Source organism: Capricornis sumatraensis, chromosome 20 (genome assembly GCF_032405125.1).
Source record: "Capricornis sumatraensis isolate serow.1 chromosome 20, serow.2, whole genome shotgun sequence".
NCBI lineage: Eukaryota > Metazoa > Chordata > Mammalia > Artiodactyla > Bovidae > Capricornis > Capricornis sumatraensis.
Genome location: NC_091088.1, coordinates 18757649 through 18899092, shown reverse-complemented (window position 1 = coordinate 18899092; position 141444 = coordinate 18757649). Strand labels below are relative to the sequence as shown.

The 141444-nt window shown below is 49.3% G+C and overlaps 3 protein-coding genes across 4 annotated transcripts; 2 read left to right on the top strand and 1 right to left on the bottom strand.

Annotated features, from left to right (window-relative positions):
- The first annotated feature begins 23741 nt into the window (after positions 1-23741).
- Positions 23742-71733, top strand: ZCCHC14 (zinc finger CCHC-type containing 14). Its single transcript, XM_068991798.1, has 13 exons — positions 23742-24296; positions 40468-40591; positions 47257-47330; positions 57015-57086; positions 59966-60075; positions 60810-60904; positions 60986-61040; positions 62006-62285; positions 63618-63709; positions 64023-64150; positions 64995-65135; positions 65225-66694; positions 67719-71733. Exons 1-13 carry the CDS (start codon positions 23742-23744, stop codon positions 67772-67774), a joined length of 3252 nt encoding a protein of 1083 aa, XP_068847899.1. The 3' UTR covers positions 67775-71733.
- Positions 71734-72943: 1210 nt separating this feature from the next.
- Positions 72944-88140, bottom strand: MAP1LC3B (microtubule associated protein 1 light chain 3 beta). Its single transcript, XM_068992324.1, has 4 exons — positions 88020-88140; positions 77890-77945; positions 75531-75637; positions 72944-74698 (listed from the first exon to the last, which is right to left on the bottom strand). The coding sequence occupies exons 1-4, from the start codon at positions 88057-88059 to the stop codon at positions 74524-74526; spliced, it is 378 nt and encodes a 125-aa protein (XP_068848425.1). The 5' UTR covers positions 88060-88140; the 3' UTR covers positions 72944-74523.
- Positions 88141-98834: 10694 nt separating this feature from the next.
- Positions 98835-135924, top strand: FBXO31 (F-box protein 31). 2 transcript variants are annotated; one of them, XM_068992123.1, is made up of 10 exons: positions 98835-99183; positions 111499-111570; positions 121477-121553; positions 126381-126548; positions 127085-127159; positions 131814-131923; positions 132598-132751; positions 133610-133977; positions 135235-135459; positions 135554-135924. In XM_068992123.1, exons 1-9 carry the CDS (start codon positions 98835-98837, stop codon positions 135455-135457), a joined length of 1596 nt encoding a protein of 531 aa, XP_068848224.1. In that variant the 3' UTR covers positions 135458-135459; positions 135554-135924. The 2 variants fall into 2 exon arrangements, with proteins under 2 accessions (XP_068848224.1, XP_068848225.1); XM_068992124.1 differs by lacking the exon at positions 98835-99183 and adding an exon at positions 114350-114436 and having other exon boundaries at positions 111543-111570; positions 135235-135924.
- The last annotated feature ends 5520 nt before the right edge of the window (positions 135925-141444 follow it).

The following is a 141444-nucleotide window of genomic DNA, read 5'->3' as shown; positions in this document are numbered from 1 at the left end:
GTCTCTTTTCCAGTCTGGACTCTCGTGGGAACAGAAGGCCGGTGTCAATCCAGCATTTGTAAATCCAGCTCTCTCTTGGTCATCAGAAATAACCTAGGACCCCTTCCTGGTCCTCAGCAGGTGGTGTCACCCTAGGAGTGTGGTCGCTGCCTGGAGCATTCAGCACAGCACACTTCTAATGCCCGCGTGGTCCCCTCCACCACAGGCTTGCTGTACACACACTGTAGCAGGTGAATAAAGGCCCCAAAGACACCCACGTCCTAATTCTGTGAATATGTGACCTTACTGGGCAAAGGGACTCCACCGATGGGACTGAGTTAAAGATCTTGAGGCAAAGACTGCCCTGGATTATCTGGGGGCCCAATATCTTCATAGAGTCCTTATAAGAGGGAGGGAAGGAGGCAGAAGGGTCTGAGTCAGAAGAACAGGATGAGAAGATGCAAGCAGAGACTGAAATTTGAAAATGGAGGACGGGGACCACGAGCCAATGTATGCAGCGCCTCTAGAAGCTGGAAAAGGCAAGAAACATTCTCCCCTGGAGCCTCCAGAAAGAGCAACCCTGCTGACACTGATTTTTAAACTTGTGAGACTAATCTCAGACTTCCGGTCTCCAGAACTGAGAGGTAATAAATACGTGTTAAGCTACTGAGCAGCCAGAGGGAGCTAACACACTCACCCAGGAGGAGACATAAATCCAAGAGTGTTTCTTTCCCAGCTCCCTGGACCAAGCAAGGAAGCTCACAAGATTTTGAAGCTGGCCCTCACGGGAAAATTTAAATTCTCCTTGCAGAGCGTGCCAAGATGTCAGATGACTACTGAATCAAATCGCTCCATCCAAATCCACCTCGGCCACACTCCATGTGTGGTAAGAAACTGGCCCGTAATTTGTAAAAAGTTCCATGTAGAAGCCTTGACTTGGTCCCAATTTTATTGGCCCAGGTCCAGTGAGGATAACACTCATGGCCACTGCTCCTGGGTGCCAGCCGCTTGTCAGGTTTCAGTATCCGTGGTCCCTGAGCCACAGAGCAGCCTGGCCAATGCGGCACACAGATAAGAGAACTGGGGGTCGGAGGGAATAAATGGCATGTCCAAGGCCAAAGTGGGAAAGACAGAAGCCGGGTTTCCAAAGCCCTGGGCTTTCCCAGCTGTCCCCTCTGACACTGCTAACTATTCATGAACCCAGACGACACGAAGAAGGCTTTTGCCTGATCATCTCAGGATAAAGGCAGGGCACACCCTGTCTCCATGCTAGTGATATGCAGTGCTGTGTGAGTCAAGCGAATGGCCAGGATGAGAAGGCTGTTGCTGAGACATCTACTTCTCCCTTATCTGTGGCAGTAGAGCAGTGATAGGTGAGACAGCAAGTCTGGGGAAGCTCCAGCCTCATCACAGTCAGCCCCTGGGACCTCCTCTCTCCTCAGCTTCCCAGGGATGCTACTGAGCGACCCAGGCAGACCCAACACCTTCCAGTCCTGGTGTGGTGCTCAGAACTAGCTAAGGGGTGGACAAGAAGGAAGAAAGCACTACAGGCTGTGGAATGCATTTCCCGCAGAAGAAGAGATCATTAAGCTGGCAGACTTGACCCTCGCACAATGTGGGACTGAGCTATGCGGTTATCTGAAGCTAGATTGTATCTTCCCAGCTATAAAATTAATGATTATGGGGCACCTACACTCTCAAAAGCTGCCTCTAATGGAGTACAATGGCCACTGTGATTATGATGGTAAAAGGGCAATATCAGCTCTGTAATAACATAAGCCCTTCCCTCTCCAGCCTTGCCACCTCGTGTAAAGCAGCAGGGTGCTCCAGTGGAGAGAGATTTCAGGTCCAACAGATATGTGTTAGAAACCTGGCATAAGGCATATCAGATGTGACCTCCTGCAAGTTATATGACCACTGTGAGCCTCAGTGGCCTCATTTGCAAACAGAATCCTGATATTACTCTGGCTTCCACACTCTATTCCACAGCCATGGGCTTCAGGAGAGGCTGGCTCCAGCCTCAGAAGGTGCATTCTTATTGGTCAACAATGACTCTATGACTAATGATGACTCTGTTCTTCTCGAAGTTAGTTTAAGCACGGGCACGTGCTACAACCTGAACTAAGGGGCTTCAGTCAAAGTTGTTTTGTTTTGTTTTTCTTTGCCCTTAAAATTGTTATACATGGAAAAATAATCTTCCTTCTTCTTCTGGATGCTAGTTGTGATTCCTAGAGCAGTTGCAGCCACTTGTGAGCATGAGGAGAGCCAGACTAAGGTCAGGGCTGACATTCTGAGGAGGGGAGAATGTACAGACAGAAGGCTGAGTCCTCAATGGTACACTTGGGCCACTACACTCACCAACTCTAAAGCCTTCACACCTCAGGACTTTCTGACAGTGAATTTCTCTTTTTTCTTAAGCCTTTTTCAGTTGGATTTTCTGGTATACATAGTCAAGAGCATCCTATCTATTGCAGAGTCATGCTGAGGATTAAATACATACAGTGCCCACTATCATGCTTGGAAGCTTGTGTTGCCTTATGATGTGATGATATAAGAAGCAAGTGTAACAAACCTCCATGATTCCAAGGGCTGTCCTCATTCCTGTGTGTACATGATGCTCCCTAGCTAGAGACAGAACCTTCCTGAGAGATAGCACCTTGGAGTCTGTGCTCTGCTCCAACGTCTGCTTCACAAGCGCTCTGCTACCAATCCAGGGTAAACAGTGAGACCTGCCTACAGTATCAGGCCACTATGGCGCCGATAATGCTGAGAAAGATGTCATCATAAATAGAAATCAATGCTGATTAAAGGTTACAAACATTCAGTTACAAGATGAATAAGTTCTGGGGATCTAATGTAGAGTGTTCACCACTAGAGTTAATACCATATTGTGCCCCTGAAATTTGCTAAGAGAGTAGATTGTAAGTGTTCTCACCACAGACAAAAAAAGACAACTATAAGACATTGATGAAACAAATTGAAGAAAATAAAAACAAATGGAAAAATATACAGTACTCATGGATAGGAAGAATTAATACTGTTAAAATGACGAAACTCCCCAAAACACTCTACAGATTCAATGCAATCTCTATCCAGTTACCAATGGCATTCTTCACGGAACTACCGCAAAAAAATTCTGAAACCTGTATGGAAACACATAAGACCCCAATAGGCAAAACAATCTTGAGAAAGAAGAGCAAACCTGGAGGTGTCGCATTCCCTGACTTTAGACTACACAAAGCTACAGTAACCAAAACAGTATGAAATTGGCACAAAACCAGACACAGAGATTAATGGAATAGAGGGCTCAGAAATAAACCCACACGCTTATGGTCAATTAATCTATGACAAAGGAGGCAAGAATATACAATGGGGAAAAGACAACCTCTTCAATAAATGGTGTTGGGAAAACTAGATGGCCACAAAATAATCAAACTGGACTATTTTCCCAAACTTCATACAAAAATAAACAAAATAAAGACTTCAAAGTAAGACTTGAAACCATTAAACTCCTAGAATAAAATATAGGCAATACACTCCTTGACAGAGGTCTTAGCAGTATTTTTGGAGGATCTGTCTCTTTAAGCAAGGGAAAAACAGATGATACTATATCAAACTAAAAAGCTTTTGTAACTATCAACAAAATGAAAAGGCAGTCTACTGAATGGGAGAAGATATTTCCAAACAAGATATCTGATAAGAGGTTAATATCCAAAATACACAAAGCACTCATACAACTCAATATAAAAAAAATAATCCAGTTGAAAAATGAGCAGAGGATCTGAATAGACATTTTTTCCAGAGAGACATACAGATGGCCAATAGGTACATGAAAAGATGCTCAAGATCATGAGTCATCAGGGAAATGCAAATCTAAACCACAATGCAGTGTCACTTCACACCCGTCAGAGTGGCGACATCGAAAAGACAGTAACATGTATTGGGAAGGATGTAGAAAAAGGGAACCCTCGCACACTGTTGGTGGGAATGTAAACTGATGCACCACTATGAAAACAACACAGAGCTTCCTTTAAAAATGAAAAAATAGAATTAACATATGACCCAGCAATCCTACTCCTGGGTATTTTTCTGAAGAACACAAAAACACAAATTTGAAAATATACAGGCACCCTTAAGTTCATACAGCCAAGACACTGAAGCAACCTAACTCTTCACTGATGGATGAACGAACAAATAAAATGTGATACACATCGGTTCAGCTCAGATCAGTCGCTCAGTCATGTCCGACTCTTTGCGACCCCATGAATCACAGCACGCCAGGCCTCCCTGCCCATCACCGACTCCTGGAGTTCACTCAGACTCACGTCCATCGAGTCCGTGATGCCATCCAGCCATCTCATCCTCTGTCGTTCCCTTCTCCTCCTGCCCCCAATCCCTCCCAGCATCAGAGTCTTTTCCAATGAGTCAAATCTTCGCATGAGGTGGCCAAAGTACTGGAGTTTCAGCTTTAGCATCATTCCGTCCAAAGAAATCCCAGGGCTGATTTCCTTCAGAATGGACTGGTTGGATCTCCTTGCAGTCCAAGGGACGCTCAAGAGTCTTCTCCAACACCACAGTGCAAACGCACCAATTCTTTGCCGCTCAGTTTTCTTTATAGTCCAACTCTCACATCCGTACATGACCACTGGAAAAACCATAGCCTTGACTAGACGGACCTTTGTTGGTAAAGTAATGTCTCTGCTATTCAATATGCTATCTAGGTTGGTCATAACTTTTCTTCCAAGGAGTAAGCGTCTTTTAATTTCATGGCTACAGTCACCATCTGCGGTGATTTTGGAGCCCAAAAAACTAAAGTCTGACAGTGTTTCCACTGTTTCCCCATCTATTTTCCATGAAGTGATGGGGCCAGATGCCATGATCTTCGTTTTCTGAATGTTGAGCTTTAAGCCAACTTTTTCACTCTCCTCTTTCACTTTCATCAAGAGGCTTTTTAGTTCCTCTTCCCTTTCTGCCATAAGGGTGGTGTCATCTGCATATCTGAGGTTATTGATATTTCTCCCAGCAATCTTGATTCCAGCTTGTGCTTCTTCCAGCCCAGCGTTTCTCATGATGTACTCTGCATAGAAGTTAAATAAGCAGGGTGACAATATACAGCCTTGACGCACACCTTTTCCTATTTGGAACCAATCTGTTGTTCCATGTCCAGTTCTGTTGCTTCCTGACCTGCAAGTAGATTTCTCAAGAGGCAGGTCAGGTGGTGTGATATTCCCATCTCTTTCAGAATTTTCCACAGTTGATTGTGATCCACATAGTCAAAGGCTTTGGCATAGTCAATAAAGCAGAAATAGATGTTTTTCTGGAACTCTCTTGCTTTTTTGATGATCAAGTGGATGTTGGCAATTTGATCTCTGGTTCCTGTGCCTTTTCTAAAACCAGCTTGAACATCTGGAAGTTCACAGTCCACGTATTGCTAAAGCCTGGCTTGGAGAATTTCGAGCATTACTTCAGTAGCGTGTGAGATGAATGCAATTGTGCAGTAGTTTGAGCATTCTTTGGCATTGCCTTTCTTTGGGATTGAAATGAAAACTGACCTTTTCCAGTCCTATGGCCACTGCTGAGTTTTCCAAATTTGCTGGCATATTGAGTGCAGCACTTTTACAGCATCGTCTTTCAGGATTTGAAAGAGCTCAACTGGAATTCCATCACCTCCACAAGCTTTGTTCGTAGTGATGCTTTCTAAGGCCCACTTGACTTCACATTCCAGGATGTCTGGCTCTAGATGAGTGATCACACCATCGTGATTATCCGGGTCGTGAAGATCTTTTTTGTACAGTTCTTCTGTATATTCTTGCCACCTCTTCTTAATATCTTCTGCTTCTGTTAGGTTCATACCATTTCTGTCCTTTATCGAGCCCATCTTTACATGAAATGTTCCCTTGGTATCTCTAATTTTCTTGAAGAGATCTCTAGTCTTTCCCATTCTGTTGTTTTCCTCTATTTCTTTGCATTGATCGCTGAGGAAGGCTTTCTTGTCTCTCCTTGCTATTCTTTGGAACTCTGCATTCAGATGCTTATATCTTTCCTTTTCTTCTTTGCTTTTCACTTCTCTTCTTTTCACAGCTATTTGTAAGGCCTCCCCAGACAGCCATTTTGCTTTTTTGCATTTCTTTTCCATGGGGATGGTCTTGACCCCTGTCTCCTGTACAATGTCACGAACCTCAATCCATAGTTCATCAGGCATTCTATCCATCAGATCTGGTCCTTTAAATCTATTTCTCACTTCCACTGTATAATCATAAGGGATTTGATTTAGGTCATACCTGAATGGTCGAGTGGTTTTCCCTACTTTCTTCAACTGAAGTTTAAATTTGGCCATAAGGAGTTCATGATTTGAGCCACAGTCAGCTCCTGGTCTTGTTTTTGTTGACTGTATAGAGCTTCTCCATCTTTGGCTGCAAAGAATACAATCAATCTGATTTTGGTGTTGACCATCTGGTGATGTCCATGTGTAGAGTCTTCTCTTGTGTTGTTGGAAGAGGGTGTTTGCTATGACCAGTGCATTTTCTTGGCAAAACTCTATTAGTCTTTGCCCTGCTGCATTCTGTATTCCAAGGCCAAATCTGCCTGTTACTCCAGGTGTTTATTGACTTCCTACTTTTGCATTCCAGTCCCCTAAAATGAAAAGAATATCTTTTTGGGGTGTTAGTTCTAAAAGGTCTTGTAGGTCTTCATAGAACCATTCAACTTCAGCTTCTTCAGCATTACTTGTTGGGGCGTAGACTTGGATTACTGTGATACTGAATGGTTTGCCTTGGAAATGAACAGAGATCATTTTGTCGTTTTTGAGATTGCATCCAAGTACTGCATATACATATTCAAAGACTATTACTCAGCCATGATAAAGAATGAAATCTTGCCACTTGTGACAATACTGATGGACCTGGAGGGCAGTATGCTAAGTGAAATAAGTCAGGCTATCAAAGACAAATATCATATGATTTCACTTATATGTAGAATCTAAAAACTAAAACAAATGAACAAGCATAACAAAACAGAAATAGACAGTTGCCAGAGGGAATGGGGGTGGGAGGAATGAGTGAAATAGGTAAAAAGAATCGAGGGGAGGGGCAGACTTCCAGTTGCAAAATACATACATCATGGGGATAAAATGTAGAGCATGGGGAATACAGCCAATAATATTGTAGTAACTTTGTATGGTGGCTGAGGATAACTAGACTTATCCTGGGGGGCCATTTTGTTACATATAAAAGTATCAAATCACCATATTGTGCCCCCGGAACAAACATAGTGTTGTAGGTCAATTATACTTCAACTAATAAAAAAAGAAGGTAACCTATGTGAATTGATGGAAATGTTAATTAGCTGTTAATTGGTAATCACAATTAAGTATATAAAGTCATCAGGTTGCATACCTTAAATATATTCAATTTTATTTGCCAATTATACCTCAATAAAGGTAGAGGAAACTTGACACATGCTACCACATGGATGAACCTTGTGAATATCATGCTACCTTAAAGTGGTCAGTGGCAAAGGCTGCATTTTGTACAATTGTGTCTCTATGCAACATTCAGAAGGGGCAAATCCATAGAGATGGAAAATAGATCAGTGGTTGCTAGGGCTGAGGCTGTTCTGGATGACTGAGGAGGGGCCATAACAGGTACAAGGTTTCTTTTGGGGTGATTAGAACTTCTAAACTTGTAGTGACGGTTGATGCATGTTGTACTCTTTTAATTCACTAAAAATATTGAATTGTATCTACTTCCGCTTTATTGACTATGCCAAAGCCTTTGACTGTGTGGATCACAACAAACTGTGGAAAATTCTTAAAGAGATGGGAATACCAGACCACCTGACCTGCCTCCTGAGAAATCTGTATGCAGGTCAAGAAGCAACAGTTAGTACTGGACATGGAACAGACTGGTTCCAAATTGGGAAAGGAGTATGTCAAGGGTGTATATTGCCACCCTGTTTATTTAACTTATATGCAGAGTACATCATGAGAAATGCTGGACTGGATGAAGCACAAGCTGGAATCAAGATTGCCAGGAAAAATATCAATAACATCAGATATGTAGATGACACAATACTTAATGGCAGAAAGCAAAAAGGAACTAAAGAGCCTCTTGAAAGTGAAAGAGGAGGGTGAAAAAGTTGGCTTAAAACTCAACATTCAGAAAACGAAGATCATGGCATCTGGCCCCATCACTTCATGGGAAATAGATGGGGAAACAGTGGAAACAGTGTCAGACTTTATTCTGGGGGCTTCAAAATCACTGCAGATGGTGACTGCAGCCATGAAATTAAAAGACACTTGCTCCTTGAAAGAAAAGCTATGACCAACCTAGATAGCATATTCAAAAGCAGAGATATTACTTTACCAACAAAGGTCCCTCTAGTCCAGGCTATGGTTTTTCCAGTGGTCATGTATGGATGTGAGTGTTGGACTGTGAAGAAAGGTGAGTGCCGAAGAATTGATGCTTTTGAACTGTGGTGTTGGAGAAGACTCTTGAGAGTACCTTGGACTGCATGGAGATCCAACCAGTCCATTCTAAAGGAGATCAGCCCTGGGTGTTCTTTGGAAGGACTGATGCTAAAGCTGAAACTGCAGTACTTTGGCCACCTCATGTGAAGAGTTGACTCATTGGAAAAGACTTTGATGCTGGGAGGGATTGGGGGCAGGAGGAGAAGGGGACAACAGGATGAGATGGCTGGATGGCATCACTGACTCAATGGACATGAGTTTGAGTAAGCTCTGGGTGTTGGTGATGGACAGGGAGGCCTGGCGGGCTGCAGTCCAAGGCGTTACAAAGAGTCAGACACGACTGAGTGACTGAACTGAACTGAACACTGCTGGCTTCTTCCCTTCCTCCCTTTTTCCTGCATTTGGTGCAGGAGGTGATGTCTGGAGCTGTGGCAGCCATACTGATACCATTAGGAAGGACCAAATCACAAACCACACAAATGCTGTCCCTGAGCATCATTGCTGAGGCAGCACCACCAACTACTCACCTCTGGATTTCTTGTCCCATGAAAAAAATAAACCCTAAATGTTCAACATCACCATTCTTTGCAACCAAAGGTATTTCTCATTAAAACCCAGCATCAGTTAGAAGGGTCTAGGATGCCTACTAAGTGGGCCTTCACATTCAATGAGAAAGTCACAGGCAGCATTTCAATCCAAATTTCATCAATTATTCAGTCAACAAACACGTATTGATTACGTTACATTTACTAGACACTGCACGCAAGCAGAGCTGCCCTTGGGAGCTGCTAATTAGCAGGTTACATGGGTAAATTCATACCTGATGTCAGAACCACAGATGAATAGTGACTAGCACATATTATTGCAAACTGTTATCACATAGGTAATACAGAGAAATTTGGTCAAATGTAATTGATCAAAAACCTGAAGCGGTTATAAATGACATCAATTATTTTCTGTACCAGCAATCACTCCCCTATTCAAGTGATGAGTGAGTTGGCTAGGTGATCCCTGGTGGCCCTTAAGGGGATTATTTTCCTATTTTCCTCATCTACTAGTTAAGAATTTAACCTGCCTAACAGCTAAATGCTCTTCCAGCTCAAGTCTTTCTCATCCTGGGATTGAGGCTATGCTATAAAGGAATATCAACAATATCTTGGAAAACATTCCACTTTTCAAGCACTTGAGTAGAACCATAATTATACATAACAAATCATAATTGGTAGACAAATATCCTAATTGGAGAAATTAGCCCAGTACCATGATCTTTACAGAAGAAAAAGATTCTGCTTGGGAAAAGCGTCACAAAAACTTATTTGGGAATTCAGAACGACCATCTCAAAATATTTAATTAGTGCCTATAAGGCGTCTGTCTAGAGCTGGAAACACAAGGTGGAAGAAAAGTACCAGACCCAGCCCCTGCTCTCAGGGAACTGGAATTCCATTAAGCCACTGGCACATATTTTGATAGTATTAACCTCCATCTGAGACATGCCAGCATGGTCTTGCCATAAACTATCCAGGTATGGTTCTGATGGTTCCATCTAGAAGTTCTTGAGGAATACTATCCCTGTAGGAAAGAAAATAAGCCCATCACCAAGAATCACACATGTGACATATGGGCCAGTGGTTACAAATGTGAGCCACACGTTTCCCTCTTCACAACACCTTAAGCTGAAGCCAAACACATATTAATATACAAGCATATATCCTACATATATATCGTTAAAATGCAGGGCAAAGGCCTCTGCTTGGGGAGGAAATTCTCAAAGTGATTAGGGTCACAGAGTGGGCAGGAAGTGGAGTCTGTCCTTCCTGGCGTCTACGTGGGCAAGCGGCCACCCTGAGCCTCAGTCTCTTCTTCTGTCCAAAGAGGGCTGAGTGAGATGATGATGCAGAGCACCTAGCTTCCAGCAGGTTAACATAGGTGCTAGCTCCAGGCTCACCTAGCGCCAGTGACCCTCCTTGCCCACAGAGCCATCATCCTGACCTGGGCTTGATTTTCAGCCTTTCTGGAGGGCACAGGGCAGTAGGGTTTGGGGTCAGGAAGCATTTTTTCTTGTGTGAGCTCTGCCAGCATCTGTTCTCCTTCCCCGAGGCCTGATCGCCTCCTTGCCAGGTGAGGATAACGATCTATTGATTTCAAAGCATGTCATAGGGTTAAATGAGGCATGAAGGTGCTTTGTCCCCTGGCATTTCTGCCCTTCCTGCTCTTGGTGCCAAAACCCTTAGCTCGGTCAGGCTTGGGAGAGGCACGGGGAGCTGCCAGTCTTGAGGCCCTGCTCTGTCACTTGCTGTCTGTCCTCCGGCAAGTGACGTCCTGTGCCATGCCCCATGCACCGAGCCAGCTCCCACAGTGCCAACAACCATGATGATGATATAGGGCTGTTCTTGTTCTCTGACATGGGACTGGCTCAAGCCAAAGTTAGGGCGGTGAGCCCTGAGGCTCGGGAACCTATGGGGTGTCAACTGCTGGTTCAGAGTCCAGGTGAGATGGGCCAGTTTCCTTGCCCTGATCCCGAGTGCACTGCGTTTCCAGTGCTTAGGATTTTGTAGAGCCCTGCGTACATCAGGACCCGGGGATGGAGACGCTCCTGGAAACGGTGGCAGCACTATTTCTCCAGCATCTGCTAAGTGCCGGCAGTATCTCATTTGACTCTCCTGCCATCTTTCCAAGTGGCTATCTTTATCTCCATTTCTAGGGGAGTGAGGCCCTGGGAGGAGGCGGAACTGCAAGCTGGGGGTGAGAGAGCTAGGGTTGGAGCCTGCTTGGTCTGACTCACAGAGCACCTACCTTTAACCTCTCTGGTCACCTGGAGGGAAGACAGGCTTGGAAAGGCTCATGCAGGCAGAGCATGGTACCCAGGAAGTCTTCAGCGGCAGGGAGCAGAAAGCCCAAGGAGGCTGAACAAAGTGGTTTTATTTTTCTCATGGGACAAGCTGAGCAGCTGAGTGATGTCAGGTACAAGGTGACAAGATGGCAGGCTGGTTCCCCAATGCCGCGGCCCCCAGCACTGTGGCCACGTTGTGCTCAAGCAAGCTCAGATGGGGAGAGGAAAGAGGGGCACCTGGCACACTTGTCCTTTGATTTGAGAAGCAGAAGTGTTTTAGAAACTTCTTGGCAGAATTACTTGGGTCTCACTGGCCAGAACAGGACCTCACAGTGACTCCTGGATGTGAGGGAAGACAGGCACATAAAATGTGGTTTCCTGCCTCTGTAGCCTGAGATGATGAGAGAGAACAGGGGGGAGGGCTTGTGACCCACCGTGAATAGGTATTTCACGCGCAGCGCTGCACATTCACCAAGCGGCCGTCCCCACCCGGGCACTGGAGGCTGGATCAGCGTTCTGGGGCCGCCATAACCAAGAACCACAAACCACAGGGGCTTCAAACACCAGAAATGGCTTCTCTCACAGTACGGAGTATGAGTCTGAAGTCCAGGTGTGGGCATGGCTGTGCTGCCTCTTGGAGGCTCTGGGGAGTGTCCCTCCCACCTCTTTCAGAGTCGGGGGCGGGGTGCCCAGGTGTCCTTGGACTGTGGCCACACCATCCTACTCTTGGCCTCCTTCTTCACCTGGCCCCTCCCTTTATGCTTCTCTTTGTATGCGGACACAAGTCCTCCTGGGTTAGGATCCACCCTAACAGCCTTGCCTCAACATGCTTACCTCCACAGAGGCCCTGTTTCCAACCAAGGCCGGCTCCCAAGCGATGGGGGTCAGGACTTCAGCACATCTTCTGGGGGCGGGGGTGGGGTGGGGAGGGCACAATTCAGCCCAGAACAGAGACCCTGTCAGTGGGAGGGGAGGTAGGGGCCACGCCTAGGCCATTTTCCTCTAAGATCAGACCCCTGACACCTGCGGCCCTTCTTGCCTGAGCAGGGCCTTTCTCATCCCTCCACCTGCCTCACACCCCCTGCTCAAGAAGCCCTCTGGCATTTCTCTGACCGCTCCTTCCTCTGTGAGAGGGCATTCTCTGACATGTGAGTCCTAAAACCTATTTTCAAAGCCCTGACTGCCCTGCTTGGTACTGACCTCTCCTCCCACCCGCACAGGGCACTGTGGCCCAAGGATGCTCGGGGCTTTGGGTGGTCTTCCCGGGCAGAGGCTCAACTCCTCCCTGTCCCGGGTGCCGCTGCTGTGTAGCCAGGGTCGCAGGTCCCCCCTCTGGTCTCACTTCCATGATGGGATGAGGACACCTGTCCTGGGTCACAACACTGAGACCAGGGAGGGGGCGGTGAATAAGCCTTCCGCCTGAGAGTCATTGTCCCAACCGCCAAGGTTTACTGAACACCTGCTGGATGCCACGTGCCCTGCGCCCACCACCTCCACTCTGCCAGGAGGAGGGTATCAAGATGCAGGTACCCAGAGCTGCTTATTCTTGTTTTGTTCTTTTCACTTCCAGGGGATGCACTTTTCTGGGACCTTACCCTAAAGGGGGGAATTGATTATGGGACAATTCCTTGGTTCTAGGAAGCTATAAAACACCCAGATAGAATGTGATCGACTCACCTAGTTGCTGGGTCTTCAGGGAACTGGTTGACCACAGAGCAGCACAGGTCCACTCTCCATCAGCCTCTGGAGCCAGTGGCCCCCACACCCAGCTCATTGTGGTGTCTTTATGTCATGGGCAGGGACCAGGAGCTCTGGCAGATGGCGTGGGTGAACACAGGATGGAAATGTTCCAGCAGAAGAGACAGAATCACCCGACCCCTCTCTCAGCAGCCTCCCCGACCACATCCAGAGCAGAGGCCGGTTCCTGTCTCCTGCTGCACAGCAAGTCACCATACACTTAGCAGCTTACAATAATACCCACTGACCACCTGACAGCTCCGTGGGCCAGAAATCTGAATCCAGGCTTGACTGGGTTCTCTGTGCAGGTCTTAAGGCAAAAAGCCAGGTGTCCCCCAGCAGGGCTCTCATCTGTGGGAGAATCTGCCTCCCGGAGGCTGTAGGTCTGATGTCCTGTGTCCTTTCTGGCCATGGGCTGGGCCACACTTAGCCCTAGAGGCCACCCACATTCTTTCCCAAGTGCCCCATCTGTCTTCAGAGCAGAAACGGTGTCATGTCCCTCTGACCCTTCTAACGCCTCTGAGGGCCCCTATCTACCCCTAGCCAGGGAAAACACCCTGCTTTTACAAGTTTCACCTGAATGGGTCAGGCCCATCCAGATAATCTTCGTGTCTTTTAAGATCACCAGACCTGGGACTTTAATCTGCATAATTGCCTCACAGCAGCACCTGGGCTAGTGTTTGGCTAACCAGGGACTGGGGACCCCGGGGCAGGGCCTGGGGCATCCTCAGAGAGCCCTCCCCCAGACCTCCAGGCAGGGCAAGCATCACCTTTCTCCTTCTCTGGTACAAAAGGGGACGTCCTTTGGCACAGAGGGGTTTGTATGAATTCACCTCTTACAGTGAAGGAAGAAGCATAACAGAGGCCTGGCCTGCAGGGGGAAACCCAAATATTTATACGGAACAAGCCTGTCTTCTGTAAGGCGGCGGGGCAGGCCAGCTCTTCGTTCAGACTCGGGAGAGTTGGTCTCTCTCTAGTTTCTTTTTCCTTTTTTCAGGACATTTTAAAGTGACCAACTGTCAGTGCTTCTCAAAACTGATTTGGAGAGTGAGGTCTGATGAAGTGAAGTATGTCACTCAGTCGTGTCCGTATAGTCGATGGAATTCTCTAGGCCAGAATACTGGAGTGTGTAGCCTTTCCCTTCTCCCAGGGATCTTCCCAACCCAGGGATCGAACCCAGGTCTCCCACATTGCGGGTGGATTCTTTACCAGCTGAGCCACTTGGGAAGCCCAAGAATACTGGAGTGGGTAGCCTATCCTTTCTCCAGTGGATCTTCCTGACCCGGGCATCGAACTGGGGTCTCAATGCATTGCAGGTCGATTCTTTACCAACTGAACTATCAGGGAAGCCCTGAGGACTGATGAGTTTCCCAGTTTAACAGACCCTTTGTCACTAGGCACAGATGGTACCAACAGCGGCAGGAGATGTCCATGGAGGTCCCCAAGCACACAGGCTCCAGGGGCTCTGGACAGTTCTGGTTTCACCTCACCGTCCTCCCAGAACACATGTCTACCTGGAACCTATGAGGGTGACCTTATTTGGAAATAGGATCTTTGGAGATGTAATCAAGTTAGATGAGGTTGTCCTGGATACGAGTGGACCCTGAATCCAAGGACTGGTGTCCTCATGAAAAGAGGGATGTCTGGACACAGAAATGCAGGGAAGAGGCCACGTGAAGACAGGCAGAGACTGGAGTGGTGTGGCTGTGGGCCCAGGAAGGCAGGGACTGCTGACAGCCACAGAAGCTGGAAGGACAGCCTGCAACAGACTCCCCCTGAAACTAACCCGCTGACACCCTGACCTCAGACTTCTCGCCTGCAGAACTGTGAGAGAATAAGTTTCTGTTGTTCTGAGCCACCAAGTTTGTGATCATTTGTTTCTGGCAGCCCTAAGAAGTTATATACCCACTGTGAGGGGTGTTTTTTTTTGACTACCGCCTATGGGATCTTAATTCCCTGATCAGGGATCTAACCTGTGGCCCCTGCAGTAGACGCTCAGAGTCCTAACCACTGGACCACAAGGGAAGTCCCAATGTGTAAGTGTGTTTTTTAAATGCAATCTCTGATTGGCCGTGGACCTTACCACTCCGTTTTATTATACCATCTAGCTTTGCTCATTAACTTTCTGCCTGGCTCTTGAAAGCATTTTAATTTGCAACCTGAGGTTTAATGAATACATCTAATAAAACTGAAGTCACTCATTCGTGTCCGACTCTTTGAGACACCATGGACTGTAGCCTACCAGGCTCCTCCATCCATGGGATTTTCCAGGCAAGAATACTGGAGTGGGGTGCCATTTCCTTCTCCAGGAGATCTTCCCAACCCAGGGATTGAACCCGGGTCTCTCGCACTATAGGCAGACGCTTTACCGTCTGAGCCACAAGGGAAATCCTACATCTAATAAAACTGGGTTTCAAAAGCAAATACCTCATGTTTCACGTAAGAGTAAAGTCCCAACAGATCCAGGATCTAAAGACAACAAAATGAAACCATATCCATAGTAGATGAAAATATGCGTTAATTCCTATATAACCTGAGTGTAAGGAAACGTCTTCTAACCACAATTCCAAATCCAGATGCAATAAAAAGAAAAGATAAATACATTTAACTATATAAAAGAAACCTTTTCAGGATAAAAATACTATAAACAAAGTCAAAGGCAACTACAAATTGATAGAGAGTATTTTCAACATAAATCACAGATAAAGGGCTAATATCCCTAAACTATTTTTTTAAATTAAAAATTGACAGAAACAGAGACCCAAAACCTCATAGAAAAAAAAAAAGGCAAACAACACGAACAGGCAATTCATTTATAAAAAGTTACAAAAATGGCCTCCACACCGGTTCTCCAACCCTGCCACAAACTCTCATCTCTCTGTTATAGCTGAGTAAATCTGTTTCTGCTCAAACTAGACAGATTGTATGTTTGCAATGTAGTTGGTGAACACAGGCTATTTCCAGATCTCAACATACCTAGAAGCATAAAGACTTTCCAGCCTATAGGACATCCAAACACCACCTACACCAGGCTCTGGAGATAGTTTCAAGACTTCTCAGATGTATTTCCATGCAAGCACAGTTTTATTGCAAGTAGAGGACTGCCTTCCGGGTGACTACTTTGAAAGGACAGGGAGTTACTGGGTTGGGTGAGCTCTGGTATGACTGCCGGAAAAGAAACCTTCTGTATTTTAGAGTTACATCTTGTCACCCAAACAATACGCTCCCTGCCTCTGGAATGTGATTCTCATCCACATTCAAGTCTGGGTGTGCCTTATGTCTTGAGACTTGACCGGGGAGGCACTGGAAGCTCCACAGGATGTCTGTCTTTGTCCCTGCCTGATCCTTCTCAGAAGACCACTTGGGATCTAGAAGAGGTGGGTCAGCCTTCAGCCTAGCGCCAAGTCCAGGGCAGGCAGAACTGCCTTTTGACAGTCAGCAGAAAGCAGACACAACCTGAATGTCCGACAATAGGAGATTAGTTGAACAAATCACGATACATCCAAACAAGATTCTGGGCTGTCCTTGACGATCATGATTTGGAAGAGATTCCGTGGCAAGGATAGATATCTGGGGTATGCTGTTGGGTGGAAAAAAATGGATGGTAAAATGGGGAGCACAGTCCTATTTTTGAGGAATATACCATTTTTGTAAAAATAGATTTGCATGTGTATATATGAATATGAAAGTGTCTAGAAAAAAATATTTTAAAATGTCAGTGTTGGTTATGCCTGAGAAGCAACATTACTTGACTTTAAGTTTGTTTTTTACTAAGGTATAATCTCTTTACAAGGAACATGTATTATCTCACAATCAGACAAAATAACACAGTTTTAAATATGTAGTACGGGCTTCCCTGATAGCTCAGCTGGTAAAGAATCCGCCTGCAATGCAGAAGACCTGGGTTCGATTCCTGGGTTGGGAAGCTCCCCTGGAGAAGGGAAAGGCTACCCACCCCAGTATTCTGGCCTGGAGAATTCCATGGACTGTATAGTACACTGGGTCACAAACAGTCGGACATGACTGAGCGACTTTCATTTTCATATATGTAGTACATATACAATTATATATGTGTATAAATCCCCAATTTATTTGCTTTAAAATACGCCGGAAAGAAAATATATATATTTCTCCCACTCTAGCGGGAAATAGATGAAATAAGAACAGTGAAATGTCATCTCTGTTGGAGGTAGGCTGTAGGGATGTGGAGAATGACTACACTACACTCCTGATATTCCAGTACGTTTGAAAACGTCCATAGTAAAAAGATAAACAAAAGAAACCCAAAGCACAAAAAACCAAAGGCAGCAATGAACTGTTAGTTTTCAGAGGATATCATTACTGTGCCATAAGAAACATAGAAATATGAGTAACAAGCAAATATACAACAGAAGTAAAGCTGCAGAACTTAATGATGTGAATTCACTATTCACTACCTGGGGGGTCTCTTTAAGCCTCAGTTTCCTTACTTGTAAAACGGGGAGATCCAGGACTTTGCGGCAGTCCAGTGGTTAAAACTCCCAAGTTCCCAACAAAGAGCACATGGGTTCAATCCCTGGTTGGGGAACTAAGATCCCTCATGCCACCCGGTGTGGCCGAAAAAGTAAATAAAATAGGGAGATCCTTATGGAATGGCAGGCCTGTAACATGAACTTGACTCTGATAGGACTGTGGCTGTCAACCCAGGGCAGCACATTAGAAGCCTGAAAGGGAGAACTACGTGCCCAGGGGGAGTTGCCCAACTTCAGTGTGCCCTGGGGGGCATGCCTCATGCGGGTCTGAAGGCCCCACCCCTTGGAGTCTGACTCCACACCCGGGGTCTGGCTGAGGAACCTGCATTTTAGGTGACAGCCCAGGTAACGAACTCCCCCTGGGGAAACACTGCCTGTAGACCAAGGTTAAAGACACCCTGGAACGCAGGTCTGCCCTGGAGAACATGTGGCCAAACAGAACCAGGCCGGGTGTGGCTGGGGACAACTGCCCGTTATGACCTCAGGTGGACTTTGTTAGTCTCATGGCTAGAAAGAACTGGCATGCCACAGACACCTTTGGAATCTCTCGTTTGCAGAGATAGTGAGTAATGACTTGTACCTCTGTGCTTTACTCCCTGAGGGACAGAGTCCTAGCAATTGACTTAGGTCAGGATCTGGTTCCATCAGCCGCAACCCCCCCCCCGCCCCCCGCCCCCCGCCCCTGGCCCCCGGGGTTAAAGCTGACTGCTCTGCATCTGCAAAATGGGAACAAAGATAGCATTATGACGATTAGTCCCACCGGCTTGAAGCTACACCCAGCAAGGATCCCACAGAGGGGTTAGGGACCCACTTCTTAGGGCTGGCACTTTAGGGGTCCTTTGCTGGCTCAGTCACAGGAAGGCAGGGCCTAGGGAACATGAAAACATTTACAAGGAAACCACACACATTCTGGCCACATACCCCAGGGTAAAATAAGTGGTGGCTCCAGACACGAAGCCTGTGTGCTTGCACCTCAGGCCCTAACTGCTTAAGGCACCCTCATCTTAATCGGAGTCTCAATCTTACTTCTGTTTTCTTTTTCCTAACTGCAACCTGGCCTCCAGGCTCTTCCTCTCTCAATTCAGTTCAGTTCAGTCGCTCAGTCATGTCCGACACTTTGCGACCCCATGAATCGCAGCTCGCCAGGCCTCCCTGTCCATCACCAACTCCCAGAGTTCACTCAGACTCACGTCCATCAAGTCAGTGATGCCATCCAGCCATCTCATCCTCTGTCATCCCCTTCTACTCCTGCCCCCAATCCCTCCCAGCATCAGAGTCTTTTCCAATGAGTCAAATCTTCACATGAGGTGGCCAAAGTACTGGAGTTTCAGCTTCAGCATCATTCCTTCCAAAGAAATCCCAGGGCTGACCTCCTTCAGAATGGACTGGTTGGATCTCCTTGCAGTCCAAGGGACTCTCAAGAGTCTTCTCCAACACCACAGTTCAAAAGCATCAATTCTTCGGCGCTCAGCCTTCTTCACAGTCCAACTCTCACATCCATATATGACTACTGGAAAAACCATAGCCTTGACTAGACAGACCTTTGTTGGCAAAGTAATGTCTCTGCTTTTCAATATGCTATCTAGGTTGGTCATAACTTTTCTTCCAAGGAGAAAGCGTCTTTTAATTTCACGGCTGCAGTCACCATCTGCAGTGATTTTGGAGCCCAAAAAAATTAAGTCTGACACTGTTTCCCCATCTATTTCCCATGAAGTGATGGGACCGGATGCCATGATCTTCGTTTTCTGAATGTTGAGCTTTAAGCCAACTTTTTCACTCTCCTCTTTCACTTTCATCAAGAGGCTTTTTAGTTCCTCTTCACTTTCTGCCATAAGGGTGGTGTCATCTGCATATCTGAGGTTATTGATATTTCTCCCAGCAATCTTGATTCCAGCTTGTGTTTCTTCCAGTCTAGTGTTTCTCATGATGTACTCTGCATATAAGTTAAATAAGCAGGGTGACAGTATACACCCTTGACACACTCCTTTTCCTATTTGGAACCAGTCTGTTGTTCCATATCCAGTTCTAACTGTTGCTTCCTGACCTGCATACAGATTTCTCAAGAGGCAGGTCAGGTGGTCTGGTGTTCCCATCTCTTTCAGAATTTTCCACAGTTTATTGTGATCCACACAGTCAAAGGCTTTGACATAGTCAATAAAGCAGAAATAGATGTTTTTCTGGAACTCTCTTGCTTTTTCCATGATCCAGCGGATGTTGGCAATTTGATCTCTGGTTCCTGTGCCTTTTCTAAAACCAGCTTGAACATCAGGAAGTTCACGGTTCATGTATTGCTGAAGCCTGGCTTGGAGAATTTTGAGCATTACTTTACTAGCATGTGAGATGAGTGCAATTGATCCCAAATGAGAGGAGAAGCAAGGCCCTGGTAGAGGAGCCGGGGTCGGGGAGGAGCGCTGAACTCGAAGTCCAGGAGACTAGTCTCTCGTCTCAGCCTGGTCCCTGGCTACCGCAGTAATTCATCAGTGTTGCTAACTCAGACACAAGAGGTCACCCCAGGCATGTCACTGCAAAATCGTTTGGAGAATTTGGGGTGAATGCCAATCTTTCCCTTTCTCGAAAGTAGTATTGAAACAATTTCTGCTCCATCCCAGCTCTATGGAAAATGCAGAGACATACTGTCCTACCTCTTAGGGCAGGGCCCACCGCACTGCCATCCCTGGGTCCCTGCGAGTTAGGCATGGGGCAGGAACAGCCTGAAAGAGCAAGTGAACTTGTGCCTGCTCTGCACTGTGTGGCACTCTCCCTGCTGAACACGTGGTCCACCTCCCTGTTATCTGTAGTCCCCTTGCTTTCACAGGGAAGGGTGGCCTCTCAGTCTCCTTCCATGGGTCCCAAGCCTCTCCAATTTGTATGAGCTGGAGAGACACTCAAACACAGGGGAAGCCAGGCGTCACCTCCTGGAGACCAAGCGAAAGTGAGGAGCTGCTAGCAGCCCAGGGCTACAGGCTGTTTTTGGGCAGGATCCCTGGGCAGCAGGTAAAGCAGAGAAAACCTCAACCTCAGGACTGGACAGGGGGTCAGTGCCCACCCTACCCCTTCCCCAGAGGCCCTTGGGGAAGGGGACAGTGTACGGAAGGGAGTACTCCCTCTTGGACTGGTGCCCATCTGCTTCAGAGCAAGAAGTCCAGGCTGTCAGTTCCTTAGAGTAAAGAGTGGGGGTTGGGGGGCTGGGTTCCATTCTCCTTAGAAGCCCAAACCCTTAGTGGGGTCTGGTCTTGCAGGGCAGAGACTTAACTTGAGCTAGACCGAAGCTGACAAACAAACAATACTGTCTCCTGGGGCTGTGGTGACAACCAACCACAAACCTGGTGGCTTAACACAACAGAAATGCATTCTCTTATGTTCTGGAGGCCAGAAGTTCAGTCAAGGTGTGGGCAGGGCCGTGCTCCTGCTGAAGGCTTCAGGGGAGAATCCTTCCTGCCTCTTTCAGCTCCTGGTGGCTCCAGGTGACCCTTGGCTCCAAAGCTCTGCCTCTGTCTTCATAGGGCCTTTTTCTTACCCAGTCTCTGTTGTTTTTTTCCCCTGTCTCTTATAAAGACACTGTCCTTCAGGGCTGACTCTAGTCCCCGATCTCATCTTGATTCTTAACTGAATTATATCCACAAAGACCCTCTTTCCAAATAAAGCCACATTCTGAGCTTCTGGGTGAACAGGACCTTTTGGGGGGGACACGCTTCATCTCAGTGCATACTTTGAGTAGCAAACAGCATGGGCTGAAGTGACAAGAAGGTGGCTGGGAGCTGGGAGCCCTCCATCTAGTTGCTTGTGGCTCAGTTGCCCCAGTTGCCAAGGGGCTCCACTAGCATCTCCGACCTCCACGCCAGCTGGGAGGTGGGGTTCCTGATTCTTTTTACAGATGAAGAAACTGAGGCTCAAAGGGATCAAATGAATGGCCAAGGTCACATGGCCAGCTAGAGCTGGGCCTGGAATCCAGGTTGACTGGCACCAGAACTTAAGGGTTTCACAGACAGGTCCGGCTGGATTTGAGGAAGCCTTCAGCACCCATTAGGTCCCAAGATCTTTCCACTCCAAGGAACTTAATTTATCAACAGAAAGCAAAGGTGAACTATTTTGGTTTTCATGTTCCTTCACTTCCTCATATTGTAGATTTGGGAATGTGGCTACTTCCCTGGAATCACTTGATAAAGTGCAGTTGGGGAGAACAAGGATTAACTCAATTACTCATAGGAATCAGTCTGTACTGGGGAAGGAAGTGGGGACTGGGCCCAGCCTTGCCCCTGCTGCCTGTGAGGATGTGATACACTTGGGAAGCTGTGCTGACCTTCACCTGGATGCCGGCTCCTTCCCACAGCAGCCAAGAACAGCAGGAGGTTCCAGGAAAAGTTGCCCAAAGAGTGGAGGGGGTGGAAGACTGGGAAGAAGTTGTATCCCCCACCCCCTCACCCCGCAACTATGGCTCTGCAATATCCGTGTAACTTTGAAGTCCCAAGGCTAGAGAACGTCTTGTTAGGAGGTTTCTAGTATCTTGGACCATGTCCTGAAGAAATGCATTCATTTACTCAATCAATCTCTATTGCTTAGTACCTGGCACCAGGCTGTTGGCTCCACAGGCGAGAAAGCAGGCTTGGCTCCCAAGCCGGCACCTCACCACCCCTCCCCTCCCCACCCCCGCCCCCCGAGCTGCTGAACGAATGCAAAAGCGGGCCAGATGGAGAGATCGACAGGAAGGGCCGGGAAGAATGACTTGCTCCCAGGGCCTAGGTTTCCTTATTGGAGATGGCAGACCGCTGCCCGCAGTTATGGCTGGGCCACCACCTTCTCCCCCGCCTGTCCCCAACCCGCAATCCGGGCCAATGGAAATGCTCCCTGACCCTGGCCGGTGTGCTTGCGTCCTCTGGGCTCCCGAAGCTGAGGAAGTGACTCGTGAAAGGAGGCCGGCCTAACGACTCCATTTGGGCGAGGTTTTCTCACAAAGCTTGTTCCCGTCACATCCTAGGGCAGGCCGGCTGCCTCAGGGATGCGGGCGCCGGGCCTTTGTGAGCCCACGACCTTCTCAAGGGCCCCCAGAGGCGGCCTGTGGTCACCCTCACTTTCAGGGGAAGCACCCGGGGCTCAGAGAGGCCAAGCAACTCGCCCAAGGTCACAAAGCTTCGCAGAAGCAGAACGGGAATGGCGATGCGGGGGGGCTCTCCGGAGGCCCTCTCCCAGCGGCTTTTCGAAGACACCCGCTACCTCCCTATTGTGACGCTCAGTAATAAAACAGGAAGGCCGGACGCCCGGCTTTCAACCAGGACAATGCTCCACGCAAATCTGCGCGAACAAAAGCAACCATAAATCCGCCTCGGGTTTTCGGCCCACCCGGCCCCCGCCGGCCAATTGACTCTGTCGGCCGCCGCGGGGCGGGTCAGGGAGGTTCCAACGTGATCGACAGCCCTGGGGAGGCGTGGCCGCGGCAGGGGCGCATACGATTGGGAATCCGAAACAATCGCAGCCGAGAAGGCGCAGCGCGGACCAATCAAAAGGAGGGGCGGGCTCGGCCGCCCGGCTTTCGTGAAAGGCCGCCTCCCCGCCCACTTTCGCCTCGTCGCGGCGCCCGTCAGCTGCGAACGCGGCGCTCGGCTCGGATTCGTCCGCGGCGCTGGAAGCAGAGGCGCGAGGCCGCTGCGAGTGCCGGCACAGATCCCTCCGCCGCCCGCTCCCGAGCCCTTTCCGAGCGCCTCTCCCGAGCTGCAGCGGCCTCTGTCCCGGGTAACGGCCGTCTGCCCAGTGCGGCGGCGCGGCGGCATGGCCCGGGCGGCTCCGTCGGGGGGCGGCCCGCAGTGACAGACCCTGCGGCGCGGGGGGAAATGGGGGCGGCCGCCTCCCGGGCGACGACGACGACGACGACGAGGAGCAGCCGCCGCCGCCGCCGCGCACCGGCCGTCGCCGGGGACGGGCGCGGGCCAGGATCCCGCCCGTGAGCGGGGGGCCCGAGGCCGATCGTCGCCCCCGGCCGCCCCGGCCGCCCCGGGCCCCCCCGGCGCCCCGCGCGCGCCCGGCCGCCGGCTCCTGGCGGGGGTCTCGCCCGCGCCGCGCGCCCCCGGCCCCGGCGCGGCCCGCGGCGCCCGGCCGCCCTCGCCCTCGCCCGGCCCCGGCCGCACCCCCGCCCGCGCCCGCGCCCGCGCCCGCCCGCGCCCCCGGCCCCGGCCCCGGGCGGCGGCCCCCGGCCCCGCGTGGCGGCGCGGCGCGGGCGGCAGCATGGTGGAGAAGCGCTGCCCGCTGCAGAGGGACGGCGTGTACCGCTGGTTCTCGGAGCTGCCGTCGCCGCAGCGCGTGGAGTTCCTGTGCGGCCTGCTGGACCTGTGCATTCCGCTCGAGCTGCGCTTCCTCGGCTCGTGCCTGGAGGACCTGGCCCGCAAGGACTACCATTCGCTGCGCGACTCGGAGATCAAGGCCAACAACCCGGCCGACCTGGGCAGCCTCACCAACCTGACGGACGAGGTGGTGCGCAGCAAGCTGCTGGTGTCGCTGGCGCTGCTGGGCTCGGAGCAGCGCGAGGCGGCGGGTGTACTGTACCGCACGCTCACGCACATCGACTCCATCATCCACAACTACGGGCTGCAGCTCAACGAGGGCCGCACGGGCGATGAGTTCCTGCTGCTCTTCACCATGGCCTCCAACCACCCGGCCTTCAGCTTCCACCAGAAGCAGGTGCTGCGCCAGGAGCTCACGCAGATCCAGAGCAGCCTGAGCGGCGGCGGCGGCGGCCCCGGGGGCAAGAGCACGCTGCCCACCTGCCCGGCTTGCCACAAGGTGCGTACCTGCGCCCCAAGCCCCGACCCCAAACCCCCACCGGAACCTGACCTCACGCCTTGCTCCTCAAGCTTCCACATTACCGCAAACGCCTACCAGCGCCCGGAGCTTCCGCCCTAACCGTGTCCTCACCGACCCCCCCCCCCCACCCCAACCTCCCACTCGCACCCCAAGGGTCCGCTCCGCACTTCACTCGTGTCCCACGCCTCTCCACCCGGCACCTCCAACCCCACCCTCACTTCAACTTGCCATCCCCACCTCGCACTCCGAACCCGCACCCCAGGACCCCGCCTGGCCCCGCACGCCCTTTGGGGACCCGGGGGAGGGGGCTCCGGGATTGGGAAGAGCGCCCTGACCGAAGGCCGGCCGCCTTCGGTCCACGTCTTCCGCTGGAAGCGCGATAAGGCCTTTGTCCCCTTAATCAGGCTCTTGGGCGACAGATAACCGCTACACAGTGTGTCCTCTTGGTTCCTCCAAATCTGGTGTTTATTATCAGAAAAGGAAGCCGCTAGTGAGGTGGGAGGTGGAGATTAGAAGGTGCTGGAAGGGTAGAAGACGTTTGCAGGGTGCCGTGTGGGGCCCGAGGCCTAAGTGTCGGTATCCCCGGAGCGGTAGGGCCAGAGTCGCCCCGAGGAGGTTAGGGTCGGCGCGGGCCGCAGGCCGCCGTGGGGACGTGTCCGTGTGTGCGTGTACGTGAGTACACACGTGAGTGTGTGCATGTATGCGTGTGTATGGAGGGCATATGTGTATTTCTGAATGTGTTCCTGTGTCTGTGTTTATATTGCGTGTAAGAATCAGGCTACCGTAAGAGAAGGAGAAACGGGTTTGGAGCCTTGAACACCGGTGAAACAGTTACTTCTCGGTGACCCGCCTTCCTTTGTAGGAACGGATCCCAGACTGATGGGGAGCCGACTAGGACTAGTTAAAAGATCTGGTGTCTTCAAATTAAACAGGAAGGGCAGAGTGGTCATTCACATAGAAATGTGAACTTTTGTCTAAATGTTTCAAAACTATGTAAACACAAAGTGTTTGGAGCTCAAACTTATTTTTAGCAGCCCCCTGGGACCCTGTGCTAGGATTGTTTTCCAAGCAAAAGGATTTATCTGTGACCATGTGTGGTGTGTGTTTTTGTATTAAAACTGATTTTCTTTGGGAAGTGGAAGATTGCAATCACACCAATAGTCTAAGTGCTTTCCTATGGCGGCTGAGTGTTCTAAACTAAAACTTTGATTCTCTGATTTGCTAGGGGTGGTTTTTCAGCTGTCTTTCACTGGTGAATTGTGGCTTTTAATGACTTCCTTTGAGACGTGGTTGTGGTACCTACATTGGTTTTTAATCTGTCATATCTCTTTTGAGATAGGCGCTACCTCTGAGACTATAGTCTCCTTTTTTAAGTGTGTGTTCAAATCCCACCCTAAAAATGTTCCTGCATTCACGACAAAGGGAGGGCAGGGTCCTGTGAAAGGTGGCTGTCCCTAGGGAGCTCAGTAGGCTTTGGGGGTTCAGTCTCCCTCGGCCAGTTTCACCAGCCAGCCCTCTGCTCCTGTTCCTAAGCGCTGCCGCTGTCCGCGGCTGTATTCCATTCGTAGTCAGCTCTTGAAGGGGATTCTTTAGTGTGTACAGATGCCTCGCCTTACGAAAGCAGAAGATGGTGATGATTTTAACTTTGGGGCAGTGAGCTAACGCTGGGAAAAAAACGGGCAGTGAGCTAAAGCTAGAAAAAAAAAATCTTTGATAAGAGAGAGTTTTTGTCAAACCAGAACTACCCCTTGGATAAGGTTCGGGGGCTGATTCCCCTCCCCAATCCCCCCTGCCTCCCCCCTCTGCTGGTCTGGCATGGGCTCAGAATTGACCGGCTGTGCGACCTTGACCAGAATCCCCTCTTCCTGGTGTTTTGGAGTAGATGGCCTTGTGGGCTTGTTTGGGGGTTCCATGACGTCCCCTGTGAGGTGCCCAGCAGATACACTGGGAGCTTCCTTTGCTGCCTTGTCGTCTTTGGCTTTCTTTAGAGGAGCACTGATTTTTTTTTTTTTTTTTTTAATGATTTTGGCTGCAACGCAGGGCTTGCAGGATCTTATTTCCCCTGCCAGGGATTGAACCCAGACCCCTGGCCATGAGAATGCCCAGTCCTAACCACTGGACTGCCAGGGAATTCTCTAGGAGCGCTAACTTAAGTAAGCCTTGTTGTTAGGGAGTGAAATATTTATGTTTCAGAATGTTGGTGTTTCCTAAGTTGACATTTGAATATGCAGTTACTTGGAGTTGGCATTTTTCTTGTTCATCTGTGGGGAATTGGAGAGAGCTGCCTGACCCTTGATAATGAAGTTATAGTGAGTAACTTTGGGGGCTCTTGCTTCCATGTTTCAGAAACAGTCATGGTGTCTAGTTTCACCTGGACAATCTAAGCTCACTCACATTCATTTAACTTTCTGTTCCTTTGCTGATGTCTAGTGTATGCCTGACATTGATGCAAAACTCACGTGAAATCTACCATGTAAGCCTTTGTCTTCTTAGTATCTCTTCAGTCTGACATTTAGGGCAGTCCTGAAAAAGCAGCCTGGTTAAATCTCTGTTTACATTTCTTTTTTAAGATGTTGTGTTTTGTTTTGAGCTCTCTGAGTTTAGAGACTTTGTGTCTTTTAGAGATAAAGATGATGGTTGATTTTTATTAAGAGAGACTTGCTAGTAGTTAAAATTTCTGATAACAGTGGTTATTTCCATCTGCTTCTCCAAAGTCTCACTGTGTTATTTTAAAATTCTTTCTCCAAGGACTTGTAGAAGAAGTTTAAAAGTGTGAAGAATGTAAACTAGACATTTTAACTTTCAGAAAGGAAGGTGTTCATAGAACCTGGAGGGAGAGCAGGGTGGCTTCATGGTGCTCATAGCTGATGGCACTATAGGTGTGTATTGCAAACTGGTGATGGTAGCTGGTTTCCACTTGACACTGCCTCTGTCTTTCGTTTCATTTAATTATAAAGTCAGAGTTTTGGAAAGTGTTTACATTTATCCTTTGCTATCTTTTCTCTGTATAAATGATAAGGTGCTGTGGTATGTGCTTATTTTTTTAAATAACAGCTTTATTGAGATTTAATCCCTGTATTGTGAAATTCACCCCTTGAAGGTGTGTGATGCAGTGTTTTTTCGTATATTCATAGAGTTGTGCAGTCATCCCTGCTGTCTAATTCCAGAACATTTTCATCACCCCTAAAAGAAATCTGTGCCAGTTTGTATCACTTCCCATCCCCCCTCCCCTAGCCCTGAGAACTGTACTGCGTTCTGTCCGTGGGTTTGCCTGTTGTGGACACTTGATGTCAGCGGGGTTACGGTGTGTGGTCTCTGTGGCTGACTGCCTTCCCTCAAGTGCACTGCTCTCAAGGGTCCCTCGGGTTGTATGGGGCCTGTGTCAGCACTTCCCTCCTTGTAGGTTGAGTGCTTTCCATTGTGTGGGTGGATATGCCCCGTTTTGTTTATCCCTCCATCAGTTGGTGGACAGGTGGATTGTTTCTGGTGCTTGTTTCCGAAGGACTCTTTTTCCTTCGTGGCTAGTAGACTCTTGTCTTAATCCCTTACACCTAACACCCACCCAGTCATCTCTTGAGTGTCGCCAACATTTGGCTGTCCCGAGGGACCTGACTCTCAAGACGGGAGTCCACCTGGCGGATGGCTGTGTAGCGCGCAGCACTGTGCCCTGCAGGTCTGGGCTTCCAGAGGAGCTGCGCTGAGAGGTGGCAGAGGCCACTCTGCTCTTGGGGCTGATGGTCAGCTCCAGGGGCACGCTGTGAGCCCCTCCTGCCTTTGTGTCCGGAATCCTTGGGTCAGGAGCTTCACGGACCTACTGTGAGAGGGTGCGGAAACTGTTTTTAAAGTGCTTAGCGCAGGAGGGTGGCGGTTGGTGGTGGTCTTCTGGCCATGTCCCCTGGTCAAGCTCTGGAGCCCTCCGCTGTGGGATGAGCACCAGAGAGGCTTGGGGTCCACGCAGGTGTGGTGAATACACCTGCTAACAATCCCTCGCCCAAGGTGAGCAAGAGCTGACTTTGTCTCTGATTTTCCAAAAGTTTTTGGAAATCATTGCAGTTCGGAAGGGAGACACCGAGTAATTTGTCATGTGACCTAGAAGTGGCTTCCTCTGGTTTCTCCTTTAATCTTAAACCTGGTCTGCTGGAGCTGGGAGTCGTCTGAAACCACAAGAAGGGACTTTGCTTGGAGCCACTGTGCTTCCTGCTCAGGTTAAAGGAAGCGCTGTGCCTGGAAGGCCACTGCAGCTCCGCGGTCACGCTTGTTCCGGGCAGCCCACGTCCAAGGCCGCCCGTCAAGGCCACTCCCAGCAAGTCTGACTTCCTTCAGTGCACTGCAGGAGAGGGTGTCCTGAGACAGATTGATTGGATTTTTTTTTTTTTTGCCAGCTTTTGTAGGTCCCAAAGACTGTCCTCTTTTTATAGTGAAGTACATGGTATGGGAATTGAGCCATCTTGGTATGCAGTTTTCACTGCTTTCTTGCTGCTGGTGTGTTCATCACAGATGAAAACCCCTCGCCTCTTCTGTAGCTGTCGTCCTGCTGCTTTCCTGCTGTACCATGGCTCAGACTATGTGACACTTTGCCCTCAGGTTAAATTCAGGCCACTTGCTTTGACATGAGCTAGTTTACACATGCGTTGTTCAACTAGACAAACGTTTGCGTTCCTATTTCACATGTGTTCTGGGGTGTAGCTGTGGAAGCTGGAAGTTTCCTGTCCTGTTAGGATGTGATGAGCAGTGGGGTGGCATCACTGATGCAAGTTAGAACGTAAGTGTAGATAAACATCAACATTTGCCTTGTTTCTGCAGTTTTTCATTATTTTTATTTAGTCTTTATTTTACCCATTTTCTCCTCAGTCCTGTATACTTTATTTCCCTTCTTTTGGATTGAGGACATTTTGGATGACTGTATTTTCCCAACAAATTCATGTGTGCATTTTACAGCTTCAGAGGAAATGAGGAGAAGGGACCTGAGCTGGTCCAGCTTCTGTTTGTTGGCGGAATTGGTGACTGTTAATAAATAAAAAGAAAATTTTTATTACATTTAGGAAAAGCAGTTTCTACTTAAGTATCCTTTTTCCTTGCCTTCGGGTTAAATTTTAGAAGCGATCCCTTGAATATCTTTTCTTTTTTTTTTGAGAAACCCCCACTCAGAATACTACTTCTCTCTAGTTTAAGCAAGAACTGTTGCTGCAGGTTCACTATTACTGAGTCTACAGATTATTGAGGACTTCCTGATTTTTCACTTTTACCCTTGATGTACATGGTTTAGAAATTCGTTTCCGTAGGAGAGTTTCACCCAGTCTCCATAGCTGTTTTGTATCTGCCCCACTCTGTGTAGTGGCCTCTCTGTTTTACAGCTGCCCTGTAAGACTCAAACGTTATAGAAACACTTCTATCAAAGTCAAAAGCAGTTATCGCGAAGTGATAAAATATTTGATTAGTTCTGAAGCAGCTTGTTTTGTTTTGGGTCAGAAGGCCTGGAGTCATTTTGAGTGAAGAGAAGACAGACGCAGGACAGACCCTCTTTCCAGTAATTGCCGCCCTGGCGGCTCTTGCTGGTGCAGAGTGTCACGTGTAGGAGGCAAGGCTGGCGGCGGGACCGCGGACTTGCCTGTGACGGGTCAGGGCTTGGGGTGGATGTTGTGCAGGTTTGTAGAAAAATCACCAGCCCTCAAAATGTCTTCCCTGTCCCCGTCCTATCCTTAATTGCTCCTTTCAGGGGCAGAGCTTTCCTTTCTGTCCCAGGAAGCCCCTCTGCCTCCGTCTTGGTCACATCTTTCTGTTTCCTCAGGGACACTATTGGGTCACGTGCTGCACTCTGCCACTTCCTGTCCTCCCCACCTCCCCACACCAACCTTTGACCTTTGCTGTTTTCCCACTTGATGCATCAGCACTTTGCTGGAGGCAGCAGAACCCTTCCTTGCACGTGAACCCTCGGCCATCCACTGTGGTCTCGTTCCTCTGTGGCCAGGTCTTGCTTTCCAGGGGGCACCCATTTTTAATAGTCTGGTGTGAAGTCTTCCAAGGTTCTAATGCCTATCTAAATATATACTTACGTATTCTTTGAAAACATAGTGTATACATAATTCAGTACAAATGGATCTCTCATCCACGCCGTTCTTCATGAGTGTGACTGCGTGTGCGCGCGCACATGTGCACACACCCCCCCCAGTGATCGAGGACACAGCAGCCTCCTTGGAATCAGTACTACTGCTCTGGGCCTGACTGTCAGCTATTCCTCAGCCTCCTGTAACCTGGCTTCTGCCCCCAGCCTCTTCAAGGAAAACAGTTTTAATTAAAGAGTACCCAGTAATCTTTTAAATTAAGAATATTTTAATAATGAGAGGTAAAAATAAATTGAAAAGCTACAAAAGAATATTCAGTGAACCATCCCCTTCTCCTCACTCCCCTGTCCCCCATGCACTTGGGGAAGGATACACAGAACATTTCAAGCTTCTGTTCCCTTACCTGAGTGTAGATACTTTTTATTTCACATTTTTAAGACAGGTTTATTTTTACCCAGGAACCCATGCAGTTCTGTTCCCCTCTTTTGTTTCTTGTAGAACCTTCCAGAAAGACTCTGTATTTATAGATAGATGACTGGTGCCTTACCACACGCACAGGTCTGTCCGTCACTTGTGCCTCTTGGCGTCTTTCTTGATGAACATCATGTTGCCTGGAGAGCTGCTGCCCTGGGTCTCTGTTGATGGGCTCTGTTCCCATCTCACTACTACAGACCACTCTGTCACTTCCCTGTCCTGTGCGTGCCACCTGTGTGTGGCAGACAGCACGTGTGGCCTTTTATGTGTGGTAAGCGTGTCTGCAGAGGAGAAGCCTGGACGTGGGGTTGGCTGTGGCTCACATGGTCTGTGCCCCTGTGATTACTGGTGTGTTGCCGAGTTCATTTGTGGGATCCCCACAGAATGTGAGGAGGTGAGGAATACTGCTCAGTGTGGGGGCACATGTTCAGGTGATCCATTTTATTCATTTTTGTTGAGCTCTCTATATCCTTTGCCCCCTCTCTGTTGGGTTATTGATCTTGTCTTTATTCTTTTTTAGGAGCTCTGTAAGTTTCAAGGAAATTGTCCTTTTGTCTCTAGTGAAAGTTTCAGGAATTTATTTTCCAGGTTTGGGTTTTTTCCCAAAAGACTCTGCCATGCAGTTTGGGCTTTTCCTTTTAATGTTGCCTTTGTCAGTCTTGCCTGGCTTCGGGGCGTTGTGTCGTAATTAGAAATGCAGTGTGCATTGTGCGTTGTACACATGACTGTACATGTGCATAGATTGTGCTCATAAAAATGTAATGCATCGTACACAACAACCACTCCCTGTGGTGTGCTTATATGGAACTTGTGTGGTTTCTCATTTTGCATTTAACCAATCCATCTGGAATTTATTTGGTCTAAGGTACAAAGCTAGTTTTATATTTTCCAGATGACAGCCTAGCTGTCCCAGTGCCATTTGTTGAATAATGCACCCTCCCTCTCAGATTTGAAATGTGGCGTATTTCCGGGTATGTTTCAGTTCACTTCTGGACTGTCTTTTGGGTCTCACTGATGTCTCTATCCTGATGACCTGTGATTTGCCAGATTCACCCCGTATCTCTCATCTCATTTGTTCAGTGGGCTCTCTGCACTGTAAAATTCTCTGGGGGATGGTGTTTTGTTTTTTAAACAACTGTGGCTGCTGAGACTGCTCAGTTAAAGGGTCTGGGTGGGGCTTGGTTGGGGCTGCCTGGGAGCCCCGCCCACCTTATTCTCTGAGAACCCTCCCCCACCCCCAGCTTCCTCCCCTTGTTTGTGCCTTGGTTTCTGTTTCTCCTGCTTTCCTGCCCTTTTGATGATGGTATTCCTCCGACTCCTCTCTGCTCTTGTTACTTGATAATTCCTGACATTTCAGCTGTGGTCTGCCCTCTCTCTTATTCCCCCAACTCTAACCAGCTGCCACTGAGCTGTGGCCGGATGTTCCAGGGAGCTCGGGGTGTCCAGAGGCGAGGTCCTGTCTTCCATCTCTGACCGCTGAGCCGGTCCTGACCGGCCGGCCAGGATGCCACACCGTTGGCAAGTCTGCCTGCTCTCTCATCTCCACAGTCATTGATCTCCACCGACACGGCGACACGGCAGCCGGGTTGTGTTCTCCTGTCTGTCGGTCTGTCCCTTGCTCCCCCTGTCCCCCACCTCTCCCTGAGGATCTTGGCGTGATGGTTACATATACGGGACACTTGTTTGTAAGTGGATTGGGGTAATTTATGAGGGCGTCAGGGCACAGATCACAGTAGTCTTCTGGGAATAAGCACAGCCCTAGCCATGGGCAGCTCCACTTCATCCCGAGTCAGGAAGCAAGCGAGTGACGGCCTCCTTTTAGAATTAACTGTTGTCCTTAAGTCCACAAGAGACAACTTTAGAGCTTCTCTCCCTTGTTTTGTGATTAAATTTAAAAACAGAAACTTTGGTGCCTTATCTCTTTTTAGAAATAATAGTGACATATTCGGGTGCTGCCCTTAAGTGGGCTCTGGTCTAGGATCCCCGACCTGGGTCTAGTGTGTGATGGTGCCCCGCTGACTGCAGCCCTCGGGTGTCGCAGCAGTGGCCCGGGAAGCTGCCCGTAGGGCTGGTGCTCTCTGGCCTGAGCTCCTAGCGTGGCGCGCGCCGTCCCAGCGTGGCCACCTGCCCTCGGCCTGGCTGTGTGTCTTCAGCTCTGTCTGTACTCAGTTCCTCGTGTCCACGCACCCCCTTTTCCCCCGAGCGCCCCCCAGATGCTCTGCTCTCAGAGTGGGCATCTGGCCCCACTGCTTGGCTCACACAGTCTATGAAGAAGCCTTCTTTGGCTTCCTCTGCCCTAGCCCTTACCATACTGTGTTGTAATAGGTTTCTTCACATTTTCATTCCCAAACTTTGATTATTGGAGGCAGAGACTGTGTCGCCATCTTTCAGTCCCAGAGGCTAGTGGTCCCTGCCTCCTGGTAGGGGGTCTGTGTCCTGAGCAGTGGAGGGACATGCCGGGGGTTTTTGAAAGGCCACCTGAGTGAAAACATCGTCTTCCTCAGTGCTTTTCTTTCCCGTGGGCCTATTAGTAACAGCCAATGGCTGTTTCTCTTATGTACTGTATAGATGCAGAGTCGAGTGAATTTTAACTTCTGTATCCTGCTTTTTTATTTTTCAAAAGCTGGCGTGCAAAAGCTTCTGTTGGGAGAAACTCTCTGAATTTGATGGTTTGGCTTTATATATACCTTGACAAAACCGAGTTGATGGACAAGTACACTGAGAGCTGGGAACAGAGGGTGTATTCTTCCAGTGCTCTGATGGGCTTGTCACCTGTAAAACTACACACGTGGGTCAGGTTGTCTCAGAGAGGAGTCTGCAGCTCTGAAAGTAAGACTGTTTGATTGTATTCCTTTAATGTTTGCAGAATTGTAAATCGTGGTAAGCCTAGATAGTTCAGTGTACTGTAGAATGGCAGGAACCAAACGCCTGGTATGGTACCGTGCTAGTTGTTAGTTTATGTTTCTGTTACACTTTAAACACTGACGTTGAATTCATCATGAGAGAGGAGCGTTGTAGCATCGTTTCTGATTATTTAGGACTTTTACATAAGAACCTCAATAGAATTACTAGAAAGAAATTGTATCCTCAGTTTTCTTACTGATTCACAGTGAATCTAATTAAAACATGTATTATGTAGGAACTACTTCTAGAAATATTATAGTCTAGACTAGAAAAAAAAATAACCGAAAAGGAAAGAGAATTTGTGGGGAAGAAAAACAGCCCCTCCTCCCATCACATGTGGGCATTTTAATAAAAATTAAAAGCTTGGGGATAATGGTAACAACCTATCTCTATAACAGTTAATTAAGTGAATGAGATACTTTGATGTGGGTTGTTGGGGCCATGTGGGGGAGTGTGTGGTGAAAATAGCCTACAGTGGATGCCCCATCTGTCTTGGGCTGTGACCCCACTGGACACAGCACTCCCCAGGCCCCTGCTTCCCCGGGGAGGACCGCGCTTCTCCTATCACCAGCTTCCCGACCTCTGTTCCGGTGTACTAACTTTGCAGGTGGGAATTTTCTGAAAAGGCTTGTTTGTGTGGGTCTTTCCTTGACTAGTTACGAAGCTCAGGAGCCATGTGCTGTTAATACTTGTGTTGGGGAGGCTGAGTTACCAATCACAGTGATTTTTTTCCTTTCAGAATAGGTGTCAGCTCACAGGGCTCCTACCGAGACACATCCCCGGGGCCTGCTTCACTGGTGCTTCTGAGCCTTTGATATGTCCTCATGTCCTCTTTTCCAGCTGGGGGTCCGGCTCACCCCCAGCATCTGTGGGCGCCTGTTCTGCCCGTCGCGGATGCCCCAGTGTTCTGGGCTGATTCTGTGTCGTGGCTCGGACCCCGGGGCATCGTGCAGCACCCCCGGGAACACGTGCTGTTCTGTGAGGTTTGTGTCGGGTGCTGGAGTGTTACATCAGGGGCCAAAGTGGGCAGCAGAGCCCACTTCACTTATTATGACTAAACACTGAGCCAGGTTCTTAAAGAATACCCCAATATTTGATGCATCCTTCTGGCCAGGATGTGCACGATACCAGTGTTGTGCATACTGTGCCCTTCTCGTTGGAAGGGCTGAGGGTGAAAATAGCCTGTGGCGGATACCCTGTCTGTGTCTTTGGCTGTGATGTTCCGGAAAGAAACTGCTGGAATGGATCTTGCATGCCGAGGGGAGCAGCTTCCACCAGGACACCGGTCACATGACTTACGTTTTTCCTGAAGGGGAGGGCTATCTTCCTGAATGTATTTTACATTTCAAACAGAGTCGCTTTCAGAGTTTATAGAGATGGGGGTTTGTTCCCACCTGGCTGTGCCTTTTGAACTTGTGCATTTAATAACATTTCTCTGTGAACCCTTGCATCACTGTGTTCCTCACCGCTAACATTGTGCCTTTCTCTCCAAACCACTATTTTGAATATTCCCCAGCCCCACCTTAAATTTCCTGCCTATCAGCTGCTCAGTTCCAGGAGAATACACCTGAGCTGTTAGGTCGTTTAAAATAAAGCTCTGAGTGAGAGTTTGTAGTGCGCTCAGACGAAGCCTTGCCTGCTCTGCACCTCGGCCATGTCGCCAGCCTGGACTGTGGTGGCTTGCTGTGAGGTGACAGGCTCCAGGCGCTCCCCCACTGCCCTCCCTTACTGCCAGGCTCTGGTTTAATCATAGGCTGTGGGGTGGCCTGGAGCCGAAGTTGTGAGCTTTTTGGGGCACACGGTGGGGCTGGGTGCACCGTGGGGCTGTACCTCCCAGGGCTGCTTGTGAAGAACTTGGCTCTAGAGTTGCTTTGCTAGAACTCGTCTAGTTACGTACTTGGTACCTCGTGCTGAGATTTTTGAGCGGTAATCATTTTTTTTCCTCCCATCTTTTCTCTCTTTTTAATGAGCAGAGCTCTAGGGTAAGGAATATTAAAAGGAATGTTTTTATGTGGAAGACGGTTTTTGGTTAGCTCTGGCTTTCACTTGTCCTAAGTCAGCAAATAGCTTTCACTATTAAACTATCTATTTTCTTGTTCTGGTTTTTTAGAGACATGTAATCACTGCTTTAGTAAAATGCTTACAAATCACTTTTCGTTCTGATTTTATGTGTTTTTTCCCATTGACTTACAAGTATCAACATTCAGCACGTTGTTCTTCCCACTATAGAGGCGGCACTTGGAGAACAAGTTGGAAATCAGGGACTCTGTCTCTAGACGCTGGAGTTGCGGGTCTGTTCCTGCTCCTGGAAGCCCCTCCCGCAGGTGTTTGCTTGGCTGGCTCCTCTCCCGCCAGGCTTCAGCTCCACCGGCCTGCCCCCAGTGGCGGGGTTTCCTGTTGGGGCTTCTCAGCACCTCTGACAGCTCCGTGACAGCACCGGCTGGCCAGGAGACAGGGCAGCCGCTGGGATGAGCAGCTGCCGTGTTTTAGAAGTTCTGTTTGACCTTTTCATGTTGTTTGCATCTTGTAGAAAGGTGCTCTTATTTACATTTGGTATCTTTAGCTTTTTTCCTAATCCTAATAGTGATTATTCCTTTCTAAAACACTAGAAAGCAAAAAATAAATTTTAATCACTCAGATAAAAAATAGTATTAAAATTATGGCATATTTTCTTCTTTTTCCAATGCCTATAATGTATGTGTCTATACAATTTATATGTTACACATTCACATATCTAAATGTGAGTGTTCCCCATGCCTTTCATTTTCCGAATTTGTTTTTTAAAGGCTGCATAATATTTAATCGTATGGATGTACATTTACGTGTTTAGATATTAATCTTGATGGATATTTTTTTTCCCCCTTTTTGGCTACACTGCATGGCTTGTGGGATCTCAGTTCCCTGACCAGAGATCAAACCCGTACCCTCAGTGGTGAAAGCTCGGAGTCCCAACCACTACACCACCAGGGACTTGCCTGTTTTTCTTCTTTTGAACCTTAGATGACCCTTTTTGCACACAAACCCTCGTATCCCTGGTTGTCCTCTTAGGACAGATTCCTCCTAGCGCGTGAGCGGGCCCGGGGGTCTAGAGGCAGTGAAGTTTGTTGGAGACACACGGCTGCGGCGATTTGCACTTGCTGGCTGGGGGCGAGGTTGCTCCCCTGTGACAGCACGAGCACCGACTCATGGGGCCTTTGTCTGCCTGTGGTCCAGATAATCAGGTCACCGTCCGTGCTGTTGCAGGGTGGCGCTCGCTCTTCATAGAAGAGCTGCCTGGGGGTGGAGTGTCTGTTTAGAGGAGAAGGCAGCCCCCAGGTTCCCAAGACTGGGGATGCGGGACCCGGGGTCCTGCCTGGACTGCGTCCCTGGGCGAGGTCAGCGACGCAGCTTCGCATGCTCCACTTGGGGCGCGGTCGAGCAGCCGCCGGGGGAGCCTCTCTGTGGGGCCCTGTGGGTGCGCGTCCCCCCAGGTGTCCCCGCTGCGCCGCGTGTCAGCATGTGAGCCTGTGCGGTTGCCTTGCTGGCTGGCCTGCACGTGCCCTGGTTGTCGCAGCAACTGCCGTTGCACTGAGTCCTGACTGTCTTTCCAGCACGCCACTTCAAGTGCTTTCCATTTAATTCTCACAAAAACCCTGTGAGGTGGGTGCAGTGGAGGAAGCTGAGCGTGTGCCGGAAAGAGGTCTTGGCCTTGGTGGCTTGGTCGGCGGGGCCACGGCTGCAGAGCCCGAGCTGTGTATGAGGCAGGGTCGAGGGGGCCCTGGCTGAGGGTGCAGCCAGGACAGAGGCCTCCAGTGTATCCTGACCATCTTCCTGCCCCGGAGGCCCAGTGGATGGAGCAGAGGGCCGTGGGAGATGTCAGGAGCCAGACCCCGTAGGTCGTAGGAGGGGCGGCTGGGAAGGTGGAAAAGGAGCTGACTGGCCCAGAGGGTGTCAGTCGGCGGGCACTGGCAGGAAGCGGGACTGCGAGCCTAATGGAAAACATCCGTCAGGGCTGTGCTGGGCTGGCGGCTGGACCGCGTCTTCCCAGAGCCTCCCGGCAGCAGCAGCAGAAGCGACCCCGGCACCAAGCAGGGCTCTGTTCTGAGTCCGTCAGGCTGCTGACGGCTCTGCTTGTGAGCGTGAGTCAGACAGCGCTTGGTTGAACAGTGTGGGTCACATGGGGCAAATTAGCTTCACCAAAAATAACCCCAAAAACAGCATTTCTGGGAAGCACAAGTGAAGACAGCTTTCAATGTAAACAAAGGACCAGAGAGAAGGTAGAGGCTGGGTTGAAAGAAGTGAACGTTTGGAAAACTAGGAAGACATGCTTTAAAAGTGCCAAGGAAAACAAATGTTTTTTTTTCTTGTTTCCGTTTTCGTTTTCTTTCCTCTATTTATGTAGGATGCAGTGCATCCCTCCTGCTGGGTAACTCCAGAGTTCATGTGCCGGCAGGGCTGAGAACCAGAGTCATTTCCATGCCACTGCCCCCGCCTGGATGAGTTCTCTGCTTCAGTGTTCACCAGAGGGGCTGAGGGCACTGTGGTCCATTTTTGCAGCCCCCTCCCCAAAGGCTGTGAGTCTGGAGCGTGGCGTTTCGGCCAGTTGGGCTGTTGCAGGCTGGGCAGGGGTGTGTGTGTGTCTGCTCCACGCAGAGAGGTTCCTCACTGGCCAGCAGGGCCTGCGCTTCCGTTAGCTGTTGCTGAGACCCTCAGTCTCCCTCACCTTAGGACCAGGACTGAGAATTACCCACCAGGGCAGCTGAGAGAACGTGGGGGTTCCTGGGGGTCAGGCCAGATGTGGGAAGTCGGCTGCCATTGTGTTTAGGGTATTGGAAATGTCAGCCTCCCAAAATACTGTTTGTTATTTAAAATCTTGCTCTTTGAGTAACTTTGTTGTGGCTCAGTTGCTAAGTCATGTCTGACTCTTTGCAACCCCATGGACTGCAGCACACCAGACTCCACTATCCCTTGGAGTTTGTTCAAATTCATATCCATTGTGTTGTACTTGTCAGTGCTTTTACCTTATTTAATAAAGAAGTTCATTTCTGGAATATTCTGATCATTGGATGATAAAAGAAAACTTTGCTCCACCTAAAGGAAATAATGCAAATTAAATTACAAATACAAGTAATTGGAAAATATAACTGTCTTACAGCGTTTTGGTAAATGTTACCAAATGAATGGACTTTTTTTGGCAGAGTGCTGGAGGGGAGGGTTTTCTTCCTTAAGTTCCGTAAACTTGCAGGTTAGCCAGACCTGCAGACTTACTGAGCTTGTGTGGGTCCTCGCATGTGGGGAGGGGACACCTGCACAGCTGGGACCTTCCTGGGTCGGAGACTGGCCGCTGGGAGCAGGCGAGGTCGTGCCTGCCGCGGCCTCCCTGAGCTCTGTCTGTTGGGGGCTGGGTGTACCGTCTCCTGAGGTGGCTGGTGCGTTCTGCCCACCCGCACCTGCCCCAGGCCCTCCACCTCTGCCGGGTGCCCCGGCCAGGCCTGCACACAGCAGGGTCTGTGCCGCCGCCTGCCCGATAGCCAGGTAACAAGGTGAACTGAGGACAGTGGCAGCCAGAGAGCTTCCTGTGTGCATCTCGCGTCTGCTTCGGGTCAGGGTTGGGACCAGAAGTCATGCCCCTTTTCCCCAAACCTTCTCTTTGGCTGTGTGTGTAGCACTGTGCTTCTCCATCTTTTAAAACTTGCTGCTTTCGGTAAACTTTAAAATCGTAACTTTTCTATGTTGTCCTTATAAATTGTGAGTAGGAAGATATTAAAGCATTGGTCATTTTTATTCCTCTAAATCCTAAAATAATAAATACGTTTGGCTATAAAAATTTTCAAATACTGGTCGTCATTAGGGGAAAAAAGTAAAGGTGCTGCCCCCCCTCACCCGCTCCCAAGGACCCTCCTCCCCACCCCTCCTCGCCCCTTCTCTCCCCTCCCCTCCTCAGGTCACTGTAGAGTCCGAGGTGGACTTGGGGCTGGGGGGGGGGTGGTCCTGGCTGTCTGTAAACCTGACGAGGGAGCCGGGGATGGAGCAGCCCTCCTGGCTCCTGTCGGGAACTTGGTGTAGGCTGAACTCCCAAGGCCAGCATAAAGTGGGGGGCTGCAGGCAGTGGTCCTTTTCTTCCTGGGTCTCTGTCAGTAGCTGTTCAAGGTATTTTCAGTGTTCCACTGTTACAGTGAGCGTGTCCCCCCGACACACACACATAGTTCTCACTCGTGAGTACTTTGTATAACAAATACCCAGAGATGGGATTGTAACGTATTTCTAGAATATGCTTTTTAAAAATGCACCTCCAAATAGATCCAGGTCTATTCTGTTCTCTCCTGTTTTTATTAGAGCGTTTTATTAGTTTTTTCAAGATTTATAGGACAATGTTAAGTCCTGTTTTGTAATTAATAGGAAACTGTGATTTGAGGAACTGAAAAATCAGGTTATGCCTCAGATAGGATTTGTGACGGCTTAGTTAACAGCTTCTACCCAGCGAGCGAACTGCTGGCCCAAGTCATGAGTCCGCATGTCTGCTCAACCGGGATGGCTTTACATTTCACTGGTGAGTGGTGAATTGCTCAAGGTTTTGTCTTCCGCCTGTAGTGCTCACACTAGCGATGACTGTTTTACAGAAATATTGGAAGCTACAGTAACCATCAGTGACTTTCAAATAAAAATGAAAATCCTTACACATGAACTAAATTTAGGAAGAAAATAAGATGATGGCAACTTTGTCCCCACAGGTCACGCCCAGGCCGGAGCCCCCCGTCAGCAGTGTGAGCAACAGCTTGGAGAACGCCCTGCACACATCCACACATTCCACTGAGGGGTCGCTGCCCAAGAGGCCTGGAGGGAAACTGTCCAGAGGTGAGCCAGGGCTGCGGGGAGGATGGGGTGTGGGGAGGAGCTGAGGGTCGTGGCGTTTGGCTGGATGCTTCCAGGTGCTTTGAAAACGCCAGTCTTAGATGTATAACTTTTCCTGAATTCTGCAAGTTCTGCACGGACGTGTCTGGACTGTGGAAGTCTCGCGTCTTGATGTTTATCAAGGGGGAGTCAGTGGCCGTTGTCGTGCCGCGCCCCGCGCCGGGGCTCCTGCATCAGAGCAGCGCTTTGTGCAGTGACGAGCTGTTGTCTCCGCACTGACGCGGTCGCCGCCAGCCCCACGTGGGGCCCATGGGACTGAGGGCCTGAACTTGTAGTCTTATTTCATCACGTTGAGTTGCGCTGGCTCAGCATGGACAAGGCAGCTCTCCCTCCCACAGGGGGAGGCCGGTCCCCCTGGTTCTCGGCCGTCTGGCTTCGTGCGGCCACAGTGGACAGTGTCAGGCTGGTGGCCCCCTGGCCAGTGGTGTGGGCCCTTGGGGGGCTCACAGGGACAGGATGGGGTGCAGCCCGCAGGGCCCCCAGCTGCTCTCGCCTTCTGGTTTGGAGCTGGGAGGATGCCGGCGGTGCCGAGTCCTCACACCTGTGGCTGCGGGCCTGGACGGCCGCCCTCAGTATGCATTTCTCCTGTTGGCACAGTTATCAAGATCCTTCACTCCTGTGTTTTAATGTAAGTGCTGGTTGAACAGCAGTGTCTGTCTCTTGCCGGGATGCCTGGTGCAGAAAGGCAGGACTGTGGTAGGACCGGACCTGACTGCTCTCAGACATCATGACCCTTAGAAGATGCAGTGAGCCAGACCTTGCTGATTATCCGCAGTGGTCTCCATTCAGTGGTCACAGGTAACCATAGTTCCTCTACCGTGAAACTGACCCAGCAGGTAACTGGTCATTGGTTTATTGTTCGTGCTTTCGCCAGTACCGTTACTGCTCTTCGGAAAGTCTGAAGCCACTGTCAGCGTTACTAGTTTTCTTTTCTATACCCCACTGCAGTTTTGGATTGTCTGTGCTTTTTAAGTCTTCAGAGACACAGTTCAACTTACAAAGAGGTCAGACTTTTGTGTTTCTTCAGATTACAGCTCAGGGGACAGCGGTAAGGACTGTCTGACTAGTCTTAGAAGGTGGTCCTAGCTTGTTACATACTTTAACCCACCCAATCTTCCTAAGACCCTGTGGGACTCAGGTATAACAACCTGGTTCATTGTAACCGCAGTCCCCATTTCAGACAGGAGAACTGAGTTGTGATTAAGCAGCGTTCCTAAGATAAGCTGGGATTCCAACCCTGAGATCCCAACACTTGGTTAAACAGAAGAGACTAGGAAAGGAAAGCCTTGCACGCATTAGGCGGAAGCCGTACCTTTTCTCTCTACTGTTGACTGAAGGTTTCAGGTTCAGCCTTCCTCTGGAAGCTGCCTGGCAGCTCACAGGAGCCCGCCGATGATGCCGCAGCCCCACGGAGCAAGCTGGCACTCGTTCTGCTCAGGGATTAAATAACGGTGCCCAAGGTCATGCAGCTGGAGTGTCACAGTTTGCACAGCTAGAGGCTGCGGAGCCCCTGGTCTCCCCCTGCCCCGATGCATGGGTCCTGGGCCAGCCCGCCTGCCCTGGCCTCCTGTCCCCCATCTCCGCCACCATTTTAATTTCCTCCCAACACAGGTGCTGTCACCCCTGGGCCTAGACTGCGTGTGGCTCTGCTCAGCGGGCCCTTCCCTTCCCTTTTAAAGTCTTGCCCCACAGTGCTGCTGTAGACTTGAGTCCACCAGTCATGGCCACTGCGGGGCCTCATGCATACAATGCTTGCCTTATAACAAACGTAAATAAGTGGATTTCTCGGGTCCTTAAGTTCAAGCACTGTATTGCTAACCATCCAAATGGAATATGGACTCATTTCCTAATTTTCTACTTTAGATGTATCTTTTATCAGCTTTATGTTTTCTGGATCATGTTCGACTTTTGTTTATATCTTTCTGGAGAACTAACAAATCAAATAATGCAGGGGAGCTAGATGATAAAATCAAAGAAAAGTAAATTTATAGAGTTCTTAAATTCATATAACGTGACGTAAAAAGATGTAGAAAAGAGGGTCAGTTTAGTCAGCATAGTAGTGAGTGCTTAGATTTTAACAACAGTTAAAAGAAGCAGTGTTTTAAAAAATTATTTAAAAAATTATTTCCATTAACACAGACGACTAAATGCTAGGTGAAAGTGAGAAAGTAAATTGATACTTAGGAACATTATTTAGCTGAGACTCTTAAGAATACAGCTTTTAAATTCTTAGATGAAAATTAGATTTCAGTAATAAAACTGTAAAGCTGGAGGTATCTTAAATATTATTCTGGTTCAGTTTCTTTAATTATGAGGACACTGAGTTCTGTTGTATGGAGCTTGAGAGAAGGTGTTGTGCTAGAAAATGATTATTTTTATATTTTCTCTCACTCATCAATAAAACCCTTTTTACTATGCTTTCTTTTAGCTTTGGTTTAGTTTTGGGTTTGGCATAAAATTGGTTTCTTGTTATTGAGTGTACCAAATTAAGCTATTTAACAAAGATACATTGAAATCAAGTAAAACACATAATTAGCAGGAAACTGACGACAACTCGGTTTTTTCCAGAAGTCTTTAGGGTAGAAAGGGAAATGTTTCAGAGGAGAGCCTCCTTCTCGGGGCATGTTAAAGCCATTATCTCGGGGTGTCCTGTTCTCTCGTGCGACGTGGCCGTCAGCTCTGGGAGGTCACGTGACAGCGCTTGGCAGCGAAGGCGGCCCTTAGGCTGTGGGTCTCACAGGCACTCCCAGGCTGGGGTCGGGAGTGTGTTCCTGGACCCGGCGGTGTGGCTGCTGGAGGGGGTGTGAGCCCGCCGGACCCCGCTTGGGCCTTCCAGGGCACCTGCCTGCACTCTTACCACGGTGCATTTTATGGTCTTATCCACACAGCTCAGCCTCCCTCCTTTCTTAGTGACAGTAGTGCTCCGGTTATTTAATTAGGCATGGATCCAATTATAAAAATGGGAGTTCAGTGCAATTACACATCTTGCTGAAGGCCATGTGCTCTGACTCGTAAGATTTGAGGAGAACCGCTGGTGTACAACTTTAATAAGAAAAGAAGAAAATTTGAGCCCAGGAAATGCTGAAAGGAAGCAGCACACTGTCACGTGCTGTTTCTCCACGTGGGAGCAGGCTGGTGGCCTCAAGCCGGAGTCCCGCTGCATGCCCCGCCCGAACCCCTTCACGATCTGGGCCCCGGGGAGTCACGCTTGTCCTGGGTGCTCTTCCCGCCCAGCCCTAGGTCTTGGGGGTCTTCCCAGTCAGCGCTAATCCTGTCTTGGGCTGTGTTCTCTTCCTCAGGTGATGGTTTGATATCCAGCCCCTTAAACTGACAAGTTTTTTGCTTATACGTTTCAGAAAGGAGTAGGGCTTCACGTGTGACATGACCCAGTCTGCAGGCTCACAAGGGTGGCAGGAGGGAAGGGGGCCCTTGTCTACCAGTGGGCTTTCAGTGGGCAAACGTGTGTGCACACAGGTAAACACTCTAAAACCACGGAGCCACACTGCAGAGATGTGACAGGAAAACTAACCATAACTCCACCACCAGACGCAGTTAACCCTGTCAGTTCTGATCATTTACTTTCAGTCTCTCTTTACATTTTAAGCTATAATCATGTCATACATGCAGTTTATAATGTTTCAGGTAAGAGGATAAGCACTTGTTCATGTTTGTATTGTCATAGACATGGTCTTTAGTAGCTCCGGAGCTGGGAGTGTCTTATAGACATGGTCTTTAGTAGCTCCGGAGCTGGGAATGTCTTACACATCTTTGAAGCCCGGCTGGACACCCCCCAGCCCAGCCCTCGTGTTGGCCACCGTCACCGCTCTCGCCTGCTGCAGAGACTCCACCTGACCCCACCACTGCCCCCAGCGGGCGTCCTCCCGCCCTCAGGGCCCCGTGTGGCCACATGTGTTGCTTCCAGGGTGGGCGGCACCAGGAGAAGACAGCAGGTCTTGTCCGTGTGTTTGGTCCAGAGGCGTCCTGGTGGCACTGGGGCTGGTGATGCAGAACAGAGCGCAGCGTCTGGTGGACTAGGGGCTCCAAAGGGGTCTTGCTAACATCTCAGACCTCTGCTCCGAAATGCCTCTTTGATCTGAAAACAGCTGAGTAACATTCATCTGCTTTTCACATTTTCCTGTCCAGATATGAGTCACTTCCCGCCTTCAGTCAGCTAGGGTTTTCCTTTCTGCCTTTTTTCATAAACCCTAATGTTCAGCCCTGGAACTTGTAGGTACTGTGGCCCAGGAAAACGCCAGACAGGTTTCCCTGTGCTCGTTGACTTTGTATATTCTGTTGTCTAAAGAAGTGGAGGGTCTGGATTAGAGTGAGGTCACTGTGGGTAAGTTTTTAAAAATAGTGACTGGGAGAGTGTAAGAGCTGTTTATTTGCTGACAGTCTGCCTGGGGAAGTCAGACAGGAACAGTGGGCAGTTTCACTGAGCGAGGCCGGGCAGCGCACAACTGCTAAATGTAGTGTTTTCTTTGTTTTGCCAGAAAGGAAACAAGCGTTCTTGTTTTTTTTTAAAGAGTAATTCCTTCCTGTGAGATGCTATTTTAAGTTTAAAATACTCTGAACCAAACGGGTTCTAGTGTCTCCCACGATCCCTATCAACCCTGATACAACTTTATAAATTTATAGAGGCTCAAAAATTCAGGCAGCGGTTTGTGAAGGCAAGAACTCTGGTCAGTGCCGGCCGCCTTGTGCCCAGCCCTGGAGTACGGCCCAGCACACAGTAGGCGCTTCATAAGATGAGGTGGTGAATGAACAAGTTGTTGGATCGGCATGTTGTTTTCTGCGAAGATCCAGATGGTTGGTGTTTCTGGATTGGGGAGGAGATGCGAGGAGTCTGGCACCACTGCTGGGCTCTGCTGCCGGCGGGTGGAGAGCGCCTGTGGCGGTGCGTCAGCCCACAGTGTGGCTCTGCGCCCTGGAGACTGCCACACCAACGGCCAAGGGCTGCCTGCGGCCCACCCGCCCCTGACTTTATGGCGCTACCCAGTAGAACTCCCTGTGACGGACCAGGGTTCTGGGTCCGCTCAGCGTGGCAGCCACTGGCCATGTGTGGCTGCCGAGTGCTTAAAATGTGGTTAGTGCAACTGAGAAATGAGGTTTTAAATTTTATTCCATTGTAATTAATACCAAGGTAAGTGGTCCCATGGGGTCAGTGGCTGCAGTAGTGGGAGGTACAGGGTTAGAACCTTTCTGAAGCCTGGTGCCCAGAGTTGCTCGTTCTCTGGGCGCTTAGACGTATTATGGGAGGAGAGAGTTCTGTGGCCAAAAAAAAAAAATTGAGGAAATGTGGTTAATAAAAGTAGATTTACTTGTCACAGGACTTCTCAGAGCCTTTAATATGATCACGTACATGGGCAGTCTACGAAAAGGAGTTTCTTAGATTTTCCCTCCAAACTTTTGACCACGAAGCTTTCTGGGGGTTGGCCCTGAACGTCTTACAGAGTGGTGTTTGCTGGAGGAAACTCAGGATATGTGGCCAACCAGGAGATGGGGCTTCTGCAAAAAGTGTAACATGATAGTTTTGTGAGTTACACTGTGTGTGTCAGGTTAGACAGGTGTTGAGTATCTGCAGACATGCCCATAGTACACAGCCAAGTGACCTGCAGGAATACGGGTGAAAAATCAGGAAGATGTGTATGCTGTTCACACAAGAAAGCCTCCCTCATTAATTCGCTGGGGTCTTTCCGGAAGAGCTGGATTGTCTGACTGCTGTGCCTGCCAGAAGTTCATAAGCTTGAAGAAGCAAGCAGTTAAATGAGTGTTTGAGATGCATTCGTGTTTGAATCAGAAACAGGACATGCATACCTGAGTGTGGTTTGGGGGTTTGGAAACTAGATCATGTTTATCAAGTGCTGTTTTATTTTCAAAAATATTTGTGCTCGAATATTTGCATCTCACAAACTTAATTTGTATCTTAAAACTTAAGTGCTTACAAGCTTAACTGTATCATTTTCTTTCTGAGGAGAGAAAAAAAGCACCCGTGCGAGTGAAAGGGGAGGCATGAGGAGGGGATCGCTTTGGGGCTGTCTGATGTGACTGTCTTCTCCTGTCCTGTCCACCCGTGCAGCCGTGGCCCCTGCTCTGTAGGGGCGGCGCTAGGGGTCTAGAGCATCTGCTCCACAACTGCAGTCCTCGCGCCTGCAGCCTGGCCCCGCCCCAGAAGGAGACGGAAGACGCAGCGAAGGCTCTGGGCAGCTGCGTCTCTAAACAACCAGAGTGGGAGATGTTGATCTTTAGTCTTTTAGGGATGAGAACAGAGCACAACTAACCTTCAGTTACAGTTATCATCCATGCCCTCTAGCAGGCAAATAAACGTTATGTTCTTTTCAAGCACCGTTCCCTTTTTTTTAAATTTGTTTTTATATTTTCCCTGTATTTTCTGTCTCACGATCAACTTTGCCCTCCTTCTGAGCTCGGCCTCCAGCTTCCCTCATTCCTGACGAGCTCCCCGCGGAGGAGACGGTGCCGGGTGCTGGGAGCTTTCCTGTGAAGGCCACTAACGTATCGATCGATGCAAACTAATCATATATACTTCAAGCTTTTATTTCGTTTTTATAATTCTGTTTGTTGTTTCTTTGTTTTGTTTACTTTTACAGTGACTGTTGAAAAGATAGACCTGAAGGGATTATCACACAAAAAAAATGAAAGAAATGTTGAATGTTCCTTTGAGGTAAGATACTAAGTTTTTTCCCCTTTTCTCCTCTAAGGGATAGGACGGGAATACTTACCACGAAGCAATACTTTTATTTATCTAAATAAAAGATGGGTCTTTTTGCAAAGCTCTGTGCCAGTGCTGTGCGAGATAGAAGTGGGGGCTGGGCCTTGCAAGCGGCCGGTCCCCAAGATGCGCTTGTTGGGGCTGCTTGCTCTCCATCGAGGGGAGGGTGTGGGCTCGGGTGCAGCCTGAGCTCGCAGTCCAGTTGTGTCCCTGTTAGCTGTGTGACCAAGGACAGTGCTGAACCTGTCTGTGTCCCAGCACCTCCATCCAGTCAGAGGCTGGAGTCCAGGAGAGTCAGTGCCTGCAGAGATGAGCCGTGTCCCTCTGCACCTCCTGGATGACAGAAACTCCTTGGTGGGTTTGGGGGGTATGTGCTCTGGACTGACACACTCGGCTCCTGGTAGTTGGTCACCTAATTTGGCTACAGTGGAGAATTGTGAAAATTGAGGCGTACTGTTTGTCAGGCCCTTTGAACCCCACTCACAGCCAGTCTGCTCAAACTGGGTTTGGATTCAGCCTCCATCCTCAGCCTCTCTGTAAAGCAGCGAGCTTGGGCAGGGTGGGCCCTCGGCCTCTCCCCAGACAAGGGGCTTGTGACCAGGATGGGGGCAGCAGGCTGGCAGACAGGGACACCCTGAGTCTTCTGGAGGTCCAGCGGACAATTCCAGAAGGCTCCTTGGAGGCCTGTCTCAGCTCTGAGCTTACTGTCCCATGTGGTTATTGCTGAGTTTAGGAAGTTTCTACCCAGATGCATAAGCTGAATGAAGTGTTTTAGTGTTTAAAGAAAAGCTTTGGTTATCTGAAAGCTTACTTCTCCCGATGAGATAACTGATAAGCACACTCTTGTGTTTAGGACAGTGATAAGCCTTCACCAGCTAACAGTTCAGCTAGTTTTTTTTTCTGTGGGGGGCCGGGGTTACTAACCTAGATAGTATATTCAAAAGCAGAGACATTACTTTGCTGACTAAGGTCCGTCTAGTCAAGGCTGTGGTTTTTCCTGTGGTCATGTATGGATGTGAGAGTTGGACTGTGAAGAAGGCTGAGCGCCGAAGAATTGATGCTTTTGAAATGTGGTGTTGGAGGAGACTCTTGAGAGTCCCTTGGACTGCAAGGAGATGCAACCAGTCCATTCTGAAGGAGATCAACCCTGGGATTTCTTTGGAAGGAATGATGCTAAAGCTGAAACTGCAGTACTTTGGCCACCTCATGGGAAGAGTTGACTCATTGGAAAAGACTGTGATGCTGGGAGGGATTGGGGGCAGGAGGAGAAGGGGACGACCGAGGATGAGATGGCTGGATGGTATCACTGACTCGATGAACGTGAGTCTGGGTGAACTCCGGGAGATGGTGATGGAGAGGGAGGCCTGGCGTGCTGCGATTCATGGGGTCGCAAAGAGTCGGACACGACTGAGAGACTGAACTGAACTGGGGTTACTAACCTGATGTGCCCTTAGGGATTTACAGCCCAAACTGTATTTGTTGGATGGTAATTTGAGATACTAAGGGAAGATAAAGATGAACATTTAAAAACACACAACTCTCTTACTTATGAAGCACGCTGCTCGTTCGTGCAACTTCAGTCGTGTGCATGCTCTGGGCAGTGAGCTGCGCTCTCCTGCTTGTGACTAAGTTAAGTGGCTGCCTGTGGGATGTGAGTGTGTAACATGCATGAGCTTTGGTTTGGGCATCCCATTGCGCTAGAAAGATGAGGTGCCTTATGGTTGTCTAGTTTCCAGGGTTTAACCACGGTCTCTGGCTGGCTGTGGTCAGAGCTGCAGTTCTGTAGAGGGGAAGGACCATGGACCCTGTGGGAACATCTCTGCACACACCTGTAAACTTACAGATTCTCTGTCATCTCACACACCCGTCTACAAAAGCAAGTCCCAGGAGCATTTTTCTGTTCCAGCAATCAACATGATGAAGCTAAAATTTGCATGGAGAAAATTCCCTGGTAGTCCAGTGGTTAGGACTTGGCACGTTCACTGCCATGGCCCATGCTCAGTCCCTGGTTGAAGAGCTAAGATACTGCATGCTATGTGGTGCAGCCTGCGTAAATAAGTGAATGATAAATAGTATGTACATGGAAAAAACTACAGAGCAGTCAAAACAGGTTTGAAACGAACAAATTGGAAGACTCAGCACCTGGTCTCAGCACTGGTGTTGAAGGGCAGGGCCCTGACACCGAGGTGCTGCTGAGAAGGGGAGGGGCCACCCCTGGGGCCAGAGGCATGCTCACATGTACACGGTTGGTTGATTGTTTGGAGGACTTTGGAGAATATCATTGGTGTTTTTAAAGATGAAACATTAAAATTTTCTAAGCGACTTTCTTTTTTACACTTCTGATGAGGCAGGTATCACATACCATAAAATTCATCCATTTTAAGTGTTCGGTGTTGAGACCTCCCTGGTCATCCAGTGGCTAAGACATCTGCGCTCCCAATACAGGGGACCAGGGTTCGATCCCTGGTCAGGGAAGTAGATCACAACTAAGGCCCAGTGCAGCCAAATAAATTAAAAAAAAAAAAAAAGTTCAGTGTTTTTACAATTTATTCAGAATTTAGTAACCATTACCACAATTTAATTTTAGTATTTATATCACCCCAAGAAGCCCCATGCCTGTTAGCAGTCATTGCCCTCTCCTTCCAAGTCCCAGGCAGTACTAATCCGCTTTCTGTCTCTGGGTTTGCCTGTGCTGTGTATTTCTCACGAGTGCAGTCATACATATGTGATCTCTTGTGATTGGTTTCTTTCACGCAAATGATGTTTCTGTGGCTCATCTGTGTTGTATCATGTATTGGTACTTCCCTTCTGATGGCTGAGTGAGTCTGCACTGTGTGGATGGACACATTCTGTTTGCCTGCTCAGCAGCTGGCTGGTACACTTCTGGGTTGTTCCCACTTTTTGCCTCTTACGGGTAACGCTGCTGTGAACATTTGTGTACAGGTTTCCATGTGGACAAATGCTTTCGTTTCTCTCGGATATACACCTAGGACTGGAATTACCGGGCGTTTTGGCTTACAGATATTTTCTTTCGCTGTGTGGGAATTTATTTCATGTTCATGATGCTGTCCTTTGACACACAGACGTTTTGACTTTTGATGAAGTCCAGTTTACCTACTTTTTCTTTCGTTACTCGTGCCTTTTGTATTTAAGAACTCTTTGTCTAAGCCAAGGCAATAAGGAGTCATTCTTGAGTTTTCTGATAAGAGTTTTATTGTTGTGGAATTCCCTGGCAGTCAGTGGTTAAGTCTCCACTTTCCCAAAGCGGGGGGCACGGGTTTGACCCCTGGTCGGGGAGCTAAGGTGCTGCATGCTGCCCAGCGTAGCCAAAAAAGGCAAACAAGGGAACCGTGGCCCTCAGAAGGACAAAGGCTGCTCGGGTGCCATCACTCAGGCTTAAGGTCCCTCCTTGCCCCCGAGTGCTCCGTATGTGTTCTGGGACAGGCAGCGCTCTGATGAGCCAGAGCAGCTCAGGCTCCCACTGCCTGCGGCTCTGCTCGGGGTTGCCCTGGGCTGGGCTTGGGGTCGGTGGTGGTGACTGCTCCATCTTGTGGGCCAGGCCTCCTCCGCTTTGGGCTAAGGCCCTGGATGCCACACCATCCTGGTCAGTGATTATTGACAAAGGTATAAAGGCAGTTCAGTGAAGATAAAGGTTAGTCTTTTCAACAAACGGTTCTGGAGCAGACAACCACATGCAAAGAAAAAAGAATCTTGATCAAACCTCACCTCTTGTATAGACATTAACTCAAAACTAATTTTGGACCTAAGCATAAAGCATAAACTGTAGAACTTGTAGAAGAAAGCACAGAAAAAAGGTTTGTGACTTAATCAGGCAAGTGCTTCTTAGGTAGGGTACCAAAACATGACCCATAGAAGACAGAGTGAACGAATTAGGCTTCATCAGCATTTAAAACTTCCTCTTTGAAAGGCTCTGTGGAGAAAATTGAAAGACAAGCCACAGAACTAGGAGAAACCTATTTGTAAATTACGTGTATGTTAGAGGATTTGTATTCAGACTATAAAAAGAACTCAGTGATGAGAAAATAAGCCAATAAAAAATGCACAGACGTTTTACCAAGAAAGATATGTGGATGGCAGAGAGCGCACGCGAACAGATGTGCAGCGTCCTTAGCCGTTAGGAAGAGACCAGTTAAAACCACCACGAGCTAATGCTGCCTGCCCAACAGAATGGCCGAGATCCACAGGACTGACCACACCAACTGCTGGCGGGTATGTGGAAGGACTGTCCTGGGAGCATAAGACGGTGAAACTACCGTCTTGGGGAGACTGTTTGGCAGTTTTTTAAAAAGTTAAACATACTCCTAAAATATGACTCATCGGCCCCACTTCTAGGTCAGTACCGAAAGGAAGTGAAAGTATGTGTTCATACAAAGGTTTGTCCACGAATGTCTATAACAGCTTTATGTGTAAGGCCCCAAATCGCCATCATTGGGAGACTGGGCGTACACCGTATACTGTGACCACGCAGTGGACTGCTGGGCATGGAGGAGCGGTTACTGATGCAGTATGGACGGAGAGAATGCCACAATCGCGCGTGTGAAAGAAGCCAGGGAAGAAAGCATGCTCCTTCCGGGTTTATTTAGATAAATTTAGAAAATGCGAAATAATCTGCAGTGACAGAAAGCAGGTCAGTAGCTTGCTGGGGAGGGGTGATGGCTATGTCCGTTATATTGACCAGAAGGATGGTTTCATGGGTGTATCTGCTCTGCTCAGTTGCTTCAGTCATGTCCGACTCTGTGCAACCCCATAGATGGCAGCCCAGCAGGCTCCCCCGTCCCTGAGATTCTTCAGGCAAGAACACTGGAGTGGGTTGCCATTTCCTTCTCCAATGCATGAAAGTGAAAAGTGAAAGTGAAGTCGCTCAGTCGTGTCCGACTCTTAGCGACCCCATGGACTGCAGCCTACCAGGCTCCTCCGTGCATGGGATTCTCCAGGCAAGAGTACCGGAGTGGGTGCCATCATGGGTGTATACGTATATGTAAACCGACCAGAGTGTACATTTTAAATATGTGCATCTCAGTGTCAGTTATACTGCAATAAAACACTTTTAAAAGTTACCTGAGGATTAATTTTTGTCCACAAAGCCCTAAATAGGATAATAATTAGGATAAATTGTCCTTTAAATAGGTTGTCTTTTGAACTTGGAAATGAATATCTATTGTACCATGGCCAGAACAGTAAAAACCTTTATTGGGAGTGTCTGCCGTACCACGGTGAAGGGTGCCCTCTGTTGCTTACAGTGTAGGAAGACTCGGGAAGCAGTTTTTTCTGGAAGCTTTCACTTACTAAGGGGAAAGTCAGCGACTCTTCCCGTGCCCCCTCCCCCTCTCATTTTCTCAGCCTTATTTATCTCTAGTTTTAATTTTTATGTGTCATTGTTATCCAGGATGCAAATGAAAGGTTATTATTTTTTTATAGGAAGATGTAAGTAACAAATAGACTACAAGTAGGAGTTCGAGTTTCCTGTTCTTTTTTCTCCATGGAGTTGGTTTTGTTTTTGCTGAAGTTGTAATTGCTAGTTGCTAGTTACTAGTTACCGTGGAAATCAAATCCAGGAAGCAGATGACAGAATCTTTTAAAATACAAACTGATTTTGTATCCATGTAGAAATGTCCACGTTACCCGCTTCCCCACACTCACTGTCGAATAACTTAAACTTTTTTAAAAGTATATTTTTCTTTACTTATTATGCATGAAGGACAGGGTGGGAAAAAACCCCAGAGGATGACCCAAATGCTTGAAATGCCTAGCAGATGGGAGAGTGGTATTGACTTAGGGGGGCTGCGGAGCAGCAGCGCCGAGAGCCCCGCTCTCCTCACGCTGGCTCTGGGGACCCAGCTGTTGTTGTACTGCTGACTCTGCGACCCCACGGGCTGTAGCCAGCGGGCTCCGCTGTCCTTGGGGTTCCCCAGGCAAGATACTGGAGCGGGCTGACCGCACATTTATTTCAGTGCTGCGTCTTCTGTAAAAGTTGGCTTTTCCATCTTGAAACAGTCTTCACTGCCCTGGATGCTCCCTCGTTGCTAGCTGAGGGTCAGTCTTGACAGCTGTTTCTTGCTCAGTTACTGCTCCCATCAGCTCCACGTGTGCAGAGGCCCCAGTGCACGTGCTCGCGGCGCCAGCGGGCACCCTGCGCCTCAGTGCTTGTGTGGCAGCCGGGCCGTGTGGTGGGCGCTGAGTGCTTTTCCTTGCCAGTGCTCTGCTCTTCCTGGGGCTAATTGTCTCTCTCTGTTTGTTGCTTGGGAACAAGTACTTCGAAAACACCTTTGCCCCTAAAGTTTTCCCTGGCTGTGTTCAAATGGGTCCAACATTCCGTCGGTTTCCCCTCTGGAGCCGTGGCCCTTCTCCCACCTGGACTCAGGCTGGCACCGTCTCGTTGAGGCCCCTGTGTCTTCACCTTGGGGTCCCCTCTTCCCTTCCAGCTCTGGTTCCCTGCTCTTGGCTCACAGATCACCTCTTGTTGCAGGTCAGTTCTGGTTCTTGTAGCTTTTTAGAGAAGGTCCTGGGGAGGCACAGTTCCCGACTTTCACGTTTGGCAGTGTCTTTATCCATCTGCCCTGACACGTTACTAGGAATACAACTCTAGACCAGCCGCCATGTTTCCTTAGGAGCTTGGAAGCACTTCTTATTTCCTGTCTTGCAGTATTACTGTTGAGAAGCATGGCTCTGTTCTACAGTTGCCAGAAGTTTTAGGACCTTTTCTTAGTTCCAGTCACTCGCACATTTTTCAGAGCCAGACTTGGGTGTAGGTTTCCATCCTCTGTGCTGGGACGCATCAGCCCTTTTTATTTAAGCCCGCTAACTTGGGGACCTTTTCTTGAATCATTCTTTTGATTTCCTCTGCCCCTTTTTATTTAAGCCCGCTAACTTGGGGACCTTTTCTTGAATCATTCTTTTGATTTCCTCTGCCCCTTTTTACTTAAGCCCGTTAACTTGGGGACCTTTTCTTGAATCATTCTTTTGATTTTCTCTGCCCGTTTTTACTTAAGCCCGTTAACTTGGGGACCTTTTCTTGAATTATTCTTTTGATTTCCTCTGCCCCATTTTTCTCAGTTTTGCTTTGGAACTCCTGCTGTTGGCATGTTGGACCTTAAGACTGGCCCTCTGTTTTATTTCTTTTTGCCTCTATTTTCTTTCCCTTTGACTTTTTTGATTTACTCTGTGGAAGAGTCCTTCATCTTCTGTATCTTGAATTGAATTTTTCACCTCTGCTGTCCTGTTTTAAACTTCGAAGAACTCTTGTTCCCTGACAGTTCTTTTCTCATAGCATCCTGTTCTTGGCGATGCTTTCTCCTTGTAGTTCACAGCAAATCTTGGTGGTAGTTTTAGCATTAAAAACCAGTTCCAAAAGCACGTGGTCCGTGCTGCTTCCAGGCTGCCTTGCCCTTGGTGACTGTTCTGCCTGTCCTTGTGTTTGGCTTCAGAGCTCCTCAGAGGCCTGCTGGCATGTCTGGTGGTTCTGGGCACATAAGGGCTGTGACCTGAGTAGCAGGGCCCCTTCCTAAGCTGCTGCCCCTGCACCAGAGGGTGCTGGGAGCAAGACAGACAGTCAGAGGAGTCAGACTCTGAGTGTGAAGAAATGCTTACCTGTTCTGTGCATACCATGCTTTTTTGTGCATGTTTAAGATACATTGAAGTCCATCTCTTTAGGTCTCAGTGGCTCTTTGAGTGAGTGCAGGTGATAGGAAACGACTGTGGCAGCATTTGATTGGCAGTGTTTTTTCTTGCTGGTATAGGAGCCGTGGGTTAGCTTATGACTGATGCTATCCTGGGCTTGCTGGGTCATGTGTCTCTAGCTTGTGGCAAGATGCCAGGCTGCTCTCCTGGCCCACACCCCTCTGGGGGCTGGCCGGCCTCTCTTCTGGCTTAGGGCTGGGTCAGGTCAGCCTGCAATTCCTGCAGAGGTGTGTTGCTGAAGTCAGCTGGTTTCCAGTCCTTGCTTTGTATCTGCCCTGGGTGGAAACATCAACTCCTTTTGGAAGTCAAAGAGGATTATATCAGGAGCAGGCAACCCAGAATAGTTGTGCCTCTTTAAATGTAAGATCGTCAGGGAAGCAGATTGTCTGTTTCAATGTAAAATGGTGTGTTTGTGCTGTGCTCACCATTTGGGTGTTGGACTTGGTGCTTTGAGTTGAGTTAGGGTGTGTTCATGCCACGTGACGTGCAGCATGTTCTGCTTTGAAGACCACAGTGCCAACAGTGCCTGGGTCACGCATCTAAAGCTAGAGAGCCCTCACCTTTGATCGTGGCTGCTGCTGCTGTTTCAGGTGGGGAGCAGCTCACTACCCCCAGTCTTGTTTTTAGTGTTGTTAAAAGATTTAATTATTTTAAACAGAAAAAATGGTGTAGGTATTTTCATTTTAGTGTAGGTAGATTTTGGATGGCGCACAGCACATTCATTAAAAAATGCTAGCACTTGTGATGAATTCTGGGAGGCGTTGATAATTCAGAGATAAAGGAGAAAGGTTCCTTGCCTTGATCGATTTGTATTTTGTTGGAGCTTGAAAAACACACCTTAGTAATTGTTCTGTGCTATGACAGCTCCAGACTAGAAAGGGACTCGTGCGAATTCTAACAGGGAGGAGAGATGCCAGCCTTGAGTTCAGGCCTGGGAGACCGTCAGCAAACATGCAAGAGGCCGGCGGGTGGTGGGCGCTTGAGAGTTGCTTGATTATCTCCAGGCTCTAGTTTCTCTACATCAGTGTGCATGTAATGCTTCCCTGTGGGTGATGAAGACTCTCAGTCGTTTTAGTTCCTGACTTGAAATCCTCCAGTGCTTCTGGACTTCCAGGTGAACGGCATGGTTTCATGGTTTAACCTTTCTTGTTCTGGGCCCTGCTTCCCTCCCATCCCACCCTCTTCCCTCTGTCCTGTCTCGCTCCTTCTGAGTTCAGCTCATGCCTTTCTCAGCGCAGGAGAGCCTCTAACAGGTGTCTGTGCTGACATAGGTGGAAAATACCACAGGCAGTGCTGGGAAGCCAGCCCCCTGCCCCAGGGAACTCACAGTCTATTTGGGAAGATGGACATTTGTGGTCGTGAACTAAAACTGCCCGCTGTCACAGGTACAGGGAGGAAGGACAAACACCAGGCTCCGTAGAGCTTCCAGAAAGGCCTTTCTGACGTTCCCTGCTGCGTTCTTCCCCCGCCCCCTGCAGTGGAAGCTGTTCCCTGCTCTCCCGGTCCTGACTGCCCTGACTTGTGTCAGACTCCTGAGGGCCAGTGAGCACTCACTGGACGGGCTCACTTCTCATAGCGTCTTGACTCCATGTAGACAGACGGGGGTCCCCACGTGGGGGGCTGTGCACACAAGCACAAGCAGTCAGGGTCGTCACGGACTTTATGACGCTTTAAGGGGCAACCTTAGACTCCATGCATGAGTGACTTAGTGATGTTTGAATAATTGTGCAAAACAGGAAGTTAAGCTTTAATGGACTAGAGTTACGTGAACATCTTTTCTGTAACACGCCAAGGGGTTTATAAACACACGAGGCTTTTATATATATAAAGTCTCGTCTCACTACCGCCATGTACTGGCTGTGAATCCCTGGAAGAACGTGCTGTGAATTGAGTATGTGGAGTCTGTTTTTAAGGTTTGTTTATTTATTTGTTTTTAAGGTCTTGTGGTCTGATTCTTCAATCACATCAGTAACCAAATCTTCCTCTGAAGTGACTGAATTTATTTCAAAGGTAAGGTGATTTAAGGGCTCTTATAAGAATTACAGGGTCCCATTCATCGCGGTCAGAAGGCAGCCTGACGTCCATGGACGCTGCCTTGAGCCAGGGCGGTGAGTGCAGGGTGGCATTCCCGCTGGTGGGGCATGTGGTCCACACTCCTGCCCGTTGTTGAGAACTGGCTGGGGCAGAAAGATGTGAGTCCGCGGGTGCCAAGGGCTGTTTGGCTGATGGTGGTTTGTTGCTCTCCAGCCACGGCTGAGGGGCTGGGGAGGGGCTACACGGGCGGCAGCGGGCAGAGACTTCACCTGCTTCCACCTTGATGTGTTTACATATTGAATCTTCCTGTTTGTTTTTATTTTTTCAAATATTTTAAAAAATTGAAAGGCGGATGATGTACATCCTGCTTGTTTTTAAATTGATTCAACAAATACCATTTCACTCAACACCAAGCTGCTCTTTACCACCGTACACTCTTGTGCATCCACACACGCCTGCATGTTTAAAGTCGCCCAGCCTGGCCTGTGCCAGGTGGTGAACCACTGTCTTAGCCACAGTTGAGCATCTGAAGTGGCCACCTTTGCCAAGTGGAGCCAGCACGGCTGCAGTGTCTCCAGAGTGCAGCTGGCAGTTTGATTATCAATTCAGTTCAGTTCAGTCGCTCAGTCGCTCGCTGACTCTTTGCGACCCCATGGACTGCAGCACGCCAGGCCTCCCTGTCCATCACCAACTCCCAGAATCCACCGAAACCCAGGTCCATTGAGTCGGTGATGCCATCCAACCGTCTCATCCCCTGTCGTCCTTTCTCCTTCTGCCCTCAATATTTCCCAGCATCAGGGTCTTTTCAAATGAGTCAACTCTTCGCATGAGGTGCCCAAAGTATTGGAGTTTCAGCTTTAGCATCAGTCCTTCCAAAGAACACCCAGGGCTGATCTCCTTTAGGATGGACTGGTTGCATCTCCTTGCAGTCCAAGGGACTCTCAAGAGTCTTCTCCAACACCACAGTTCAAAAGCATTAATTCTTCGGCACTCATCTTTCTTTATAGTCCAACTCTCTCATCCATACATGGCCAGTGGAAAAACCATAGCCTTGACTAGACGGACCTTTGTTGACAGAGTAATGTCTCTGCCTTTTAATATGCTGTCTACTTTGATTGTAAGATCAAGGAAAACATCCCATGGGAGAAAATCGAGTTGAAAAGCTTGGACAGAAGTTGCTCGATCGCACCTTTGTTTGGGCCTGGCCTGCCCTGAAGAGCGCCACAGGCCTTCTTTCTAGGGCTGTGGGCCCTGCCCCGGGCTCTCCTGCTCCTCTGCACCGTGTAGACCACTGAGTTTCCTCTTCTCCGGGCCTCCCTACTTGTTTTGTGGAAAAGTGCTTCTTTGGGCTCCACTCAGGCTGGCAGACCTTGCCACTCTTGTCTGGGTGTTTGCAGCAGCTGACACTCCCCCTGGCTTTGGCTCCTTTGCCCTTCCTGGGCTTCTGCCTCACTGTCTGGTCCATCCCTTCCTTCAGTATTTCTTCTGCTCCACTCTCTCTTCTCCTGGGCCTTGAGTTACGTGTACTTGAACCTGTCTTCAAGTTGAGGGATGTTTCTCCTCAGCTCTCTCCAGGTTGCTGATGAGCTGAATTCTTCATCTCTGGTACCATGATTTTAGGGGTTCTTGTTCATTTTCAGTTGTCTGATAGCTCTGACATCTGGGTTATTTCTGAGTCTGGTTCTAATGATTATCTTGACAATAGACTCCCACCTCTTTTTTATCTTATAATTTTTGATTGAATGTTAGACATCATGTCTAGAAACTAGCCTGGAAATGGAATCCATCAAACCATTAGTGTGGCTTTGGGTTAGTCTTGTCAGGAGCAGAGCTGGGTTTGGGTTCCTCCAGCAAGACCTGCTGGTCCCTGGAGTCTCGAGAGGAGTGTGGCGGTGTCTTGCCTCACCTGTGGGATGGAGTGGGTCTGCCTGCCCTATTGATTGCACTCCCAGGGAAGGTGCTGTTACTTGTTGCTGGGGATAGATTTGTGGTGGGGATGGGGCTCTCCTGTCCTGGTGCAGCCCGAGGTCCAGGCACAGGGTTGGGCCCTTTCTCATCATCGCCGCCCTTCCCTCCCCAGCAGCTGACCTGGTCCACTCTGTGCTCATGCAGGCCCCTCCACTCAGGAGGGCTTCCTGCCCTTCCTTGACGCTAGAAGGATTTTGTTTTTACCTTCCCTGAGAAATGACCAGTGTGAGGAGGACTTCCTTTTCTTCCTCTTCTCCCAGAGGCAGGAAGGTGTTTTGCCTCATCCCCAGAAACTTGGGGTGTGCTTGAGCTCTGAGAGCAGGCACTGTCTCATCCCTCCCCCAGTGGCCTATGGGCTTTCTGCTTTGGATGGAGAGCAGGCTCCGGGGGAGGTATGGGGTTTCCCGCCTGGCCCCCGGGACAGCCGTTGCACGCTGTGCCCCCTGCAGAGGCTCCCTGCGGCCTGCCGCCCACGGAAGAGAGCTCGGAAGTGAGGGGACAGTCTCCCTGTCCCGTGCCTGGGCTCCTGGCCGGCTGCTGTCTGACCCTCACTCCGCCTGTGGGGCGTGTTCATCCCTGCCCATCTCCTCTGCCCACTCGAAGGGCAGCCACCTCTTCCTGGTGCTCTGCCGCGGCTGGACGGCTCACGTGCTCTGTCTCCTCGGAGGGCAGGTCCCTCTTGGGGTTGGGCCGATGCGGTGGCTTTGCCGGCCAGCTCCCTGTGCTGTGGTGGGCTGTGGCTTCCTGCGTCCCGGTGGGTGCAGAAGCCCAGACTCACCCCGGCAGACGCCGCCTCCTCGCACCTGCCCGGTGTTTCTCGCACTGAGCAACCCTGGTTTTGTAAAGGAGATTGTGCCAGACTCCCTGTGCCTTTCCGTCTCTTTCAGTTGTCTCAGCTGCATCCTGAAGAAAATTTGGAGAAATTCATTCCTTGCTTAGCTGGCCCAGATTCCTTTTATGTAGAGCGAAACCATATGGATCTGGAAGCGGACCTGAGGTAATGCTCCCCCCACACCCCTCCAAGGCCACGGAGAGCAGCCCCCTGCAGCAGCACCGTGTGACTGGTGGACCGACGGCCCTCGGTGTTGTGGGTGGGGCTGGGCTGCCTGGTCCCGGAGGGGCTGCTCAGGTGACATGGTCTGGGTGATTCTGGTCTCCTCTTCAGTTACAGAGAATTTGAAGGATCTTAACAACCTAGGCATGCTTTTGAGGATATGCAATTGAAGGAATTCCGAAGTATATGCCACCACATACTGTAATTTTGACAGTCTTACGAAATAAAATCTGGTTATTCTTTCTCTTCTGTAGTAGAAAGGATGAAACGAAGACCTATAAAAGGTCTCCTGGGCCCAGAGTCTCTGGACACTGAGGGTGTCCTGCATGCTGTCCTGTACACATTTACGGAGGGAGCCCTGCTGCCAGGGCCCGGGGACTGGGCCCGCCGTCGGAGTGCCCCCCGGCAGCTGATACCACAGGCCCTGTGCTGTGGGCCCCGAGAGACTCTGTTCATACAGTGTAATACAGTGTGAATGCGGGAAGGGGCTCCAGGAAACACGTGAATACTGCCAAGAACTAAACTGAATACAGCAGGAAGATTAGAGGTTAAGGTGCTTCTGTTTAGTTTTTCTCTGATACAAATGCCTCTTAATGGAAAATTAAAATTTATCTCCCAGTTACTTCTTGGTAATAATACATTTTAATGCTGATAAAACCACTCTGTTTCTTTTTCAGGTATCTGGCTTCGTTACCGTCTCATGTGTTAAAAAATGACCATGTTAAGAAATTTTTCAGCACTTCTTCTCCCACCCAACAGCTTCAAAGTCCAAGTGAGTTTGTAAAATGTAATTCAGTAAAAGTGGAAATACTCTCATGGTCTGTGAATGAACTGTTTTCATTTTAACTTTTAGGTCCTGGCAACCCTTCCCTTTCTAAAGTCGGTACCATGATGGGCGTGTCTGGAAGGTGAGACTTCTCCCATGCAGCCAGCACATTTCCAGTCAGCCTTGCTACAGAGCTTGCTTCTCACTGTCAGCAGTTGTTTCTGGAGTTAAAGCATTCTTGATCTTAGTCTTGACTAGTAATATTGGATAAGAATTGGATTGAGAGAATCTACTTTTTGATTTCTCAAAAAATAGAGAAAAAGGGGTTCTCTGAGCCACTGGAATTAGAATTCCCAAAGACCCTTATTGCAAATGCCAGTTTCTGGGCCCTATACATTCTAGGACACCAGAATTTCTGAGAATCTTCATTTTTACAAGCTCTCAGGCAGTGGTTAATTCCATGAAGGGCCAGAGTTGCTGCTCTAGGGGTTCTCTGCCAGCTGGGGCCCTAAAATGGGCTGACCTCACATGTGGTGGGTGTGCGTGCACACACACACACACACACACACACACACATGCATGCGTGCACACACACACACAAACACACACATACACACTTGGTCCTACTGACGCTATTCAGGCAAGGAGATCTTTGGTGTCCCGCCTTTCTTGTTCACCCCTACCTGGAGTGTGTGAGCACATGGTAAATCTGTGGGTCTGCAGTTTAGTGTGGAAGGGGCTGGGACAGAGAGAGATGCTTTTGCTCCTTCCAGCTTTCTGGAATTTACTTAAAAAAAATGTTTGGAGTTGATTTTAGTGTATGATTGTTAGTATCATCCTGTGATAGAAGCAACAGAAAAAAACTAGGCAGCTCAACCGGAAGTCTGGTGGTGACACACACACGTGTGTACACGTGCTCAGCACCGTGTCTAGACAGGTGCATGCACACAGCCATGTCCAGACGGTTACCTGGGCGGTAGTGTGGTGGCAGAGGCCGCAACTTGAATGCTAGTGGTGGAGTCGGCCGCAGATGCAGTCCAGATCGAGGAGCTGGTCTTGAGTGGAGGCCGTGGAGTTTTGAAAACCACCTGTCTGCTGTCCTTGCAGGCCTGTGTGCGGAGTGGCTGGCATCCCGTCCTCTCAGGGCAGCGCCCAGCACCACGTGCAGCACGCAGCCAGCGCGGCCGCCTTGCCCCACTGCTCGCACTCGGGGGGTGCAGGCTCGGCGCTGGCCTATCGGACCCCGATGGACAGCTCGCCCGCCATCCTGATGCCGTCCAGCCTGCAGGCCCCGCAGACCCAGGAGCAAAACGGGATTTTAGACTGGCTTCGGAAACTGCGTTTGCACAAGTATTACCCTGTCTTCAAACAGCTCACGATGGAGAAGGTATGTTGGTTACTGGCAGGCAGATAGAATGCGCTTGTTGTCTCGGGTAATCTTTCTTTCTTCGGACCTCGTTTCCAGAGGAACCGAGCTGGGTTTGGGCAGTGTGTATGTTGTGGGGGTCATGCCACCTGGTCTTAACACTGCCAGATGCGTGCTCCCCAGGTCCCACGAGCTCGCTGGAAGGGGCCGTGGATTTGAATTTGAAGCTGCCTGCAGCTGGAAACAAAAACTGGAACATAAATTGCTTGTGAACAAACAGCTTTTTAAAGGTAGTTTGGGGTCTTCCCAAGTAGATGCTTGCTGTATGTGATGTGAAGAGTGTTGTGCCTCCAGCCACCCTGCAGGGGGTAGAAGTAGTGGATTCTGGTGCTTGTATCCCCCTTGCTTAGATGGCCCTCAGTGCAGGCCTTTTTAAAGGCCCCCACATACTTTGACCCAGGTAAATGCAAGTTTCAGTGTCTCCGGTAAGTTAGACCTGTATGGGATGTTTGAACTCTGAGCGCCCTCTGCTGGATAAAGTGCTGTGGTAGCTTTGATCTCTAAACATTTCCTTTGTCCAAAAACCTGCAATTGAAGAACTAGAAATCAAGCTTTTACTGCTAATAAAAAACACATTTTAAGTATATTTTCAGTACTCTCAGTTTAGGATTCATAAGTCTTAAAAACAACAGATTTTGCTATCCTTGCTCATGATCAGTTTAAAAAGTTATAGTCTGATGTATGTAGTTGAAAAGGCTAAAATCACAGATCATATTATGGACTGGCACGAGAACCAAGTAGGATGTTTTTCTTAGTGTAAGGGCAGTGGGTTAGGTTCCCATTCAGTTTGGATGGCACCTGCTTTTCTGGATCACTTGATACCCAACAGAGTTGCTGGTGTCCCGTGACTCCAAGAAACGAGAGCCGCTAAAGAGGACGATGCTCCTCTCTGTGGGAGTTGGGTCCCTGGAGCGGGAGACACTTCCATGAACTGTATCCCAGTAGCAGTTGAGACCGCAGGACACTGTCCCAGTCACCTGCCTGCACAGTACGCACCTTCCAGGGGCCCCACCTTCACCCAGCTGTGGTCCAGACACCTGTGCTAAAGGCTCAGGAGACACAGCCCGTGACCCTCAGATGCAAAGTGGGTGTCTTGTATTTTGGACTTTGGATACCAAGTCACTTAGCAAGTAAAAGTTACAGCGTTTCCCTGTCTTTTATTATCTGGTTAAGTTTTATGGGTTTACGTATCCGAGAGGTTGAATGTGTTTATTAAGTTAAACTCCCAAGTTTTTTGTTTTCAGAATCCTAATTAATTCTCAGTAACTTTGTAATTTGTTTCTTCTGTGGAAGTTTCTGAGCCTCACGGAAGAAGATCTAAATAAATTTGAATCCCTCACCATGGGAGCAAAGAAAAAACTCAAGACTCAACTGGAGCTGGAGAAGTGAGTGTGAGATTGTTTATGAAATGTGTTCATTTTAGTTTCTAACATGAGGAACAGATACTAGGACTTGTTACTACTGGTGGCTTATCAAACCGTAATTAGTACTCTTAAAACTCTACAAATGTGGCTTTGGTTTGCTAGGAACGACCCTTTAGAGTGAATCTGACAAGTCAGTTATCTTCTACCCTGGGGATTATTTGATGGAAATCACCCTTCTGTGGAATATGTATACTTAAGTAGCATCTGTGAAGCATTGAGAGTTTGTTCAGCAGACCTGAACACTCGGTTGTTGGTGTGCTTTCCTGTCACACAGGGAGAAGTCAGAGAAACGGTGCCTGAACCCCTCGGGCCCTCCCCAAGTCAGCAGCAGTGGAGTGGCCCGCGTGCCCCCCACCAGCCACGTGGGGCCCGTGCAGACGGTGCGAGGCAGCCACGCTGCAGGTGGGTGGGGCCGGGTGCGCCTGGACCCGGGACCCTTCTGGGGACGATCAGACCTCAGGTCACACCACTTTTCCATTTCCATCTCCTAGTACTTAAAGAGCTACTTTTCATCGTTTTAGCCCTTATAGTTTCTTCAGTAGACAAGTAGAAGGGACCTTAGGTTTGCAGCTGAAGACAGGTGACTTGCCTGAAGTTGTTTGGGCAAAAGGTTTAGACCCAGAAACTGCTCTGGTGAGAGGGAAAGAACAGGAAATGTGAAAATAGATGCCAGTCTCTCCCCTCCACGTGGGTGCAAAGAGGTGGCCCTAGGCTGCTGCCCTGCAGGTCCACCCTGAAGTCCTTGATGCCAGACCACCAGCCCTCTCCCCTCCCCCTGCCTTCCTCTCCTCAGGAGCGGGGGTGGAGGACCACGGCAGTGGCCCTTGTGCTGCTTTCCTTATGCACTAGAAACATCGAGTGACGGGAACCAGGAAGGAAAAACTGTCAGTGCATCTTTTCGCTACTTGTTTGACTGAAAAGGTCTTGTGTCCCTGGGCCTCAGAACACAGAGGTCTCTGTGTTGGTGGAGGGCTGCTATTGCAGCACCTGGTGGTTGGGGGTCCTTCTCCTGGTCTGTGGTGTGTGCTTGGGGAGTCGAGGGCACAGCCCCATGTGCGTCTGCCGTGTGGGAGCCTCAACCCCGTGCACATAGGGCCAGGGCAGGACCTGCCTCCTCGGGGCTGATGTGAAGACAGATGCGACAGGCATGCCTGTGGGCGGGGGAGGAGGGCACAGGCAGCGTTGTGTCCTGTGGCTCGAGGACCTCGGTGCCTCCTTTGGACTGTCACCTGTCCCTTCTCCACAGCGCTGCGGGTGGAGGTGGAGCAGGCCCCTCACCAGACGGCCCGGGAAGGCAGCTCCTCCGAGTGCTCCAGCTCCTCGCCCAGCCCGATGGGCGTGCAGGCCCGGGAAGAGAGCTCAGACAGCGCAGAAGAGAACGACAGACGTAAGGATGCCCGCCCTTCCTGTGTGGCTCGCGAGGCGCTGCCCCCGCCCGGCCCAGGCAGGCTGTGCTGATGCTGTTTCCACCTCTAGGTGTGGAGATCCACTTGGAGGGCCCTGACAAGGAGAAGCCTGTGATGCTGCTGAATCACTTCACTTCAAGTTCTGCCCGGCCCACGGCGCAGGTCCTCCCCGTGCAGAACGAGGCAGGCTCCACCCCGTCGGGCCACCACTCGCTGCCCCCACAGATGATGACGGCGGCCTCGCACATCACACCCATCAGGATGCTGAACTCTGTGCACAAGGCGGAAAGGGGGGGCACGGACATGAAGCTCCTCTCGTCCTCTGTGCACTCGCTGCTGTCACTCGAGGAGCGCAGTAAAGTCTCTGGACCAAGAAGCAGCATCAAAGTGGACAAGAGCTTTGGCAATACCATGATGGACGTGCTCCCCTCGTCCACCCCCCATCAGCCCATGCAGGTCCTTTCCGGACTCGCCGAGAGCAGCTCCGTGTCGCCCACTGTCTCCTTTGGTCCCCGCACCAAAGTCGTCCATGCGTCCGCACTGGACAGGGTGATGAAGCCGGCACAGCAGCCGGCCCTGGTGGTGGAAGCCAGCACTGCTGCCGCGGGGACGTCCAGCACCGTCTTCCACGTGGCTCGGCCGCCCATCAAACTCCTGGTGTCTTCATCTGTCCCTGCGGATTCCGCCATCTCTGGGCAAACCTCCTGTTCCAACAACGTGCAAATAAGTGTGCCCCCTGCAATAATAAACCCCCGGACTGCTCTGTACACAGCCAACACCAAAGCTGCCTTCTCTGCGATGAGCAGTGTGCCTGTGGGCCCCCTGCAGGGCAGCTTCTGTGCGAACAGCAACACTGCCGCCTCCAGTAGCCACCCGTCCCCATCCTTTGCAAACATGGCCACTGTGCCCAGCTGCCCAGCCCCCAGCTCCAGCCCTGCGCTCTCCTCGGTCCCCGAAAGCAGCTTCTACAGCAGCAGTGGCGGCGGTGGCGGCGGTGGCAGCTCCCCTGGGAACCTCCCCGCCTCAGCCCAGAACCACCACCACCACCACCACCATCAGCAGCAGCCGGTGCCCCAGCAGCCGGCACCCGCCCCGCCGCCCGGCTGTGTCGTGTGCACGTCGTGCGGCTGCAGCGGGAGCTGTGGCTCGAGCGGCCTGACCGTCAGCTATGCCAGCTACTTCCAGCACCCGTTCTCGGGGCCCTCAGTCTTCCCCTTCCCGTTCCTGCCCTTCAGCCCCGTGTGCGGCAGCGGCTACATGGGTGCCCAGCAGTATGGCGGCGGCGCCTTCCCGGTCGTGCACTCGCCCTACGGCGGTGGTGTGGGCCCCGAGCCCGTGCTGGGCGGCCAGTCCGCCTTCACCGTCCCGCCTGTGCAGAACTTCATGGGGGCGGCGGGCGTCTACCAGGCCCAGGGCTTGGTGGGCAGTAGCAATGGTTCCAGTCACAAAAAGAGCGGGAACCTCTCGTGTTACAACTGTGGGGCCACCGGTCACCGCGCTCAGGACTGCAAGCAGCCGTCCATGGACTTCAATCGGCAAGGTAAAGGCTCTCGAGGTGGAGAGATACAGACAGGAGTGTCCTTTTTATGAAAATAATAATCAACTTCCTTTTTTCTAAAGCAAGCAAGAAGTGATTTTCAAGTGCTCTCTGAAAAGGCACCAAACTCTTGACGGGCTGTGCAGCCCCCGAGGGCAGCTTTGGCCCGAGACTGTCTTTATGATTTCCGCCTGCTCCTCACTCCAGTGTGGCTCGCTGGCCGTGGCCCGACGGCTCCGCGGTCTGTTCTTTTGTGCCACGTGACTGGGGAGCAAGCGTGGGTGATTCAGAGCCATCCCCAGTGCTCACTGAGGACCGAGGGCGTGGCGTGTGAGCGCAGGCGCTGCCGATGGGGCTCTGTCCCCGCGTGTGTCCCTGGCCCCGAGTGGCGTGGCTGTGGCCGCCGTGTGGCTCGTGGTGTCCTCGCTCCCTGTGCTGTGTCTTCCTCCCCCTTTCCTGCTTCCACTCGCTATTTTTTTGTCTCCTTTAGTCAGGTGTGTGTCTGCTGTCGTTACCACACCAGGTTTGTTCTTGCTGTTTTTCTGGGCATGGGGAAAGCTGGACAGTCAGCCACTTGTTTTCTGGAGACTTTTGAGGGGAGCTGCACAGACAGCCTGGAGTCGGGTCTGGTGGCAGGTGGGGTGCTTGTGGGCTGTGGCCACTCCCGTTGACAGAGATGGTGCTGCGTCTCCTGAGGCAGCGAGCCCAGAGCCCTCTGTGGGGTTGGGCCTTCCCTGGCCCTGCCCCAGGGAAGGGGCCGATTCTTGCTGTCTGAGCTCCCAAAGTTTGAGGGAAAGGACTGGGAACTCTGCAGTCTGTGCACCGTTTGTCTGATTTGATAAACTTTACAAATGAGTTTGGGGGTGCAGCAGGGGAATTGGGAAGTGGTTAGAAGAGGTGGTTTAGATTTCCAGCACCCAAATCTTGACCAGTGACTCCGGAAATAACTTTGGACAGATCATGGCAGTAATTCTATGGTGATTCAAATTTGATCTCTTTTTTTTTTTTTTTTTTCCCCCTTCTCTAGGTACTTTTAGGTTGAAATATGCCCCTCCAGCAGAAAGTCTGGACTCCACAGATTGATATTTTTCTCTGGCAACAGAACACTATTAAGCCATGGAGACCTAAGGAAAATTAAATACAAAACTGAGAAGTCTAGTTGCTGTTGAGCTTAATATTTTTAATCCAAAGGTGCTTTACTTTACTAGACTGGATAGAAAACCTAGCGTAGGAATGCATCAAACTCAGTTTTATTGCCAAAATCCTAGACGGGAGCTTGATGTCAGGACTGGCCTAGTGGGTATCTCCACTGTGGGTGAAAACTGGCCACCTCCACCCTTGGTCGCAATGCAGAGACCTGCCGTCTCCTGAAGAGCATTGCCGTAATTGGTCCTTCTAGGCTCACACGTAATTCCAGGGCAGCTACGTGAGGCTGGAATCGAGAACTGAAGGTCGGAGTTCTCCAAGTGGAGTTCTACCAGTCGGACTCTTGACACCCCTGGTGAGGGAAAAGGTCGCCTTTGTTTTGTTCTGCTCGTTCCGTTTCGTTCTTGCAGTGGTTAGGCACTAATCTCTGGGCTTTTTAAGGGTTGCACTACAGAAGAATGTAAACTGATGTCAATCTCTGCAGTTCTGGGAGACAGACTCCCTGAGACCAGTCAGTGCAAGACACTCAGAGAATCCGTCTTTAGAGTCGGCACCAGCAGGCTACATGACTTAGTACACAACAGAGATTTTAGTATTCCTTCCCTCCTTAAAAGCACTTGTAGCAGTTTCAGGTTTTTATTTTTTCCTGCAAATACATTTAAACTACATTATTAAGTAGAAATAGTTACTTGCAACAACTTAATTTCTAAAAGGGTCCAAGTCCCAGAGAATCCCTAGCTGTCAAAGCTTTGAGGACACCTTCCTTCCCAGCCCTTCAGAGCTTTGAGTCCTGTCGTCTTCCCCATGAAGGAACCCTGGCAGACGCGATAGCAGCATGGCCTCGTGAGCGGCACTGACGGGAGGCTGCGTATCCTTAGCCAAGTTTGCAAGTTATTTTATCTCCCATGGACTTCCCAAGGACCCCAAGGCTCACTGCTAACGGATTCACACTTGAGACAGACCTTTCAACAGTAATACAGTCCTACAATCTCTGAGCAAATGACTGAAATTTTCTCCTGTCAACTTCTTTTGTATTAGGCTCTGTATCAATAGTTAATTCCATTAAAAAAATTACCGGAAAACTACGATAGAAAGTGGTTAAGACTCTGAAAGAGACTACACCGACAGGACAGAGCTACAAGATCTGCAGAAGTCTAGTTGTATCAGGTGGGAAATAAAGCCCACCACGCAGCTCTCAGTTTACCCCACTGCAATGAGAGCTTTTGTTGTGAAAGTTAGGGACTTGAAGCTTCATGGCTAAAGGGAATTTTGTGCTTCAATAATACTGTTTTAAGTGCTACAGCCTTCAATGTTAAAATACTGATTGGTAAGGCCTTGCCCAGGGATTTTCCAGTTGAATATGTAAAAGAGAAGAAAATAATAATACTCAGACCATTCTTAAAATGGGACAATCAGCCTCATGCAGAATTGGTATAAATCAAGAGTACCCTAGAATTTGAGGCATTGTGTTGTAAGGCTTCAAATTTTTGAAATCAGTTTCCTGGCTTCTTGGAAACTAAAGCAGAAAGTTGTTACTTTTTTTAATGAAAGGCTTTTAGTAGAGTTTTTTAGAGTTTTATTTTAGTAGAGTTTTATTTCTATGCAATGCAGAATTGACAGACCTCTGTATTCTCTCTCTTCTTGGCACACAGTATTACCTACAGTTTTGAAGTAATGATGATGCTTACAACAGCTTTTTGGGGGAATGTTACATTGATCTCTTAAATTATAAACACTACAAAATGTCAAAATTGTGAGAACTGACACAACTTTGCCTTAAAGAGTACTAGACTGGAACTTGTCATATTATGTTTAAGGAAGACTTGGAGTGTTCATTGATGTTTACGATTTTAATATTTCTGAAGGCCGTTACAGTGGCCTGGATATGTGCTGAAAGCCAAACTTTTAAAATTTTTGTTTTTTTTTTAAACAAAGAACTATTTTAAATAAATCCTATTTCAACACAGTGAAATTGTTGAAAACTGTCTCATAACAAAAGAGAAAAATCATATTTAGGTTTTTTTTTTTTTAGTCGTCAGTATTGGGGAATGAAAGTGTCTGTTGTTACCCTTATAACTGTTTTGATAAATATTAGAGGTTAGCTTCAAATACAAAAAATCAGAACAAACTTCAACTTGAAGTATGACATTCAAATTGAGAAATAGGTTCAGACATTGTGTGGCTGTGTTCCAGTCATCAGAAGTCTCAGAGAAACTTCTAGCTGTCTTTGAAAATGCGTGTGTGGCCACTCAGAGTTGCTAACGGTAAAACGTGAACACGGGACACACAGGCACAGAGCATTCAGTTGCCAAACCGTGAGACCTCTTCTTGAGTGAGTCCCATACTTGAACTTGGGAATATTTGCTAGCAGTATTGTCTCTGATGAAATTTCTCTCCAGAAGCAACCACAGTCAGTGAGCCTAAAAGAGCATTTGGCATTTCCTCAGAGGATGTCCTCATCAGCTAGAAACACAGGTCAGACTGACCCTTTAAATTAGTCATTGAAGTTGTGGGCTGTTTCCAAATGCTGCGGCCCCAGGTAGGTGTGGCCCCAGCCACTTTGCCCTGTGTAGTCTGTCATATTTTAAAGTTTCTATCCCCAAGAATGGGGAAAGTGGAATGTACAGATTGAAGTAGATACAACGTTGGGATAAAACACTAATCTTTTTTTTTTGTTTGTTTTTTAAAGCAGAACACTCGATTTTCTACCTTATTTTCTAATTTTTATTTTATGATATTGAAAATTGGAAAGTGTATAAATGTTAAAAACTTCTAATAAAGAGCACTGAGAAAATGGGAGCTAGCACTTAGAATAATAAAGACAAAACTATTTTCTTGAAAGCAGGTATGTGATTGGATGTTTTTAAAAAAACCAGCATCATTTATAATCTCAAAAAAATTACACGAGTTCAGCTTGTTAATATAGTAGTCAAGCAGGTTCAGTATTTTAATTTACCAATTTAGAATTCTAGGTCCTTTATCGCAAGAAGTCCCACAGTTAGTTTATACTGCACGCTGTATGGAGGTGCAGAGCGGGTAGTAACTTTGCCTAATGTTACATGGCTGTAATGCGTTCCCGTCTGAGCACGGGCTGACCAAGGCTTGCATCTGTCCACTCACTCCAGTGTTGCTAGTGAGCACTTTTCTGAGCGGGAATCAGGTTGCACCCTCCTCGCTCCGTCATTGTCACTCTTCCTGCTTCTGTGGTGGCTTACTAGATGCCTTGCTAGTTTTACACACTGATAACTGATGGCGTTACGTGTCCAAGAGTCTTAAAGGTTGTAAGGGAAACCGTGGCCCTGCTCAGCTCAACCACCCGTCCAGTGGATGGGCCTGTGGACCCTGAGCGAGGTGGCCGTCCTTTCCAAAGTGCAGATGACTCCCAAAGAATGAGGCAGGTGACATTTACATCCGTGGGTTCTGAAGAGGCTCAATTACTTAAAAGTCCCGAGGTTCTGAATCAAAGTGAGTATCTTTAATCAACACTTGCAAACTATGTACTATGCTGGTTGAGGCCAAAGGTCAGTTACTACACTGTTATTGGAGGGAGGGGAGCGCCGGCCAGTCCATCCCGGTGCTGTGAGGAGCCCCTCATGCGTAAAGTTCTTAGATGCACAAAGACAGGCTTTGGTACTGAAACTGAAGACCTCGTGTACTCAAGAATCTTCACAGCTTCTATTGGACATATTTCTTTTTAGGAATGAAGGAAAATTCTCCCATTTTTGAGCCATTCTTTTATGTCAATTCTACAAAATTGCATGTAACTTTATAAATATTTTTAAAAGATATAGTTTTGTAAATATTTAATATTCTGCTAATTTGATTTTGAATTGTAAATGTCAAGTATTCTGTTTTTGGGGTTTTTATGTTTTATTATACTTTGTTAAAAAGGAAAAATTGTACATTTTTAGAATGTTTTTATGAGTAAATTTAATGTACTGAAAATAAAAATTAAAAAAAAAGTTTTTTATTAGGTCTTTGTCTCATAGATAGAATACGAGGCACATATCCTTTCCAGTGGCGGCTCTTGATTTCCAAGCTAGGGAGTCTGTTCTTTCTGCCGCCTTCTCAGTGTTAAAAAAGGAATACCTGGTCTTAAATCCACTTTCTGTCTAGTTTCCTGGGTTTTTAAAAAATGTTCTATGTGTGAATAGAAATGTGAATTGATTTGGGATTGGTTTTAAGGTGTTCAGCTCCCAGCTCCATAATCAGGGTCAGCATCACTAGATCAAGTGTCCTTCGGACATTTCCAAACTCATGGTGAGTGTGCCCTGGCATCTGTGGCCATGTCCTCTCTGGACTCAGGATGGTGGCAGGCTAACAAGCATGTGTTTGCCCTGGTCCATGGTGCTACCCTGAGCAGTGCAGGCCACAGAGAGAGAATTCAGGGACTTCCTCCCTGGCAGGAATCTCCAGTTTGGCTTGGTCTTCTCAGACGTGTGGACACGCGGAGAAAAACCGGTGCACACACATGGTTCCAGGACTGGCCAGGGCTCCTGTCAGATGAGCAGCATCAGGGGATGCAGCTGGCCACTCCTGGGACCTGCTAGGTCGCAGCCCCTCAGGTGGAGAAGGCCTCCCTCTGTCTGGTCACGCCCGGGGACTCTGAGGATGGAGATCACGTGCACACCTGCTGTTTACTGTATACAGCTCCCGACCCGGCCACGTCGGGTACCACGTACCACCACGTAATGCCTTCCAGACCACACCCCACACACAGTCAATACTTGCTGTGTTGTACTTTAAGTTCATTTAGAGCAGGTTTTCAAGTGCTTATTCCCACAAAACAACTACCTCCAGCACCCCCCCCCCCCCCCCCCCCCCCCGCAACACACACAGTGACACATCCGTAATCTGAAGAGAACTGAGTCTCCTGAAGGCAGGACACTGACCGACGTGAGCAAGGTGGAGCAAGGTCTCTTGCTCATAAGGCAGGGACCTTTAGAGGTGGGTGTCCCTCCACCCACAGTGAGACCAGCCTCAACACTCCTCACTCGGAAGGGTATTATCCACTTGGCTTTGGATAGTACAGACTGCAAGTCTCAAATACTAAGCCATTAACTTGAACTTTGATGATGGTTTTTAGTTGTGCCTTTATTCACCTTAGTTCATTAAAAATGGTTTAAAGATCCTATAAATAGAGTGACCACCCATTAATGTGGGATATAAGTTAAGTCAGCCCTCTCAGCACGGTATTTTTGTCTTTAAAAAGCAGAGTTTCTTATAGGAATCTTATTGATCACACAGTAGTTACAAGAATGTCAGATATAATGATGTACACAATCTACACAAGACAGGCTAATTAAGAATGTACAGAGTGTAAAAATATACATGTTAGAAGTTACATGTGGACAGATGCATGCAGCAGGAAGAGTAGATGGGGCTGAGTGCCCGTATGCAGTAATATTGCTTTTTCTTCAATTACAGTGAATAACTGCCACTAACAGATACAGGTTTTCCACACACATCTAGATACACAAGGGGGAATGGTGGCCTGCTGCGTGTACAGTCTCAAGTGGGTCTGTGATCCTCTATGGCAGCTCTCACAAAAAATGGTACATAGTGAACCCCATGCAGGTAGGAAGCACTCGTTATTTACTCTAGCTGGACTTCAAAAATGTTTAACGTTTGACATTAATATCTGTGAAGAATGTTTCCTTTTGCTATTTTCAAAAGTGACATGCACATGGAGTGGGAGTGCTCTGATGACTGCCTGACCTAACAGTCACAACTGAAATACTCTTAAAAATGTTTTAATAACAGATTTTAGTCACACACAACATAAAACATGGATCATCTACAGCTACAAGCCAAAAGGCAGAAGACGCGCATCTGAATTTCAACGCTTTTAGTTTCAGTATCCTGCAGTTTTCTACCTTTGTCCCAAAGAATGAAGCCCATGTAACTGCTTGTTTATCAAAGCAGGCACCATTCTGAGCTCTTAAGAGAATATTCAAAACAAAAAATGTCTTTCTCTAGGCCTTCTGAGAAACTTGACCAAAATTATAAATTATTCAAGGTTCCTATTGAGCAGTGGTGTTCTTCTGTGTTACTTTCTAGAGAACAAACCAAATGAGAACTCTGGAACGAGAGTGCTAACTTGAAACACACTTCCTAGCAAGTGGGGACCCTGGACAGCAGCATGGTTTCCTTATTTCCTGTACACCCCCATTCACCCTGTTTTCTGCCAACTATTATGGCAAATGCATTGGGGGTGGGTGGCTACACCTGACAACATATACTTAAGATCCTCTCAAGGAACGTCCTCCAGCTGACTGCAAACCCTTCTATAGAAGTTGGCAGCTTCTATGAACCTAGAGAAGACAATGTCTCGCTGAATGCTCAAAACTGCAAGTTTCTTTTGGGGAAAAGAAAAACATTAACTTGAAGGTCTATTTTAGTGGCAACTTATAATGCAAAGTATTTTATTTTTAAACATTAAATTTAAAAAACAAGATAGCCTAGGTTAAATAATAAGGTTTCCCAAAGGTGAATGTGCTCACTTGGAGCTCAGTTTTTCTGCTTGAAGTACAAAAAAAACAACTTCCTAAATCTCCTAGGCAGGAAACTACTGTTTTGATGATCGGTGATTAGATGAACTGATCAACCTCAGTTGGTAACATCCCTTTTTTATTCCTTGGTAAGGGTTTAAAAAATTCTGTAACAGACGCATTTTTCTTTTAGTCTTACACAGATAATTTCATTCCAAAAGTCTCCTGAGAGGCGTATACCATATACAGGAATCCATCTTCATCCTTCTCGCTTTCATACACTTCACAAATCGGAGTGGACACACTCACCATGCTATGCCCATTCACTAACAGGAAGAAGGCTTGATTAGCATTGAGCTGTAAGCGCCTTCTGTTGAAAGAAAACGTGAAGAAATATTGATACATCAGTACACAGGGAGAATGTACAAAATATCACCCACATTGGATTAGTATAAAAGTATAAAGTTAAGTGAAAGTGAAGTCACTCAGTTGTGTCTGACCTTTGCGACACCATGGACTAGCCCACCAGGCTCCTCTATCCATGGAATTTTCTAGGCAAGAGTACTGGAGTGGGTTGCCATTTCCTTCTCCAGGGGATCTTCCCAACCCAGGGATCGAACCCGGGTCTCCCACATTGTGAGCAGACGCTTTACTGTCTGAGGCACCAGGGAATCCCATAAAAGTATAAAGATTTTGCTAATGTTGCTCCTGGCAAAATGCAATATGACTTAACTGATGATTTGAATTTCTTCTCACAAAGCACAAAATGTTTTCTATGACTATATGCATGATACGTATTAACGATAATCCTTGATAGATGATTCTTACTACATTACTTAAGCCAGTTTTAAACTAGTATGCTGGACTTGCCTGGTGGCGCAATGGATAAGAATCTGTTAATGCAGGGGAAAAAGGTTGAATCCCTGGTCCGGGGAGATTCCACATGCTTTGTGGTAGCAACTAATTAAGCCCATGCACCAAACTACTGAGCCCAAGTAGTATCTACATGGATGTCAGGATGAAACAATCAGAAGGGATTTGAGATTCAGCAGGTAAGAAATCTGAAGACTCAGAAATGAAACACCTTATAGTTTTATTTAGTTGCATATATTTTTATCAGAACTAGATGGCAGATTTATCTGTAAGCCTGTTAAAGAATGAGAAGTTACCCGAAGAAATAAGTTTAAAAGATTATTAAATACCTTATTATCTTGATGAGCTCACTCATGTTGACATGATCAGGCACCAGGAACTTTGTTTTATCCAGGACAGGAAGCTGTTTCTCACCTTTGTATCGTTCTATTATTACCTAGAAAGGAAGCCACAAAAGTGGTTTTTAAAATAGCCATTAATAATGAAAAGTAGTTAAAATACTTCCTTTGTTGTAACTGGCACATGCCAAAACAGGGTTTACAAAAGCACACTTGTTCCTTATGGGATACGGGGCAGGGCAGCCACCAGCTGGGGAAAGCTTGCTGCGCCTTCTGTTATTTGGAACTATGAAAATACACTACCTAGTCAGAAAAAGACCCCAAGCCTTAAAAGAACAGAGATGCTGGGTACCAGCTTTAATGATCTCCGTCTACACCAATTCCAGACATGACGAGAGTTTTAACAAAACTTTAAGATCTTAACTATGGTAATAGACTCAAACACTAAGTAAATATCTGACAACTAGAGACCACGATTAGCTGAGACAATTTTTTTTTGCAGACTTCTCAGAGATTCTGTCATTTTGATAAGATATCTTTGCTTTTTTAAAAAATGAGTTTTAAAAGAATCTTGAACTATGCAGTGATCCAAAATAGTTCCACATTACAACTTAAATCCACTAGCTTCTTGCCATACTTCCTTCCTATAAAGGAAAAGAATTGTTTTTTAGTGGTTAAGCCACATTACATAAGCTATGACTGCAGACCAGTGACTGCCCATGAGCCTTAGTATTACCTATTTACTGAGTACCATGGATAGCCTTCCCCATGTAGAGCAATTCTTTAGCCTGCTGTTATAACAAGAAGTTGTAAGGCAGGAATGGGAAATCTTTAGGAGAGTTTAAATGCTCATATATATGCTGTTCCACTGTATGGGGCCTACATGAGGTTCTGTAAGGCAAGCCAAGATGTCGTCACCTTCCCTGGCAAGATCAATAGCTTTCTTTATCTATGTTGCTGCTGCTGCTGCTAAGTCACTTCAGTCGTGTCCAACTCTGTGTGACCCCACAGACAGCAGCCCACCAGGCTCCCCCGTCCCTGTGAGTCTCCAGGCAAGAACACTGGAGTGGGTTTCTTGATCTATGAAGTATGTTTAAAACATGGTATCTGCAAGTATGAATATGACTTCTGCAAGAAACCTGGAAGTGCTAGCAAAAAGATGACTGAAAATGTATGTAAACATTCATATTTCAAAAGGAGGTTATGGAACAATACTGGTGGACTGTTGGGCTGGTTATTCTGATTCCAATGACTGACAAGTACCTGCTAGCAAACAGACACAACAGGTACTCAAAAAGTGAAGAAAAACCTTAAAATTAGGGAAATTACCCAGAAACCTCATGCCCAGGTCATATGTAGGCCTAAGCGTGAAGACAGACTGAAATTTCCAACCAGTCTAAGAAACATAGCAAACATACGTTTAAGTACAGAATCCTACATTCCTGCCCTGCTGAGCAGACCCTTCCTGTTGTCTCTTCTGTCTACGTCACAACCCTAATCCCAGATCTTCCCATCTTCTCTTCCCTCACTTTGGTATGAAATGATCAATCAGAAAGCCAACTATGGAAGCTTCTGCAGAAGTCAGCAGTGGATGCAGTCTGTAAGAGGTGACAGTCATGTCCCCAGAATTATGCACATCTTCCCAGCCACGTGGGATGGGATTCTCTTCCCATTTTACAGATGAAGATACAGCAGCTGCTCTCAGAATTTTAGTAATTAGCCCGAGATCACTTAGTAACCCTGAACCTAGGGCCACAATTCATCCTCTGTCTGAAGCCAAAAGCTCCTTGACCATTTCTCTCTAGACCTAGTGTCACAAAAGAAACCTATTTAAGGTCCACCACCAAAGGACCCAGGGCACAGCACATGTAGGCCCTGACACTACAGGAGCAGCATCTTTTCCCCCATCTCCTGCAAAGAAACCGAACATAAGAAGTCTTCTTTCTCTGGGGCCAAGTCGGGCAGCCTGGGCTGTACAGTCACAGTTAAGTCTTGAGAGATACTGATTCTCCCACAGTTGTAGTCTCTGCTTCCTTCAGAAGAAGGTGGACACCACCCTTCTTTGATAAAGTATCAACAGATCTAGCCCCCTTATCCCTTCTCTACCAAGTAAAATTTACGTGGCTTGTGAAGTGTGTAACATCAAGGCAGCAGACTCAGACTTGGGAGGAAACAGTGATCCGATTACACTGCAGATGAGGATGCCTCCATTCCAGGTCACTAAACGAACACACTGGTCGCATGGGTGTAGATTCCTGCAGAAGCCCATCAGGCAGTCACATGGAGAAGACTACTGAAGCAGTGCTCCCTTCTGTGTACATTAACAATAACTGAAACAGAGATGGCCTACCGGGATTTTGGTAGGATGCTGCTCTCGGATAAGTCGGACATCTTCTACTCTTTGTTCTGCAAAGAAAGGAAGAAACACCGGCATTATTAAGGGCCAAAAATCCAACTTATTTTCGGCACTGGTAGACTTCCATATCTGAACCCACCTATCCTTAGCTGTGGCAGAGCAAAGCAGTAAAAACATCTTCCCTAGAACTGAGAGAAACCAAACACGAACACCTCCTATCTCGCAAAGGTTAGTATGCAAGATTAACATACAGAGATTGGTTGCATTTCTCTACATTAACAATTAACTATCAGTAAGGTAATGTAAAATATATATATATATATATATATGTTCATCTTTTAAAGCTGCATCAAAAACAAAATGAAACTTGGGAATAAACCTGACCAAAGAGGTTAATCACTTATACACTGAGGGCTATAAAACATTAATAAAATGTTGATTCAAAGAAATGGAAATACATCCCATGCTCTTGCAATGGAAGAATATTGTTAAAGGAGCCACACTACACAATCTACAGATTTAATGTAATCCCTATCAAGTTACCCTTGCACAGAACTAGACCAAATAATCCTAAAATCTATATAGAACCATAGAAGACCCAGAATTGCCAAAGCAATCCTGAAGAAAAAGAACAAAGCAAGAGGAATAACCTTCCACACTTCAGACAATTCTACAAAGCTATGGTAATCAAAACTGTGTTAGTCGAACAAAAACAGACATATGGATGAGTGGAACAGAACAGAGCACCCAGAAATAAATCCACACACCTACAATCAATTAATCTTTGACAAAGAAGGCAAGAACATACAATGGAAAAATGTCTCTTCAGCAAGTGGTACTGGAAAATCTGGACAGCTATATGTAAATCAGTGAAGTTAGAACACACTCTTACTATTCACAAAAATAAACTCAAAATGGTTTAAAGACCTAAATGTAAGAGAGGACCCCATAAAACTCCTAGAATACAATATAGGTAAAACATTCCCTGACATAAATCTTCACAGTGTTTTCTTAGTCTCCCAAGGCAATAAAAGTAAAAGCAAAACTAAACAAACAGGACCTAATCAAATTTACAAGCGTTTGCACAGCAAAGGAAACATTTAAAGGAACAAAACGATAACCTACAGAGGGGGAGAAAAATATCTGCAAATGATGCAGCTGACAAGGGCTTAATTTCCAAAATATACAAACAGTTCATACAACTCAACAACAAAACAAACAATCCAATTAAAAAACAAGCAGAAGACCTACACAGACATTTCTACACAGACATCCAACAGGCACACAAAAAGATGCTCAACATGACTAATAATTATCATATATCAAAACTACAATGATTTATCATCTACACCGATCAGAATGGCCATCATTAAAAAGCCTACAAATAAATGCTGGAGAGGGTGTGGAGAAAAGGGAACCCCACTACTGTTGGAGGGAATGTAAGCTGGTGCAGCCACTATGGAAAACAGTAAGGAGTGCCTCAAAAAAACAAAAAGCAGAATGCCGGGGTCCAGTCCCGGTGGATCCAGGGAATTCGAAGGGTGGACAGTCGGTGAGGAAGACTTATTTATTTATTAATATAAGATTAGATTAGGAAGAAATAGTGTAGTAGGAAGATTAAGTGGAGAGAAGAGGCTGATTAACTTGGGTTACGTGGAAAACCAATAAAGTTCCAGACAAGGAGCTTGCACCATCTACGTTAGGCCGCCGGCGCCCGTTTGAATATTGGAGAGTGCCCCGCCTTGGGCCCTCTCTCTTAGGGATCTTAAAAGCCAGGACAAGTAAGTAGACAGAGTGAGCCTCCACGCCCCAGATGGGAATTCAGTCTGAAATTAAAGTAAACAGGAGACACGGGGGAAACCAGTCCAGTGACTGGCTCCCCTTCCATTGTCCTTCAAGGCCTTTTATACTTTTGATTATACATAGAGATCAATGGGTAATACAAAATTATGTAGCGTTAGCAGCCCAGACTCTTTCTGTATATCTTTTTGTATACAAAAGGTCTCAGGTGATTTACATTATCTTCTGACCAAGAGGCTTGTTAACACTTTTTGGCTCTCTTCCTTAATGAATGTTAATTTCGTTTCCCCTAAGTGTTTTTCTTTAATCTGCATCTCCTTAAAGCGCTAAAGTTACATCTCTGTAGAACAAAGGCGCAGTGGGTTAGTTATAACAAAGAAGGTACTGAACTCAAAGATCTAATGTTGCTAATACCAGGTCTACCACTTGTATTTCTATATACCAACTATATCTAAAAATAAAGGATATGAAAATTTGGCAGCAAGTATTGGCTCAACAAATGAAACTTTTAATCAGTCCTATTCTAATGATTTTGACTCTTCAGAAGCCCCTACATTCCTAGGATGTTTTAAGCTTCCTGTGCCTCCTGCGGTCAGGAGGCCTCAAACAATCACATGCGCAGCTGTACGAGTCCTGCAGGCAGGCTAGAAAGCCATCAGAGGGGTTTTGGGATTGAAACACTTTCAAATGCAGAAGACTAAAGCCCTGAATTGACTTTTTCCAGAGAATATCAGAAGAGTGGAAAAGCAGGCAGATTCTTATTTTTGGGGGGGTGGATGCTCAGAAAATTCCACGGGGAAAATCTGAGGTCTGATTAGCCTTGCCATCAGAGCTCTGCCGCATGACCTTGTCACGGGTGGAATTCCTCACGCTGGCTCCCAGCATCAGAACTACCATATGACCCTGCAATCCCACTCCTGAGCATATATATATCTAAAGAAAACTAATTTGAAAAGATACATGCACCCCAATGTTCACAGCAGCACTATTCATGACAGACCAGACAGAAAAGCAACCTAAGTGTCTATCACCAGAGGAATGGATAAAGATGTGGTATATACATACAACGGAGTATTATTCAGCCAAAAAGAAGTATGAAATAATGCCATCTACAGCCACATAGATAGACCTAGAGATTATCATACTAAACAAAGTAAGAGAAAAGACAAACATATGATATCACTAATATGTGAAACCTAAAATATGACACAAATGAACTTATCTATGAAATAGAAATAGGTTGAAACACATACAGAATGGACTTGTGGTTGCCAAAGGGCAGGGAGGAGGGGGAGTGTTAGATTGGGAGTTTGGTATCAGCCGATGCAAACTACTACATAAAGAATGCATAAACAAGGTCCTATTTATAGTTAGGGAACTATATTTAATATCCATAATAAATCATAATGAAAAATTAAAGATTCGATGAGATCACTGGTACACCCCTTGCAAATATCTGCACACAGTAAATGGTTAATAAATGCTCTGCTATTCAAATGAAATAATGTCACCTGCAACAACATGGATGGATCTAGAGATTATCATATTGAGTAAGTCAGAGGAAAAACAAGTATCATATGATATCATTTACATGTAGAATCTAAAAAGTGATCAAATTTATTTATTAATACAAATGGTTTGGAGAGCTTCTGGGTGGCAGGAGAGTGCAATTACCAAACTCCAAGGAGACAGAAACTCCTGTGTTCAGCACTCTTCCTTACCCATGCATCTCTTCCTTCAGCTGTTCCCTGGCAGGCTTTCATAGCCTTCATATTAGGTTGGTGCAAAAGTAATTGCTGTTTTGCACTGTTGAACCTCACCATTTGATACTGGAATACATTCTGAAATAAATGTGGTTATGCTATATATCATTTTAATGTGCATTTCTCACTTTGTTTCTTTGCTAATAGCATTGCTACTGCTGCTGCTAAGTTGCTTCAGTCATGTCCGACTCTGTGCGACCCCATAGGCAGCAGCCAACCAGGTTCTCCCGTCCCTGGGATTTTCCAGGCAAGAACGCTGGAGTGGGTTGCTGCCGCGGCCAGCACAAGCAAGAGTTGCACCTGCACAGGGAGAGAACGGAGCGTCCCCGCTAAGAAAAATAAGAGAGAGACAAAAGATGGGGTTGAGAGGATCAGACCACAATTGGCTGATGCCTTTCTTTATTAGGCTATAGTATTTATAGGATAATGTACGTGACTTAAGACATGTACAAGATTATTTTTTAACCTCAGGATACAATCACTAGACCCTTACCATTGTGTACAGAGTATACTAAGTAATCTATCTTCTATGACATGTTGCAAGACATCCTGACCTTAAGGGCTATAAAAATTCTTCAAGGGTGGCGGGACAGGGAGCTTAGGAACAATGCCTAAGGCTCTGCATACCTGCCGAGCAGCTCCCAAGACTTAACCCTTTACGGGCGGTCCCCCGCAGGTTGCCATTATTTTATATCTATTTCAGACTATAGAAATGATGTACAGAAAGCAAATCTGAGCAATTTTTTAATGAGTTCAAAATGGGTCATAAAACATCAGAGATAACTTGCAGCATCAACAACACATTTGGGCCAACTGCTAACAAATGTACAGTGCTTTGGTGGTTCGAAGAAGTTTTGCCAAGGAGATGAAAGCCTTGAAGATGAAGATGGTAGTGGCCAGGCATCAGAGGTTGACAATGACCAATTGAAGGATCACTGAAGTTGCAAGAGAAACTGCCAAAGAACTCAACGTCAACCATTCTATGGTCCTTCAGCATTTGAAGCAAACTGTAAAGGTGAAAAGCTCAATAAGTGGGTGCCTCATGTTGTTTAGTTGCTAAGTCGTGTCTGACTCTTTCTGACCCCATGGACTTTAGCACACCAGGCTTTCCTGTCCTTCCCTTCTGCGGGAGTTTGCTCAAATTCATGTCCGTTGAGCCAGTGATGCCATCCAACCATCTCATCCTGTCATCCCCTTCTCCTGCTGCCCTCAATCGCTCCCAGCATCAGGGTCTTTTCCAATGCGTCAGCTCTTCGCATCATGGACAAAGTATTAAAGCTTCAGCATCAGTCCTTCCAGTGAATATATTCAGGGTTGATTTCCTTTAGGATTGACTGGTTTGATCGCCTTGCTGTCTAAGGCACTCTCAAGAGTCTTCTCTGGCACCACAGTTCAAAAGCATCAATCCTTCCATGCTCAGCCTTTTTTATGGTCCAACTCTCACATCCACACATGACCACCGGAAAACCACAGCTTTGACTATATGGACCTTTGCCGGCAAAGTGATATCTGCCTTTTAATATGCTGTCTAGGTTGATCACAGCTTTTTCTTCCAAGGAGCAGGTGTCTTTTAATTTCATGGCTGCAGTGGGCATCCGCAGCGATTTTGGAGCCCAGGAAAATAAAATCTGTCACTGTTTCCACTTTTTCCCCATCTATCTGCCACGAAGTGATAGAACTGGATGCTATGATCTTAGTTTTTTGAACGCTGAGTTAGCAGACTGAAAATAAAAAAAATCATCATTCTAAAGTATTGTCTTCTCTTATTCTATGCAAAAACAAAGAAGCATTTCTTGACTGCGTTGTGACGAGTGACAAAAAGTGGATTTTATATGACAACCAGTGACTGACTACCAGCTCAGTGGCTGGACCAAGAAGCAGCTCCAGGTGTGTTAGTCGCTCAGTTGTGCCCAACTCTTTGCGACCCCATGGACTGCAGCCCACCAGGCTCCTCTATCCATGAGATTTTCCAGGCAAGAGTACTAGACTGGGTTGCCATTTCCTTCTCGAGGAGGAAGAAGCCCCAAAGCACTTCCCATAGTCAAACTTTGGGAAGGTCAGTCACTTTGATGGCCTGCTGCCCATCTGATCCACTGCTGTTCTGAATCCCAGTGAAATCATTACATCTGAAAACTATGCTCAGCAAACTGATGAAATGCACTGGAAACTGCAACGACTGCTGCAGGTATTGATCAACAGAATGGGGCCAATTCTCTATGACAACACCCAACTGCAAGTTGCACAATCCATGCTTCAGAAGTTGAATGAATTGGGCTACGAAGTTTTGCCTCATCCACCATATTCACCTGACCTCTCGCCAACCAACTACCACTTCTTCAAGCATCTTGACAACTTTTTGGAGGGAAAACATTTCCACAACCAGCAGGAGGCAGAAAATGCTTTCCAAGAGTTCCCTGAATCCTGAAGGACGGATTTTTATACTACAGGAATAAACTTATTTCTCGTTGGCAAAAATGTATTGATTGTAATGCTTTCTATTTTGATTAATAAGGATGCGTTTATGTCATAAGGATGTGTTAAGCTATAATGATTTAAAATTCAGGGTCCAAACCTGCAATTACTTTTGTATAAACCTAATGATAATCTGATAATCTAGTAATTAAAATACTGTGAGCCACTCTAGCAATTTAGTCAAACACAAAGTGGTCTTGGAAAACTGATTTATAACTAATTAGAGCACTTGCAATTAGCCTTTGATGGGGGGAGGGGTCAGGCAGGATAGAGCCCTTAACCTGTTGGATCTGAGGCTATCACCAGGTAGTGTCACAACTGAGTTAAACAGGACAATGAGCTGAATTGCTTGATGTTTGGAAAAATACTTATGTCTGGTGTCAGAAGTGAGTTACACACACACAAAGTGAGCCACAGTGTTCAGGACAGTACGGTCAAGCAGAAGAGACATAAAGGTGGAGTTTTTCTTTATATCATCCTTTGAGCTCCTCTCTGTTTCTGGGGTGTCGCTGGTATTGCATCACTTCTCTCAGCTGTCCTTATGTTTTATCCCAGAAAAGATGCTGAACCACCTATACTCCACTACCAGCCCTCTTAAATCTTTACCTTGTCAGAGCAGATTTCACAAGCAAAGGGAAATCATAATTTATTTACATCACTGCAGCCAATAAATAATAAGTTTCACATACCCTGAGATGTTTCACATTTAAAAGTTTATCCAAATAAATTGAAGGTAAAAGGAATCACATGGCATCACCAACTAGATGGACATGAGTTTGAACAAGCTTTAAGAGTTGGTGATGGACAGGGAAGCCTGGTGTCCTGCAGTTCATGGGTTTGCAAAGAGTTGGACACAACTGGACTGAACTAAAAAGGAATCACTCAGACTTAAGGATGAAAGATTTTTTATATAAGGAGAACAGGTTTATTATGGTTAAGTGGAGAAGGGAAAAGCAAAAGGGCTCTAAATGTGCGGCTTCAAACTATAGTGTCAAAGCTTTATCTTGATTCATCCCCAAAATATGGTCCAAAAAGGAAGGCAAAAATGATCATTTTCATTAAAGGTGGGACAACTGAGGAAGACAAGTGACTTCCTTAAGATGACAAGAGTAGTACCAAAATTCTAGAGGAATATCATTAGCGTCCTGGCCAGCTGCAATGAAAATCCAGTGGTAAGCCTGGAGTAATTAAATATAAATATGGTATATGCTCAAGCCTCTTTGAGTAGAAGGCTGTTTTCAGAGGCCAGCAGTATATTTAACAAAAGCATTATCAACACCACTGATCAACGGCATAAAAGAACACTTCTTTCACTCAGTTACTTTCTTAGCGCTGTTATGATCTGTTTATCATTTGCCTTTCTCAACAGACTGCCCCTGGCTTCAGTCACTTCTGTATTCCCCCAGGTCTCAGGCTTGTACAAAGGTGAAATGGAAGCATAATAAATATTTCCCTCAATATGCCTAGAAATAAACAATGTAAAATCCCACCCATCCAGGAATGACATAGCTTAAGCTCAGGGAGTGTTATCTAGGTGTTGGCATAAACCTCACTCTTCAGTCTACCTGTTAGAGTAATGGGGGTTATTTATTCTAGACTACCACATCAACTTCTGAGACAACGCAGACCCATTTTGTTATTGATGGTGAAGCTTAAGATCTAGATTTAACATTGAATCTCAGCAGATTATGTCTAGGAGAACAGACCTGTTATTAAACTAGGGCAACCCAAAAGAAAATAGAGTGAAATTACGACATTTGAGAAAACGGAATCCAAAAATATTTGCTCAAGTATAACTTTAAAGTTCACAAAATTATTCAAAATATTTGTAAGGACACACCACTGCCTCTTGACTCAGTGCTAGTCCACTTCATGTACTGGCTGCCTCCTGGAGGATGGGAAGAATTCTTACCCGAAGGGCTGAAGGGCAAGTCCAGACTTTGCCACTAGGCGGACCATGATCTCCACCTCTCAGGGCCCCACCCAGTTTCCTTGGCTACAAAAGGAAGTAGTTGTTTTGGGTGAGCTCTAAGATTCAACCCTGGTAGAATATATCCTATCACAGCTATACTCAATTTTTAATTAACCCAACTCACTCACTTGGGAAGAGTACTTATTGCTCAAGCTAACTGGGGCTGGTCTTAGGTTCTACAAAAAGGTATCTCCAAAGAACTGATTTGACTCATTTACTGTGCTACAAAAAAATTATCAGTGCTGATTATCATGATCAATAGCAAGGAAGGGCAATAGCCATTAAATGATATATTCTTCTGCAAAATGACTTTTAAGCCCTTTAAAAAAAAAAGAGGGTAATACTAGTTCTTATAACAAGGAGAAAATATACCTTTTTTATTGATGTTAGTTGAACCTACTGTAGTCGTCATTGCATAAGATACGTAAACCAAGTCACCACGCTGAATACCTTCAATTTACACAGTAATGAATGTCATTTCTCAATAAGAGTACAAAAAAAAACCCCAAAACGAATCAAGAGTCAGGAGACAAGGGAGAAAAAAAAAAGGACTGATAGTAAATAAAGGTGAACAAAGCGGAAAGCCCACAGATACAGTATATGCAACATACACAAATGGAGAAAAACTAAGGCATTCCTGCTGGTTTATCCTCAGGGCCACAGGCACCAGGTGAATTCCTTCTAATTCATTATTTTATTGTCATTTATTTCCACTTTTATTCTCATTATTCCTCACTTTTCCTACTCTTACTACCTACTCTTCTTCGTGGATTTTTCTAGATAACCTAAAAGTACTCTAAGCAAAAAGAAAGTTAACTATAGTATCGGGGTCATGAGAAAACGGGCATCTTTCCCATACAAACGTCCCCAGTTAACTTTTAACGCCAGTCAGTAAGGACAGAAGCCAGGTACAACGGCAAATCCGCTCCAAATCTGCTCCCAGGGATGCACAAAAACTAATATTCACGAATATTTTAGTTCACAAAGGTCACTATAGACAAAATTTATTTTAAAAAAAGACACCTCTAAATCTTGCTAACCAGCCAACTGCTTCAAGAGGCTGAAAGGATATGCTCTTCAGATCAACATGAATTTCATTTTTTGGAGTTTCTCAGGCACAGGAAATAATTATCGATAATGAGATCTACAAAACCATATCCAGGTTCAAATGAACGCTTGTCTCTTTTCCAGACTCTAGGAAACTAGACCAAAGTAGACAGCAGAGATATTGCTCAAGATCCTAAAGAAGATTAAGACCGGAAGGAACGCTGGTCCCGCCCTACTCCACCTGGCCTGAGATAAACAAACAAGCCCTACACAGGGGATATACAAGGAGGCCACGCTGTTATTGCAGCACTGTCTTGCTTTAACCAATCACTTCCTCCCCATCGGTTTTGTGCAGGAGTAAGTATTGTGATGGTGTTACTTTCGGTTTCCACCAAACACCAGCATGCTAAGTAGGGAGTCCAGCCCGAACTGGGAGAGAACGGATTTGCTGCTGGGGTCAAAGAATGCTGTCGCTAGCCAGTGAGAAGAAGAGCCACCCACCCTCGCGCTTGTGCCACAAATAGGACCAAGACGTCGCAGCCACGCGGGCTGCAGGGGAAGGGGCGGGCATGAGGACCCCTCTCCGTGGAGGTACTTACGTCTGAAGGGACCATGTGTGACCTAGACGTGCACCCGCGGTGCCACCACCTCTGAGAATCCGGCCCGGCGCCGGGCCAGACTCCCCCACAAGGACTGCACCCCCGCGCCACTAGCGCTCGTCTTGTCGGAGGGCCCGAACACCCCGCGGCTGGAGCGCTGACGGCCCCGAGCTCACAGCCCGCCGGCCGCCCGGGCCGAAAGGTGATTCAGCAGCTCCCAGCCAGCGCGCCCTCGGCCCCTCAGACCCCCAGGCCCGGCGGCCCTCGGCCCGTCAGGCTCCCTGTCTCGACTCCCTCGGCCGCCCGGGCCCGGCCTTCCCGCAGCCCCCGCCTCAGCTCGCCTCGGCCCCTCAGCCCCGTAGCCCTCCGCCCGTCCGCCCTCTCCGGAGCCCCTCAGCTCGGCCGGGCCCCGCTGCCTCGGCCCCGAAGCTCCCGCCGGCCCTCAGACAGCGTCCGGCCCGCGGCACCCACCGAAGGTTCGGCGCTGTTTGAAGGTTTTCTCGGACGGCATGGCGCTGCACGCTGGGTGGGGGCGGCGAGCTGGAGGGTCCAGGCGGCGGCGGAGGCGGCGACAGCTCCGACGGTGGCGACAGCGACTTCTCTTGTGTCTCCTTAGCCCGCAGCCGCGTCAGGTGACCTGCGCGGCGTCCCGGGAGGCGGGGCCAGGGGCGGGCCGCGGCGGCCGCCATGGCGGGCGTGGCGGAAGCGGGCCGCGCGCAGCGGCCGGGGCGAGGTCGAAGCGCGTGAGTGGCGAGGAGCGAGCCGCGCGCATGCGCAACGGGCCAGGCCAGGGCTCGCGGGAGCGAGTGGGCGCGCGGCGACCGGCGACGGGCCCGGGGAGCGCGAGCCCGGAACCTGGCCGTCTCCGCGGGCACGTGCCCGGCGGACGCGCGGTGCTGCTTCCCTGGCAGAGCTGCAGGGGCGCGGCCTCGCTCCTGTTCCCCGTGCCGGTTACGGTGGCCAGCGATGTTTCCACAGGAAAATAAAGGCCTGTTGTGCCCTTGCCTTCTGAGAGCTCACAGCTGGAAGCTGCTGGTTCTTTTCCGTCGGCGGCTTTTTGTGTCTTTGTTGGCTTTCCACGTCAAGGACATCTCAGTTTTCTTTTCTAAGGAAACTGTCAACTGATAACTTCCATCACACATTGTCCCAACTGGGAAAAGAGCCAAAACTGCGTTGTTTCAGGTTATGGTCAGTCGAGTCTGGCTTTGGAGAAAGTCGGTGCCCTGGGCTTGACATTCGGCCTTAGGTGACTTCTGGGGTGGAGGGGGCCCCGGGCATCACCTGCAATGGCAGGGCGCCTGCCTGTCCGCACTTGGCGGAGTTCACTACCTTTCACTGTTCTCGGCTCTTCTCTTAAATAGGGAGCCTTACCCATATTCAGTCCTCACAGGCTTTCGGTGACTAACTAGCGGAACTACCTTGAATACCTAACCGTTTTTCTCAGTCTCAGACTCATTTGTACTATATTTGAGAACTCCAGGTGTTTTCCGAGGAGCAGATGGAAGTGACCTGGTAGAATATAGATCTCTGTGAAGCATTTAGTGAGCAAGTCAGTTATTGCCTAGTTCAAACATCTAATAAACAGGTATGTGAGTAAACAGCACTTGATTCTTTGATTGGTTTTGCTTTTTAATATCTTGGACTTTGAAAGTGTTCTCCCCTTTTTTGAGTTTGAAAAAAGCCTTTCTTATAATATCTGTTTAATGAAGTCTTTGGATTGTGCTAATGAACATTTATTATACAAACATACAGAACCTACTAAAACATAGCTCTCAAAAGGGTTCCAGTGCAGCTGGAATTTCTTCCTTTGCAGAGAAGCCAAGTCTGCTGTATAATTACCCCCCACCGCCAGAACAGTGATGTTAGCTGTGGCTCTCTACTGTGTCACTGTTCACAAAAGAACACTGTATTGTGCGTATGTCACTTTCCCAGGTTCCCCACCCCCCTTCTGTCACAGTTCTTTACCTTGAAAAATCTCTGATAAGGTACAGTTAATAAAGAGGACCTAGGGATTTTCTTGGTGGTCCAGTGCCTAAGACTCCATGCTCCCGGTACTGGAGGCCTGGGTTCTATTTCTGGCTGAGGAACAAGATCTCACAAGGCGCAACTAAGGGTTCATAATGCTGCAAGATCATAACTCAAAGATCCTGCCCGCTACAGCTAAGACCCGGCATGGTCAAATAAAATTAGCAAATAAAATTTTAAACAACAAGACTATATAGAATCCAATTAAAAAATAAAGAGGACTTAAACATTCTATCTGGTTTCCAAAGGAAGGTTTTAAGCTCCATGGACATTCTTAGTATTTTTGTATTTATTCTGCAAAGATTGGGATGGGGGGGAATCCTGTAAGAGTACCTACCTTCTGCCAAACACAAAATGATCAGTTTCAAAGTCTCCATGAGAGTGTGGACGGTGTATTGCTTTCTTTTCTGGGTTTTTATGATATTGAGTACTGACTGGTGAGTGCTTTTTTGGCTTAATTGCTACCTTGTAAGAAATGGACTTTTTGTTCCCTTGCTGGACAACTGCTCCCAATGCAAGAAGAGTGAAAAAAAAAAAATCGATATCAGGCATATGGAACTGGGGGGAGGGTAAGAAGGGTTTCATATTTTCTAGTCCCTTAGGCATCCATAAAGCTTTACCAAATTACCTCAAGCCTTGGGTTCACTGCCCCAGGGATTACCACAAGGGCTATTACAGTGATGGGACAGGATTACTCTATGATTTTTCAAGTATTGAAGTCTGTATTAACAGTGATTGCTATGGTCTTATTTAAAATTCCTACTTGAATTTAAAACCACACAACCCCATAGGTATCTCAGAAAATCATTTAAAGCAGTTGGTGTGTAGTTATCTCATGAGCCTGAAAGAAAAGCATATTGAAATAAATTATATTTAAAGTTGACTAATTTGTTATATGCAAACAAATATCAACTAAGAGGTACTGTAACTTCATGTAAATTTTTGAAAACAAATGTACTTGAATGTGAAAAATTTCATGTGCCCTCAGATTGCAGTTCAATAGACATTCAGTGTAGTAAATGATATTCTGAATGGTCAGTTAATATCACTCATGAATTATTTTAAGCTAGTTAATATAAGCATAGCAAGATTTATTTTTAAACAAATAGCAAATATGACTCATCTTTTAAATAATCTACATAATGTACAGAAGAACAAATCTGTCATGTGAATTTATTCAATGCTTTCTCCAGAAACCTCATGGTACTTTTAAAACTATCACATAATCATTCTAGAAAGCCAAGCAGGGTCAATTTTAAATAACTCTCACCCTACTCCTTTTTCCTAACATGAAATGACCACAATCGTGGGGGATATAAGGTAACTGCTAGAATATGATGTCTCAGCATTAGTGAAGTAATGCTGTAAATCATGCTACCACGCTATTTCTGCGAATCTGTAAATAAGGCATGAAACGTTAACCTGCAGTACAGAACACGGTAGGGTTGTTTTGCCACACTCAGTATGGAGGGCAAGTCACACTGAGCTTTAAGTTAGCTCTTCAGGCCTGCCCGGCCTGTCCCGCCTCTTCTCTTTCTGATTGGGAGAAATATCCAACCCTCCTTGTTGTCCGGACTACTATTGGCTGTTGGTCCAATCAGTGTTGTGTCATCCCTGCTCTTTAGCACAAGTAAACAAACAAGTATTGCTCAAGAGCAGTGTCCTGGCTATTCTCAGAAAGGATTCAGCCAGGATGGTTTTGCAAATGACGCTCCATAGCTTGCAGTCTTTCGGAACGTCTTCACCGGGTCCAGGAGAGATTGTTCAGAGCGAAAGAGGCATGGCGCAGGAGAACTTCCTCTCCCATGACGCCCTGGCTCTCCTATACAACTTCAGAAATCAGCACCCCGGTGACTGCAGGAAAGCGATCTCAAATCACTCCTACAACCTAATACTATCTCTTTAAGTGAGCGTGTAACAGTTCATGGAACCGGCTGGCCTTTCACAGGCCCTTTTTTTTTGTTATAGTCGTTTATTCCTTTAATTGTAAACAAATTCTGAAGGACTGCTCTTTTTCCAGCTTTTGCCCATAAATGCTGCTGTTGAGACTCTTATTTTACACACCAAATCTCTTGTTTAGCCTTTGAATAATTTCTCTTCTCTCCATTCACCTTGATTATTTCTTCTGAGCAGATGCCATTTTCAAATCTGGATTCTGAGAACCAGCATGGGGAAGTTAACAAGGCTTTCTTAAGTCCAAGAACTACTATTTTCCGACTTTTGAGGCAATCAATTGAAAAATGCCTTGCCCTGTACACTACTAATTTCCTTCAGTTCAGTTTGGTTCAGTCGCTCAGTCGTGTCTGACTCTTTGCGACCCCATGAATTGCAGCACACCAGGCCTCTCTGTCCATCACCAACTCCCGGAGTTCACTCAGACTCACGTCCATCGAGTCAGTGATGCCATCCAGCCATCTCATCCTCTGTCATCCCCTTCTCCTCCTGCCCCTAATCCCTCCCAGCATCACAGTCTTTTCCAATGAGTCAACTCTTTGCATGAGGTGGCCAAAGTACTGGAGTTTCAGCTTTAGCATCATTCCTTCCAAAGAAATCCCAGGGCTGATCTCCTTCAGAATGGACTGGTTGGATCTCCTTGCAGTCCAAGGGACTCTCAAGAGTCTTCTCCAACACCACAGTTCAAAAGCATCAATTCTTCGGCACTCAGCTTTCTTCACAGTCCAACTCCCACATCCATACATGACCACAGGAAAAACCATAGCCTTGACTAGACAGACCTTTTTTGGCAAAGTAATGTCTCTGCTTTTGAATATGCTATCTAGGTTGGTCATAACTTTTCTTCCAAGGAATAAGCGTCTTTTAATTTCATGGCTGCAGTCACCATCTGTGGTGATTTTGGAGCCCCCCCAAAATAAAGTCTGACTCTGTTTCGACTGTTTCCCCATCTATTTCCCATGAAGTGATGGGACCGGATGCCATGATCTTCGTTTTCTGAATGTTGAGCTTTAAGCCAACTTTTTCGCTCTCTTCTTCCACTTTCATCAAGAGGCTTTTTAGTTCCTCTTCCCTTTCTGCCATAAGGGTGGTGTCATCTGCATATCTGAGATTATTGATATTTCTCCCGGCAATCTTGATTCCAGCTTGTGTTTCCTCCAGTCCAGCGTTTCTCATGATGTACTCTGCATATAAGCAGGGTGACAATATACAGCCTTGACGTACTCCTTTTCCTATTTGGAACCACTCTGTTGTTCCATATCCAGTTCTAACTTGCTTCCTGACCTGCATACAGATTTCTCAAGAGGCAGGTCAGGTGGTCTGGTATTCCCATCTCTCTCAGAATTTTCCACAGTTTATTGTGATCCACACAGTCAAAGGCTTTGGCATAGTCAATAAAGCAGAAATAGATGTTTTTCTGGAACTCTCTTGCTGTTTCCATGATCCAGTGGATGTTGGCAATTTGATCTCTGGTTCCTCTGCCTTTTCTAAAACCATGGAAAAGAAATGCAAAAAGGCAAAATGGCTGTCTGGGGAGGCCTTACAAATAGCTGTGAAAAGAAGAGAAGCAAAAAGCAAAGGAGAAAAGGAAAGATATAAGCATCTGAATGCAGAATTCCAAAGAATAGCAAGAAGAGATAAGAAAGCCTTCTTCAGCAATCAATGCAAAGAAACAGAGGAAAACAACAGAATGGGAAAGACTAGAGATCTCGTCAAGAAAATTAGAGATACCAGGGGAACATTTCATGTAAAGATGGGCTCGATAAAGGACAGAAATGGTATGGACCTAACAGAAGCAGAAGATATTAAGAAGAGGTGGCAAGAATACACAGAAGAACTGTACAAAAAAGATCTTCACGACCCGGATAATCACGATGGTGTGATCACTCATCTAGAGCCAGACATCCTGGAATGTGAGGTCAAGTGGGCCTTAGAAAGCATCACTATGAACAAAGCTTGTGGAGGTGATGGAATTCCAGGTGAGCTCGTTCAAATCCTGAAAGATGATGCTGTGAAAGTGCAGCACTCAATATGCCAGTAAATTTGTAAAACTCAGCAGTGGCCACAGGACTGGAAAAGGTCAGTTTTCATTCCAATCCCAAAGAAAGGCAGTGCCAAAGAGTGCTCAAACTAATTTCCTTAGATAACAGTTTTCACTAACAAAGAGTTCCCTCTTGTAATCCCAAGAGGGAATGTATTGGGAGCATGTAGTCATTTGGTAAAACAAATCATCTGTTGGTACAACTGCTGTGGAAAATGGTATGGAAGTTTCTCAAAAGATTAAAAACAGAACTGCCATCAGTTCAGTTGCTCAGTCGTGTCTGACTCTTTGTCACTCCACGGACTGCAGCATGCCAGGCTTCCCTGCTCATCACCAATTCCTAGAGCCTGCTCAGACTCATATCCATCAAGTTGGTAATGCCATCCAACCATCTCATCCTCTGTCATCCCCTTCTCTTCCTGTCTTAAATCTTTCTCAGCATCAGGGTCTTTTCCAATGAGTCAGTTCTTCACATCAGGTGGCCAAAGTATTGGAGCTTCAGCTTCAGCATCAGTCCTTCCAATGGATATTCAGAACTACCATATGACCCAGAAATTCCACTCCTGTATATATATCTGAAAAAAACCCCACTAATTAAATCACATACACATACCCCAATGCTCATATCAGCATTATTTACCATTGCTGAGATATAAAAGCAACTTAAGTGTCAACAATATTCATCAACAGATGAATGGGTAAAAATCTGATGTACATATGCACATACAATCAGCCATAAAAATGAACAAAATTTTTGCCATTTGCAGCAACATGGATGGACTGGGAGGACATTATGCTTAGTGAAATAAGCCAGAGAGAGGAAGACAAATACTGTATGATATCACTAATATGTAGAATCCAAAAAAAATACCACAAACTCTAGTGACTATAACAAAAAAGAAGCAGACTTTACAAACACGGAGAACAAACACTAGTGGTTACCAGTGGAGAAAGTGAGGGAGGGGCACAAGAGAGGTGGGGAGTGGGAGGCACCAACTTATATGTGGAATCTAAGAAATACAACATGAGGCAGCTACTCACCTGAGTCTGCCTGCTCTCCCACTGTGAGCATACTTTCACTTTGCTTTCTTGGAAAAAAATAAAACTATAACAAACTAGTGAATATAACACAAAGAAGACTCACAGATACAGAGGACTAGTGGTTGCCATGGGAGGTGGCAACACAGGAGTGGGAGACAGGGGCACAAACTTTTGGGTGTGAGATAGGCTCAAAGGTGTACTGTATAACACAGGGAATATAGCCAATATTTTGTAATAACTGCAAGAAAAAGTAACCTTTAAAATTGTATACAGTTTTAAAAAATTCCATTAAAGAAGATCTTTTCTATCTAATCTTCCTTCATTTCAGCATGAAAGTATCCTCTTTGGCATTTTTTGTAAATGATCCAGTTCTACATAACCGGCTGTGAAAGCTTCAAGGACACAAAGCTTTCAGGGTTCAATGTGTAATTGTTTTCTGCAATAGCCTAAGCCTTCCCCTCTGGTTCTTCTCCTCCATTATGGATTACCACAGTCCTCATGGTCATCCATTTCTTTCTGTTCTAATGGTCAGCACAAATTCAAACCTTTAACATCTTTGTGGGTTCTTGTACACAGTCTTTTATTGCTCCTGCTGTCAAAAATGTGGTGGCTCAGAGGTTAAAGCGTCTGCCTGGAATGAGGGAGACCTGGGTTCGTATCCCTGGGTCGGGAAGATCCCCTGGAGAAGGAAATGGCAACCCACTCCAGTACTCTTGCGTGGAGAATCCCATGGAGGGAGGAGCCTGGTAGGCTACAGCCCATGGGGTCGCAAAGAGTCGGACATGACTGAGCGACTTCACTTTCACTTTAACTGAATTATACATAAATCAAATTATTAACATAGTTTAACCATTCTTCAAAAGATGGAAATTTAACCAAATTATTTTGTACATTTTAATATACCCTAAAACTTTTCTTGAAGAGTATTTTATTAATAGGACCTAGTAGTGAGTAGATAGATTAAAAAAAAAAACAGATTGAAATATACAGCAGCAAAGGGCATGCTTTATAATCTATGGATCCACGCAGAACATAGCATGTAGGTTAGTCAGGCATTCTGTAAATACTTATCACATGAGTTGACGCATTTCTGTTTGCTGAGAGACTTCCTAGCTTGGATAGGGATGGTGATGATCCGCAGGGCTTCTTTAAATCTGTTTGGTTTACATTCCTCCCTTTGTAGCCGTCTAGGCAGTTTGTTCTTCTTCACTCAACCAACATTTAGCCAGTACACATTTGCCTATTACATGATGCATGCTAGCATGTCCGTCACGTAACAGAGGATACAGCTAGTGAGGCTGCTACCAAAGGAAGCAAGTGTTTGTAATAAACGATGGTGCAGTAATAAAGGGACATCCCTGGAAGGGGTACCATTTGAGGACAAGGTGGAAGGGGTGACTGTTCACTGGCACAGACTGGGAAGAAGGTTTTCCTGGCAGAGGAGACAGCTTGAATAAGGGGCAGGGATGTGACAAGGCATGGTGCGTTCCCACTAAGGAACTGGGTGGCTCCCATTGAGAGATGTTTGGAGACAGGAGATGCTGCCAGACCTGGTGGTTAGGCCCGGATTGTGAAGCACTCTGTGTGATGTGATATGTAGTCAATGGGGCCATTAAATACTAATATTAAATAGGTGAGTGAAGCATGACTCTTGTTTTGTTTCTGTGTTACCATTTGCAGGAAGTGAGTTCTGATAACAGGCTGGAGGACAGTTCGAAAAAACACCCAGATACAGGGAAGGCAGTCACAAGTTGTTTTTCAATTGCCCTGAGCTGAGATAGTCAAGGTGTGAAGTCCAGCATTGTTACTTCTGTGAAAAGATGCACTTCCCTGTTTATGGGATTCTGTGGACTGGGGTAGGCAGCTGTCTTTTCCGCTTGGAGACCTCCTTAGGGAAGTAGTGAAGAGCCAGGACCTTGTGGAGGCTGGGCCCAGGGAACTGGTAGAGTCGTTATTTTTCAATCTGAGAAGAAAGAGCAGCGCCGACCAGAAACACTGGGGTGGTCTGTGGATTCTTAGCTTCCATATGGGCTCTGGGCAGTTGCTCCAGCACTTCAGGGTATTGATGTCAGTCTGGACCAGAAAGGAGTTGGGCCGAGCCAGGCAGAGGTCTGCTTCCTCTCATAATCGCATCCTTCTCTCTGGAAATGACAGTTTCTTATTATTAGTGCGGCTTAAGGGGAAGCCACTGTCACAGGAAGGCTTTGTGTCTTTCACCCCTGCCCCAGGCCCTAGCTGGCTTCCTCTCTAGAACCCACAGTACCCTAGAGCACAGTAAACAAGGTAATTAGGGCACAGCAAGATCATATAGATCTGATAGACAGAGTGCCTGAAGAACTATGGACAGAGGTTCATAACACTGTACAGAAGGCAGTGATCAAGAAAAAGAAATGCAAAAAGGCAAAATGGTTGTCTGAGGAGGCCTTACAAATAGCTGTGAAAAGAAGAGAAGTGAAAAGCAAAGGAGAAAAGGAAAGATATACCCATTTCATTTGAAAAGACCCTGATGCTGGGAAAGATTGAAGGTGGGAGAAGGGGGCAACAGGATGAGATGGTTGGATGGTGTCACTGACTGGATGGATATGAATTTGAGTAAACTCCAGGAGTTGGTGATGGACAAGGAGGCCTGGTGTGCTGCAGTCCATGGGGTAGCAGAGTCAGACACGACTGAGCGACTGAAATGAACTGAACTGAACTGAAGATCATATAGACTACCCACCTAGTGTGATTTCCCCTTTTCATTGCAATCAGGGTAGAAATAAGTGAATGTCAGTTTTTAAATAAAAGAAAGGCGTAATTTAGGGTCCGACTTGGCTTAACTAGTTCCAGGTGCTATAAGTTTGTGTTGTTCCCCTAAACACACCTTATATGACCCTTCTGGGTCATGGGGAGATGTGGCGTGGGTATCCTTGTGCGCATCCTGAATTGTTCTCTCGGGGGGATCCTTGAGGTGTACACTGGGGTCCTTTGAAACTTTTGGTGGGGTTCTTGGGATCCTGCGGGGAGTTCTTCCAGGCCTTCCTGGGAGGTCCTCAGAAGAGTGTTCTCTGGGCTACCCTGGGAGGTTCTTCATGGAAGGGTGCTCAGGGGGATTTTAGAGGTCCTGAGGGTTTTAAGAGGGCTCCTCCTGAAGGGTCCGGGGCTGGTATCCTCTGAGCCTTCATGGGGGGGGGTTGTAGGAGGACTCTCTTCCAGGCCTTTTTGGAGGATTCTCCAGAGGGTCCTCAGAGCCTTTCTGGAGAGTTCTTCGAATTCCCAGGGGTCTTTTTAGGGGCCCTCCTGGGACGATCCTGTGGGGGTGTCCTCGGGGCTTCCCTGGATGGTTCTTTGGGGATTCTCAGAGGGATTCTTGGGGGCTCCTTGAGGCCTTCCCAGAGGGTCCTCGAGAGAGGGGGTCCTCCAGTTTCCCTGGGGGTCCTCTGGGTCTTCCCAGGGGGTTCTTTGGGGATCCTTGGGGGGAGCTCTGGAAGGGGCCTTCGGGCCTTCCCGAGGCATTCTCCGAGGGCGGGGGGGGGGTGGTCCCTCGTAGGGTCTTCAGAGTGACCTCTGGGAGAGCTCCAGTCCCGTACTCAGGAGGTGGTGAGTTCGGCCCTCACAACCGGCAGCACGCCATCTACTGTCTACCCCGTCGTGTGCGCTCAGTCGGGAAGGGGTGGCCGTCGTGCGTTTGTCGGTGACATTCCTTTCCCGTGCTCTGTCCGCGCTCGCGACGGGAGGCCCGCAGTCCTCAGGTGAGCGGAGGCCGGGGCCGCCTGGGACGGGTAGGGCTGCGAGAAGAGGGACCTAATGAACCCTGAAGGGAGGTCGAGGCGGGGGGCTTTCCGGCCAAGCGAGCCCAAGACTTTTCGGGTCCCCCGTAGTGGGCGTGGCCAAGCCCCAGACAAGGACGTCGGCAATGTACTAGAGGCGTGGCTTAGCTGTCAGGCAGGGCGGGGCCTCGAACCCCAGGGGCGTGCCTTGGTCCCCTGGGGCGGGGCTTGGCTCTCTGACGGGGCGTGGCGAGGCAGGGCTCTCCCAGGGGTGGTGCTCGGCTCCCCCGGGGGGCGGGACTCCGCGTTTCTGGGGGCGGGGATAAAGCTCCTTGGAGGGGCGGGAATAAGGCTCCCTGGAGGGGCGTGGCGCGGCGTGGCGGGGCCGGGCTCTCCGGCCGGGCGGGCGGGGCTCGGCTCTCGGGCGGCGCGTGCGCACTGGCGGCGGCGGCGGCGCGGCTGCCGTCAGTCGCCGGCATGGCGGTGTGCGCTCGCCTCTGCGGCGTGGGCCCGTCGCGGGGATGCCGGCGCCGCCAGCAGCGCCGGGGCCCGGCCGAGACCGCAGCGGCCGACAGCGAACCGGACACGGATCCCGAGGAGGAGCTCATCGAGGCGGGCTCGGCGGCGCTGTCCGGGGCGGGGGACGACCGGAGCGCGGGCCCCTCGTCGCCCCCGCGATGCTCGCTGCTGGAGCTGCCGCCCGAGCTGCTGGTGGAGATCTTCGCGTCGCTGCCCGGCACTGACCTGCCCAGCCTGGCCCAGGTCTGCACCAAGTTCCGACGCATTCTGCACACTGACACCATCTGGAGGCGGCGCTGCCGGGAGGGTGAGTGCGCCGGGGCGGGGCCTGGGCCCCAGGGGGCTTGACTGGGAGGGGCTGGGGTGGGGTCCCCACGGGCTCTGGAAGGGCAGCTGCCATCGAACAAGGATCCCTGGCGGAAGGTCCCAGCCACCGGGTGCTGCTGTGACCCCGGGGGCCGCTGCCACAGATGCGGGCGCGGGTTCCGGGCGCGGCGGAGTTCAATGGGGTGCTCAGAGAGGGGTGAGGGGGTCCCCCAGCTACGGGGGCCAGGACGCCGAGGGCAGCGACGCGAGCTGGGGCTGGCTGGGTTTAGGCCGGGGAACTAGCTGACGTCTGTGACACCCTTCTCGGTTCCCAGCCCCTGGAGGCGGAGCTGACGAGATCGATGAGGGTGAACTTGAATAGTTAGGGGAGCCGGAGGGTTTGGACGGTCTCGAGGGCGAGGACCTGGTCTGTGAAGCGGTGGGTTGTGAGGCAGGCATTGCTGGAGGGCGCTTATGCCCCGCTCAAGGGATGCTGATGTCCGAAGTGAGGGTGGTGAATAGTTTTGTAACAAATCCCCTGAAAACAGCTTTACTTAACCCAGAGTTCAGGGCTCTGTATTTATTTAAACGTTGACAGATCTCTGCTGTTCACTAAACTCTAGAGTTTCGGTAAAAAGGATAGGTAAGAAGAAAAATCAAACAATGAAGAACAAAAAGGGAAAAAAGTAAAAAATCATCAGAGGTCTTTGCTATCAAAGATGAGCCACTCTTAAAATTTTGGAAACCGTCTCACCGTATGCACATGTGGAGTCATGTACCCATTTTTCCGTAAATGGGACCGTATCATTTATGATCTCATAGAAGATTCAGTATAAAAAACTTCATAGTGTTCCACTGCCTGTGTATGCCACAGGCTAGTCCTTTACTGTTAGACTTTTAAGCTTGCAGTTTTTCCTTGTGCCATCGAGACTGCCTTGTGCATTTTATAGGAATTGATGGGACTTACATGTACCTTTTAGAACTTCTGAGACTATCTTCTTGGGGTGTAACTTTCCAAAGTGGGGTTGTGGGCAGCAGGGAGGCTGTGCATCTTGATAACACCGTACATACTCATTGCCCAGCTGTTGGTATTTACACCCCCAGGAAGACCTCACAAGATGGCCTCTTTCCCCGAATCCTCTCCAGAGGGAGGTCAGTCAGTTCATCATCTTTCTACCATAAAGCTCAGCGGTCAGCCCTCAGGATTGGTCGTCGGTGACTAGACTCTGTTTATCTGCTGAGATCCTGGACACGCTGCTTCCCTGGCCCAACTGTTACTGGGAAGTGCTGCCCCCATAGGGTGACTTTGAGGGTAAAATGAGATGATACAGATGAAACCCTCACACCCTAACTGGTGATGATGCTTCACGGCCATTTTAATTTCACCTCTTTTAGAGGCAAAGAGAATTCCACCTTTTCGTTTGGTTTGTTTTGCATTTTGTACCCTTGTGAATCCCAGATTTGTCACAGATGTTGCTTTGAGCATTGTGAGTTTCTCCATCAGTCAGCCAAACCTGTGTGGTGGTCTCCAGGGGGTTGTCTCTGGGGAAACTGTAAGATATGTAGGAGCAGAGGCTAACAAAACTTGCGTGTGATCAGAAAGCTCAGAGGTGTGCCACAGGGTAAAATTAACCAGAGGTACAGCTCAGGACAGGTTCTTACAACTTCTAGTGGAAATATGAAAAGTCCTCCTGAAGATGTAGAAAGGTGTGAGGGCAGATGGAGGATGACTAGCCTTTCCTTGCCTGCTTTTGTGCCTCACAGTGCAGCTCTCTGGGGACAGCAGACACCGTTGACAGCTGGGTCAAGGCCTCCTCTTCACCAAGGTGGCCTGGGAGCTGGGAGAATTTTCACTCTGAGAAATTAAAAAAATGAAAGACAAACATGGTAAAGCAGATGCCTTCTTAGTCATCCCCAGTAAATAACAGTTAAGTCTTCTATCATATTTGCCTTTGATTTTTCTCCTTTTTTTTTTTTTTAAAAAAGAAAGCCTTCTAGCCAGCTCTCAGATCCCTCCAGATCAGCCTTGTCTTTCCCACCCTCGAGAAGCAGCCACGCTTGTGGGTCGAGTTTACTTGTATATACGTACACCTGTGACATCCCCAACATTGTATTATAGTGCTTTAGTTCAGAAATATGTCATCCGTGAGTATTATGCATCTGTCAACTTGTGTTTTTAAATTCTGTCCATGTTAATACATTTCAATCTGGTTCCGGCTTCTTGAGCACTGTGTGGCGGTTCATAATTTGGAGAGGCCGTGTGTGGTCCTTTGCTCATTTTTGTTTTTCTCACTGCACACAGTGTGATAGTGAACGAGCTCATATGTTTCCTTGGATGCAGTTAAATTTGATAATTTCTCTGAGGAATATATCCAGAACTGGTATTGCTGGGGTAGTGGGCTATGAGTTTCATAGTTTTGCTGGAAACTGGCCAGTTATCTTGCCGGGGTGGGGAGGGTTGGGGGGGGCGGTGATTTTTCACTCCAGATATTAACAGGTGTGTTTTCCTCTTTGCACACCTGTCATGAGGCATGCACAGGGAAAACACTGAAGGTAACAGGAGTGCTCTGTGCTCATCACAGAGCTGCCTTTGTGGTCTGGGTTCGTTATGTCGTTTAATCCAGCATCCCCTAAATTTTTTCTGGTTTGAACCATTTGTTTCTAAAAATCTGTGCCAATCTGGGTGAGAAACAGCATCTCATTTAATTTGCAGATGGCTGATAACTCATGAAGATGCGCATTAAAAAAACAGAATTATTGGCACTCTTCGTTTTCTCTTATTCGTGTATCCTTAATCTTTGCCCCTTTCCCCCACTGTTATTCTTTTTATTATTGATTTGCAGGTTTTATTTAATCTGGATCGATTTCTGTTTAATAATATGCAAAACATTTTCTTATAGTCAATAGTCCTTTACTTTCAAACTTCACTTATAGTCGCTTTTGCAAAAGTTACAGCGTTAATCAAAGTTATGTACTGGTAGCTTTCGGTTTAAATAATGATTGTCATCCCGAGGTTATGGAGGTTGTCAACAGCCAGGTCTTCAGTTTCACTTGTTTGTTCTGGTAACTTTAACTTCCAGTTCATCTGGGTCCAACATTGGATGGTTGGCAGTCCCATGTAGCATTAATAGGCATCCCATAGGGTTAGTCTAATTACGACTGGAATATGTATAAGAATAGTGGTGTGTGAGACAAGTCTCATTTCTCTGAGCCCCTAAACATCTTCCATCCTGAACTAGACATTTGGTTGTGGTGGGAGATAGGGTCAAAGTTGTGCGCACAGAGGCAAAAACCAAAGCGATCCCAGCCTTGGTGAGCAGGAGGTGGGTAGTCGCAGCCTACCGGAGTTCCTGGCTCTGAAGCCCCAGGTCCAACCCTGACACTTGTTAGTGTCCTGGGAGGACGAGTGAGGCGTTAGTGTGCATGTTTGCCGCTCAGTGTTTGTACCTCTGCTTTCTGTGTTTTACTAATCAGTTTTCCCAGAGGAGAAGACAAGCAATCTGGGGAAGAGGGTGCTGCACACCTGTGTTTTGTTTAAAAAAATTTTTTTTCTTACCCCTGTGTTTTATTGCTTCTAAGAGTTTTGGGCTGTGGGCAAGACATGCGAAACAGGGGCTCTTTTTAAAATGAGAGGATGACTTGGGGGCAGGTGGAGGGTGGTGGGGGAGGGACCCTAGAAACTTAGAGGGAGGTGGCTGTTTAGAGTGCTAGTGCGAGTCTCAGTTTTTCAGTGTCCTAGCAATAGTAAATCAGCAATAATAAATCAGTAGTTTTTATAGAATTTGGTTTTCTGAGCCCCCTGCCTAATGGAGCTGTTGGATTACATAGTTTCTTTGGGCAGGCGAAAGAAAGTTGCTACTCAGAAGCCAAATAGGTGCTTCTGTTTTTGGGGCAAGTACACCAAATAAGTGATATTTCCCCTCATCTGGGAAAGCAGAGCCGCTCTGGCCTGCAGGGCGGCGCGGGATTGGCTGTGAGCTGGGTTCCGCCTCTCCCCGTTTCCAACCCCCGCACCCCCACCCCCACCCCCAGCCGTGTTTTGATGCATCACCCCTTTGGCTCCAGGCCTCCTGCAGTTACTTGCTTGTGGGGCTATAAATAAGCCGTCATTTCTCAGAGCATAGGGCAGAGGCCAAGTCCGTTCTTTGCCTTTGACCCTGACGAGGCTTTTCTTGGTTAATACTTCACTGTTTAGTTGGTGAATTTTGAAACGCTGGCCATTTTTAACACGGTTCATCTCTGCAGCACTTTGTGAGGTCTACCTGAGGCTGATGCGTCTAGAAAATTCAGACTGTGATTCCAACTCAGAACATTCAAATAATAGCAAAAGATATATTTAGAAACAAAGGAAATGCTCACACGTAAAGACACAAGAGACATAAAGTCAGGTTTCAACTTTATAGTATATAGTTTCCCATTTCTTTTCTTGATGGTAAGTGCCTCAGTGACCCCTGGAATAATATTTGTATAATATTTGGATCAGTTGTAAGTCTAAGGTGGGCTGAAATTCCATCATAATTAGAAATATCCTTTTCCCATAATGTTTGAGCTATATGACAGAAATGGGAAAATCAAAAGTAGTATTCAATTTTGTATTTGCATACAGAAGAAAACACTATTTCTGTTCTGTTTGGTATGCTGACATGAAATGTGAATACTGTAGCTTTTGATAAACATGGCTGAGCTTGGAAGGATCATCCAGAGAGGAGGTGAAGTGGGCAGGTTGTTGTCTTTGGGAATATTTTATGGTTCTCGTTAAGCAATCCCTGTTCAGCCTGGTTGTTTGGGGGCTATGGGGTGGGTGGTGGTATATAAACAGACTGTCCAGGTAGTAGGAGCATCCCTGTCCCAACCAGGAGAAGAGGAAGCCAGGTCGCCTCCTGGACACACAGCAGGGTCCCAGAACTGGAGGGAAGCTCTTATCCTGTCCTGTTTTGCTCAGTGACAGGACTACAGGCTCTTTATTTTTGGGAGCTGCATCACGTATGCTGCTCCACAGAGAAACCTAATCCTTCCAGTTAGCAGAGTAGGAGGGGTACAGGAGACGCTTCCTCTTAGCGGACATCGCTAGCCTCAGAGCAGCAAGATAGGAAGCGTGTCTGGCCCCCAGGAAGTGCTAAGCCAAGATTCCCCCTTGGCCATGTTTAACTGGACAAACATGGGTGCCTTGCCAGGAAGAACTGCTGGGCTGTATTCACTGTTCGCTGTGTTTACAAAGTGGTTACGTAATGCAGTTGAGGATCTTGGTTTGTCTTTCTGGCTGGAAGGAGTGTGTCTTTGGGACTTTGGAGGAAACACTGTCCTCTGAGAAGCCCAGGACTGGTCCAGGAGGTGGCCTGGGTTCTCACTCATGAGTCCGCATCCTTTGCCAGTGATGCCCTCACTGTTTGCCCCATGGTGATGGGCAGGGGAGGAACCCGGAGTAGCCAGCAGGCCTGCTTGCTAAATATTAATGGGGTGTCGAGGAGTATCTGAAATCTGAGAGGAGGTCTGGGGAGACGTGATGGCAGAGTCAGACTCCTGCTTACCCCCCGTCTCAGGAATGGGTGGTGAGACCCAGCAGGGGTGCGTGTAGCAGGAAGAAGTGTCTAAGAATGACAAATGGGCCTCAGTGGGAGTGGGGCTGTCTTGGCCAGTGGGTGCCCGTCACGGAGCTGATCAGGGTCAGCATCTTCTGGCTGGAAGGGTGAGGCTTCTGTTGGCACTGAGGCTGTTCATCTTTGCAGAGGCGGAGCTGGTTGGGAAGAAGTCTCATTGACTGTGTAGGTGGTATCAGCTGTCCTGGGGAACTGTTTGCTTAGCAGCCCAAATATTCTAAGTGTTTAATAGGAAATGCCCATGGGCTGGATCTAGGTTTGGTTTTTACATTCGTCTATCCTGAGATGCTGCTGCTGCTGTGTTGCTTCAGTCGTGTCCGACTCCGTGTGACCCCATAGACGGAAGCCCACCAGGCTCCCCTGTCCCTGGGATTCTCCAGGCAAGAATACTGGAGTGGGTTGTCATTTCCTTCTCCAATGCATGAAAGTGAAAAGTGAAAGTGAAGTCGCTCAGTCCTGTCCAACCCTCAGCGACCCCATGGACTGCAGCCCACCAGGCTCCTCTGTCCATGGGATTTTCCAGGCAAGAGGACTGGAGTGGGGTGCCATTGCCTCCTCCGATCCTGAGATGAGCTGGCTGCAAAGTGCTTTTCCAGATCTGCTACATTATTATTATTTTTTTTTAAAAAAGGCATTTCATGCAGTTACAGTAACAGCTAAGAAAAGCAGCAAGCTTGGGGACACACAGGAGTTTGGAACCCGTGTTCTGCTGTTGGAGGGGTGTCCTCAGAGCAGGAGGCCTGAAAGCCAGTTGCCTGAAACCCCCCACCGCAAGCCTGATGGACCCCCTCTGCTCTACCAGCTCCCATCTCTGCCTTTGCCTCCTTTTTCAGCCTCAGAAATTCCAGCCATACTTTATTAAGGGTTATAATTATCCCCTAATCTAGTGCAAAGAAAAATGAACAACATTTCCATCAATATTACCTTCTGTTTTTATTTGGGGAACTAAGTTTACAGCAGGTGAGAAACAACCCAGCCGCATTCCCCCAGCCCCCTTCCTCCCACTGCTGCTTTCTGGGGGCCACGGCTGGGCCCCGCTAGCCTTTCTTCTGCCTTTGCCTTGCCTGGCAGTGCAGTGGCCTCCGCACTGGAGCCCCACCTGTGCCTCCAGGTGTGTCTCTGCCGGCTCCACCCACAGGTCGCCCCATCTGGGCGCTTTGCTGCCTGTGCAGTGCTCCTGCGTTGCCCTGGACCCCCACCTCCGTCTCCGGAGCAGCAGGATGCCCCCTGTTCCCACTCTCATCCCATGTGCCCCTCGCTTGCGTCAGAGTTGGTCCTGGCTCTGTGGCCATCCAGCGTGGCAGAGCCCTCCTGAGTGGCCTTTATTGGAGCATGGGCTGAGTGCCCTGTAACTGTGGACTCCAGGACTGGTGCAGCCTGTAGAAGGATGTCGCTAACTTTGTCACTTTGTGATTCTGACACAGAGTGCCTGCACGTCCTAGCCATGGCAGGCACAGGTGCCAGCTCTGTTCACCTCTGTCTTTTCTTCCAGGGTCTTGGGAAGTAGCATGTGACCCTCGGGTTCTCCTGTAGAGGTGAGAGAGTGGAAAACAGAGAAGGAGGAAACTATCATCCATCACCACCCGTGGAGACAGAAAAGACCTCCTGCACGTTAAGAAACACATCTGTGGTGGGGGGCTTGGGTAAAACCCAGACAGGGACGCACCTCACTGGACGGGAAGGAGTGAGGAGGGCCGAGAGCCCCTGGTGGTCGGGTCACAGGAGGATGCAGCTTCAGTGTTAACTCAGCCCAGATTCCGGGCCTGTTTTTCCCTCTTGGCGAAACATGCGTTAAACAGATTTTTGGAAATTTCCTGGTTGGAATATTTGGAAGTGGCAATTTAATTCTTTTTTTAATTGTGGTAACATATACACTAAGTGAAATGTACCACTTTGACCTTTCTGAAGTGGGTAGTTCAGCGGCATTACATGCATTCATGTGGCTGTGCAGCTATCACCACCATGGCCAGAACTTTTCCATCTTGCCCAGTGGATGCTCAGTCCCCGTGACACAGTAACACCCCGTTTCCCCTCCCCCAGCGCCTGGCACCCTCCATTTCTACCTTCTGTTTCTATGAATCGGGCCGCTCTGGGGACTTCGTATCAGTGGTACCATACAATGCTGCCCTTTTGCTATGGGCTCATCTCACTCAGCACAGCGTCCTCAAGGTTCAGCCAGGCTGTGTCGAGTGTCTGCCTCTCTTCCTTTTTAAGGCTGAGTAATAGGTAAGAAAGCCTTCCTCAGCGATCAGTGCAAAGAAACAGAGGAAAACAACAGAATGGGAAAGACTAGAGATCTCGTCAAGAAAATCAGAGATATGAAGGGAACATTTCATGCAAAGATGGGCTCAATAAAGGACAGCAATGGTCTGGACCAAACAAGCAGAAGATATTAAGGAGAGGTGGCAAGAATACACAGAAGAACTGTACAGAAAAGATCTTCACGACCCGGATAACCACGGTGGTGTGATTACTCACCTAGAGCCAGACATCCTGGAATGTGAAGTCAAGTGGGCCTTAGAAAGCATCACTATGAACAAAGCTAGTGGAGGTGATGGAATTCCAGTTGAGCTCGTTCAAATCCTGAAAGATGATGCTGTGAAAGTGCTGCACTCAATATGCCAGCAAATTTGTAAAACTCAGCAGTGGCCACAGGACTGGAAAAGGTCAGTTTTCATTCCAATCCCAAAGAAAGGCAACTACCGTACAATTGTACTTATCTCACATGCTAGTAAAGTAATGCTCAAAATTCTCCAAGCCAGGCTTCAGTAATATGTGAACCGTGAACTTCCAGATGTTCAAGCTGGTTTTAGAAAAGGCAGAGGAACCAGAAATCAAATTGCCAACATCCGTTGGATCATGGAAAAAGCAAGCGAGTTCCAGAAAAACATCTATTTCTGCTTTATTGACTATGCCAAAGCCTTTGACTATGTGGATCACAATAAACTGTGGAAAATTCTGAAAGAGATGGGCATACCAGACCACCTGACCTGCCTCCTGAGAAAGCTATATGCAGGTCAGGAAGCAACAGTTAGAACTGGATATGGAACAACAGAGTGGGTCCAAATAGGACAAGGAGTACGTCAAGGCTGTATATTGTCACCCTGCTTATTTAACTTCTATACAGAGTACATCATGAGAAATGCTGGGCTGGAAGAAGCACAAGCTGGAATCAAGATTGCCGGGAGAAATATCAGTAACCTCAGATATGCAGATGACACCACCCTTATGGCAGAAAGGGAAGAGGAACTAAAAAGCCTCTTGATGAAAGTGAAAGAGGAGAGTGAAAAAGTTGGCTTAAAGCTCAACATTCAGAAAACGAAGATCATGGCATCCGGTCCCATCACTTCATGGGAAATAGATGGGGAAACAGTGGAAACAGAGTCAGACTTTATTTTTTGGGGCTCCAAAATCACCACAGATGGTGACTGCAGCCATGAAATTAAAAGACGATTACTCCTTGGAAGAAAAGTTATGACCAACCTAGATAGCATATTGAAAAGCAGAGACATTACTTTGCCAACAAAGGTCTGTCTAGTCAAGGCTATGGTTTTTCGACTGGTCATGTATGGATGTGAGAGTTGGACTGTGAAGAAAGCTGAGCACCGAAGAATTGATGCTTTTGAACTGTGGTGTTGGAGAAGACTCTTGAGAGCCCCTTGGACTGCAAGGAGATCCAACCAGTCCATTCTGAAGGAGATCAGCCCTGGGATTTCTTTGGAAGGAATGATGCTGAAGCTGAAACTCCAGTACTTTGGCCACCTCATGCGAAGAGTTGACACATTGGAAAAGACCCTGATGCTGGGAGGGATTGAGGGCAGGAGGAGAAGGGGACGACAGAGGATGAGATGGCTGGATGGCATCACGGACTCGATGTACGTGAGTCTGAGTGAACTCCGGGAGATGGTGATGGACAGGGAGGCCTGGTGTGCTGTGATTCATGGGGTCGCAAAGTGTCAGACATGACTGAGCGACTGAACTGAACTGAACTGAATATTCCGCTGTGAGGATGGACCTGTTTTGCTTCTCCGTCATCTGTCAGTGGACACTGGGGTTGGCCCCACTTCTTGGCTATTGTGAACAGTGCTGCTGTGAGCAAGGGTGAATACACATCTCTGTGTCTACTTTCATCTCTTTTGAGAATGTACTAGAAATAGGGTAATAGCTGGATTCTATGTTTAATTTAAATTTCCTCAAGTCTAGCTCAGCCAGCCATTTTTCTCCCCCTTCCCAACCTTTTTTTGTTTTTTTAGACTGTGTTGCTGGTTTTAGAGTAGACACTTTCAAAAAAGACTTTCACAAGCTGCCTGATGTACTAGTTTGGCAAGGAAACTTTTTGAATTGCTGGGAATTAGAAAGCAGCTGTGGGCAGCATGGTTTGATGTGCTAACTGTAACCATCTTGGGCAGGAGGATGAGTTTTTCTGAGAGGGAGGCTCGGTGGTGGTGTAGGTACACTGGCCTTAATGCTACTTTATGGCATTTCCCCAGTGACTTATGGAAAGGTATACAGAACAGTCAGAGGAGGTAGAATCATTACTAGCCACTACTTAAAAAAAAAAAAAGCCTTTCCCATCATGTGGAAAATACCAAACATTTCTTGCAGGAACATTTGGGTCACAGTGACATTGTTCTGCTTTGGTGAATATATTATCTTTGGGGAACGTTGAGGAAAACGCACTGAGCATTGCCATATTTATTAGCACTGTGTCATACCTTTGCTTTCCTTCCGATTGTCAGTGGCCTTTTCTGTGGTTGGTTTGTCTGCTCATGCAGGTTCATCTCCTGGGTGATATTAACAGTGCCTTTTCTTGACACGTTGTGCAGAGAGATTCAGTGTTTCAGTCATCCAAAGTTTGAGCCGTCGCTGGGAGGCAGTGCATTGTTTCTCTCAGGTTGGACGATTGCTGGACTCAGACAGGAAAACCACAGATCAGGTTGCCCGCCTTTAGCGACTCGGCCCCAGGAGGTGCATGTGGGGTGGCACTGATGCCTCTGCAAGATACAGGCTTCCAGAGCACGTGCGGGCGCGTCTCTGGTCTGTGCCCTGCATCTGACCGGCAGTGTCCGCATGTATCACAAAAGTGCAACGGGAATTTGCTGTATGGCTAAGAAACTCAAACAGGGGCTCTGTGTCAACCTAGAGGAGTGAGATCGGGAGGGAGATGGGAGGGAAGTTCAAAAGGGAGGGGGTATATGTATACCTGTGACTGATTCAGGTTGGGGTTTGACAGAAACAACAAAATTCTGTAAAGCAATTATCCTTCAATAAAAAAATAAAAGAATAAATGAGAGAATAAATTATTTTTAAAAAGTGCACAGTTCAGAGGAGAAGGATTCCCACCCCCTGCCCCCAGTGGGCTCCCAAACCATCATGTCCATCGTGTCTGCGAGGCATTAAGAGGCAGGTCTTGTTGACCACGTGCACTGGTTGCTGCTGGAACCGAGGGGGAGGAGCTGTCCTTTCAGAACCACACAGCAAACAGACCCAGGCTCGGGTCTCGTGTGGTGACAGTGTTTGAGTGCACTGACATTGATGCAAGGGAAGGGCACTGTTTATGGGGATCACCCAAGGTGGTGACAGCCTCGTGGTTGTCAGGCAGCTGCCTGGCCGTGGTGGGAATTCATGAAGGCTGTCTGGTGTGGGGCCGAGCTCTTCTCAAGAGTGTGGGCAGACCCACTCCAGCTCGACCACCGGCCAGGGTGGAAGTGGCCCTTCCAGCTGGTCTCCCACATGGTCTGAGAGGGTTTGGGGCCTCTTGGTTGCTGGTGGCTCATGTGACATGCAAGTGTCACCCCTGCCCCAGGTCACATACAGCATGTTTCACTATCGAGTTCCTTACAAGTTCTTGCGACTTGCGTGACTCTCTGGAGTGGAGTCCACATTCTTCTTGGCAGGAGGGTAGCACGTGTGCTTTTGTATGATCACGAGGCAGGCCATGGGCTGTTCGTCAGCAGGGGAGGCCGGGAGACAGGCCCGGTCTCAGGGAGGTTGCCAGGTGGTGACCGCCTTGCCCCAAGTGGTTGCTTCACTGTCTGCATCTTGAGCTTGGCTTGGACATTGTCAAAATCCTCGCAGCCATAGAAGCATTGGGTTGATGTCAGATGTTCCACTGGAAAGACCAGGCCTTGGCAGGGGGAGGGGCCATGGTGTGACGAGGTGGACAGCCCTTTGCTGGCCTTCTGGAAGGACTGCTGAGTCACCAACCTCTCTGAGCTGGGGGCCCCTGCCTGAGGTGGGGGAGAGTGCTGTCATGGAGGTGGTATAGGGTTTTGCTTCAAGGCTACCCTGGGCAGCCCCAGCTGTGTCTTCACTTCAGAGTCAGTAGCCGCACCGGGGTCTGGGGCCTTTGTGGAACCCTGACACCAGTGATGGTCTTATTTCCATGGGAACACACAGCATTCACTGTGTTCATGAGCTGGTTGTCTGGTTGTGGGTTTGAGCGATTAGGTTTCCAGAGCTTATCAGAATAGACAATGCAGATTGCTGTTTCATTCAGAGTGGTGTCATCTAAAAATAGAACAGTGGCTTCACCGGTGAGTGAGGTGTTGACTGAGTGTGGAGAAGGCCCGTAAAACCTCTGCAGTGGGACAAGGGTCAGGCTCAGAGAACATGGCCAAGGCTGAGGCATGTCCACCCCCCCCCCTCCCCTAGTCTTGCTATTGCTGCTGCTTTCTGATTTCTTGACTGTAATTCCCAGCAACTGTTTCTTGTTACAGAGTACGGCGTTTGTGAGAACTTGCGGAAGCTGGAGATCACGGGCGTGTCTTGTCGAGATGTCTATGCCAAGCGTAAGTTACTCTGTTGTCATGCTCCGCTGACTGGTTCCAGAGGCGGACCCTCACCCTCCAGGGGCAGCCACGTAAAGTAAAAGTCCCTGGCCCTCAGCCCACGGGCCAGTTCTTGATGCCCCCTTAAAGTCAGAGGTGACACTGTGGAGCCAGCACAGGCACGACAGCACTGAGCAGGCGGGGGGCTCTCTTCTCCCCGTTTCTGGCCAAAGCATGACCCTGACTTTGCAGCACCAGTGCGTCAGGTGTCGTTTATCTGGGAGACGTGGCTGCCCTGAACACAGCTCTGGGGGGCTCAGAGGTGCCCCTCTCTGGGCCCTGGCCTGCAGCCTGGTTGGGGATGTGGCAGCAGGGGTGACCGTGATATGTGACAGCAGCCGGGCCCCTCCTCCCCACCCCAGCCCTGTCCTTCCTCGGCTCGCTTCCTGCAGGAGTGGTGAACCCCCAGTCCCCGCCCCTCCCCCCATTTCTTGTCCCCACCCCTTTGCCTTCCAGAGTCACCAGCAATGCTCCCTGATGCCCAGAGCCCCTGCCCCAAGCATCTCTCCTCTGGCCCTCCCTCAAGGGTGAGGCTGTTGGCACTGATGCTACCCAGGGTCCCGCAGAGGGCATCCTGCCTCTCCCCACCCGGGCTGGGGCGTGATGCGCTGTTAACCCTCGGGGCTGGGTTGTAAAGGACGGTATAAGAAAGACCTTTGGCCTGAGGGAGACCTGCTGAGTTCTCTGGAAAGGACCTTAATTGTTCATCTTAAAAGCATCTTGGTAGATTTTGGTTTTCACCGTGTTTTGCACTTTGTACCAGTTCTGCAGAGAACACTCAGACCAGGTGGTGCTTTTCCCCGAGCAGCTTCCCTAGGAAGCCAGGGCTGGGGTCCTCTGTGGGAACACCTGTGATTCAGAATGGGGGGCTTCCCGGGGGGCCAGCCCCTCCTCACGTGGCCCACACCCCCGGCACAAGCAGAGTGCGGGGAGGCAGGCCATGGGCCACAGTTGGCCCCTGCATCCAGGCTGACTTCCTCATCCCTTCAGACTTCTCTCCATGTCGATCCCGTGGCCACTTAGGGGGTGTTAGATTGGCAAGTGTTCCTGGGTTAGTTTGCTCACGAGTTGGGAAATCTCCTGTCAGAGTCTCTGGGTTTTCATGGGTCTTCCTCTGAGGAGCCCAGCCGCCCTGGACACAGGCAGTTCTTGGTGTTGGTGCTCGACTGTACCTTCAAGGCAGCCATATTCCCCCTACACCCCTGCTCCCACCAGAGCCCTGCATGTCCCGGCCCTACCTCTGCTACCTCCCAGCATCCCAGTTCCCCACTTGCTAGAGGCCTGGGCTGCATCCTTGCCCACCATAGCCACCATCCTTGCCCTCCCCACCGCTGCACCTATCCTTGGTCCTGTATTTCCACCTTTCCCCCACCGCTGTCCTTGGTCCTGGTCCCCACCCCTCCCTGCACCCTGTCCCTGTCCTTGGTCCTGGTCCCCACCCCTGTCCTTGGCCTTGGTCCCCACCCCTCCCCCCACCCCTCCCCCCACCCTCACCCCTACCCCTGTCCTTGGTCCTGGTCCCCACCCCTGTCCTTGGCCTTGGTCCCCACCCCTCCCTCCACCCCACCCCTGTCCTTGGTCTTGGTCCCACCCCTCCCTGCATCCTCTCCCTGTCCTTGGTCCTGGTCCCCACCCCTCCCCCCACCCCCACCCCTGTCCTTGGTCCTGGTCCCCACCCCTGTCCTTGGTCCTGGTCCCCACCCCTGTCCTTGGTCCTGGTCCCCACCCCTGTCCTTGGCCTTGGTCCCCTTGGAACTTGAGTTCCCTGTAAGAGCTGTAAGTCCTGAAATAGTCCTGGAGGGAGGCTCACACCTGCCTGGTGGTGGGGTGAAGTGCCTGGGGGAGAGCACACGTGAGAAATTAAGGCCCCCATGGAGCTCATCTCAGCTGTGGGCAAAGGGGCTCAGGGCAGCTGTCCTGTGGAGGGGATGTCTGGGCACAGTGAGTGGACGGGTGAGCAGGAGAGAGGGGCAGTCCAGCAAGAGGGGACAGGGCCACAGCGAGGTCACAGGCAAAGCAGGACATCTGCAGAGGTCATAATGCTGGCTCTCAACCCCTCAAAAGTGGTTGCCAAGTGCAGAGGACGATTTGCATTCTGTTAATCAGCATCCCAGAGTGTCTGATCTGCCCCAGCCAGCGTGAGCTTCAGCTTCTATCCTCACAGCCCCGGAACCGTGTTTCTCTGAGTTTGCTCTGAGGGCCTCGTCCTTAGCTTCCGGAAGAGGTGGTATAAGAAAGTCACCCCTCTCCTCCTTAGATAGTGGGCCCAGCTACCTTGATTCAGGAGCGAGGAGTCTGACTGAGTTCAGGGGCTGGCAAGTACCGTCCTTCAGCACAAACAGCATGCTCAAACGCAGCAGATGAAGGACATGCCAGGTATGCACCAGGCAAGCCGGGGATCCTAGCTGGGGTACAGGGCTCCCCACACCCAATATCTGTGAGTGTGACCTCTGCCCTCCTTGCTCAGCGAGCCTGGTGATCGTGGTAGGTGATGGAGAGAGCCTGGGGTCGGGGGAGTCCCGAGTTGGCCTGCCGTGGGGAGTTCTCAGCACGGATTGCTGACTGGCAGCAACGCCTGTCACTACGATTCCTTCTGGCTGGGCCTGCCACCATGGCGAGTGCCCCTGCAGGTTCCAGGGGTCGAGGACGTGAGGGAAGCGTGTGACATGGCTGAGCGAGTGGCGAGTCCTGTCGAGAAGGCAGAAGCCCCCTCAGCCGCTTGCCTGCTGTGTCTGTTCAGGTATAAACCCACGCGTGAAGTCGGGACGTTTCATGAGAATTCTGCCCGATTACGAGCACATGGAGTACAGAGACGTGTACACTTGCCGTACGTACCCCCACCCTCAGCCCCACCCTGGCTTCCGCTTCTGTGGCGAGCACCGCCGAGATGCTGCTGGCAGGGCCTGTCACCCAGGCTCTGGTCCCGGCAGCGGGCTGGCCTCCTTGGCTTTTGCTGATTTTCACCTCCTGAGTGGCGGCCCCGGGGCAGTTATACAAATGGGCTGGGTTTCCACAGCTGCTTTGGGTTTGGGGTTGTAGCAAGCACGAGCGTGTGTTGCTGTGCATTTTAACATTTATCACTTCTTGAGACAGTAGGAGCCTTAAAACTTACCTCTTCCGAGATGAAATGTGAGTGTTCCCATCCAGGCTTTGTAGTCATCACATGTTAACAGTAGATGTCAATGTAAAAAGTTTACACACACATATACACACACAACAAAAGTACGTAGAAATAGTGGGTATTTCCTCCTTTGATGGGCATCACTTGAGCTCCAGACATCTTCCTAAGCCGTGTTCCACAGGGGACGAATGCTGTCTCTCTTTGTATTGGGTTGAGCCAGGATGCACTGGAAGCTGTTTTCACATTTTTCAGAAGCACAGGGAGCCCTCTCCTGCTCTTTTCCCCACCCATCTGGGCATCCAGGGGCCAGCGTCGTCTGTGTTGAGCAGACCCGCTCCCGAGTCTTAGAAGAGCATGAAAGTGAAGTTGCTCAGTCGTGTCTGACTCTTTGCGACCCCATGGACTGTAGCCTATCAGGCCCCTCTGTCCATGGGATTTTCCAGTCAATAGTACTGGAATGGATTGCCATTTCCTTCTCCAGGGGATCTTCCCAATCCAGGGATCGAACCCGGGTCTCCTGCATTGTAGACAGATGCTTTACCATCTGAGCCACTAAGGAAGTCCAAAGAGCATAGTTTTCAACAAAAGCAGGTTAGAACAGAGAGAATAGAGTCATTGGTGGAATTTTTCCTAACCCTCACCAGACTCCATGTAGCCGCCGTGTGCTGGCCAGTCCTGTTTTACTCAGGGGTCATCCCGAAGTCTGGGCAGGGCTGCCCAGGTGTGGGCAGTGTGCTCTGGGGCACTGTCTGGGCACTGTGCACTTATAAAGCCGCCTTGTGTGTCACCCAGGCCCAGGGGACTGGTGTGGGAGCGGTCACCACATGCCCGGACTGGGCTGGCTGGCTGAAGACGTGAGTCCTGTTCCTTTTCTGGCCCTCTTGGGAGTGGGCTCTCTGGAACACTCTGTCCTGGGCTGTGCTGTCCCCCCCGCGCCCAGCAGTCAGTGAGCCAGGCGCCATCTCCAGCCCCATGGGACAGATGGTGACGTTTTGGGTATCGATGAGAACAGCTGATCGATGGCGCTGGCTGTGCTGAGGGGAACCAGGTGTCGCGGGCTTTTAGACACAGACAGACAAGCACTTAGAGGTTATCATGTCACAGGGCTGTCACAGGCTTCTTCCAGGACTTACACTGTCAGGCTGATGTGGAATTCTGACACGCCTCTGGGGGTGACCGGGACCAGGAAGTGCCTCAAGTTGTTTTGAGAGGTGTCCTTTTCTGTGCCCAGAGGGTGGAGAGAACCTTCCTGCAGTGATGAGGATGAGTCCTGAGTCCCGATGGTTCACCACGCTTCTGGGAGGCCACATCTCGAGCGTCTGGACCAGAGCTGCGTGCACGCTGTCCCCATTGCTTGTAGCTGACGCTGCCTTTAGGACCCGGTTTAGTGGGGGAATGCTGGCGCCTCGAGCTGTGAGTGCAGTTATAAAAGCACAGTGGAACGCCTGGAAGATCTAGAACACAGTGACAAACAACAAACCAGTTGTCAGCCTTGGTTGCCTTTCTCTGAGAACTGGTCTGTTATTTTAGATGGCCTACTAGAATATCAGGGGAAAATTAGCATGCATGAAAAAAAGAAAAATCAATTTCAACTGAACTTGAGCTTCTGTACGCCCAGGTGTTGTTCCAGGTTCCAGTGTCCTAAGGTGTCCTAACTGAGGGCTCCTTGATATTCGTGCTCTGATGCTCTCCTGAGCTCCAGACACATCTGCTGTGACGACTGGCTTGTGAGGAGCGAGGCCCTGGGCTCTTCCTTGTCCGCTTGTGCTCTGCCTGGAGCCATGGGACCTCAGGTCCTCAGGTCCCCAGTTCCCCTGAAGTCTTCTGGCCCTCATTCCCTCGGACCTGAGAGACACAGTCTCTCTGCAGCCTTGTGGCCCAGATCAGCTGCTCCTGGGGTGTGTGTGTAGCTAACTGACAGTCTTGACAATCCGTGTCTGTAAGATGTTGGGATTGTACTGGGGGTGTGTGTGTCGCCTTTATGATGGATCTAGCACATGTGTGTGTGTGTGAATTGATGGTGCACTTTGAACTTAAAAATAACCTCGTGTACCTGTACGGCTCTGGGCTTTGAGGCTCAGACCCAGCATTCTGGCAGTGCTCCAGGTTGCTCAAGTAGACATGAGGTGTTTAGTGGAACATCTCCCCCATGGGTGAGGAGATGGCCAGGCCATTTTTAATCCTCAGGTATAGATGACACAGGGTGGAGTCTTTGGAGGGGAAGTCCTCTCCAAAGCCCAGTGTGCCAAGAGGAGCAGAGAGCACATTGCAGGGTGGCTGCGGAGAAAGGCAGGAGACCATCAGAAAGAATAAAGCAGAAGGGTGCTCCTGGAAAGGGCTGTGGGCACCAGTGGGATGTGTGTCAGAGAGGAGAGTGTGTGTCTGTGGGACGTTTCTCCTGACTTTGTTCTGTATATCGATTTTGTATCCTGCCACATTATGTAATTCATTTATTCAGTCTAAGTTTTTGATGGTGTCTTTCGGGTATGGTAACATGTCATCTGCAAAATGGTGATAGCTTTATTTCTTCCTTTTCAACGTGAATGCCTTCTATTTCTTTTTCTTGTCTGATTGCTCTGGCTTGGACTTCCAATCCTACACTGAGTGAAAATGGGGAGAGTGGGGATCCTTGTTTTTCAGAAGCTTTTTGCTCTTCACGTTTGACGTGCTGCTGGCTGTGGGTTTGTCACACATGGCCTCTATTGTGTTGAGGTACGTTCCCTCCATATCCTTTTCTCATAAATGGATGTTGCATTTTGTCAAAGACCTTTTCTGCGTGTATGGAGAGGCTCCTGTGGTTGTTAGCCTTCATTTTGTGAATGTGGTGTGTCGCATTGATTGATTTGCGGCTTTTATGTCATCCTTGCCTCCCTGGATAAATTCCCTTCATCGTGGTGCGTGGTCCTTTTTGGTTTGCTGATACTTTGTTGAGGATATTTGCATCTGTGTTCAGCAGGAATATTGGCCTTTAATTTTTTTTTTTTTTCTCATGGTGTTCTTGTCTGGTTTTAGAATCAGGGTCATGCTGGCCTCACAGAGTGGGTTTGGAAGTGTTTTCTCCTCTGATTTTATTCCAGCTACCAAAAGTTTCTAGTCGGTGGCAGGAGATACTGTCAGTTGCATGTAGGGTTTTCCTTTGAGCCTGAAACCTCAGTTCTGGACGACAGATGTAGTGATTCAAGAATGATGTTACGGGCTTGTGGGTGGTGGGCCGGCCACCCCGAGTGTGGTGGGCCATGACAGCTGCTGGCAGGACAGCAGGGAAGAGACTGCTCAGTCTCAGCTCATGCCGAGGAGAGCTGGGTCTTTTAGGCTGGGTGTTGTTGAGTGTGTCGGAGTTTCCCACTTGGCTTATTAAGTGACCCGTTGGCAGATGAGGATCGGCTGGCCCTGACTAGGACAGAGTGTTTTTCTGTTAGCTCCTGGGCTGAGAGGTTCCTTAGTCATCTTGGACCATTGTTCCTGTTTTGGTGGTGGTGGTGTTGGGGTGACCTGAGAACCTAGGCTGGTTTTTTGAACACAACCACACTGACCTTGGGGATCAGTGGTCGGCAGGGTCTCTGAGCCGGTGCTCCTTCTGGAAGGCCCAAGTCCTGCTTCATCGGGCTGAGAGCAGGAGCATTTTCATTGTTCTCACTGAGTTAAAGTGTGGTTCTCTGGTTTCTGGTTCCTTCGCCTGTGAACTGGAATGTCCGTCTTCCCTGGATTCCTAGGAGTTGGGCCCTTTGAGCACGCCTGCTTCTGGTGGAACAGCCCCTGAAGGGTCTGACCCCGTCCACTGCCTGGCTCAGGTCCCAAGTCTGCTGTCTGCACGTGGGCTGGTGTTAGGTGTGCCCCATTCAGTGTGTGTGTGTGTCAGGTGCTCAGTCATGTCCTACTCTTTGCGGCCCCATGGACTGTAGCTCTCCAGGTTCCCCTGTCCATGGAATTCTCCAGGGAAGAATACTGGGGTGGGTTGCCATTCCCTTCTCCAGCCCCATTCAGTATGTGGGACTGAATCCCACTTCACTCACCTGACTTAAGTGGTCAATGCGTGTTTGGAGACAGTGGAAGGAGGGCTTGTTGAGCTGGGGATCCTCCTCCAGGTGGGGAGCCCTGGGGTGTGTTGAGCACCTAGGCCAAGAGGTGCTGGGGACTCTGTCCTAAACCCGAGGGCCCCTCCTCTGCCTGAGGCAGGGTGCGGGCGCGGGTCAGAGGCGAGCCTGAGGGCAGGTTCTTGAGCTTGTCCGTGCTTGTTCCATCCTGTGGCCGTGGCGCCTTAGAGCCGGCCTCCCAACAGGCCCAGGCACAGGCGATCACCATGCACACGGGGCTGCCCTCCCCATTCTCACTCTGAAATTTTATGTAACTCAAGTGGACGCTTCAGCCCGAGGGCCGCTGGGGCTTGTCAGGTCGCTTCTCCTGGACTAACCCTGAGACTTTCTGAAGAATACGTTGTAAAGCACAGGCATCGTGTTATCTTAGGGAATCGAGTGCCTCTGGGCCAGTACACTCCCAGCCCACCTGACGCCGGTGGTCTCTGACTTTCCCTGCAACTGTCCTGGGGGCCCAGGCTGGGTGGGCCAGCCTCATGTTGGCAGGAGCCAGGGGCACACCCGTGTGTGCTCACCTGTGTAGAGCGTGCAATCCAGAGGCAGCTGGTGCTCTCGACACACACAGGAGACTGGACTCTTTTTTTTCAGAGAGATGCTGCTTTTAAAGCAGAAGAAGGAACTCCCTTTTGGAAATTGCCAAGTTGGTGGCAGATTCTTTGAACAGACTTTCCAGGGGCTTCGGGATCAGATTGATTGATCTTGGAAAGATGGGAGACCGGAGACCATGCTGTATGGGCCCATTTGATTTTTTCTCCACAGTTCTATGGCAGCATTTTAAAAACATAACAGAAAAGTAGAGAGAATTGTGCTGTGAGCACCCACGTACCTGACTCCATAGCTCTCTGCCCCACCTCACCCCCACACACCTGTCCATCCATCCATCGTATAATGTGCTGTGTTTCTAGGTAAGTGGCAGACATTAGTCTGTTTTACCCCTAAACACGTGCGTGTGTGCTGCATCGTCTGGAGCTCAGTATTTGCTTGTGACTCTGACCCCGCTTATTATTGCTTGCTTAACAAACACAAAACCTGTCAGGGCACGGCCATGAGACAACCACTGACTTTAATGTGTGTCTTGTAAGCCGACTCAGAAGACGCATGTCCTGAGGCTGCAAGCTTAGGGAGGCTGGTAGAACATTGCCACCAGTCTTCTGCACGCCCTGTGGGCTTGGGATGGTGCTGGACCCGCTTTCCCCATCCCTGTACGCCAGACTAAGTGGTGGCCGCAGAGCTGCGGTCTGCGTTCAGGTCCCTCTGGACTCTGCTGCCTGGCCTTCCTCCCTGAAGTTGTGATGATGCAGCTCCTGCACTACGAGACCATCCACAGCTCCCACTGGGTGTTAGCCAAGGTTTTCAGACACAGAACCAGTTCCTTCATATAGAAAGAGAGCAGTATAAGAAGTTGGGTTGCACAACTATGGAGACCCTGACCATAGACTCCAGTCAGCAGCCTGGAGACCCAGAGGAGCCAATGATGTAGCTCCAGTTCGAAGTCTGGCAGGCTCCAGACCCAGGAAGATCCCATGTTTCAGTTCAAATCCGAAGGCTGGAAAAGACCAATGTCCCAGCTCAACACAGTCAGCCAAGAGAAAACTCCCCTGTTTGTGGGAGGGTTAGCCTTTTTGTCCACTTCAGGAAGAGCCCGTGATTAGAGTTTGAAGTTAGAAAAGACTGATCTCCCAGCTTTCAGCCAGGCAGGAGGAGCTCCGTCATACTCACTGGAGCACCAGCCGTCTTCTGCTCAGTCCTTCAACTGATTGGACACGGCCTAGCACACGAGGGAGGGCCATCTGCATTCTCTGTCAGATGGCAGATTGAAATGTCACCCTCATCTAGGAACACACACACACACCAGAATAATGTTTGACCAAGAATGTCTGCCCACCCCTGGCCCCCATGGGCAAATCCAATTGACAGATGAATTCTAGCACCACACACTGGCTGTGGTGAGACCCCAGGCCCTGCAGCTGGCAGGCAGGGCCCCGCATGAGCTGGTTCACTTCTTTGTGCAATTTGCTCCTCTTTTCACGTTCTCACTTTTCGCTATTCACTCCACAAATACCTGTGCAAAGGAAGTGGAAGTGAGGGACTTTTCCCAGGACATCTGCTGCACTGGCCGTGGCCACGCAGTGGGATCTCAGGTCGGCCTCAAGTGCCCTTTTCTCTCGTTGCCCCCGGTAAATATACACGCATTGCTTTCGAAACAGGCAGGAACGTGTTTTGTTTTTAAAGAAGGATGACCCGATTTAAATCTTACTCTACAGCCCCGTGACATTTTGGACTCCGCCCCTGGTAAAGAGCCCCATGCTTACTCCATCGTGGAGACTGATGGGAGGCTCATCACCTACCAGGGTGCCCACTGTATGTCTTTCGAGGCAGCAGTTCCTCGTCACTGGAGCTGATACGCAGAGGCCGGGTCTCGAAATGACTCCGATATCATGCTTTCTAAAGGCATTTTTACTCTTAGAATGATTTAGGAACTTGTAAGGTTTACTTGAAGCCCCGTTTGTTGGCATGGCTCTCTTGTGAGCCTTCATGAGTGACCTCTGCACAAGCCCCACCCCCCGCCAACGCCCTTCCCTCCGATTACTGACTCTGCATGGAGGGCAGCTGATTCTACAGCGAAGCGCTGTCTTCTCTCTCTCCCTGTAGTGCTTCACCGATACAGACACATCCTGGGCTTGTGGCAGCCAGATATCGGGCCGTACGGAGGACTGCTGAACGTGGTGGTAAGTCTGAAGAGCCTTGGGCCTGGATTCTTGTGCATGGGACTTTGTCCACCTGCCCGAGGGGCAGGCCAGAGCGGTTCCCGCCTGACATAGTCCCAAAGACTCAACGGGCCAGGTGTTATTTTCTAAATGAGCAAAGATTCGTTCTAAGTAGTTCTTGGCCCCCACCACATGCAGGGACTTTGTGATTAAAAATGCTTTACTTGGTCCCTGCCTCTTGGACACCAAGGGCCATTGATTGTCACAGGCCTCGGACGCTCCCATCTTAGGTCGTGCACAGGCCCTTTGCCCTAAATCAGGGTCTGAAAGGACAGGAGGCAGTGTGGGGCCCTCAGAGGCTGGCCCTGGATGGAAGGCCCTTGCTGGCTCTGCTCCAGGGTCTGTGTGTTGCATGCGTGGGGTCGTGGCAGGCACCTGTCCCTCCTCTGCAAGCCTGCCCTCTGCCTCCTCAAGCAGCATTTTAACTTCCTTTTATTCAGCCTTTATGGCTGGTCCCAGCAGGAGCGGCTGTTTGATACAAGCTCCTTGATGGTAGCCAGGAGAAAAGTCTTTTGGTTTTAATCTTTATATGCTTGCCTATCTTATGTGAAAAACTAGCTGATCAATTTTTGGGTCCATTTTAAATAATTCAGACCTGACTTTCCTTGGCTTTAACTGGAGTTGGCATCAAGGAGGATACGGCCCTTGCTGGTGTTCTTGCTGACAGGACTACAGCCTCTGGGACAGAAGCCGGGCGGGGCCTTGTACTCACCGAGCTCCAGGTGGGCGCCCAGGCCGTAGTGTCACTGTGGCTGGCAGTGCAGGGAAAACCAAGCCAGGGGTCCTTCCGGCAGCCTGGGGTCCACCTCTGCTTCCGTCTTGCTGCACATACACCCGGCGGGCCAGAAGCCTGAGTCCAGGGTGATGGCTGGCGGATCTGCCTTGCTGCGGTTCTCAGGGTGCCGGGAGCCAGGTTCGCGTGGACCGCCAGGTGACTCTGGTGACTCTGGGTTTTGCTCACCAGGTGGGGTTTGGTTAGGGATAAATATTGCTTCATATTCCTTATAATGTAGTGGAAACATCTGTTGAGAAACTCACTTCACATTTGTTCAATATTAATACCGCCAGGGAAGCCTTGCTGTTAGAATGTTCTCCCGGGGACAAGCCAGACAGCTCCCAGCGTGGGCACATCCTCTCCTTAGTTTCAGTGCGGGAGGGGGTCATTGTTTTTCTTACTGGCGGTGAGTAATAGGGCTTCTGAAAGCAGGGGATAATTAGGGGAAAGTGGGGCCCATGACAGAACACCGCCAACTAGCCCTCCTCTCAGACGGCTAGTGGCTGAGTTCCGTCCTCCTCTGTCGCTGGAACCAGAGGCTGGGGACTCAACGCCCCCGAGGAGGCAGGACTGGCTGGGGAGCACCGTGGGGGCGGCAGAGGCACCCGCCCTCCACGAGAACGCGCGCTTGCTGAGTGTGGTGCCGGGACTGTCCCCTCTGTCCCTGTCGCCGCTTTTATCTTGTGGCACTCTAGACACACACAGGGCGGCAGGGTGACGCCCAGATGCCCGCCTCCTGGCAGCTGCCTGGTGCAAAATTCACGGCCCCTTTGCCTTTTCTTTTCAGTATTTTAATGCAAACCCCAGGCCCCTGTCAGTCCGTGCTTAAACTTCAGTGTGGGTCTCTAACTGCGGCACCCACACACGTGAGGTTCTGCCGCAGCTCATTGCAGCAGCACTGGTCCCCGGGTCACCTGAGGCTCCGTCCACGCTCAGGCTCCCCGCCCGTCTCAGAACCACCCTCAGCTGCTGGCTCATCCGCCTCAGGATCTAAGCCAGGCCCTCCTGCCGCTCGTTGGTTTTGGCTCCTGAGTCTCCCCTGGCAAGAGCAGCGCCCCATTTCTTCTTGGGTTCGGCTGCCCTGTTGGGGGTCGCTCTCTGAATCACTCCGGCTTCTTTCTTGTGTCTTTGGGCTTCTTCCCTTGCCCCACCCCCCATGCCCACTTCAGAGCTGGACACTCTCTCTCAGAGGCTTGCTTGGATCCAGGTCTCACTGCTGTATTTTCTATTGAAAAATCAGTTAATTTCTTCAGCTTGGCTTAGTATAGTCACCAGAACTGTGAGGTCTGTAAAGTGTATTTTGTGGCGATTTGAGGCACAAGTAACATCGTGGAAGGAGTCCCCCTTCTAGTTAGTCAAGGTACCCATTACCTCACAGTTTGATCCCTTTGCGAGGGGTGGAGAGAACTGTGATTTCTGTTTCTCAGCATATTTCAATGATGTAACAGTGTTACCAGCTTTAGCTACCACGTTTCATGTTGGATAAACTACTTAAATTAGTTATTTAATTAATAATTAATTAATGGTGGGAGAAGGCAATGGCAACCCACTCCAGTACTCTTGCTGGAGAATCCCATGGATGGAGGAGCCTGGTAGGCTGCAGTCCATGGGGTTGCAAAGAGTTGGACACGACTGAGCGACTTCCCTTTCACTTTTTCACTTCCTGCATTGGAGAAGGCAATGGCAACCCACTATAGTGTTCTTGCCTGGAGAATCCCAGGGACAGGGGAGCCTGGTGGGCTGCCATCTATGGGGTCGCACAGAGTCGGACACGAGTGAAGTGACTTAGCAGCAGCAGCAGCAATGGCGGGAGAGACCGTGCTTGTCCTGCCGCTCTGGGTCCCCGCAGGACTGGGATGTGGATGTGGCTGGTCCTCACTGTGGGGTGAGGGGGTTCAGTTCAGTTCAGTTCAGTCGCTCAGTCGTGTCCGATTCTTTGCGACCCCATGAATCGCAGCACGCCAGGTCTCCCTGTCCATCACCATCTCCCGGAGTTCACTTACACTCACATCCATTGAGTCAGTGATGCCATCCAGCCATCTCATCCTCTGTCATCCCCTTCTCCTCCTGCCCCCAATCCCTCCCAGCATCAGAGTCTTTTCCAATGAGTCAACTCTTCTCATGAGGTGGCCAGAGTACTGGAGTTTCAGCTTTAGCATCATTCCTTCCAAAGAAATCCCAGGGCTGATTGCCTTTAGAATGGACTGGTTGGATCTCCTTGCAGTCCAAGGGACTCTCAAGAGTCTTCTCCAACACCACAGTTCAAAAGCATCAATTCTTCGGCGCTCAGCTTTCTTCACAGTCCAACTCTCACATCCATACATGACCAGTCGAAAAACCATAGCCTTGACTAGACAGACCTTTGTTGGCAAAGTAATGTCTCTGCTTTTCAATATGCTATCTAGGTTGGTCATGACTTTCCTTCCAAGGAGTAAGCGTCTTTTAATTTCATGGCTGCAGTCACCATCTGCAGTGATTTTGGAGCCCCCAAAAATAAAGTCTGACTCTGTTTCAACCGTTTCCTCATCTATTTCCCATGAAGTGATGGGACCGGATGCCATGATCTTCGTTTTCTGAATGTTGAGCTTTAAGCCAACTTTTTCACTCTCCTCTTTCACTTTCATCAAGAGGCTTTTTAGTTCCTCTTCCCTTTCTGCTGTAAGGGTGGTGTCATCTGCATATCTGAGGTTATTGATATTTCTCCTGGCAATCTTGATTCCAGCTTGTGCTTCTTGCAGCTCAGCGTTTCTCAGGATGTACTCTGCATAGAAGTTAAATAAGCAGGGTGACAATATACAGCCTTGACATACTCCTTGTCCTATTTGGAACCAGTCTGTTGTTGCATGTCCAGTTCTAACTGTTACTTCCTGACCTGCATATAGGTTTCTCAAGAGGCAGGTCAGGTGGTCTGGTATGCCCATCTCTTTCAGAATTTTCCACCGTTTATTGTGATCCACACAGTCAAAGGCTTTGGCGTAGTCAGTAAAGCAGAAATAGATGTTTTTCTGGAACTCTCTTGCTTTTTCGATGATCCACCAGATCTTGGCAATTTGATCCCTAGTTCCTCTGCCTTTTCTAAAACCAGCTTGAACATCTGGAAATTCACAGTTCATGTATTGCTGAAGCCTGGCTTGGAGAATTTTGAGCATTACTTTACTAGCGTGTGAGATGAGTGCAGTTGTGCGGTAGTTTGAGCATTCTTTGGCGTTGCCTTTCTTTGGGATTGGAATGAAAACTGAACTTTTCCAGTCCTGTGGCCACTGCTGAGTTTTACAAATTTGCTGGCATATTGAGTGCAGCACTTTCACAGCATCATCTTTCAGGATTTGAACAAGCTCAACTGGAATTCCATCACCTCCACAAGCTTTGTTCATAGTGATGCTTTCTAAGGCCAACTTGACCTCACATTCCAGGATGTCTGGCTCTAGATGAGTGATCACACCATCGTGATTATCTTGGTCATGAAGATCTTTTTTATACAGTTCTTCTGTGTATTCTTGCCACCTCTTCTTAATATCTTCTGCTTCTGTTAGGTCCACACCATTTCTGTCCTTTATCGAGCCCATCTTTACATGAAATGTTCCCTTGGTATCTCTAATTTTCTTGACGAGATCTCTAGTCTTTCCCATTCTGTTGTTTTCCTCTGTTTCTTTGCATTGATCACTGAGGAAGACTTTCTTATCGCTCCTTGCTATTCTTTGGAGCTCTGCATTCAGATGCTTATATCTTTCCTTTTCTCCTTTGTTTTCGCTTCTCTTCTTTTCACAGCTATTTATAAGGCCTCCCCAGGCAGCCATTTTGCTTTTTTGCATTTTTTTTCCATGGGGATGGTCTTGATCCCTGTCTCCTGTACAATGTCACAAACCTCCGTCCATAGTTCATCAGGCACTGTCTATCAGATCTATTCCCTTAAATCTATTTCTCACTTCCACTGTATAATCATAAGGGGGATTAGGGTGGCGATACTGTGCCTCACCCACCCCACCCTCACCCTCGTGTGGACCTGCACACAGGTGGATGGCTTGTTCATCATTGGCTGGATGTACCTACCTCCCCACGACCCTCACGTGGATGACCCAATGCGGTTCAAGCCCCTGTTCCGAATCCATCTGATGGAGAGGAAGTCGGCCACGGTGGAGTGCATGTACGGCCACAGAGGGCCCCACAACGGCCACGTCCAGGTGAGGCCAGGGCTCCTCACTGCTCCCGGGGCCCAGTGCCAGCTGCCTGCCAGGGCCTTCCCAGCAGCGCCCCCAGCCCGGGCCAGTCAGCAGGAGCGGGGGTTCAGGCTTGGCCCAGGCCTTCTGGGTGCTGTTGATGCTGCTGCCCTGCCTCAGAGATTCACTGGCTGGAGCCATCCCTGCTTCTGCCTCCACTTAGAACCATTTGTCCTTCCAAGCGAGGTTCTTTTCTCCTCCTTTGCAAGGGTGTCTGCTTGGAATAAGACGTTTTACTCTCGGGTATGGGCCTGGCAGATAGCCACCCGCGAGTGAGTGAGCGGCTCTGGGATGCCCCCAGGGAGCAGTGATGCTCCCCTGGGAAGGAAGCCTGTGCTCAGGGGATCCCGAGTACCCTTCTAGGACTGCCTGTGATCTGGCGGCCTCTGGGGCCCCCGGATAATGGGGGGCATGGGAGTGGGAGGGGCTGGTGCACCCCTGCTCTGATGGGGCTACCAGGGCTCACTGGTGACCCTTTCTTTGTCTTACGGACACTCAAGATCGTGAAGAAGGACGAGTTCTCCACCAAGTGCAACCAGACGGACCACCACAGGATGTCTGGCGGGCGGCAGGAGGTGAGGCCGACCCTGCTGTCCCGGGGAGTGACGTGAGGGTGGACGTGTGAAGGGAGGCCGCGTCCCGGCCTCATCCTCATGGTGTGGATGTGTATGCCAGGCTGAGGATAAACACGCTGAGTAGAAGTGGTTCTCTGACTGCTTCTCCATTGCCCCTTGACAAGAGGCCCGAGGGCTGTGGGGTCTCATTGCAGGTGTGAGTTGTGGGGAGACCAGAGGCTTTATCAGGGCAATCCCCTTACAGCCAGAGGCTGGGCTGCCTGAGGTGCTGGGGGGTCCGCCCAGAGTCCCAGGGCGGGGAGCTCGCCATCTGGCCCACGGTCACTCTGCCCATCTCAGCTGCCTGGGATCTCTCTGCTGGCATCTCTCTGCTGGCTCCTTGTGCTCCATCTCTCCACCTTTCTTTGTCTCTCCCTCCAAGTGGGGAGTTAGAGGATGGGGTTCTTCTGTGGCTTCGCTTGTCAGCTGAGACATCCCCACTCTTAGCTGAGTCTTGCTGATCTAAAGAGTGGCTTCAGGCTCCAGGGGGAGAGGAATCCTGATGGCTCTGAAGATAAGGTGAAAGCCTGAGCCACCCTGTGCTCTGATGGTTGATAATCACGTAAAATTCTGGGCCACAGTGGTGCTTCCCAAGGGAGTCGAGGACTCCTGGTGGCCTCAGAGGGCAGGAGGGTAAACTTATCACTGTGCTTATCACTGTCTCCAGGCGGAGACCTGTCCTTGGCTCTGAGCCCTGGCCCCTACAGGCCCTGCTGGCTCACACCCCTCCCTCTGCTCAGGGAGGAAGCCCCACCCCAGCCCTTCTCTGCCCTTATCAACACCCAAAGCCTGCTCTGCATAAACTGCCTCCTGAGGCTTGCCAACACCCCGCCCCCACCTCCACCTCCCCATGCTCTGGGTTACCTACCAGCTTTGTGCCCCTTCCGAGGCTACGTCCAGACTGTCTGGGCCCTCTTGGGACTGGGGTGTTGCACTTGCTCTTTACCTGCCCCACCTGAAGCTGCAGCCTCATCTCTGGGGCCCCCAAGGGTAGTTCAGGGCCTTGTCTGCCCAGACCCCAGCTGTGCGCCTGTTGTCTGACTCCCACTGCAGATGGTGCCTGCTTTCTTCCTGGATGGGATGACAAGGCTGAGCCACCATACCCACCCCTATCTGTCTAGACCCCGTGGCCTGAGGCTTCTGGAAATCGGAGGTTGGGGGAGCTGTGAGGAGGAGCAGGGTGGGAAAGGGAGGAGAAGGTGGTGGGTCCCACCCGCGGCGTGCTTGGCCATGCATAAAGCTTGTGGCGCTGGATGCTCTCCGTTGCACACAGTTGCTTTTATTTTGCTTTCCTTTGTCTTACATACTTTCTCACCACCTTCCCAAAATGATACTTCCTGAACTGTCACCATCAGATGCAGAATGCTCAGAATCCAGAGGGAGAAGAGTGCTGACATGGCCTCCACCAGGGTGGCCTCCGCAAGTCCATTCTGCATCATCCCTTGTTTCCCTCGGCCTTTGTGATGTCACTGTGGTCTATCTAATTTAGATAGTTTTTCTGTTTTTTCTTGTTTTTTAGCTTAACTGGTATTCCAGAAACATTTCCCAGTCTCATTAATATTCTTTACAAACTGTTTTTTTTTTTTTGGCTGTGCTGTGTGACATGCAGGATCTTAGTTCCCTGACCAGGGATTGAACCCATGCCCCAGAGTCTTAACCACCGGACGGCCCGGGATGTCTCTGCAGACTTTAGTTTATGCAGCATTCCATCCATCATCTTGCTTTGGTGTAACAACCATAGGTGTGTGACTGTCCTGCAGTCGGACGTGGGGTTTGTGCTCAGCTGTTCCCCTGTCATCCTTTGACCACATGCTCGAGGGACCTGCCCTCCAGGAGCCTCAGCCCTTGCCTGTAAAACGGGGCCCTGAGATTGCCTGTGGTCATGGGTGATTTGGAGCATTGAGTGGTCAATGGCTTAGAGGCAGGCCTGGTTGGAGCCGCCCAGGAGAGACGCTGGGGATTATTTTCGTGACTGCTGCCTGGACTCTGCAAAAGTGGGATTGTATAAAAGGCCCTGACGGTACTCCAGATTGCACCTCAGACAGTTTTCCAACGTTGTTAATTTGCCGGTTCCTGTTTACCAGCCCACCATGGCACGTGGGGCCCTCTGCCCTGCTGCACTCCTGCCAGCCCTGATTGGCTGTGGCAGAGATGAGACCGGTGAGCATGTGGCCTTGGGTTATTAGCTTTAATTCTGTCACCTGCTAGCTGTGTGGCTCTGGAAAGTTCTGTAGACCAGGGAAGGTGTTAGCACCCAGCTCCTAGGCCGCTGTGCAGAACGAGGCGATGGCGGTGGGGTGTTGGCCATGGGGAGCCAGCCCTGCATCTGTAATGGACTTCTGGTCTGACATGTTTTCTGCCCCTGTGTTTCTCCTTGTGGATACATATCTGATGAGATAATTTCATAGTGAGTGTGTCTGTTCTGAGTAATTGGGCCTGGTTGGTATTCCTAATGACTGACCTCATGCGAAGGAAATAAGATTATGACAGTTCACAAGCCAGTTTCTTGGCTCTCAGCTCCAGTCTGATTATGTGATGACAGCGCTGAAATCCTTGCTCGCTACATTCCCTCACCTCCATCTTCATCTGTTATTTCTCTATTTGATTTTTTTTTTTTAAGGGCCTTTCCTCCATGAGTTCAGCCACATAAGTGGGAGGTTTTGATTTTGATGAAGTCTAACCTGTGAGATTTTTTCTTTTGTGGTTATTGTTTTAGCCCCAGACTGCAAAGAGAGTGTGTTTCTGTCTGTGATTGTTTTTAGGAGTTTGGTAGCTTCACGATACGTTTCGGTCTGTGACCTGTCATGAATGGTTACTGTATTGGTGGGGATCGCTTCTTTGTTCCCTGTGGTTGTCCGGTTTGTGCCCCATTTGTGGAAAAGAAAGACTTTTTGCCTGTTGGGTGGCTTGGATGCTGTGGTTGAAAGGCCATTCCTGAGACACAAGTGGGTGTTTCTAGTCTCTCTCTTTTTTTTTTTTCGGCAGCACCGCATGTCTCGCAGTGTCTCAGTTCCCTGACCAGAGAATGAGCCTGGTCCATGGCAGTGAAAACCCAGAGTCCTAACCATGAGGCCATAGCGAACTGTAGCCAGGTCTCTCCTTAGATCTGACCTCCCGCTCAGCCGCCGTCTTGGTTACTGTCGCTTTGTAGTGTGTCAGTCACATTAGCGTGCATCCTCTAGCCTTGTTCTCTTGCAACGTTTCTCTGTATGTTCCAAAGGGATTTCAGAATCAGCTCAGCAGTTTCTCCAGAGAATCTGATGGGATTACGGCTGGCCTGGTGTTGAGACAGTTGCTGACCTAATACTGAGTCTTTCGGTCCACAGGTGTCTCTGACCTGTGGGCCTCTTTACCCCCTTTCAGCAGCATCTTGGGTTTTTCAGAGTAGAAGTATCACCCATGCTTTGTGTATTTATTCCTAAGTCTGTGTGTTTTTTGCTGCTGCTGCTGCTAAGTTGCTTCAGGCGTGTCCGACTCTGTGTGACCCCATAGACGGCAGCCCACCAGGCTCCTCTGTCCCTGGGATTCTCCAGGCAAGAATACTGGAGTGGGTTGCCATTTCTCTCTCCAATGCATGAAAGTAAAAAGTGAAAGTAAAGTCGCTCAGTCGTGTCCGACTCTTAGCGACCCCATGGACTGCAGCCTACCAGGCTCCTCCGTCCATGGGATTTTCCAGGCAAGAGTACTGGAGTGGGTTGCCATTGCCTTCTCTGGTGTATATTTTGAGGCTGTTGTAAATAGGATTTTAAAGCTTTCATTTTCCAATTTTGTTGCGTTAGTATATAAAAAACTCAGTTAATTATTATTTATTGACCTTGTAGGTCTAACAGTTGTTTATTTCAGTCACTAGTAATTTCTGTTCTTTGCCAGGGTTTGGGCAGTAACATATTAAAGCAGTTTACAGGTAGTAGTTTTTTTTTTTAGTAAATTGTTTCTGCTTCTGTTTGTAGAGCTAATTCTAGAAAGTCACTGGAAACACTGTACTGAGTTAGGAACACACAGGTGTGGATTAGCTATGTTGAATGTACAGAATGAAACAATGAGGCACTAAATATCCTTCGCATAGCTTGATGCCGTAATGAATTATGGGGCTTCATGGATGCTCTGTTTAAAAAGCTTTCCTTTTACAAATATACTTACTGAACATAACTAGAAAAACAGGTTTTAAAGAGGAAAGTCTGCCCACACCCTCCACCCTGCCCATCCCTGTCCTCTACTCACTGGGGGCTGCAGAAAGCAGACGTGGCCAGCACGGGGGTCTGATGTGCCCGCTCCCCCGGAAGCCTGACAACCAGGCTCAGCGGAGATGGCGCCTTCTGGCACGGAAGCAAGGCTCACACAGCTGCCTCCCAGGCGCTCTTGACATATGCTGTGGCCCCAGCCTCCACGAAGGACGCCCATGGTCCCTATGTATCCTTCCCGTTGCAGTTGGGAAAGCGGGGACCAGAGCCCCGGGCGCAACAGGAAGGGAGGCTGGGAGCTGGGAGAACGAATGCACGCACTCCTGTCCCTCCTGCCCGGCTTCCGTCTTCATGCTGTCCACACACCATCACAGTAGGCAGCCTCTCCGCACCCTCGTGTCGGGGTGGTCTTGTGACCTGTGTTCTCTTGGAAGGAATTCCGCACATGGCTGAGGGAGGAGTGGGGCCGGACGCTGGAGGACATTTTCCATGAGCACATGCAGGAGCTCATCCTGATGAAGTTCATCTACACCAGTCAGTACGAGTGAGTGCAGCCCCTGGCTGGGGTGGGCAGTCTTTCCCTCCCTGGTGCTGTGTTCACAGTCCCTCTCTTCTGGGTGCTGTGAACACAGTCCCTCTCTTCTGGGTGCTGTGAACACAGTCCCTTTGGGTGCTGTGAACACAGTCCCCCTCTTCTGGGTACTGTGAACATGGTCCCTATGGGTACTTTGAGCACAGTCCTGCTCTCTCTGGGTACTATGGCCAGAGGCCCTATCTCCTGACCCACCTTGGTGTCTGTTTTCTCCCTGTCTGACCACCGTAATCCACCAGCTGTTTTCTCACAGGCCTGGCCTGTATGTTAGAGCCTCATGTTCCCTTTCTGATGCCCACCTGGGCAGCCTCTTAACCCCCCTTCGCTCTCATGCTCTCTGCCCTCTGACTCTCTCCTGCTCCCTCTGTTTGGCCCCTTGGCAGCCTCAGGAGTCCCCACCCCAGGATGCTGGAGAAGGTGTGAGGTGTGTGGGCACCCATGCATTGGGGTGAGCGGAGTTCAGGAAGGAGGGGGTGCCCCTGTTCCCACTGGCCTTTGCAGGGAGCCTAACGTGGCCCACCCTGTGCAGCATAGCCAGTGGGCATGAGCCCCATGTTCTACCCCCACGCCTGTGGGCTGTGCCAGTCATGCTCTCACACTACGCTCCCCCCCCGCACCCCCAACAGCAACTGCCTGACCTACCGCCGCATCTACCTCCCGCCCAGCCGCCCGGATGACCTCATCAGGCCGGGCCTCTTCAAGGGCACCTACGGCAGCCACGGCCTGGAGATCGTCATGCTCAGCTTCCACGGGAAGCATGCCAGGGGCACGAAGATCACGGTGGGTCCCGGGGGCCACCCTGCCGGGCCCAGCACCACGTGGACGTGATCACATAATCCTGGCAAAGGGTGGCTCGGGCTGCTCCCCAGCTACTCAGAGCAGGCCCTAGACTTACCCAGGGGGCTTGCCGGGAACTTGGCATCTTGGGCCCCCCCACCCGGACCTGATTCAGGGCCCACCTTTCACATGATCCCCTGGGGATTCTGAACATTTCCAAGGCAGCCTTCCCTGCATAGCCCTCAGCTCTGGCACACCCCAGGATCCCTGAGGAGGCAGAGAAGACCCTGATGCTGGCCCCACCACAGAGGCTCTGACTTAATGGGGGTAGGCTGGGTGCGGGGCTCCAGGAGCTCCCTGGGTGACCCTCTGCTTTAGCAGTTGGGCCCCCACAGCCTGTCTGGGCCTTAGCAGTTCAGGAACATGCCGGGAGGGCTGCAGAGCTGAGTGGGGGCCCTGGACGAAGGGCCCGTTGTCTCCTGTTCCAGGCACACAGTCTGGGCTGGCATTTCCGGCCGGCCCTGCCTGACTGGGGAGGGTTCACAGACCTCTCGAGGCTCTGTCGCTTCAGCTGTCAACATAGGGTGGCTCCCACCCAAGGTCTTCGGTGTAGGGGTGCCTATGGGCCCTCCCAGGGTCACCCGTGGGTACTGTCATTCCCTGTCCTCAAAGGCCTTTCACAGGAGGCTGCCTGCTCTGGGCACTGTTTTTTTTAAGGACATATCAGATATTCCGACTGGTAAGGGGTCACTGCCAAACCAGTGTAAAGGCTCAGCAAGCGCCCTCGGCTGGAGGCAGGACTGGGGCTGGAAGCTCAGCGTGGTCTCTGAGCCTGCTGACGGCTGCACACTGGCTCCACAGGGCGACCCCAACATCCCTGCTGGGCAGCAGACGGTAGAGATTGATCTCAGGCACCGCATCCAGCTGCCTGATGCTGAGAGCCTGCACGACTTCAATGAGCTCTCCCGCGTTGTCCTGGAGGTACGCGAGCACGTGCGCCAGGAGCAGGAGAAGGAGCAGGAAGGCGGGCCCGAGGACGCCGAGGGCCTCGGCCGGCAGAGCCCCCAGCCCTGTGAGGAGCCACCCACCGAGCCGGCCCAGGCACCTGCGGATGGAGGGGCTGCGGCCGCAGCTGAGCCACCTGCCCAGTCGGGGCAGGGGCAGCCGTTTGTGCTGCCAGTGGGCGTGAGCTCGAGGAATGAGGACTATCCCCGGACCTGCAGGATGTGGTAAGGATCGGGGCGTGGGCTCCCAGGGTCCCCTGCCAGACCAGCACAGAGGCAGCCTGGGTGGGGCTGACCCCGGCATTGCACCGTGGGAAGCTCTGCCCACGTGTTCCAGGTCCCGGGTGGCCAATGCTACTCCCTGGGCCCCACGCCGAGCTCCCCGAAAGGGATTTAGGCGTTGGTGTGGACTTGACAGACAAAATCTATTACATCCTCTTCCTGTTAATACCGTTGTGATAAAAGAGGCTGAATATGGGTTTTCCAGAGGGAGGTGTACACAATAGTGTTCCAGTGTAACTTCACCTGCTGTGAATTTTTGAAAGTCATAAAGGAGACAGATCTCTCATCCCTGGGAAACTTGACAACTTGCAGCATCTCAAGGCCAGCTCACAGCCTTTGGGCAGAGCTGGCCTGGAAGCTCTGGTCCAGCCCCCGCTATGTCACCAGAGGGTCTCCACCCCAAGCTGGATGTCAGGGGCTTGGCTGGGAGGGGTGTGTGTGTTCCCTGGCCCAGCTGCAGAGCCTCTGCAGCACATGTTTCTGTGTGTCCAAGTTTGGTGCCCAGGAGCCATCTGAGCTGCAGGCCCTCAGGTGCAGGGCTGCAGTCCCCTCCTGCCCAGCAGAGCCTCAGTGTGGTAGGCAGAGGTGGCGTCCTGGGCATTATTCCACACACTGGGAGGGTCAGGCCAGTCCCAACTCCTTGTCATCTGTCAGAAACACTGAGTTCTTTGTAAGAAAGACATAAACGCATTAGGGCCCGAGTCTCCAAACGTGGCTGTAACGGGTATTTGCAAGTTTTGCTTTTACATGCAGATAAGTCATTGACTACATTTGAGTTGTTCACATGTGTACATGACTATCCCGGGAACTGAGGTTTCTGTTGCCTGGGTCTGTGCCATGAAGATGTACACTTTGGGGCAGCAGTACCGGGGGGAGCTGCCTGAGACCCTCATCCTTTTGTTGGGTGAGTTGGTAGAGAGCTGCAGTCGGCAGGGTGAGCCCAGCCATCCGGAGCGAAGCAGCAGGCCTGCTCATGCCCTCTAAGTGAACACCAGCCTCCTGGAAGGTGCGGAACCCACCAGCCAGACTCCGCGGATTGCCCACTGCTGGAGGATGGTGGACGTAGCCCACGTTGGATGTCTGGCGGGGGGTGGGGGTGTTCCAGAATGTCCTGGACCACAGGGTGTTAGGCCTGGGCCACCACATGCCTTCAAGGGCCCCACTCACCCTCTCTCCCCACACTCTCTTATTTTTGTTCAGTTTCTACGGCACCGGCCTCATCGCCGGCCACGGCTTCACCAGCCCTGAGCGCACCCCCGGGGTCTTCGTCCTATTTGACGAGGACCGCTTCGGGTTCATCTGGCTGGAGCTGAAGTCCTTCAGCCTGTACAGCAGGGTCCAGGCCGCCTTCCGGAACGCAGACGCCCCGTCCCCACAGGCCTTTGAGGAGATGCTCAAGAACATCCAGTCCTTCACCTCCTGACGGTCCGCCTCCCCTTGGCGGGTGGCTCAGGGCTGGGAGGGCAGCAGCATGCGCTCGGGGGGACTTGGCCAACACCTGACACCCCCCTGCTCGTAGGAGCCTTGGCGCTGCCGCCCAGACGCTTTCCACAGAGCGCACCGCACACCTGCATATCCGCCAGTAGCAACAGGAGGGCTGAGCATGTCTTGAAAAAAGCAACAGAACCAGAACAAGCTGACCTGGAGGATGGGCCATGGGGCGTGTAGGGACTGAACTGGAGAGACTGGCCGTTTTCTAGGGAGAACACAGGCATGCGTGGGGTCTGCTGCCTCCAGCTCGTGGAAGGAGTCCTGGGGGAGACGTGCTGGCTCCACCATCCCCTCTGCGGGGAGCAAGCCGGAGGGCCACGCTGGCTTCCATGCAGCCTGGGCGGGTGGGGGCGCTGTGTGCAGAATAGGAGCTCCGGGGAGATGGGGTGGGGCTCGAGACCCACTTCTCCACCTACTCACTTGGATTTTGGACAAATGCACGTCACTCCGATCTCAGTTTCCAAGATCAGTGAATGGGGCCGGTGATACAGGTCACGAGGAGATGCCCACTGCAGGCCGTCCGGCAGCTCGGTGGCCCTGGTCCAGCGCCACCTGGCCCTGCTCCCCGCAGCACAGGGTGCCTGCCATGCCTCTCTCAGGTTTAGCCGAGACCTGCGCTGCAGCTGTTAACGACAGGCAGTCACTGCGCGCCCTTCCTGCTCCCCCACCCCACACTCACTGGTGTGAGACTGAGTTGCAGCCGCCAGTCTCAGAACAGGGACAGGGCCCCTCGGAGATGACCCACGTCTGCTCCCCTGCGTGGTTTACGAGATGCCACTCTTGAAAGGGGCGGAACATCGGGAGGGGTCGTGCTGGGTGTTTGACTCCCCTCTGCAGGGGAGAGGGCAGCTTTCTGGAAGTGTCAGGGGACCAGGCCCCTCCAGCGTGGAGACGCCAGCCACTGACTCTTCCGCTGGCGCTGTCCCCGTTGTCGTGTTGACCCTGCATTTGGGAACCCCCGCGAGGCCTGATCTTGCCATCCCCTGAAGAATGGAGCCCCATGTGCCCCGGCACAGACCTGCCGGAGTTCTGCTCAGCCCTCCCTCCAGCCCACAGAGCATCACCACACCTGCCTGCCAGGGCCGGTGGCTCCCCAGGGTAGACGGACTCTGTTGCGTCCCAGCTTCTTGTTCTCAATGGGTGGACTGCGCTGAGCCCTCACTCTGGGCGCCCAGGGAGGGGGCAGCTCTGTGGTGCTTTCACGTAGAGCCCAACCTGAGGTGCCCCTTGAACTGTGTCCTGTGTTTCCTGGTTAGAATTCTTCCTGACTGGCCCTTTTCTCAAATAACTTCAGTCCTTGCTTCAGTCCATTTGGCTACTTGGGCCTGCCTTCCTTTGCTCAGAAGCAACAAGCTCTGGGCATGGCCCTGAAATGGAAACTAACCCTGCCAGGACCAGGACTCTGTGGGGGCCGCCCTGGGCCATTGCCGGGCACCATCAGCCGAGTCTCATCAGAGACACCACCGCACACCTCTCAGGTCCTTCCAGCAGGACCCGTGGTCGGGTGGGGACGTGGTCCCAGTTTCTGTATCTCTCGCAGGACTGAGCCTCAAAGCCTGTTGCCCTCCCCCCTCTCATAGCGCGGCTGTTCTTCTCTTGTGCCAAGCGTGGCTGTCCCCGATGGTGCAGCCACAAAGCCTTGAGGACAGTGAAAACGGAGGACAGCTGGGCGCTAGGCTGTTCCTCTCTAGGTTTCACCATTGTTTAAATAAAATCAAGAAAATGCGTGTTTTACCCAGAGCTAAGGGACTGTCTCCGTCTGAGGCCCCCAGCATTGTAAAGATGAGCACTTCTGATTAAAAACCAATCCTAAACTAAATGCTATCCTGCCTCTAGTGTCTGGCCTATGCATGGTTGCCACTAACAGTGACTAAAATAACCTTGGGCTGCTGGCCGCATTCACGTTGGCCTCCGTCTCGGGTGTCAGGTGGGGCCTGTGGGTGGCAGCAGCCTGGGTGTCACTGGGCAGGGGAGTAGGAGTGAAGGGCGTGGGCTTGTCATCTGCCCAGAGGTCTCCTCATCGCCCAGCTGTACTTAGTTTACAGTTCAGTAGGTGAGGTGTGCAGACTGGCAGTTCTGTGCACAGACCCAGTACTGGCCACTCCCCGTCATGGTGGATGGTCAGCCGGCCCAGGAGGGGAACTTCCAACCAGTTAACTCACTGTAGGCAAGGATTCAAAAAGGCAGAGGGTGTTGCCTGAGGCTTTTGATAAAGCCGGTTCCAATGGGGATCTCTAATGACCCAGGTTGGGGCCTGGCCATGCTCTTGTGGGCTTGATCTGGGGGTGGCAGGTGGACCTCGGGTGGTCTTTGGATGTTCCCCATGGTGGGCATCACCTTCACTGCCACTTTTGCTGCCATGAGGTTGGGTATGGGGTGGAGGGATACCTCTCTGCATACCTGGAGGGCTCCACGCTCTGGGAGTCGATTAGAAATGTGATTGGAGATTTCAGACACAGGTCAAGGGGATTCTTCATGTTGGGGCTGGAGGTGTTTGGTGTGAGGCTGTGTCAAATGAGCTTATTTTTTGGCTTCATGATGTAGGCCTGGCACTATACCCAGATCTGTTCCTCGCCCTCCCCCCATGCTTCCCGGGGCTCAGAGCTCCAGCATCTAATGCTGGGTGAGAACAGGTTTAGGGGCATTGTGGTGGGAGGGTTTCAATCTCCTTCCTCTGTCGGTTCAGACTGGAACCTCCCTTCCTAGCCTTGCCCTGGCCCCTCCTCTGGGACAGTCCAGCTCACTGTGGCTGTGCTCCAGGCCACTGCTGCCCTGCTCCTCCCCTTGTCCCCTCCGGCCCTGACACCAGGCCTGGTGTCCCCGCTCTGTGCAGGGTACCTGTGTCCCTGGCCGGTGAGGAGGGTGGGAAAGCGCACAGCCGTCTAACTAGCTACATTCCCGCTGCCTGCAGAACAAGCCCAGGGGTGAAGCTGTCCTGCCTTTCTCACTGACAACTTGGAGTCTTTCCCAGACGGCCAGACCCCTCCCTCAGCCAGCTGCCCTCTTGTCTGACACTTCAGGACTGCCTTCACTTTTCAGGTTGCCCGGGCTTTCTCCCACTGCCGCTGAAAGGTCTTTTTAGTGCTTGTGAGCTGAGCTGGAGCGGGTCAGAAAGCTGCTCAGCCCCTTGTCATTTGGGGAATTCCCTGAGTTCCTTGTGACTGTGGTATCTCAAGTGTGGACTGGGAGCACCTGACTGTGACTCGGTAGCTGTGTTCTGGATACTTTCATGTTTTAACCTTTAAGAATCCTTATGTGAGTGTTCTCATGTAGTCCTCACCTGCCTTGAGGGTAAGATGCCTCAATTCACGGAGTCCATCCCAGTGTTAACATAGGATAAGTTCTCTGTCTTCACTTTTGGGAGAAGATCTGCAGTGTACTTTGTATGTTCTCAGAACTATTTAGACAGAGAAGAAAGCCACATGCCGTCAGTTTGCCTGATACTGTGAATGGGAACCACATGGAGTGCTGTGTTTATAGCTCAGCAGCCGGCAGGCCAGCCTTCCAGGGCCCAGGGTCACCAGCAGTGACACCTGAGGCTCCAGCAGAAAAGTAGCCTTCTTCTGGGTCCTTTCTGTGCTTGCAGGGAGACCTGCCAGAACATGTGAAGGGATAAGAACCCTTTGCTTTTTTTTTGTTTTTTTTTTAGCCTAATTCTAATTTTGGTTGTGGTTTGAGATCATGAAGCCCGCTTGGAGAAGAAAAACATGCATCCTGTCTGATCTTGAAACCCCACCCCCCAAGTGATGAAGACAGCAGCTGAGATGGAGGCTGTGATCACTCTCAGGCATCTGCTCTGGCTTGCCGGGTGGGGCAGGGTCAGGACCCCAGGAAGGTTTGACTTGTGACCTGGACTCGACAACCTTGGGATGCTGTTTCTCCATAAAGCAGCTTTCGAAATCTTGTGTGCTTTGTAGTTTGTTTCTTTTGGGTTATGATTCAGATGGAGCCTGGAGCCCTAAGTGACATGGGCTGTGGATCTGGGCAAGGGCCAATCACAGGAGAGTGGTTGTTGGTCGACAGAGGGGACTGGGTCACCAGTGCGGGGGTGGGGCCTCCCCGAGGGGCCTGTGCTTCTTACACCCGGTCTGGATAGTTGTGATTTTCCCAGTTACGGAACAGAGTGGTGAGTGACCCTTGGGAACCCAGACAATGGTAGGCCCCTGGATCCCTCCGTTTGGTCTGGGACCTGTACCCTCTCCCCAGGGGCAGGGCTGCCGTGGCTTCTCTTGGTCTGAAGTCTAAGTTGCCATTTCTGAGAACCGAAGGGTGGGATAGATAAGAGCAGGGATGTGCTCAGTGGCTGAGTAGACAGCTGAGGAGCTCATTTATGTATTATTTTCACCTGTTTACAAGAGTAATATTCTTGTGAAAAATTCAAATAGTATAGAAAGTAAAACTACATCACATTCCCATCCAGCTGGGCCTGGATTCCTGAGAAGGGTTGGGGCTGAGTTCTGCCCTCCATCTGGGGTGTCACTTCATTTCCCATCCCCGAAGGCACCGTGCTCGCCCTTCCCCACTGCAGGGGGCTGCTTTGGCAGGCCTGGGGGCTTTTGCTCCCTGTGACCAGGTCCCTTTATAGCCCACCCTCTAGTGGGCCCTTTGGGTCACTGCATGCTGCGTGACCCCAGCCAGCAAGGTGAAACCAACCCTATGCCTCTAGGGTAAAGTTTTCAGAACTTTCCCCCACTTTGACTTGAAAATCTGTAAGTGATGGAAGGCTGCCTCTCAGGCTCCTTCCCAGCAGAGGAAACTTGGGGGAAGGAGGGCTGGTAGCTTGGCACTATTGTGGGAATGGTTGAGCTGTCCTTTTTTATTTCTTGGCTAGGTTCTTTGAGATGTACTTTATGTAAATTTTTAGTGTAAGTACATGTGTTTAAGTTTACCAACACACAGAGCTGTGAACAGGCACCATGGTCAGGATATAGAATGTTCCATCCTCCTCAAAATCCCTGGTGCTGCCCCTTCTTAAACCACTCCTCTGTCCTCCATCCCTATCGTTTGGCCTCCATCCAAACAGATGGCCCTCCATCCCTCCATCTCCATCGTTTGGCCTTTCCTAGAATGTCCAATAAATGGAATTACTTAGCATGTAGCTCTTTTAACCTGGCTTCTTTCATTCATTATCATCTCCTTCCAAAGAGCCATTGTAGACATTTTCCCCCTAATACCCTCTCATGAAGTTTTAATGCCACAGACATAGTTTATACGTATGATAACGCATTTGTGCTTTCCAACTGTGGTGCTGGAGAAGACTCTTGCGAATCCCTTGGACAGCAAGAATATCAAAGCAGTCAATCCTAAAGGAAATCAACTCTGAATATTCATTGGAAGGACTGAGCTGAAGCTGAAGCTCCAATACTTTGGCCACCTGATGAGAAGAGCCAACTCATTGGAAAAGATCCTGATGCTGGGAAAGATTGAGGACAGGAGAAGAAGGGGGCGGCAGAGGATGAGATGGTTGGATGGCATCACCGACTCAATGGACATGAGTTTGAGCAAACTCTGGGAGATAGTGAAGGACAGGGAAGCCTGGTGTGCTGCAGTTTGTGGGGTCTCAAAGAGTCAGACGCGACAGTGACTGAACAACAACAGAGCACTGGTGTGGGTCTGTGTGGGTATGGGAGCCCGGGCAGATGGCCGCATCACCATGGAATGTCTCTCCTGTTCACAGAGTTCCACAGTTCTATTGGAAGGCAAGCTCCCACAGGCTGCCATGGGTGTGGGGGAAACAGTGCTGAGGCCTCTCCTAGAGGATGCTTCGGTGATCTCAGGGCGAGTGCTAGAATGGGGTCCCTGGCACCTTGGGGGTGGGGGTGAGACAGTGACACAGGCAGTTGGAAATGAGAAGACTCTCCTGGCCTGGCGGCCTGGCCTGGCCGTGCCATTTCATAGTGCCCCGATGACAGTGAGAGA

What these genes read in the sequence shown, in the direction of transcription:
- ZCCHC14 (XM_068991798.1), top strand. Translation starts at nt 23,742, where the DNA reads ATGGTGGAGAAGCGCTGCCCGCTGCAGAGGGACGGCGTGTACCGCTGG. An exon ending in TGGAGGGAAACTGTCCAGAG is followed by an intron (nt 40,592 to 47,256) that starts GTGAGCCAGGGC and finishes TTACTTTTACAG; the next exon opens with TGACTGTTGAAAAGATAGAC. An exon ending in GCGAGGCAGCCACGCTGCAG is followed by an intron (nt 64,151 to 64,994) that starts GTGGGTGGGGCC and finishes CCTTCTCCACAG; the next exon opens with CGCTGCGGGTGGAGGTGGAG.
- FBXO31 (XM_068992123.1), top strand. Translation starts at nt 98,835, where the DNA reads ATGGCGGTGTGCGCTCGCCTCTGCGGCGTGGGCCCGTCGCGGGGATGC. An exon ending in GAGGACTGCTGAACGTGGTG is followed by an intron (nt 121,554 to 126,380) that starts GTAAGTCTGAAG and finishes ACCTGCACACAG; the next exon opens with GTGGATGGCTTGTTCATCAT. An exon ending in CCCACAACGGCCACGTCCAG is followed by an intron (nt 126,549 to 127,084) that starts GTGAGGCCAGGG and finishes CGGACACTCAAG; the next exon opens with ATCGTGAAGAAGGACGAGTT.
- MAP1LC3B (XM_068992324.1), bottom strand. Translation starts at nt 88,059, where the DNA reads ATGCCGTCCGAGAAAACCTTCAAACAGCGCCGAACCTTCG. An exon ending in CAAACAGCGCCGAACCTTCG is followed by an intron (nt 77,946 to 88,019) that starts GTGGGTGCCGCG and finishes CTTTCTTTGCAG; the next exon opens with AACAAAGAGTAGAAGATGTC. An exon ending in AGCATCCTACCAAAATCCCG is followed by an intron (nt 75,638 to 77,889) that starts GTAGGCCATCTC and finishes CTTCCTTTCTAG; the next exon opens with GTAATAATAGAACGATACAA.